The 144,179-nt window shown below is 44.9% G+C and overlaps 2 protein-coding genes across 4 annotated transcripts; both read left to right on the forward strand.

Moving 5' to 3' along the window:
* The first annotated feature begins 6,356 nt into the window (after nt 1–6,356).
* Nucleotides 6,357–62,794, forward strand: XIAP (X-linked inhibitor of apoptosis). 3 transcript variants are annotated; one of them, XR_013221284.1, is made up of 8 exons: nt 6,458–6,611; nt 25,871–26,749; nt 30,389–30,488; nt 32,801–32,879; nt 37,672–37,702; nt 41,474–41,662; nt 58,841–59,423; nt 59,580–61,001. XR_013221284.1 is itself a non-coding variant. In XM_077285107.1 (7 exons), exons 2-7 carry the CDS (start codon nt 25,894–25,896, stop codon nt 59,032–59,034), a joined length of 1,449 nt encoding a protein of 482 aa, XP_077141222.1. In that variant the 5' UTR covers nt 6,357–6,611; nt 25,871–25,893; the 3' UTR covers nt 59,035–62,794. The 3 variants fall into 3 exon arrangements, 2 of the variants coding, with proteins under 2 accessions (XP_077141222.1, XP_077141221.1); XM_077285107.1 differs by having other exon boundaries at nt 6,357–6,611; nt 58,841–62,794; XM_077285106.1 differs by lacking the exon at nt 6,458–6,611 and adding an exon at nt 7,588–7,721 and having other exon boundaries at nt 58,841–61,005.
* A 24,089-nt stretch (nt 62,795–86,883) lies between these two features.
* Nucleotides 86,884–143,939, forward strand: LOC143809355 (protein kinase C epsilon type-like). Its single transcript, XM_077292443.1, has 4 exons — nt 86,884–88,021; nt 142,482–142,732; nt 142,927–142,989; nt 143,157–143,939. Exons 1-4 carry the CDS (start codon nt 87,998–88,000, stop codon nt 143,293–143,295), a joined length of 477 nt encoding a protein of 158 aa, XP_077148558.1. The 5' UTR covers nt 86,884–87,997; the 3' UTR covers nt 143,296–143,939.
* Nucleotides 143,940–144,179: the final 240 nt, after the last annotated feature.

Consider the following 144,179-nt stretch of genomic DNA (forward strand, 5'->3'; position numbering starts at 1 on the left):
GATGGGCCATGTGCTAAATGTAATGGCAGCAATTTTTATGATGGCAAATGTGTTAATTGTAATAGCAGCCATTTTGTGGATGAGCCATGTGCTAAATGTAATGGCAGCCATTTTGTTGATGGCAAATGTGTTAATTGTAATAGCAGCCATTTTGTGGATGGGCCATGTGCTAAATGTAATAGCAGCCATTTTGTTGATGGCAAGTGTGCTAATTGTAACGGCAGCCATTTTGTGGATGGCAAATGTGTTAATGCTGACAGCAGCCATTTTGTAGATGGCAAATGTAATTCTGACAGCAGCCATTTTGTGGATGGCAAATGTAATTCTGACAGCAGCCATTTTGTGGTGGCAAATGTAATTCTGACAGTAACCATTTTGTGGATGGCAAATGTGTTAATGCTGACAGCAGCCATTTTGTGGATGGCAAATGTAATTCTGACAGCAGCCATTTTGTGGATGGCAAATGTAATTCTGACGGCAGCCATTTTGTAGATGGCAAATGTGCTGCTCCTGGTGGTGAACATCTCAGAATAAGGCTACACACCACATCACTAAATCCTTGTTACCCAGAAATGACCACTAACGGCCAATACGATATTCCTTCGGGAAGTGAACAGGCTTTACCCATGTTTCCCATCTCAGTGGTTTCCAATGGGGCACCGACCCTTTCCCCTATTGCTCCTGTCGTGAATCCAGCAATCCTGTCACCTGGGTCGTCCCTGGCACGGACCCTTTCTACTGTCACTTCCACTGCCAATTTAGCTGCATACCCACACGAGATGCTCCAAGCAGCGGCCTCTCCTCCCAATGCTTCCACTACAACAGCACTCTCACGCAGTCTACCTAACCCTACACCCAGTACCTCACAGGCTCTCTCGCAGCCAAGCGCACACCTGTATGGGATGGTGGCGACTGTATCAAGGGGGGGCTAAATCTAGGAGGGGGATACCAATAGCACAGGAAGCACAAAGGGGAGGGAATGTTGGCAACCTATTTTTTGAAAAAGAACTTCCTGAGGGACCCTTGTTAGTGGTAGGAAAGGGTGACATAACAACAGTGGAATTATCAAAATTCACCGCACTCTCTGATAGATTAATTTATGCAAAAATTATCAATTTATTGGTAGCGTAACAGAATATTGCAGCATATGCAATTAACAACTGTGCTCAGGTGCAGCGTGTGCCTGGTCACCTGAGCACAGCGCAGGAGGGCCGCTCAAGACCCAGCCACCACAGGTCCACACCCTCTGAAGGGAACCTTCACAAGCATTCCCAGTACACTACTTAAGAGCGTAAACAACCCCACCGCTGGGATTCTTTTCCCTCTCTTCACACTATCTTCTAATTGGAACAAGCGAATACGTGACAAAGGCTCTGGTTGAGCCGAAACGTTGTTAATCGCATATGCTGCAATATTCTGTTACGCTCCCAATAAATTGATAATTTTTGCATAAATTAATCTATCAGAGAGTGCTGTGAATTTTGATAATTTGACTGTATCAGGACCATGGTCCATTACACCAGCACCTCGCCTTAATCTAGGCTGAGTGCACGCCATATAACCCTTTCTTATAACAACAGAGGAGACAGACGCTATTGTTAATGCTGCCAATTCTCGGTTAGAGCACAATGGAGGTGTAGCTAGAGCTATAGTGGAAGCAAGAGGGGCGACTATTCAAGCTGACAGTCAAATCATTGTTGAGTCACGTGGTCAGATAGCTGTTGGGGACATAGCGGTGACTAAATCTGGCAATCTTCCGTGTAGAATGATCATACACGCTGTGACCCCTACTGTTGACCCTATTCATCCAGACGTTAATGCTCAACAACTTCGTGCAGCAATAACTCGCATTAATGAGGACAGGACTGTTAAAGCTTTTAAGACTGCCTGTGTCACCTGGATTCCACACCATGATACTGGAGCTGCCCAAATAGAGCCTCATTCCAAGACTGTTACCTCCTCCTGCTCCTCATACACAAGTGATTACATCTGTACTCCCGGTGCCATCTCTACTCCCGCCTCAGGTGCCACCACCAACTGTGCCAATGCTTATGTCTGAGGAGCCCACCCTCTACGTCAAGTTTACACCCCAGCAAGCTGCTATTCTGTTGAACCAAGTTCCACATTAGGAAAAACAGCTGATGCCTTTCTACAGAAGCATGCTTAAAATCCAAAGGAATTACCCAGCCATGTGGCAAGATCTCATTTCCCTGGCAAATCTTAAAGCAGGCGATGCATATTGGCCTGTTATGGATATCGTGTTCAATGATGCCTCACTTGCCAGTGACACTACATGGGACTCTGGTGTTGTGTTCTGCCAAGAACCTAAGACATGGGCCTCGGATGAGCTGGCTGACCTATCACTTATTGTCGCCAATGGATTCCAGATGCCTCCAAGCTGATGCAGCCATTGTACGATGACCTCAAGACGTCAGCGTTTCCACTATGTACCAAATCCGTGGAAGCTTCCTATGCTCTTAAACAGGCCATACAGTCTGCACCAGCTCTTGGAATCCCAAATTCTGATATCATCTGAGGACATCCAGTTCTCTTAATGGCTCCACATGACATAATTGCTATTCTTGCAACCTAAACATCTGTTGGTGCAGCGTCATATGAGACTCCAATGTTCCCTCTTGATTCCGGATAATGTCACTCTTGTCCGCTGCAGCATCCTCAACCCCTCCACGCTGCTTCCTCTTTCCAGGGGGGATGTGGATGATGATACTGATGCTCTCGGAGAAGATGCCTCTACACACTCAGAGGATTATGACTGTCTCGAACAAATGCAGGAAGAAGAAGCCTCCAAGAAAAATGTGTCTGAAGACCCACTCCCACATGCTGACTTGACGTTCTTCACTGATGGTTCCAGATTTGCAGATGAAACAGGAAGGTTCCATACGGGGTATGCCGTGGTTACACATGACCAGATCATCTCAGCTGGATCGCTACCACCGCACATGTCTGCACAAGAAGCGGAACTTAAAGCTTTGACGTTGGCTTGTAAGGAAGCAACGGAGAAGGTGGTCAACATCTACACAGATTCAAGATACGCTTTCGGAGTGGCTCATGACTTCGGCAGTATCTGGGCAGCCAGAGGATACCTAACGTCCAGTGGAACTCCTGTAAAACATGCTGCTACCATGCAAGAACTTGTGGTCACTCTGGATCTACCTTCAGAGGTTGCAGTGATCGAGAACAAAGCTCATGGGAGATTGGATTCTCCAGAAGCAAGGGGGAACTTCTTTGCTGACAAAACAGCAAAAACATATGCTGCGGATCCATTTGGGAAAGAGAAAGCAGCGGTGTACGTGTCACAAGACACTGAAGAAGGGACTAAAGCCTCTCTTATGAGGATTATCCATCTACATCAAGACAAGACATCAGATGATGAAAAGAAGTCATGGCAAGAAGGAGGAGCTAAAAAAAGATGAATATGGAGTCTGGAGGGTGAACAAAAAGCTCTGTCTACCCCGTAATCTGTACCCCTCGGTGACAGAATGGGCACACGGTATCACCCACAGAGGCAAGAATCGGACGAATGACCTGATTTGGAAGACTTACATGGCACCTGGAATCTCTACTGTCACCCAAAAATATTTCAAGTCCTGCCTTGTGTGTGCAACATGCAATCCAGCACCGCCTCAGAAAGTTACTCAGAAACATTTGGCTAAACCACTCTATCCCTTTCAGAGAATTCAGATAGATCACGATCAAATGACAAAAGTAGGGAAGTACGAGTATGTACTGGTAGTGACTGACATGTTCTCAGGATGGCCCGAAGCCTATCCAGTAACCAACATGACTGCCAGAGTGACTGTTAAGAGACTGATGACTGAAGTAGTCTGCAGATATGGGGTCCCAGAGGTAATTGAGAGTGACCAAAGACCTGCGTTCACTGCAGCACTGACTAAGGAACTATGGACATTGGTGGGAGCTGATTTGGGTTTACATACTCCATATCACCCACAGAGCAGTGGGAAAGTAGAAACACTGAATGGCACCTTCAAAAATAAAATATTTAAAGCCAGTCAGGAGGTCAGACTTGGACAGACATTTTGCCCGTTGCCTTATACTTAGAAACACTCCAAGGGGTCCCACTAAACTCACACCATACGAGATTCTTTTTGGGGGGCCTCCAAGGTTAGGTCAATATTTTCCACAACAGCTAGCCTTAGGAAGTGATACTCTTGTAAGTTATGTAATTGCCCGTACTAAAGAACTGTCAGTAACACATGTACAAGTTTTATCATCCATTCCAGGTCCAGATTCCACTGAAGGTACCCATACTTTCCAACCTGGTGGCTACATGCTGGTAAAGAAATTCATCAGAAAGACATCCCTGGAGTCGAGATTTGAGGGTCCCTACCAAGTGCTCCTGACTACTACTTTGGTCAGGGTTGCTGTGCGCCTCCTGGATCCATCTCTCACATTATAAACTTGTTAGACAGTTAGGGACAGAGTAGGATCTGACCTGCTTGTAAAAGTCCAGCTACAAAGGGAGGTTTTCCACAAGGGAAAACTTGCCTCAAACTGGAGAAAACTCCAATTCCCCCCTCCCGGGCAAGACGGTCAGATCTAGGATGTGTACATCAGGGTTAGTCACACATGTGTATTTTATGTAACCATGGTGATGGGAGATTGGAGAGTAATAGATCCAGCAGGTAGGAAAGTCCTGAGGACATGGGTAACGCGCTCCGATATACCTCCTCGGTATACCCATAATTAGTCACACATTCTCTGGTGTCTATAGCATCCGTATTGTCATGAAGCCTCTGATGTCATAGTGACACTTAACACCGGTGGGTTAGGGAACCACGGTGGGATCAAGATAAAAAAAAAAGGGTTAATAAAGTATTTAGGGGGGACTGTTGAGGAGAGCCATAAGATCAAATACTTAATTAACCTCAAGACATGAGACATAAGAGATTGAGAGCAGCAACCCATAATGTGTACTGTTTAACCTTACATAAGTTTCCTCAGATCAAAGTGAGACCCTAAAGATGGCTGCCATTTCCTGCAAGAACAGACCATGTGCTGATATCCAAGATGACGCCCACCCTGATGACCTCATGGATCCATCCACAGTGACGACGCCCACCCTGATGACCTCATGGATCCACCCATGGACTTGCTCATTGCCCAACCCACTAACCAATGGAATACATCCGATTACTCCCATTTTGGAGCTAACTGAGCCCCCTTACAGGAACTATATAAACTTGTGTCTGACTAATAAAACTTCCTTCTTGGAGCTGAGCCACAGATTGATCAAGGAGAGTTTACATCCAACTGTGTGGTGTATTTCTTTTGGTGCGCACCTGATCAATATCCATTAGGCCAGGAGTAGGCAACTAGAGAATTGAACATTTTATTAATTGTTCAACCCAACAATTGTAGGTTACAGGGAGGTCCTCAAAAAATCCACTCCGATCTAGACGGTTCACTAATGAATCAGCTAGAATGGAGTTGCTAAAATGAGGTCCTCAAAAAATCCACTCCGATCTAGACGGCTCAATGGTGAATCAGCTAGAATGGAGTTGCTAAAATGAGGTCCTCAAAAAATCCACTTCGATCCAATGTTGTAAATTACAAGGACTCTGTTGCTTCGCTCTGTTATGTTTCTCCCTGCGAAGCTCCGTTCACTCTTTGAAAAACTCGATTCCAGTCACCTCAGCACCAAACTGTCACGACTGTAGGCTACAGGGAGGTCCTCAAAAAATCCACTCCGATCTAGATGGTTCACTAATGAATCAGCTAGAATGGAGTTGCTAAAATATCCACTCCGATCCAATGTTGTAAATTATGAGGACTCTGTTGATGCGCTTTGTTAAGTTTTTCCCCGTGAGGCTCCGCCCACTCTTTCAATGTCGGTGCTGCGGCCAGGACCGGTGGAAATACAGTAAAAGTAAAATTCAGGCAAAAATTAACAATCCGTGCTGTGTAATTATTTATATTAAAAAAAGCGATAATAAAATGTAAGTTTGATTAATCATGAAAAAAAAATTTGCCCTTTGGAAATACATAATAAATATAACAGTTTGAGCAAGTATCTAAAAAATAAGAACATTAAATTGTTACAGTCCAATTCCACTACATTGCAGTCTATGAGGCTCCTGGAATCAGCTCCATTCTGAACCCTGGCGTTGATTTTTTGAAGAACATCACTGTAGAAACTGAACTGTGTAGAATGGAGAAGCTGCAGAGAGATCATCAAAAAATCCCCTCCGATCTCGTCACCAACCCAGGGAACCGGCTAGAGTGGAGTGGCTGGAATGAGGACCACAAAATAGCCACTCCGATCTAGACGCACCCAAGGGCTGATGCACACTGCTCCGTCCTCCAGTTTGTCCGTTGTTTTCTGGTTGATGGACTCTGAGAGAAAACAATGAGCACGTGAACCAGGCGCCAGTGGGCGGAGCCTCACACAGGTCCCCGGGGTCTCTGACGCCCTGTCCTACCAGTGACAGTCTGCAGCCGCTAGGTGGCAGCGCGCCTTCTCCTGACGTCTGGGCTGCGGGCTGTGCTGGTGACACTCGCTCAGTGCTTCCGGGTGGCGAGTAATCGCTTCCCCAGCACGGACCTGGGAAGTCCGCCTCCTCCCGGAGACTGTAAGTTTTCTGCCCGTACAATCCGTGTGTGAGGGCGACTAGTGGGATACGGAGGGCGGTCTGGGAGGACGCCGGTGCTGTGCTGCATAGTGCTGGCCGCCTCTCACACCCGAGCGCTATTCCCAGTCACCGCGCTGTACGTGCCCGTGATCAGAGGAGCTGTCTGCCGCCCGCCCACATCACTGCTGCACACTCCTGCCGCTAAACTAGTTACCATAGAGCCGCAGGGCTGTGTCAGGGGCCCTCCCGCACTGGTCTCCTCCCTGACATGTCTCCTGCAAATGTCACCCCGGGGTCAGTGATGGCTGCAGCTTCTCCTCACCTCTGTGGCCCATGTGGATAAGGGTCAGGTGTCACCCCGGGGTCAGTGACGGCTACAGCTTCTCACTTCTGTGGCCCATGTGGATAAGGGTCAGGTGTCACCCCGGGGTCAGTGATGGCTACAGCTTCTCACCTCTGTGGCCTATGTGGATAAGGGTCAGGTGTCACCCCGGGGTCAGTGATGGCTACAGCTTCTCACCTCTGTGGCCTATGTGGATAAGGGTCAGGTGTCACCCCAGGGTCAGTGATGGCTACTGCTTCTCACCTCTGCGGCCCATGTGGATAAGGGTCAGGTGTCACCCCGGGGTCAGTGATGGCTGCAGCTTCTCATGTGGATAAGGGTCAGGTGTCACCCTGGGGTCAGTGTCCTTTCATGCCCCAGATTGTCGTGTAGGATTGGATTTGCCTTCTGCACATGGGAGGTTTCCACAGCGCAGTGCACCACAAGTCTTTGTCCCCATATGCCCCAATTATCGTGTACTGTGCACCCTATTGTGGCGCCAACTCTTCTTCTGATGTTAACCAACTTTTTTTAAATATAGTTTATTCTTCAATACCTCGCTCGCAGTTTATACATTTTGCATACAGTCAGAAATGGTCTCATATTTGTATTTATCCTTTTCTGGAACTTTTTTAGCCCAGGATGAATCAGACAAAAACATCTGGAAACCGTAAATGACCTCCACAATGGTGAACCTAAAAAAAAAGCAGGCAAACATATAGAAACCATCTACAAAAGAAGTGCAAATGAGAAACGGATAAAAAATACCAAAACCCGGCCAAATACAGGTGCACATTCAGTAATTCAGGCCCTCTGTGCCAGATAGGGGCATTTTTTTATTTTTCTTTTCACTCAACAAAAGGCATAGCCTGAAGTAACACGTGGTGTACAGTTCAGCGCTGGCGATAGGCGAGCGTGCTAGGATAAGGTGTTATCCCAGGGCGCTAACAGAGCATCTTCGGCGTGGTTGAATACTATAGTCCCCATGGCTGTTCAACAGCCACAACACATGCATCTGTGGGGAGTAGAGTATTCAACCACGTTCAACCACCTTGGCGTTTTAATGGATATAATCTAATCTTTATATGTCATTTCTTAATACATGCGTTGTCTGGTGACCATGCAGATTAAACACTGTAACACAAACGTCTGTTAAGAAGGCGAGTGTTGTACAATCGCATTTGCAGATGCTGCACAACAAATGAGGTCACATGACTCATTGGATCAACAGACTGTCGGCATTTAAAGAAAATCTGCTTAACCCCTTCACCCCCAAGGGTGGTTTGCACGTTAATGACCAGGCCAATTTTTACAATTCTGACCACTGTCCCTTTATGAGGTTATAACTCTGGAACGCTTCAACGGATCTTGGCGATTCTGACATTTTCTCGTGACATATTGTACTTCATGATAGTGGTAAAATTTCTTCGATATAACTTGCGTTTATTTGTGAAAAAAAACGAATATTTGGCGAAAATTTTGAAAATTTCGCAATTTTCCAACTTTGAATTTTTATGCCCTTAAATCACAGACATGTCACGCAAAATACTTAATAAGTAACATTTCCCACATGTCTACTTTACATCAGCACAATTTTGGAACCAAAATTTTTTTTTGTGACGGAGTTATAAGGGTTAAAAGTTGACCAGCAATTTCTCATTTTTACAACACCATTTTTTTTTAGGGACCACATCTCATTTGAAGTCATTTTGAGGGGTCTATATGATAGAAAATACCCAAATGTGACACCATTCTAAAAACTGCACCCCTCAAGGTACTCAAAACCACTTTCAAGAAGTTTATTAACCCTTCAGGTGTTTCACAGGAATTTTTGGAATGTTTAAATAAAAATAAACATTTAACTTTTTTTCATACAAAATTTATTTCAGCTCCAATTTGTTTTATTTTACCAAGGGTAACAGGAGAAAATAGACCCCAAAATTTGTTGTACAATTTGTCCTGAGTACACTGATACCCCATATGTGGGGGTAAACCACTGTTTGGGCGCATGGCAGAGCTCGGAAGGAAAGGAGCGCCATTTGACTTTTCAATGCAAAATTGACTGAAATTGAGATGGGACGCCATGTTGCGTTTGGAGAGCCCCTGATGTGCCTAAACATTGAAACCCCCCACAAGTGACACCATTTTGGAAAGTAGACCCCCTAGGGATCTTATCTAGATGTGTGGTGAGCACTTTGACCCAACAAGTGCTTCACAGAAGTTTATAATGCAGAGCCGTAAAAATAAAAAATCATATTTTTTCACAAAAATGATCTTTTCGCCCCCAATTTTTTATTTTCCCAAGGGTAAGAGAAGAAATTGGACCCCAAAAATTGTTGTGCAATTTGTCCTGAGTACGACGATACCCCATATGTGGGGGTAAACCACTGTTTGGGCGCATAGCAGAGCTCGGAAGGGAAGGAGCGCTATTTTACTTTTCAATGCAAAATTGACTGGAATTAAGATGGGATGCCATGTTGCGTTTGGAGAGCCCCTGATGTGCCTAAACATTAAAAACCCCCACAGGTGACACCATTTTGGAAAGTACACCCCCTAAGGAACTTCTCTAGATGTGTTTTGATAGCTTTCAACCCCCAAGTGTTTCACTACAGTTTATAACGCAGAGCCGTGAAAATAAAAATTCTTTTTTTTTTCACAAAAATGATTTTTAGCCCCCAGTTTTGTATTTTTACAAGGGTATCAGGATAAATTGGACCCCAAACGTTGTTGTCCAATTTGTCCTGAGTACGCTGATACCCCATATGTGGGGGGGAACCACTGTTTGGGCGCATGACAGAGCTCGGAAGGGAAGGAGCGCCATTTGGAATGCAGACTTAAATGGATTGGTCTGTAGGCGTCACGTTGCATTTGCAGAGCCCCTGATGTACCCAAACAGTACAAACCCCCCACAAGTGACCCCATATCGGAAACTAGACCCCCCAAGGAACTTATCTAGATGTGTTGTGAGAACTTTGAACCCCCAAGTGTTTCACTACAGTTTATAACGCAGAGCCGTGAAAATAAAAAAATCTTTTTTTTCCCACAAAACTTATTTTTTGGCCCCCAGTTTTGTATTTTCCCAAGGGTAGCAGGATAAATTGGACCCCAAAAGATGATGTCCAATTTGTCCTGAGTACGCTGATACCCCATATGTTGGGGTAAACCCCTGTTTGGGCACACGGGAGAGCTCTGAAGGGAAGGAGCACTGTTTTCCTTTTTCAACGCAGAATTGGCTGGAATTCAGATCGGATGCCATGTCCCGTTTGGAGAGCCCCTGATGTGCCTAAACAGTGGAAACCCCCCAATTATAACTGAAACCCTAATCCAAACACACCCCTTACCCTAATCCCAACAGTAACCCTAACCACTCCTCTAACCCAGACACACCCAACCCTATTCCCAACCGTAAATGTAATCCAAACCCTAACCCTATCTTTAGCCCCAACCCTAACTGTAGCCCCAACCCTAGCCCCAACCCTAGCCCCAACCCTAGCCCCAACCCTAGCCCCAACCCTAGCCCCAACCCTAGCCCCAACCCTAGCCCCAACCCTAGCCCCAACCCTAGCCCCAACCCTAGCCCCAACCCTAGCCCTAACCCTAGCCCTAACCCTAGCAATAACCCTAGCCCTATCACTAGCCCTAGCCCCAACCCTAGCCCCAACCCTAGCCCCAACCCTAGCCCCAACCCTAGCCCCAACCCTAGCCCCAACCCTAGCCCCAACCCTAGCCCCAACCCTAGCCCCAACCCTAGCCCCAACCCTAGCCCCAACCCTAGCCCCAACCCTAGCCCCAACCCTAGCCCCAACCCTAGCCCCAACCCTAGCCCCAACCCTAGCCCCAACCCTAGCCCCAACCCTAGCCCCAACCCTAGCCCCAACCCTAGCCCCAGCCCTAGCCCCAACCCTAACCCCAGCCCTAACCCTAGCCCTAACCCTAGCCCCAACCCTAGCCCTAACCCTTGCCCTAGCCCTAATGGGAAAATGGAAATAAATACATTTTTTAATTTTTTTATTTTTCCCTAACTAAGTGGGTGATGAAGGGGGGTTTGATTTACTTTTATAGCGGGTTATTTAGCGGATTTTTATGATTGGCAGCTGTCACACACTGAAAGACGCTTTTCATTGCAAAAAATATTTTTTGCGTTACCACATTTTGAGAGCTGTAATTCTTCTATATTTGAGTCCACAGAGTCATGTGAGATCTTGTTTATTGCGAGACGAGTTGACGTTTTTATTGGTAACATTTTCGGACACGTGACATTTTTTTGATCGCTTTTTATTCCGATTTTTGTGAGGCAGAGTGATCAAAAACCAGCTATTCATGAATTTCTTTTGGGGGAGGCGTTTATACCGTTCCGCGTTTGGTAAAATTGATAAAGCAGTTTTATTCGTCGGGTCAGTACGATTACAGCGATATCTCATTTATATCATTTTTTTTATGTTTTGGCGCTTTTATACGATAAAAACTATTTTATAGAAAAAATAATTATTTTGGTATCGCTTTATTCTCAGGACTATAACTTTTTTATTTTTTTGCTGATGCTGTATGGCGGCTCGTTTTTTGCGGGACAAGATGACGTTTTCAGCGGTACCATGGTTATTTATATCAGTCTTTTTGATCGCGTGTTATTCCACTTTTTGTTCGGCGGTATGATAATAAAGCGTTGTTTTTTGCCTCGTTTTTTTTTTTTTTTTTTTCTTACGGTGTTTACTGAAGGGGTTAACTAGTGGGGCAGTTTTATAGGTTGGGTCGTTACGGACGCGGCGATACTAAATATGTGTACTTTTATTGTTTTTTTTATTTTATTTAGCTAAAGAAATGTATTTATGGGAATAATATATATTTTTTTTTCTTTATTTAGGATATTTTTTTTATTTTTTTTTTACACACATGTGGGGAATTTTTTTTATACTTTTTTACTTTGTCCCAGGGGGGGACATCACAGATCATTGATCTGGCAGTGTGCACAGCACTCTGCCAGATCTGCGATCTGCTGTGCAGGGCTGCAGGCTTACCAAGTGTCTGCTCTGAGCAGACACTCGGTAAGCCACCTCCCTCCCTGCAGGACCCGGATGCCGCGGCCATCTTGGATCCGGGACCTGCGGCGAGGAGGGAGGTAGGAGACCCTCGGAGCAACGCGATCACATCGCGTTGCTCCGGGGGTTTCAGGGAAGCCCGCAGGGAGCCCCCTCCCTGCGCGATGCTTCCCTATACTGCTGGCACACCGCGATCATGTTCGGTGTGCCGGGGGTTAATGTGCCGGGGGCGGTCCGTGACCGCTCCTGGCACATAGTGCCGGATGTCAGCTGCGATATGCAGCTGACACCCGGCCGCGATCGGCCGCGCTCCCCCCGTGAGCGCGGCCGATCGCGTATGATGTACTATCCCGTCGGTGGTCATACGGGCCCACCCTACCTCGACGGGATAGTACGTCAGATGTCAGAAAGGGGTTTATGTTAAAATAGCCCCTCACACCGGCACTGTGCAATAGGCTCCTATGTTCTTGCATAGCATCTGATGTGCAGCAGTCGCCACTGGTCGCTGTGCGGTGCAGCCCCAGCATCATGACATCCAGTGAGTGTTTGTGATGCTTACAGCTGATCTGTGTGGTTTCCATGCGTCAGACACTCATCAATCTGACATTGATTGACTATCCAGGGGCAAGGTCATAAATATCATTCGCCTAGGGAACGCCCTTTAATTAACATCTCTCTTGATATTTATTTGATATACCGTAATTGAGCAGTCATTGTAATTGACACACCACTTAAAGGGGTTTTCCAGTTTTGGGCTACAAGTCTGCCATCACTGTATGTGACTACAGGCTTGTGAATGTTCACATCGTGAGCACTGTGTGCTGTGAGGTTCCTCCCGTACCGGGAGTGGCAGGTGCGTGACTGCTAGTATGTGATTTGCATACATGTGGTCACATGCCGACTAGACAGGAAAGACTAGAAGCAATGGGATGAAACTGAATGGGAGGAGACATAGATTAGATATTAGAAAAAACTTTTTGACAGGGTGATCAATGAGTGGAACAGGCTGCCACGAGAGGTGGTGAGTTCTTCCACGGAAGTCTTCAAACAGAGGTTGGACAGACACGTGTCTGGGATGATTTAGTGGATCCTGCTTTGAGTAGGTGGTTGGACCAGATGACCCAGGAGGTCCCTTCCAACTCTAACATTCTATGACTGTGCCCAGCCTCTACCGATCAAGTGTATTGAGTGAGGCTGGACACGTCTACAACCCCTGGCAAAAATTATGGAGTCACCGTCCTTGGAGGATGTTCACTCAGTTGTTTAATTTTGAAGAAAAAAAAGCAGACCACAGACATGGCACAAAACTAAAGTCATTTCAAATGGCAACTTTCTGGCTTTAAGAAACACTAAAAGAAATCAAGAATAAATAATGTGGTAGTCAGTAATGGTTACTTTTTTAACCAAGCATAGGAGAAAAATTATCTAGTCACTCAATTCTGAGGAAAAAATTATGGAATCACCCTGTAAATTTTCATACCCAAATATAACACCTGCATCAAATTAGATCTGCTCGTTAGTCTGCATCTAAAAAGGAGTGATCACACCTTGGAAAGCTGTTGCACCAAGTGGACTGACATGAATCATGGCTCCAACAGGAGAAATGTCAATTGAAATAAAGGAGAGGATTATTAAACTCTTAAAAGAGGGTAAATCATCACGCATTGTTGAAAAAGATGCTGGTTGTTCACAATCAGCTGTGTCTAAAACCTGGACCAAATACAAACAACATGGGAAGGTTGTTAAAGGCAAACATACTGGTAGACCAAGGAAGACATCAAAGTGTCAAGACTGGAAACTTAAAGCAATATGTGTCCAAAACAGGAAATGCACAACAAAACAAATGAGGAACGAATGGGTGGAAACTGGAGTCAACGTTTGTGACCGAACTGTAAGAAACCGCCTAAAGGAAATGGGATTTACGTACAGAAAAGCTAAACGAAAGCCATCATTAACACCTAAACAGAAAAAAAACAAGGTACAATGGGCTAAGGAAAAGCAATCATGGAATGTGGATGACTGGATGAAAGTCATATTCAGTGATGAATCGGGAATCTGCATTGGACAAGGTGATGATGCTGGAACTTTTGTTTGGTGCCATTCCAATGAGATTTATAAAGATGACTGCCTAAAGAGAACATGAAAATTTCCACAGTCATTGATATGGGGCTGCATGTCAGGTAAAGGCACTGGGGAGATGGCTGTCATTACATCTTCAATAAATGCAAAAGTTTATGTTGATATTTTGGACACTTTTCTTATACGATCAATTGAAAGGATGTTTGGGGATGATGAAATCATTTTTCAAGATGATAATGCATCCTGCCATTGAGCAAAAACTGTGAATACATTCCTTGAAAAAAGACACATAAGGTCAATGTCATGGCCTGCAAATAGTCCGGATCTCAATCCAATTGAAAATCTTTGGTGGAAGTTGAAGAAAATGGTCCATGACAAGGCTCCAACCTGCAAAGCTGATCTGGGAACAGCAATCAGAGAAAGTTGGAGCCAGATTGATGAAGAGTACTGTTTGACACTCATTAAGTCCATGCCTCAGAGACTGCAAGCTGTTATAAAAGCCAGAGGCGGTGCAACAAAATACTAGTGATGTTTTGGAGTGTTTCTTTGTTTGTTTTTTCATGATTCCATAATTTTTTTCCACAGAATTGAGTGATTCCATAATTTTTTTCCCCTATGCTTGGTTGTTGAGAATGTCACACTAGGGTGAGACCCGTCTTAATTGTCTGCGGCCAAATTATATGTGAGTCATGCACGAAGAAATACACCAGACAGCGAGTTCGTGCCTGAAATGAATTCTGTTTATTACCAGAAATACAGGGGGTTTTTATTGAGAAAAAGCAAGGTGCTTGCCCCAATGCATTACCTCATGGCAATATTACCCACTCACAGATATAGGAACAATATAGAAGCATTAACTCCCGGACACAATAAAGTTTTTCCTTTGTTCTTCATTGTCTGAGGCTGGTTATGTCCACATTCACCACAGGTCAAGATATTGGCAAGCATAAAGAACAATTGTCACGGCCGCCGCTCCCTCTGACGTCCCTCCTGCCGTGCCCGCCGCCTCTTCCTCCGCTCATACTTACCAGCTGTGGCACACTCCTGCAGGCGCGCGTCCTCTTCATGACTCACCGCTGCTTCCTGGGTCTCGTCGGGTGTGCGTGCGCACCCCTCACCTCTGCGCACGCGCACTTCCCTTTTCTGATTTACTGGCGCTCCGTTCCTCCTTTCTGTGTTCCTGGGAGATCCTGACCCGGAAGTCCTTCAGCACGTCTTGTATTTAAGGTGATTACTTCCTCTTCTCCCTGCCTGTCTGTCATTTGTGTCCAGGAAAAACTTTAACCTGATTTGAATGGTCCGCCACCTTTATACTTCCAAAAAAAGCACCTGGTGATGTTTTTGTATATATAAATAAAGAAACTACACATTTTCCAGAACTTTCAACTATTTGAGTGCGGCTGATTCTCTTTGATATTTGTCTGTCATTTGTGTTACTTTTTGACCCAGGTCCTCTTTTGCCTCCGCGCTGTCCTGTGTCTCGTTTCAGCCCAGCCAGCCCGGCTTCTCCACTGTAGTTAGGCTTCCTTGTCTCTCTTTCCCGTCCAGTTAGTCCTGTGTCTTCTCCGATCCCTGTCTGCCTAGTGCCTCGGTCCTTCCTAGTCTCCTCTGCATCTCCGCTATTCCCAGCTTTCCTCGAGTCTTGCCTGTACCCAGTCCTTATCAATCTGTGCTGTGTCGTTTTTCGCACAGTCCGTCCTACGCTCTGCTACTCTATTTTGTATCTCCTACTTCCCGTCCCCGGGTCCCAGCTTCTGTGGCAATAGTCTCCCTTGGGCCTGCCTCTAACGCTCCCTGTATAGGGGGTGGTCCATCTGGCTAGCTCGCCCTTGCGAGGTTCGTTGTCACAGATCTGCGGGTTCATTCTTGGAGATCAAAAACCTCACAACAATACACCAAAAGTTTCTGAGCCATAGTATGTTGGCAGACATAGTTCTAGGATCCACATCAGCGTTTTACTTCAATCAATATATATATATATATATATATATATATATATATATTCTGTCTCTATTGCGAGCTTATCCTCATAAGTCAAATCTAATAGGAATTTGGCTACTGGTACTGGGTCACAAACAGCTTGTGTGTCCGCAATGGGCCTGGAATCAATATTCCTTAACCAAAATTCACCCATTCTGTTACCTTCTCCCAATCTCCCAAGTTTGGTACTTGAGCCGAGTACATATAGCCCTTGATCATTCTCTGAGGGGTTATCAATGGTGAGGTACAAAACTATGCATCCCTCCTTGGGGCAGTGGGTGGCAGGGATGGGGAGCATTGATCCTGGAAAACCCCTCCGGCCTTTGAACAGGGCTTTGGTCAGGGTCATACGAGCTAATAGGCTGGCTCCCCATCTGTCCCTTCGATGCAGGGCCTGAACCGGTTGATATCCCCAGTCACTTTCACCAGTGTGCCACCCAACAAGTGACTAATCCTCACAGTTCGAACCTTCCCCCCATATCAGCAGTGGTGACACAAATGAATTGTGTACCTAGCCAGATGTCAAACTGTGCCATAGGGCCTGGGCATTCTACTATGAGGCAATAATCAAATTGATATGTTACCCTTGGGGTGGAGACATTATACCAGAAAGTTACTAGACCCTCATGAATGATTGCCCCCTGAGTACTAGCCACCCCTGGGGCTATGTAAAGGATAAGTATTAGATGGACGAAGAAGGACAGCCGCCACTGGTCTCTGGATCCGGCACCTTCTTGCAGTGGGAAGCGTGGATCTATGTGGGCTTTCCTTCAAGCTTGACTGCTGTGGCAGTGGTCAACAGGACTTGGTACGGGCCGTCGTATCTGGACTCGAGGGTACATCTGTTGAACCTCTTGGTGAGGACCCAATCACCGGGCAGGATCTGGTGAGCTCCCTCCAGGTCCTCAGGATCTGGGATGAGAAAACTCGAGAATGTATTTTAGTTAGGTGTTTGGTCAATTCAATCACATACTTAGTCAAAGTGTCATACTGCATAGACAACTGCCGTGGGAAGTACAGTCCTAGCCTGGGAGCACTTCCAAACAGGATCTCATATTGGCTAAGTTTGGCTGGACCAACTGGTGTGTGTTTGACACTAAATAGTGCGAGGGGAAGACTCTCATGCCATGGCTTCCCTGTCTCTTGTGCTTCTTTGAGCATTTTACTCTTTAGTGTCCCACTTAACCTCTCAATCTTACCGCTGCTCTGCGGGTGATACAGAGTGTGCAGTGCCAGCTCTGTCCCCAAAGCTTCCCATATCTCCTTTTGTGAGATTGGCTGTGAATGCTGGCCCTTTGTCACTTTCTGTGGTCCCTGGGAGCCCATACCTGCACACTATCTCAGAGAGGTGTTTCTTAGCCGTGGTTTTTGCTGACTGATTTCTCACCGGGAATGCCTCTGGCCACCCTGAGAATATGTCTATCACCACCAGAACATATTCAACCCCCCCCCCCCCCGAGTACGGCATCTGTACGTTGTCTATCTGTATGCGCTGAAACGGGTATAGAGGTCTGGGTGTGCATTTCTGGGGTACCTTCTCTGTTTTTCCCGGATTGCAGCGGGCACAGACAAGACATCCCTTCGTGAAATTTGTGGCTACCGTTGAGAAGCCTGGTGCATGGTAATACTGGCGGACAAGATTGTGCATTTTGATCTTGGACTGATGGATTGTGCCGTGGGCCCATCTGGCCACCATAGGGTAGAGGACCCTTTGGAGGCAAGGTCTTCCTTTGTTCATCATTAGGTGTCTTGCACCCTGTGTGGCTCCATCTTGGGTCCATTGGTCCTTCTCCTCCTTGGGTACCTGCTTCTGGTGTGTGGAGAGCAAACTCTCCCAGGATTGTTCCTTTTCCTCTGTGTTCAGATCCATGAGCAAGTACAGATGAGATGTTTTTGTGTCAAGTGGTAGCATTGCTGCTTCTTTTGCTGTTACATCGGTCAATCGGTTGCCTACTGCTTCCTTTGAAGTTCCTCCAGTGTGTGCCTTTACCTTCACCACTGCAACTTTCTCCGGCATCAGTAAGGACTCCATCAGCTCTTGTATGGCCTTGTGGTGTCTGACTGGCGTTCCGTTTGATGTGAAGAAGTCTCTTGCCTTCCAGATTGGTCCATAGTCATGACATACGCCATAAGCGTAGCATGAGTCAGAGTATATTGTAGCTTTGCGTTGGGCAGACATTTTGCATGCTTCTATCAAGGCCTGCAGTTCCGCCTCCTGTGCAGATACAGATGGAGGCAGTGGCTTTGCCAGCAGCACAGTGTCTAGTGTAACTACTGCTATGCCAGTGTGAAAACGGCCTTCTTGGTCTGCATTCTGCGATCCATCCACAAAGAGCGATAGGTCAGGATCTTTCAAAGGTACATCTGTGACTGAGTCAAATCCAGAGGTTTCCTGTCTCATAAGAGCGGGACAATCATGTTGAACCATCTCAGTCGACTACCTCTTCCACTTGTGTGTGTGAGAGAGGGTTGCATCTGTGTGTCCCCTTGGCAGAGGTAGGAGAGTAGCTGGGTTAAGGACGGCACACCTGGAGATGGTGACGTTGTCGGGAAGCAGAAGAGAGCATTGTAGACGTTGATGGCGAGCAGCAGACAGGTGTTTTGGCTGTGTCTGGGCCAGAGTAGCAGTAATGTCGTGGGGAGCCAGTATCTTCAGCTGATGGCCCAGAATGATGTCAGAAGTCTTATCTAGCAACAGGTGGGTTGCGAACACAGCTCTCATGCAGGTTGGGGCTCCACGGACCACAGGGACAAGTCTGGCAGAGTAGTACCCAAGTGGGCGTGCCTTCCTCCATGAAGCTGTGTCAGGACTCCAGTCGCATGGCCTTGTTTTTCCATGACAAACAGGCAGAAACGCTTGGTGTAGTCTGGTAGTCCTAAGGCAGGAGAGGATGTAACTGCAGCTTTTAGCGCGTAGAACCCATCAATGGCTTCCTTGGTTAGACTGAAGGGAATGTTCTTGAGGCAGTCATACAGGGGTTGCATGTGTAGAGAGGCATCAAGGATCCAGGAGCGGCAATAGGATACAAGTCCAAGGAAGGACTGTAGCTGTGTAGGCTTGGTTGGCAGAGGGATATTCTGCACAGCCGCTTTCCTGTCTTCAGTCAGATGTTTGTTTGATGGGAGATGCAATGTCCTAGGAACACAACTCTTTCTTTGCAGAATTGTAGCTTGTCTCTTGATGCTTTACAGCCTTTGTGTGCCAGAAACTGGAGTAATGAGATGGGCTCCGTCTGTGCTTCTAACAGGGTGTCAGCAGTGCCAGGGCTGTGGAGTTGGAGTCGTGGAGTCTGAGTTAGTTTTTGTTGGAGTCGGTAGAAATGTACCGACTCCGACTCCAGCTTTAAAAAAAATGTATTAATATTTCATAATTGAACTTTCATATGAACTTTATAAATGTTACTCAAATATATATGTTCTATCAAACTATGAACAACAGTGATAAGCAGTTCTGCTGGAGATAGAGACATTTCTTACTTCTTGTGTGTCACTGTTCTCCACTGCCCTTATCTAATCTTATACTTGGTTAACCTCATGCTGCCCCAACCCCCTACTTACAATGTATGAAACTGAAAGTGAAAATGTGTTGCAAATTCTTAGTAGTAAAGCTCCTCCTCTAGACTAGATGTTTACTAGGTGTGCGTCTTCCAAGCATCTCACAGCTGCTACTCAGAAGAGTTAGACTGTAAGAAGTATTATCCTTTCAACAAACTTTGCATCAGTTAACTGTGAGTACATGAGGAATAACAGTATTACTGACCACTATATCAGTTGTACGACCTGGCAATAATTTTGTACAATTGTTTTTATGAAAAACAATTGTCATTTGGATTGTGAATGTAGAATTAAAAACCTGAGAATGTCAAAGAAGCGTCACATTAAATCAGCTGTATTTGAACATTTCACCATCACTCAAGATAGAAAACATTATGTCTGTCAGTGTATGACAAATGATCCAGACGAAAACAAATGCTGTGAAGCCAAGATCAGTGCATATTCAGGCAAAGATAAAAATGCTCCTACCTGAGCTTCTAATCTAAAGAGACATTTACAGCTCTTTCATCCAGAAGTACTGAAAGCAGTGGATGAGAAAGACTACATCCAAACCAATGAACCAGTGCCCAGCTCTTCCAGCCAAACAAAGGAGCAGAGAACTTTGCAGCCATCAGTTGCAAGATATTTTGTCAGTGACAAAGTTACTGTGACAATGACAGTAGATACATTTAAAATACAGATCATAGAGCTTGTTGTAAAGGATAGTGTGCCTATTTCATTATTTTCACAACCAGCTTTTATGTGTCTGAATGGGGAAATGGCCCGCAAGCTTGGTGTTTCTCTGGAGAGAGAGAGTATTAGAAAATTAGTAATCGAAGAAGCTTTTAAACAAAAGGAAGAACTTAAAAAAACTCTCAAGGGACGCTTTCTGTTTCTTAAAATGGATGCCTGCACACGTCACAGAGTGAACTATTTTGCCATCAATGTCCGATTTGTTTGTGACAAAAATGAAATAGTTACCAAGACATTGGCAGTAAAAGACACCAAAGCTCATCACACCAGTGAGTTTCTCCAGGTCTTGGTGGAAAAGGTTCTGCAAGACTATGAACTTAAAAAAGAGCAAGTTCTTTCTGTCGTAACTGACAATGCTTCAAATATGATAAGTACTATTAAGCTAATGAATGAGAGTAATGATGGTGACCAGCAGCTAGAAGAACATTCTGGGTCCACAGACACAGAAATGTTTGAAATAGAGGAACACCGTATTGTAACTGAGGAGCAAACTGAAGTTGCTTCAGATGAACAGCAACATGATAGTTTAGATGATCTTGTTGAAACTGTGTCAATACGTTCTTTCATTCATCACATGCGCTGTGTTGTGCATACGCTACAGCTGGCTATAAGAGACAGTCTGCAAGAAGGACATGCTGCTGCACTGATTGGCAAGGTGAGAAAATTGGCTACTGTTGCCAGAACCCCTAAAGTTGACTCAATTTTGAAGAGACGTGCTGGAAAAGGGGCAATTATTGATCAGGCCCACGATGGGGCAGTACTTACTTAATGATTCAGTGCTTGGTTGAACTGAAAACCTTTCTTGTAGACATGGCTAATCCTCAACTGATGCTAAATGAAAGTCAGTGGAATCAGGTGACTGAGCTGGAAAAATTGCTAGAGCACCCATTTACAGTGACTAAAAAATTACAAGCAGAGGACATAACTCCAGGTATTTTCTTAAAGGAGTGGAAGAACCTGATGTTCCGCCTGTCCCAAAGAGGAGGGTTAATTGCGAGTGGCATTGCTACATCAATGAAACGGAGAGAGGAGCTACTATTACAAAATAACATTCTTTTGGCAGCTGTTTATGTAGACCCAATGCATCGGATTCTTCTAGATGATCAACAGCTAACTATAGGAAAAGAAGCTGTGTTTGAAATAGCAGTAAGGATGAAAGGGTTGCAGAACAGTCAGGAGAAACAAGAAGAATTTGGTCGTCCTGCCACATCTTCACCCTCATCAACTGATGAAGAATTTAATTTCGAAAAATATTTGGATCACAAGGACCGTGCAAAGCGTTCCCGCATAGAAGAGTCATCCCCATCAAAGAACACAGCCAGTACATTTCAGCAGAATTTTTCATGTGCACTAAAAGAAATTGAGAAATGTGACCGTTCATCAAAAATAACAGTGCAACAAGCGATTCCTCTGTATCCTGACATTGTCAGAGATGTTGCCCGAGTGGTTACTGCTTTGCCACCAACCCAAGTTAGTGTAGAGAGGTTGTTCTCTGCGCTCAAAATAATTAGATCAGATTTGAGGGCATCCGTGAAGGAGGATCTGACAGAGGCAATACTTTTTCTGAGGACAAATTTATAGAATTCTTCTTAACTGCATAAGTGTTTATTGCATATTTACTTACAAGAGTTAGAAAAGTTTATAAAAGTTATTTGCTATATTCTAATTGTATTCTAATAAATATAGTTTTTGCTCTAAGTGGTCTGATTACTTATATGATGGTGAGAAACTGAAAAAGCACGATGTTAATATTTTACAACAGTAAATTTATTGTTACGAATTGGCCATTTTTGAAGGAGTCGGAACCTGATAAAATCCAGGAGTTGGAGTCGCAACTGTGGCTTACCGACTCCACAGCCCTGGTCAGCACAGAGGAGGTCGTCATCCACGTACTGTAGTAGGACAACAGTTGGATGTGTCATCTTCCAGGATTCCAGGACTGTGGTCATGGCCTGGGTAAACATTGAAGGGCTATTTTGGGCCCCTTGAGGCATCACAGTCCAAGTATATTGTCGGCCATCATGTGTGAACGCAAACAAGTATTGGCTGTCAGAGTGTAGTGGCACACTAAAGAAGGCATTGGCCAGGTCAAACACCGTGAACCATAGAGAGGTGGGTGGGATTGATTAAAGCAGAGTGTGTGGATTTGGCACCATGGGTGTGTCCAAAACTGTGGCTTCATTGACAGCACGCAGGTCATGTACCATGCGGAACTTGGTAGGCTGCCCCTTTGGAGTTTTCTATTCACTGGAAACAATGGGGTGTTGCAAGGTGATTTAGTGGGAATAATCGCTTCATTCTCAAGATAGATTTTAAGTTGTTCAGTAATAGCAGCAGATTGCGGAATGGACAGCGGACATTGCGGTTTCTGTTCCACTTTTACAGGCTGAACTTGGAGCCTGCCAATATCTTCTGGATTAGTGCCCACAGTGAATCTGGGACCTGTGTCATCAGCTCAGTGTCTACAGGATTTACAGGTGTGTCCTGTAATGAGAAGAGACCGTACACTTCTGCAGAGTGTTCCTGTGAGAGGGGAGTCGCAAGGGTGACAGTTCCATCTTCATGGAAGAGAATGTCGGCTTGGAGTCTTAATAGTAGATCTGTCCCCAGCAGATTGACAGGGCAGGTGGTTGAGACTACTAATTGAGCCAACATATTCTGTGTAGGCTGTAGGCCTATGTGTAGGGGCCTAGACATGGGGGTGTACCGAGTGTTACCATCCACCCCTATACAAGGCACAACTTCATCTGTGAGACAGTCTGGATCGGGTAAGTCAATATTCCTGATTACTCTTCTGGCTGCACTGGTATCCACTAAGAAATTGATGGGTTTACCCTCAACCTCTACTTGTATGGTAGGTGTTGGTTCACGCGGCTGTTGTGTGGAGTGTAAGAGTATGAATGTTTCTGGTGTATGTGGTGTATCCGGCTTGCCAATGTCCTATTGTGGGTGGGGTCCAGGTGGCCCGTGTGGCTGCTGCAGCTGCTGTCTCTGCTCTTTCTTGAGTGGAGCTGATCTGCAGTTCCTTTTTAGGTGGCCTATCTTGCCACAGTTGTAACAGATGACCCTAGGCCTTTGTGTTTTTGCTGTGTTTGAGGGGTCTTGTGTCATCAGGAGATTGGTACGAGGCCTGGTCGACTGATTTATTTCCAGTCCTTTTGCCACTGTGTGGATCACTTCTGTGTCAAGTCTCCTGTACTCAGGCCTTGTGGATTGTAGCTGTTTATGTATAGGTTCTCGAAGGCCTTGTACAAAGGCCTGTACCCAGATGTGGTGATGTGCTTTATCATTGGGGTCAAACCCCAGGTCTACAAGCATCTGATTTAGTCTGGAAAAACTTTTCCACAGACTCGCCTTTCTCCTGCATGGTATCCTGCAGAGAGGTGGCTTGGTCTGCTTAACGGTCTTTGGCCCAAGCATAAAGTTTCTCAAGGAAGTCATGTCCTGACTCCAATGATTGGAAGTAATCTGTTGTGCCATAGTCGGGTCTCAATATATGTTATTGGATTATCACTAGGCACACCCTTATGTGTTGCTTTGGAATAGACAGTACACACAGATACACAATTAAGTAATTATATATCTGACCGGTTTGTAGGCTCAGGACGTTCAATTGTGGTCAATTAATTGGTGTCCAGAGATGATAGCCGGCTGTCTCACCCAGGCTGGACGTGAAAACAGAGGTTAGGTAAGTGTTGTGAATTCCGTTCTCGAACTCCCTCCTGTGGTCATGAATGGTACTCCGGCGAGTTCTGTCCGTGGACTCCCTCTGGTGGCTGTGAGTGGAACTGCTGGTTCTGAGGTTGCTCACTCAGCTGCCCTCGTTTGCGGCTAGGCTGGCTTTTCTATTTAACTCCACTCAGATTGTTACTCTATGCCAGCTGTCAATGTATCAGTACTGGTCCAGATCTCTCTTGGATCCTTCTGATGACCTGTCTACTCCAGCAGAAGTTAAGTTCCTGCTAGTTCATTTGTTGTTCATTTTGTACTGAATATATTTCTTAGTACTTGCTAATTTCTTGTCCAGCTTGCTTATATGATATTGCCTTGCTAGCTGGAAGCTCTGGGGTGCAGAGTGGCACCCCCGCATCGTGAGTCGGTGCGGGGGTCTTTTTGCTCACTCTGCGTGGCTTTTTGTAGTTTTTGTGCTGACCGCATAAGATCCCTTTCCTATCCTCAATCTATCTAGTAAGTCTGGCCTCCTTTGCTGAAACCTGTTTCATCCCAGTGTTTGTGACTTTCCTCTTAACTCACAGTTAATATATGTGGGGGGCTGTCTTTACCTTTGGGGAAATTTCTCTGAGGCAAGCTAAGGCTTTATTTCCTATCTTTAGGGGTAGTTAGCTCTTAGGCTGTGAAGAGGCGTCCAGGGAGAGTTAGGTACGCTCCACAGCTATTTCTAGTTGTGGGTTATAGGATTAGGGTTTGCGGTCAGCAGAGTTCCCACTTCCCAGAGCTTGTCCTGACATCTAGTTTAACCATCAGGTCATTCCAGGTGCACCTAACCACCAGATCCATAACAGGTAAGATGATATATTTTCTCACCTGTTTTAGAGCTGCAGCCTCTTCCCACTGATGACGTCCGTCCTGGGGGAGACGTGCGGCTGTGGTCATCTGGCTGAGTCCTGGCCCCACATTGGGCGCCAACTGTTGAGGATGTCCCACTAGGGTGAGACCCGTCTTAATTGTCTGCGGCCAAATTATATGTGAGTCGTGCACGAAGAAATACACCAGACAGCGAGTTCGTGTCTGAAATGAATTCTGTTTATTACCGGGAATACAGGGGGGTTTTATTGAGAAAAAGCAAGGTGCTTGCCAATGCATTACCTCATGGCGATATTACCCACTCACAGATATAGGAACAATATAGAAGCATTAACTCCCGGACACAATAACGTTTTTCCTTTGTTCTCCATCGTCTGAGGCTGGTTATGTCAACATTCACCACAGGTCAAGATATTGGCAAGCATAAAGAACAATACACCAAAAGTTAGTGAGCCATAATATGTTGGCAGACATAGTTCTAAGATCCACATCAGCGTTCTATATATATATATATACACATATATACACACACACACACACACACACACACACACACACACACACACACACACACACACACACACACACACACACACACTAAGAAGCGTCCATTTTGTATGTGAGTGTTCATGATTCAGGTATAGCATCTGTGCATTTATGTATAAATGTATTTTGTATATCTTCATAACTAAGTATGATTCTATATCCTTATATGAATGAACATCCTCCAAGGCTGGTGATTCCATAATTTTTGCCAGTAGTAGTTGTAGTCAGAATGTGGCCTGGAGTATGGAGATCACTTACTTGCGCTCATGACCGCCCACACAGTATGCAGTGCTCACGATGTGAGGATTTACAAGTCTGTAGTCACATAGAGTGGCTGCAGAATTATAGCCAGAGGCCAGACAACCCCTCTAAATCTGTTATTTTGTGACCCTATTAAAGGAACATTTGGTTTTAGTTGTCTTTTTTTTAATTACGTTTGTGTTATTGTGTTTCTCCTACTGTAGATTAACCATCCTTTCCAGAGGACATGACATGTCACTGCCCTAAAGTGACAGATGGTGCACACGACATGGAAGCGGACAGTGACTTCTCTGAGGAATCCAGTCGATTGGCATCATTTGCAAATTTCCCAAGTACCTGTCCTATCTCAGCAGCCGCCCTGGCCCGTGCCGGCTTCTATTATACTGGGGTGGAAGACAGAGCCGAGTGCTTCAGCTGTAAAGCTATAGTAGAAGGCTGGCAGCATGGAGACACCGCCATTGGCAAGCATCGGAAAATCAGCCCAAACTGTAAATTTATCAACGCATTCAACGCGAGAAGCGAAAACATACAAACTCAAGCTCCAGTGAGTCAAAACTCAGGTCCTCACGTAGGAAATAACTATACAACCTATGACTTGGGTCAGAGCTCCAACTGTGATTTTGAGACGGATTTTTTGCTGAAGACCGGAAGGGTAGTTGATGAATCCCAGCCGAATTTCCCCCAATATCTAAGTATGTGTAGCGAAGAAGCACGACTTAAGACCTTTAAGAACTGGCCTTGCTATGTGCGCCAGACCCCTAAAGAGCTGGCCAGCGCAGGTCTCTTTTACACAGGAAAGAACGACATGGTGAAATGTTTCTGTTGTGGAGGAAAGCTGATGAACTGGGAGCCCAGTGACGTGGCATGGACGGAGCATCGAAAGCATTTCCCAGACTGCTTCTTTGTTTTGGGTCGAGATGTTGGGAATGTAACTGCTGAGCCGGGTAGTGGTACAAGAAGGGATTCTGAAGTCCCAGAAAATCCCGCCATGAGTCAAGTGAAGGCTCGGATGGAGAGTTTTGCCAGTTGGGCTTACGCTGTTAACAAGGAGGCATTGGCCAAAGCCGGGTTTTATAGTACTGGTGAGATCATTACTGCGGGTCGTTTATTGAGTAGTTTTAGTTATATTTTTTATTTATATGTAATATATGGGCTTGTGGCTTGATCTGTCCCTTGCCGTAGTGGAGATCATGACTTTGTTTCCCTGGTACAATGCCCATACATTATACATAGATCTGTTCATTGCTCTAGTGGAGATCATGTCTTGGTTTCCCTGGTACAATGCCTATACATTATACATTGATCCGTCCCTTGCCCTAGTGGAGATCATGACTTGGTTTCCCTGGTACAATGCCCATACATTATACATAGATCTGTTCATTGCTCTAGTGGAGATCATGTCTTGGTTTCCCTGGTACAATGCCTATACATTATACATTGATCCGTCCCTTGCCCTAGTGGAGATCATGACTTGGTTTCCCTGGTACAATGCCCATACATTAAACATAGATCTGTCCCTTATCCTAGTGGAGATCATGACTTGGTTTCCCTGGTACAATGTCCATAAACTATACATACAGTACAGACCAAAAGTTAGGACACACCTTCTCATTTAAAGATTTTTCTGTATTTTCATGACTATGAAAATTGTACATTCACACTGAAGGCATCAAAACTATGAATTAACACATGTGGAATTATATACTTAACAAAAAGTGTGAAACAACTGAAATTATGTCTTATATTCTAGGTTCTTCAAAGTAGCCAACTTTTGCTTTGATGACTGCTTTGCACACTCTTGGCATTCTCTTGATGAGCTTCAAGAGGTAGTCACCGGGAATGGTCTTCATACAATCTTGAAGGAGTTCCCAGAGATGCTTAGCACTTGTTGGCCCTTTTGCCTTCACTCTGCGGTCCAGCTCACCCCAAACTATCTCGATTGGGTTCTAGTTTGGTGACTGTGGAGGCCAGGTCATCTGGTGTAGCACTCCATCACTCTCCTCCTTGGTCAAATAGCCCTTACACAGCCTGGAGGTGTATTTGGGGTCTTTGTCCTGTTGAAAAATAAATGATGGTCCAACTAAACGCAAACTGGATGAAATAGCATGCTGCTGCAAGATGCTGTGGTAGCCATGCTGGTTCAGTATGCCTTCAATTTTGAATAAATCCCCAACAGTGTCACCAGCAAAGCACCCCCCACACCATCACACATCCTCCATGCTTCACAGTGGGAACCAGGCATGTAGAGTTCATCCGTTCACCTTTTCTGCGTCGCACAAAGACACGGTGGTTGGATCCAAAGATCTCAAATTTGGACTCATCAGACCAAAGCACAGATTTCCACTGGTCTAATGTCCATTCCTTGTGTTCTTTAGCCCAAACAAGTCTCTTCTGCATGTTGCCTGTCCTTAGCAGTGGTTTCCTAGCAGCTATTTTACCATGAGGGCATGCTGCACAAAGTCTCCTCTTAAAGGGAACCTGTCACCCCCCCCCCCCAGGTGTTTGTAACTAAAAGAGCCACCTGGTGCAGTACTAATGCTGCATTCTGACAAGGTGGCTCCTTTAGTTCTTGGTGCTGTAACTGTAGTAATAATCGATTTTGCAATTTGTCCAAAATACCTTGAAATAGTCCTGGGGGCAGGTCTTTCCCCCCCTAATGCATACGCAGCACCGCCGTCACTCACGCCCTCTTGGCGCCTGGCACCGCCTCCTCAGCGTTTTCAACTGTCCCGGCGCCTTGGGCATACGCAGTTAGCGCTGCCCGTCTTCTGACATCATTTGATGTCTTGCTGATTGCGCCTGTACGGCCGTGCTGTCCGAGATCCCGCCCCGCAGTGTCTTCTGATTTAACCTGCGATTTCTGAGGCTGGTGACTCGGATAAACTTATCCTCAGAAGCAGAGGTGACTCTTGGTCTTCCTTTCCTGGGGCGGTCCACATGTGAGCCAGTTTCTTTGTAGCGCTTGATGGTTTTTGTCAGTGCACTTGGGGACACTTTAAAAGTTTTCCCAACTTTTCGGACTGACTGACCTTCATTTCTTAAAGTAATGATGGCCACTCGTTTTTCTTAACTTAGAATTTGTATTATGGCAAGAAAAAAGCAGCTAACAGTGTATTCAGTAGGACTATCAGCTGTGTATCCACCAGACTTCTGCACAACACAACTGATGGTCATAACCCCATTTATAAGACGACAAATCCCACTTATTAAACCTGACAGGGCACACCTGTGAAGTGAAAACCATTTCAGGTGACTACCTCTTGAAGCTCATCAAGAGAATGCCAAGAGTGTGCAAAGCAGTCATCAAAGCAAAAGGTGGCTACTTTGAAGTACCTAGAATATAAGGCATATTTTCAGATGTTTCACACTTTTTTGTTACGTATATAATTCCACATGTGTTAATTGATAGTTTTGGTGCCTTCAGTGTGAATGTACAATTTTCATAGGCATGAAAATACAGAAAAATCTTTAAATGAGAAGGTGTGTCCAAACTTTTGATCTGTACTGTAGATCTGGCCATTACCCTAATGGCGATCATGACTTGGTTTCCCTGGTACAAAGCCAATACACTCTACAGTACATTAATGTTGGCCAAACTTACTGACTCCCGTGAGAGGCGCTGACTGTATGATCAGGTGTATGGGGCGCTTGCACTCTTTCACACCATGTAATACCAGCATGTTAAAATTTAATGGCCAATCTGTTCACATTTGCGATTAACACCCCCTGAGAAGCTTCTAAAGCAAATGTCCAACATGTGAAACCAGAAGAAAAAAAACTAGTAAATGGAGACCTAGACTTCTCTACACCAGGCAGAGACCAAGAACATCTTATTGACATCAGTCTGGCCGGTGTGTGTCTTTCAGCTTGTATAGGAAAGTGTTCTTTCTCATGCTAAAGGCCACCTCAAAGTATATAGTGAAATATATGTTGTAATTGTACAGAGACCCTATAGTTAACAGATGCCCTGGCATCCATGAAGACTGTGGCCACTGTCAGACATGTTCTGTATGAATGTAGATGAGTGACAGTAGGTGCAAAAGCAACACGCACTTTGCCAAAATCCCCTCTTTTCATTAAATACACATGTATACTCAGCCGAATCAAGTGCTTGTGTGGACAGACAGACGTTTACTAAGGGGTCAATCATTAATTATTGAACTGCGGTGGCACCTGGATTAACCCGAAAACTGAAGCCATCATCAAGAGAAGGAACAAAGCGCGTGTGTATGTGACGGATTCAGTCCCAAGAGCCCAGTACTGTAACTTAGCTAACAACTAGTGATGAGCGAACGTCATCAGATAAGGTGTTCTCCGAGCATGCTTGTGTTCTGAGAGTCTTTTCGCATGCTCGTGTATTATGTTCCAGTCCCCGTGGCTGCATGTCTCACAGCTGTTGAACAGCCACGACACATGCAGCAGCGGAGCCGATCTGCCGGCGCAATCCAGGTAGCTGGGTTCCCTCTGCAGCTTATTCGGCCAGCACTATAGCTTGACGAATAAGAGGGAACCTGAGCAAATTCGCTCAACTCTAATGTCTGTTTCGTAGATTTCTATATCTGTGATAAATCCACAAATCTTTACATATCCTAAAAGTGGTACTATCCAGGTTAAAGGAGTCTTTTTCAGTGTTTTTTTCTTTCTCGTATAGACATTCCTGATTGGAGAAAAAGCCGTGTGGCAGGGTTTGTAAATAACCAGTTATTGTCTGTGTATCATAGGCGATCGTGACTCCGCAAGATGCTTTTACTGTGGCGGGGAACTAAAAGAATGGAAAGTAAGAGATGACCCGTGGGAATTGCACGCAAGATGGTATCCTGGGTATGATGATGTGGCTAATAATAATAATAATAATTGTATTTCTATAGTGCCAACATATTCCGAAGCACTTGACATTTTGGAGGGGACATGTACAGACGACAAAGACATTACAGCATAACAACATACACATAGATCAACAGATACAGATATAAAGAAGAATGAGGGTCCTGCTCACAAGCTTAAAATCTATGAGGAAATAGGGGGGATATGAAAGGTGGATGGTAACAAGTACTTGTAATGGGCCAGCCATCAGAAAATGACTAAAGGAATAATAACGTTAAAATAAAGTATTCGCCAGTTATCCTCCATGTTTAGATCACATTCACTAAAGGGATAGAGGGGGAAAAAAAAATGAAAACCTCTTTATATATCACTGAAGGGAAAATAGGTGAGACTAAAGCCCCCATACACTTGGCCAGCAGCGATCTATCATGTTTGGGGGGGTCTGTTCGATCCTGTGCTGTGTATTCCGAGCCCTGATGGCACTGTGCATGGGTCCACAAGGCTCCATGAGGCATCACATCCAACTCTAGGAGCCGCGCAGCATCTTGTAGAACTAGTGCAGTTCCTTTTTCTGTAAAATATGTGAGAGAAAACCCCCTGTAGCCCCTGTGAGCTTCTGCCTATGGCCGCGTTCACAGTCAGTATGTGTAAGCCAAAACCAGGAGTGGGGGATAAATACAGAAGTGGTGATGTGTTTCTATTACACTTTTCCTCTCATTGTTCCTTTCCTGGTTTTTACTGAGGTAAAAAACTCACCAAATACCGATCGTGTGAACGTGGCCAGTAACTGGAGCTACAGGACCGATCGAGCTCTGCGCTTTTTGTCTGTTGTGAGAAAGGCGCAATATTAACATTTGTTGTGTTGCCTGGTTTACTGTAGACCTTTTCATAGCTTATATTGCTGTTTTTGATTTGCATGTAACTTATCGATTCTTCATTTTTCTCCTTCAGACTGAGAAAGTAAAACACTCCCAATATTAATAACATGTTAGTACCTTTTCTGAACAGCACGTTTCTCTGAAATAACATTAAATGTTGTGTTCCCGCCTTCTCAGATCCATAACTTTCATTTTTACATCTATTTAGCCATATGAGTGTGTTTTTTAAAAGGAGGAACGTTAAAAAAACAACAACAAAATTATCGATCATGTGTGGTTTTATGTTTATTTTGCACCATATGCAGATGCCTTGGGCAGATGTGGGGGGCTATAGAGGATCCCCCTCCTGTCATATTGACGCATCGCCTATTCTTCCTGTATGAATACGATGCAGGATGCCTATGATAAGACAAGTCACACTCCTTAGAAATCATCTAAGGAGTATCCGGTTTTGATTGATTGTCCCCACCTTGCTCACTGACTGCCACTGTGAACCTACCTGTGGTGGAGAGTGTGGGCGAGCAAGCTGCGGCACTATCATGGGGAACCAGCAGACACATTTTTCAATGTTCTAATGGAAAATGGTACTGCCATTACTATGTGAAAGGTAGTGTAGCAATGGGAAGCATTTACTCATTTATGCCCTGCTTTAGGTGGGCAGCACCTTAAAGGAGCTCTCTGCTGACAACACGCTCTCATCTATTCACAGTATAAGTGATAACGTATTGATCAGACTGGGTCCAACCAAAGGAGCTTGCACCAGTTGTCAGAATGGGCAACCTTTCCCCGTGTTTGCATGAAGTGGGCTGCTCAAGCTTGAAGGCCACTTAATTCATTCTCTATGGGACTGATGAGCGCTCTTCCTCTGATTAGCTTGGCTGGTGCGACGTTGTCTGCATCTTGCTGCAATGATGATGTATCACTGGTCCGGCTGGGATACAAGGAGGAAGTTCACGGGCCTCCTGTCCAGCGGTCACATTACTGACCTGGCCGATACATTAGAGGGCGTCCTGTGAATCCATTTTCCCATCTCTAGTGGTATCTTGTTTTCACCAAATAACCCCTATAAGATTACATGGAACCAGCCACTTTCCACATGATGTCTCCATCGCCTTTTTTGGCGTGAATCGCTATACAGTTGGTCTTCCAGCAGTTTTTGGGATAGTACAAGTAAAGCATTGATAGATTTCCGTGTCGTATCACACACGAGGTTCTATAAAAGCATGAAATTGTATGTCACCGATGCTGGTGAAACGCACTACCACAGACCACGTGTCTTCTGTATTCATAGACTACTGCATAAGCTGCTTTTTAAATTTGGAATGTAAAAAAAACCCAACTAACTGTGAACAGAGCCCAAGGTCCCATTTCTGTATCTTGTTCTTTTTGATGTAAGAATCTAACATGCTTTGTCTTTTTCTCTCACTGTAGGTGCAAATTTCTAGTTGATGAAAAAGGGCAGCATTTTATCAACACTGTGCAGCTGACCAGGCCCCTGCCGAGCTGGCCGGTGAGTTCTGTTTCCTCCTGACTAAACTGGATGCCAAACAATGGAGTCACTGACGGTCTCACATGTGATCGCTGTCTTTATGTAGGCAGATTAATGTGCCGAACCTTAGGGTGTGCCGGCCCTGTGGGTACAACCGCTGACATCTCTTATTTAACAGTTGAATTGGCAGATTTTACAGTTGCCTTCCATGCAGGGATGACCGTGCCATAAAGATGCCATGCAGACAGAATTCCATCTAAGGCTAGGTTCACATTGCGTTAGTGGGTGATCGCTAACAGACAGCGTTGCACGGCGAAAATGTCGCAATTAACGCCGTGCAACGGGTCCGTTAGTGCACCCATTGACAGCAATATTGTTTCAGCCTGAAGCGCATCGCTAGCGCGTGCCTTTTTCGGCTCGCGCTAGCGATGTGCCGTTCTTTTGTGGCGCGCCTCGGACGCTGCTTGCAGCGTCCGCGGCGCGCCCGAGGTCCGTTCCCCACTCTCGCAGATCGGGGATCTGCGAGAGCGGGGACGTTAGCGCGACCCCTAAACGCGGCCCCTACAAATACATTGCGTTAGCGCAATCCGCTAGCGCTAAACGGATTGCCCTAACGCAATGTGAACCTAGCCTAAGGCTGGTTTCACATTTGCGGTTGTGTCCACAGCGTTTCTGACGCATACATCTGCATGCGTCTTGATTTCCTATCTTTAACATTGTAGACGCAGGTTCATGCGTTTGCATGCGTTCGGCCGCGTTTGCTTACACATGCATTTTTTAACAGTGTGCGGCAGGGCGCAACTAACGCACCATGTTGGAATTTTGAGGCAGCAAATTTCCGTGAAATATGTGCAGGCATGCTCATCCGGATGAGTGCGTTAAAAAAACGCATTACTGTCCATGGAAAGCATGCATACGCATGTCTTTTGCGTACGCATGTGTTCGATGCGCTTGCGTACTTCTGACTGCGCATGTCCAGGAACTGATTTAGACACGCCCATTGAGACACGCCCTCCTAGAAATATCAAACGCATGTGCATCAATAGCGCAAACGCATGTAAAAATGCATGCAAACCCTGCGTTTTTTCCTGTCATGCGTAAGCTGATGCGGATAAAAAAACACTGCGTTTGCATGCGGTTACGGACGATACGCAGCAGACTCAATGGCAAATGTGAACCTAGCCTAGCGTGGGTTCAATTCCATGAGATCACCAGATTTCAGGTCCCAATTTTTTATTCTCATGGCAGATAATTTGCTCTCAGAGGTGTCCTTCCCCTCTACCCTTAATAACATGCCTGCTATCATTGACTCCAGCACACACATACACTGGGGAAGAGTTATTTGACTAAATGCAGGAAAAATGTTTTTTTTTTATGACTTGCACCAGGGCCGGACTGGCCATCGGGCACTTCTGGCAAATGCCAGAAGGGCCGGTGCCAGTAGTGGGCCGCTGCACTCTTAAACCCCCCCTCTCCCCCCGCAAGTGCCGCCGCCGCCTCCGCATTCAACTATACCGGCGTCCATGACGCCAGTATAGTTCAATGCAATGATGGAGGGAGAGAGCGTCTACAGACGCATTTACTGGGCTGTGGGGCCATTATAGGGGGGGTGGGGGGAGAGATGAGATGTGGGCTGTGCTCTATATACCACTGTGTTGGCTGTGCTCTATATACCACTGTGCGGGCTGTGCTGTATATACCACGGTGCGGGCTGTGCTGTATATACCACTGTGCGGGCTGTGTTGTATATACCACTGTGTTGGCTGTGCTGTATATACCACTGTGAGGGCTGTGCTCTATATACCACTGTGCGGGCTGTGCTGTATATTCCACTGTGCGGGCTGTGCTCTATATACCACTGTGCGGGCTGTGCTGTATATTCCACTGTGCGGGCTGTGCTCTATATACCACTGTGCGGGCTGTGCTGTATATATCACTGTGCGGGCTGTGCTCTATATACCACTGTGCGGGCTGTGCTGTATATTCCACTGTGCGGGCTGTGCTCTATATACCACTGTGTTGGCTGTGCTCTATATACCACTGTGCGGGCTGTGCTGTATATACCACTGTGCGGGCTGTGCTGTATATACCACTGTGTGGGCTGTGCTCTATATACCACTGTGTTGGCTGTGCTCTATATTCCACTGTGCGGGCTGTGCTCTATATACCACTGTGCGGGCTGTGCTCTATATACCACTGTGTTGGCTGTGCTCTATATACCACTGTGCGGGCTGTGCTGTATATACCACTGTGTTGGCTGTGCTGTATATACCACTGTGAGGGCTGTGCTCTATATACCACTGTGTTGGCTGTGCTCTATATACCACTGTGCGGGCTGTGCTCTATATTCCACTGTGCGGGCTGTGCTCTATATACCACTGTGCGGGCTGTGCTCTATATACCACTGTGCGGGCTGTGCTGTATATTCCACTGTGCGGGCTGTGCTCTATATACCACTGTGTTGGCTGTGCTCTATATACCACTGTGCGGGCTGTGCTGTATATACCACTGTGCGGGCTGTGCTGTATATACCACTGTGCGGGCTGTGCTGTATATACCACTGTGTGGGCTGTGCTGTATATACCACTGTGTGGGCTGTGCTCTATATACCACTGTGGTGGCTGTGCTCTATATATCACTGTGCGGGCTGTGCTGTATATTCCACTGTGCGGGCTGTGCTCTATATACCACTGTGCGGGCTGTGCTCTATATGCCACTGTGTTGGCTGTGCTCTATATACCACTGTGCGGGCTGTGCTGTATATACCACTGTGTTGGCTGTGCTGTATATACCACTGTGAGGGCTGTGCTCTATATACCACTGTGCGGGCTGTGCTGTATATTCCACTGTGCGGGCTGTGCTCTATATACCACTGTGCGGGCTGTGCTGTATATACCACTGTGTTGGCTGTGCTCTATATACCACTGTGCGGGCTGTGCTCTATATACCACTGTGCGGGCTGTGCTGTATGTACCACTGTGCGGGCTGTGCTCTATATACCACTGTGTTGGCTGTGCTGTATATACCACTGTGAGGGCTGTGCTGTATATACCACTGTGTTGGCTGTGCTGTATATACCACTGTGGGGGCTGTGCTGTATATACTACTGTGTGGGCTGTGCTGTATACTACTATGCGGGCTGTGCTATATTATGCAGGCTGTGCTATATACTATGCAAGTTGTGCTATATACTATGCGGGCTTTGATATATACTATGGGGGTATATTCTATTCTATGGGGGAGGCCGTGTTATATACTATGTGGCTGTGTTATATACTATTGCGGGGGTACATTATATTCTATGGGGGAGGTTGTGTTATATACTATGGGGGGTATATTACATTCTAAGGGGGAGGCGGTCTTATATACTATGGGGGGCTGCATTATATTCTATGGGGGGCTACATTATATATTATGGAGAGGTGGGTTGTATTATATTCTATGGGGGGCTGTATTAGATTTTATGAGGGATGATTGCATCATACTCTTTGATGGGGCTGCATTATATTCTATGTGGAGGTGGACTGTATTCTATTTGGGGCTACATTATATTCTATGGGGGGCAATATTATATTTATATTCTATGAGGGGTGATTGCATCATACTCTATGGGGGGGCTGCATTATATTCTATGGGGTGGCTGCATTATACTCTGGGTTGGCTGCATTATATTCTGTAGGGTGGTGGCTGCATTATACTATATGTGGGCTGCATTATACTGTATTGAGGACTATAGGGAATACGTTATACTATATGAAGAACTATGGGGTGCATTATACTATGGGAAGTGAATTGTACTACATGGATGACTATGGCGGTGCATTATACTATATGGAGCACTATGAGGAGTGTACTATGCTATATGGAGGACTATGAGGAGTGTTTTATACTACATGGAGGTCTGAGCAGTGTATTTTAATATATGGAGTACTATAAGGGGTGTATTATACTATATGGAGGACTGTGGTGCACATTATAATATATGGAGGACTATGGGGTGTATTTTACTAAACAAGTAAAATGCTGCATATTCAGATTGTTTTTGCTGGAACCAAAATCCTTGTTCTCAGCAGCACATCGACGGTGTAGACTGTAGATGTGCTGCTGATAACATGATCCTCATCATTATTCCTCAGCTGGTGGAAAGAGGCCGGGAGACAAGCATTGAACAACTTCAGTATTGTTGATCAAACTCCTTTAGCGGCCTGAACTCAGCTCTTGTAAACCGAAATGCTTCTGTGTGATGTGCAATATGTTAGCATTTGGGGTCACATTTTAATCTTTGCCTAGAGCCCCACTTTGCCTAAAACCGGCCCTGCCTACAAGTCTACAAAGATATTATACAGTCACCATGTGACAAGTGGGCCTGTGTAACTTCAAATGCCAGGGCTGAATTTTAGTCCCAGTCCGGCCCTGACTTGCACTATATCTGTCATGTGTTTAACACACTTTCAGCGCATTATCTAACAAAGGAGTGTGACTTCACTAGAAATGGTTGTGGCCAGACACTAGCCACCTATCACAAAAAAGAGCAAAAATGTTGGCGCAAACTAAACTCGGACCAGACAGTAAAGATCATCGCCGCTGTTCTAGATTTGCTGCATTTTATGATGGTTGCACTGTGTGGAAAGTCAGTGCTGATAAATGTACCGCATTGCTCTGTCTCCCCCTCTGGGCACACAAACCCCATCGAAGACATTTTATCATTGGCAATAGTATTTAGAAATTAAATTTGTTCAACTGATTTTAAAAGTTAATCATGGGTATCTGTGAACGGCAATGTTATTATTCTATATGTGTTTTCTTCCTTTAGGAAAGTGATATCCCTCCTGCTTTACCTGAAGGTAACAAGAACACTATTGTACGTTGTTATTGCCAAAATTGAATACAGCAGCACTCACTCGGTAAGTGCTCAGATGTATGTAAACATTGAATATATGAAATATATAGAATATACTTATACAATGAAAGTACATAGCGCATAAACTGGCCAATTCATTAGCGCCCACCAGCCACGGCAAGGGGACCTTTCTTTGATGAGTCCCTAAAACTAATATTTATCAGACATGCTTCTCCCAGGCTAAAAGCCTACAAATTGAAAGGGGCAAGTAGGATCCAGCACTAATATATAATATTAATAATAATATAGCACTAAAAAAGCCTGAAGCTGATGGGAGAAGGGCTAAGTCAGATATGGAGGCAGTCACCATCTCCAATTGTATACTACAAGAAACTGACCAAGACCGCTGAACAGAATAAAGTAAATGTGAACAGGTGCTAGCTACGGTGCACTGTGGAAGTGGTGACGGCTGGGCTCCCTCCCATTAGCCTTGGGCTATTTTTGATTAGTTTTGGATCTTACCTGCCCTCTGAACTTGTAGGCTTTTAGCCTGGGAGAGGCATGTCTGATAAATATTAGGTTTAGGGGTCCCATCAAAGAAAGGTCACCTTGCCATGGCTGGTGGGTTCTCATGAATTGGCCAATTTATGCACGAAGTACCCTCATTTACACTCACCGGCCACTTTATTAGGTACACCATGCTAGTAACGGGTTGGACCCCCTTTTGCCTTCAGAACTGCCTCAATTCTTCGTGGCATAGATTCAACAAGGTGCTGGAAGCATTCCTCAGAGATTTTGGTCCATATTGACATGATGGCATCACACAGTTGCCGCAGATTTGTCGGCTGCACATCCCAAAGATGCTCCATACAAGGCAGGATGGATCCATGCTTTCATGTTGTTTACGCCAAATTCTGACCCTACCATCCGAATGTCGCAGCAGAAATCGAGACTCATCAGACCAAGCAACGTTTTTCCAATCTTCTACTGTCCAATTTCGATGAGCTTGTACAAATTGTAGCCTCAGTTTCCTGTTCTTAGCTGAAAGGAGTGGTACCCGGTGTGGTCTTCTGCTGCTGTAGCCCATCTGCCTCAAAGTTCGACGCACTGTGCGTTCAGAGATGCTCTTAGGCCTACCTTGGTTGTAACGGGTGGCGATTTGAGTCACTGTTGCCTTTCTATCAGCTCGAACCAGTCTGCCCATTCTCCTCTGACCTCTGGCATCAACAAGGCATTTCCGCCCACAGAACTGCCGCTCACTGGATTTTTTTTCTTTTTCGGACCATTCTCTGTAAACCCTAGAGATGGTTGTGCGTGAAAATCCCAGTAGATCAGCAGTTTCTGAAATACTCAGACCAGCCCTTCTGGCACCAACAACCATGCCACGTTCAAAGGCGCTCAAATCACCTTTCTTCCCCATACTGATGCTCGGTTTGAACTGCAGGAGATTGTCTTGACCATGCCTAAATGCACTGAGTTGCCGCCATGTGATTGGCTGATTAGAAATTAAGTGTTAACAAGAAGTTGGACAGGTGTACCTAATAAAGTGGCCGGTGAGTGTATATCAGTAATACAGTCCAAATTTCATATATTCAGTGTTTGCACACATCCTGGCAATTACAGAATGCTGCTGGGTTTTTTTGTGTGTGTGTAGAACATATATTATTTATTATTATTATTAATAATAAATATAGAAATATACCATGTGTGTACAGTTGTGGCCAAAAGTATTGACACCCCTGCAATTCTGTCAGATAATACTCAGTTTCTTCCTGAAAATGATTGCAAACACAAATTCTTTGGTATTATTATCTTCATTTAATTTGTCTTAAATGAAAAAGCACAAAAGAGAATGAAGCAAAAAGCAAAACATTGATCATTTCACACAAAACTCCAAAAATGGGCCAGACAAAAGTATTGGCACCCTCAGCCTAATACTTGGTTGCACAACCTTTAGCCAAAATAACTGCGACCAACCGCTTCCAGTAACCAATGAGTTTCTTACAATGCTCTGCTGGAATTTTAGACCATTCTTCTTTGGCAAACTGCTCCAGGTCCCTGATATTTGAAGGGTGCCTTCTCCAAACTGACATTTTTAGATCTCTCCACAGGTGTTGTATGGGATTCAGGTCTGGACTCATTGCTGGCCACCTTAGAAGTCTTCAGTGCTTTCTCTCAAACCATTTTCTAGTGCTTTTTGAAGTGTGTTTTGGGTCATTGTCCTGCTGGAAGACCCATGACCTCTGGGGGAGACCCAGCTTTCTCACACTGGGCCCTGCATTATGCTGCAAAATTTGTTGGTAGTCTTCAGACTTCATAATACCATGCACACGGTCAAGCAGTCCAGTGCCAGAGGCAGCAAAGCAACCCCAAAACATCAGGGAACCTCCGCCATGTTTGACTGTAGGGACCGTGTTCTTTTCTTTGAATGCCTCTTTTTTTTCTCCTGTAAACTCTATGTTGATGCCTTTGCCCAAAAAGCTCTACTTTTGTCTCATCTGACCAGAGAACATTCTTCCAAAACGTTTTAGGCTTTTTCATGTAAGTTTTGGCAAACTCATGCCTGGCTTTTTTGTGTCTCGGGGTAAGAAGTGGGGTCTTCCTGGGTCTCCTACCATACAGTTTTTCATTCAGACGCCGACGGATAGTACGGGTTGACACTGTTGAACCCTCGGACTGCAGGGCAGCTTGAACTTGTTTGGATGTTAGTCGAGGTTCTTTATCCAACATCCGCACAATCTTGCGTTGAAATCTCTTGTCAATTTTTCTTCTCCGTCCACATCTAGGCAGGTTAGCCACAGTGCCATGGGCTTTAAACTTCTTGATGACACTGCGCACGGTAGAAACAGGAACATTCAGGTCTTTGGAGATGGACTTGTAGCCTTGAGATTGCTCATGCTTCCTCACAATTTGGTTTCTCAAGTCCTCAGACAGTTCTTTGGTCTTCTTTCTTTTCTCCATGCTCAATGTGGTACACACAAGGACACAGGACAGAGGTTGAGTCAACTTTAATCCATGTCAACTGGCTGCAAGTGTGATTTAGTTATTGCCAACACCTGTTAGGTGCCACAGGTAAGTTACAGGTGCTGTTAATTACACAAATTAGAGAAGCATCACATGATTTTTCGAACAGTGCCAATACTTTTGTCCACCCCCTTTTTATGTTTGGTGTGGAATTATATCCAATTTGGCTTTAGAACAATTCTTTTTTTTTTTTCATTTAAGACAAATTAAATGAAGATAATAATACCAAAGAATTTGTGTTTGCAATCATTTTCAGGGAGAAACTGAGTATTATCTGACAGAATTGCAGGGGTGTCAATACTTTCGGCCACAACTGTATGTATATATTATTGTATATGTAGATTTTTTATATTATCTAAAATCTAGTAATGGATACTTTTGTAATTATTGTGCATGTTTCCTATAATGGTAATATTCAGGCTACATTATTTTAGGAAAACTCAACTCAAATCCTCTCCATGCCCATTGCATACTTGGCCCTCTGCCCCTGCAGATAGTGATGGTGGCGCGGCCTGTGTGATCACCCGCTGGAGAGCAGCTGTGATTGATGGCCTATCAGCCAGGACTCACATGTCAATGCCACTGTAGCAAGTGGGGTGTGACAGGAAGCAGTAAGTCCTAAAGGGCATAGTGTCCGTCCCTCACATCCTCCATCCAATCCTCCTGGTTATCCATGGGAGATATGAGCGAATCTAGAACCATTCATTTCATTCTTTTCTCAGCAGATTAATAGATCTGTGTCTCTTTCCAGACAGTGAATTAGTGAAGAACCCTTTGGTGATTCATGCACAGCAAATGGGATTTCATTTAGAAGAAATTAAGAAACTGATGTTGAAAAGAATAAAAAACACTGGAAAAAACTACACATCTGTCGAAGTCCTGGTGTCAGATTTATTAAATTCTCAGCCTGCGAATGGTAGTGCTAAACCAGCAGAAAACGGTACGGACATATATTGGAAATTGGCAATTAAAATCTTATTAGTACAAAGAACCTGTGTCCAGATTCTTAAAGGGCTACTCCGGTCCATATGTAAGCAGAAAACAGGGCTGTCATATATTAGTAGCAGCATTAAAGAGGTTTAATGTCTTCCCACAGAGGAAAAATGTTCTGTTTTTTTTTTTTTTTTTTTTTTTTTTTTTGCATTTTTGTTCTGCTTTTTTGTTTTTTCCTTCTCTTTTTCCAAGAGTCATAGCATCTTTATGTTGCATCCACACAGCTGTTTGAGGGCTTGCTTGTTTTTTTGAAGGACTCCACTCATTTTACCATATAATGTACTGAGAACAGAGGGGGGAGGCTTTCACTAGGCAGTAAAGTGGTGGTGGTGGGGGAAACACACACTTCTGTTTTTTTTTTTTTTTTACTCTGTCAAAAATAACGTGGAACTATTTTCCAGATCAGTACAATTACAGCGATACCAAATTTATAAACTTACAACATTTTTGATCATCGTTTTTTATTGCATTTTTTAAAGAGGTGTGGTGAGCAAACAAACGCATTTCTATCACTTTGAATTTTCTCTTTATGGTGTTAACCATAAGGATTGATTTTGATTGGACCTTTACGGATATGGAGATAGAAAGTACGCCTTTTAAACAGGAAAATAATAGTAATTAGAATTTTTATAATGTGTTTTTTTAAACTTTTTTTTAATCCCTATTATGTTTGTACTAATCCACACCCCTTCCTTCTTTACACCATTTTTGGCTACTGTGACCATTTGTTTGCTTCTGTTTCTACTTCTGCATAGCAGTGTGTTGAGCAAATGATGTGCTAATGTGAGGCCCAACTATGGGGACGAAGTGGTAGCCATGGGGGCCTTTAGCAGGCCCCCAGCAGCCATAACACATCGGAAATTGTGGTATTAGAATGCCTCGGCCGTTCAGTGACAGCGGTATTTGAATGGTTTAAAGGCATTAATTTAAATAGTTCAGCACAGCTATATAACAAGTGGTTACTCCAAATTTTTCCCACTTTCATAACAATCTTCTTTAGTACTTAGTCTCTCTGGCTGTTATGACCGGCTGTAACCATGATGCATAGCCAGACACCAGCATCGGACAGTGTTCCTCTGGAATTTTAGCCCATTCTTCATGGACAATGGCCTCTAGTTCATTAATATTCTTGAATTCGCTGCTACATCAGCCTTCTTAAAGGGAATCTGTCACCCCCACCCAGGAAAGGGTGAATCAAACACCCGAAAACCCCGCCCATATGACTGAAAATTGTTCCCTCCAAATTCAGGTGACAGTCCCTTTAACAAATACGTGTGAATTGGTGTGAGTTGCTGAATTGGGAGTAGCTATATTCACAAGGGGTTAACTTAGGGTGGGGGCTCATAATTAACCCCTTCTTGACCTGTGACGCCACGTAGGCGTCATGAAAGTCGGTGCCAATCCAACCTGTGACGCCTATGTGGCGTCATGGAGGGATCACATCCCTGCAGATCGGGTGAAAGGGTTAACTCCAATTTCACCCGATCTGCAGGGACAGGGGGAGTGGTACTTTAGCCCAGGGGTGGTGGCTTTGCCCCCACGTGGCTACGATCGCACTGATTGGCTGTTTGAAAGTGCAACAGCCAATCAGAGCAATTTGTAATATTTCACCAATGAAATTTGGTGAAATATTACAATCCAGCCATGGCCGATGCTGCAATATCATCGGCCATGGCTGGAGACCGCGATCTGACCCCCCACCGATTGACAGCGGCGATCTGCCGCCGCTGTCAGTCTTTCCTCCCCTCCTTTCGGTGCTCCGCTGCCCTCCGCTGCTTTCCTCTCCCCTCCGGTGCCCCCGCTGTCTGATCCCACCCCCCGTACCGCTGGAGTCCCGAGAGTTCCGTCCGGCATCTTCGATGTGCGCCGCCATCTTCCAAAATGGCAGGCGCATGCACAGTACGCCCGCGGAATCGGCCAGCAGATTCGTTACAGATACATTTTGATCACTGTGATAGGTTATATCACAGTGATCAAAATAAAAAAAAAATAGTAAATAAAGCCCCCCCTTATCACCCCCATAGGTAGGGAAAATAATGAAATAAATAAAATATATTTATTTTTTTATCGGTCGTCCATGACAGCACTACGGAGAGAGGGGATCCGCCCTTCAGGAACAGGAAACCTACAGATACATAAGGGCGGCACCTCTCCCACGCATCAGTTGGTTTCCTGTTCCTGGAGGACAGGATTCCCTGCAGATACGACTTCGTTTCTCCTATCAATACCCAGGCCGGCTGTCCGACCCAGGTAGCGAGGGGGTCTCCTACCTCGGGCAGTGCGGGTCCCTGGAAGCGCCACGGTGGGTCCGGGTAGGGCTCCACGACAGTGAGCGGTGCAGTGTGGAGCGACGTCCGGAGGAGGTCCATCCCCAGTGGTCAGCAGGTGAGTATGTCCCCCCCCCGGGGTCCGCTCTCCCCCCTGGGCCTCGGTCTTCCCCACTCTGATCCCCGTCGGTGCGGTGCAGCGCGGCGTCCTGTGTGCTCCTTTTGATTCGGGACCGGAGCTGGGGGTCGGACGCCGGCCTCTGCCGCGGTCACCGCTGGGCTGCGGCCGTGGAAGCGGCGGTGGCGTAGCGGGGGGGCAGCTGGATGGTCCGGCGGCACCGTTCCCCAGCTTCCGGGCACGTTTCTGAGCGTTCTGCCCGAAACCGGAAGTGACGCGCAGGGGGCGGGGCCAAAACCGGAAGTCAAACGCCGGCCGGTTTTTTTCTAAAAACGCTGCTGTCCTGCATGCGGCGGGGGCGGGGGGGGGGGGCGTTTGGGTGCAGGGGGGGGTGGAGCAGTCACCTGCAAGTCGGGGGGGTGGATTTGGCCACACACCTGCACTGATTCCGGATCCGGGGGAGGGCTATTTATAGCCAAACAGAATGCTGCAGCACTGCTTGTGAGCCCATCTGCAGCTATGGATGAGCCGGAAGCTGCCGTCGGTCTGCTGGAGCAGGAGCAGGATGGATCCTCGGAGAAGTCCCATGCGAACCCCCAGCTGAAGACCCGCGGACGCAGTAACCAGACCAGTCGCAGATCTAAGCAGAAGGATCTGGACCGACCCCCCAGTAATCCGGTACCTACCGCTACTGCCTGGGTAAGAGATCTTCGTGAATGTACCCTGATGCAGTCTTTTCCTATGTTTATTTCCGTAGGGGAAAAAAAGCGCTGGTAAATCAAAAAACAAGGAGTGCGCGCTATGCGCTTGCCCTTTGCCAGACGCCTACCCTAAGAGACTTTGTCAGTCGTGTGTACGGCAGACGGTAGGAAATAAATTGATGGGAACACTGATAGCGGTAGCGCCAGATAAATTACATAGCCTTTTTCTCCGCTCCCATAGGTGGCGGAAGAGTCTCCTGATTTCACATCAAGCCTTAGGGAGATTATCAGGAAGGAGGTGAAAGATTCCCTGAAATCCCTGTCCCGGGGGGAGTCTTCAAAAAGAAGAAGGGAGCCTAGCGCCTCAGAGTCGGAGTTGTCCGCTGGCCCTAGTAGGGAGAATGAGTCAGACGCCTCTGTCTCCTCAGCGTCCTCTTCGGAAGAGGAGTCTAACCGGTTCTGTTTCCCATTGGACCAAATGGACAAACTTATTAAGTCAGTTAGATCCACCATGGGGGTGGCTGATGAAAGGCCAGAACTCTCTACACAGGACCTAATGTTTGGCGGTCTAGACCCTAAAAAACGTAGGTCTTTTCCGCTCAATGACAAGGTCCAGAACCTCATCAAAAGGGAATGGAAAAAACCGGAGAAGAAAGGCTCTTTCCCACCTGCCTTTAAACGCAGATATCCCTTTGAGGACCCCATGGTGAATACATGGGATAAGGCGCCGAAATTGGACGCAGCGGTGTCTAAGGCGTCTAAAAAATCATCTATCCCCTTCGATGACATGGCTTCCCTAAAGGACCCTCTCGATAAGAAGGCTGACTCATTCCTTAAAGGGACATGGGAGATGTCGGCGGGTGCCCTGAGACCTGCTGTAGCGGCGACATGTGCAGCCAGATCGATGATGGTCTGGCTGGATCAGCTAGGGTCTAAGTTGGAAGGCGGTGTTTCCAGAGACTCTATGTTGAAATTCCTGCCAACAATTCAGAATGCCGCTGCCTTTCTCGCGGACGCATCTGCGGATTCGGCAAGAATGGCGGCTAGGGCGGCCGGACTATCAAACGCAGCACGCAGGGCCCTATGGCTGAAATGTTGGCCAGGTGACCTTCAATCCAGATCCCGTCTGTGCTCTATCCCATGCGAAGGGGAATACCTGTTTGGTCCAGTCCTAGACGAACTGCTGGAGAAAGCTGGAGACGAGAAGAAAAAGTTTCCCAATCTACCAGCTACCTCTTACAGGCGTCCCTTCACAGGGAAAAGATTCTTTCGGAGGAGACCAGCCAGAGACCAGAGCAGATGGGATGAGAAAAAGAAGAAAGGTACTGGATTTATGTTTGGAGGTGGAGGACGTCAGGAGCCATCCCGTGAGGTCAAAAAACCACCCCAATGACTAGTCGCCCCAGTGGGAGGTAGACTATCTGCCTTCTACCCGGCCTGGTCCAAAATCTCCAGTAGTGATTGGATTTTGGGGTTAATAGCTATGGGTCTGCGGCTAGAGTTCTCCTCCATCCCTCAGAACTTCTTCAGAGTTACCCCACTCAGGTCCTCTCCAGCAGAACAGGCGGCCCTGGAAGCAGAAGTTCACGACCTGCTCAGTAAGAATGTCCTGTCAGAGGTTCCGGAAGGAGAACAGGGTAGAGGATTCTACTCTCCTCTATTTCTAATAAGTAAACCTGATGGCTCCTTCAGAACAATTATTAACCTTAGGGCTCTTAATAATTTCCTGACCGTCCAATCATTTAAGATGGAAACTATTAACACCGCAATAAAGCTGCTGTTTAAAAACTGCTTTATGGTAGTATTGGATTTGAAGGACGCCTATTACCATATCCCCATTTATGCAGGTCACCAACGATACCTGAGGGTGGCGGTAAGGTTGGATGGGGTAATCAGACACTTCCAGTATAGGGCCCTCCCCTTTGGTATATCGGTCGCCCCTCGAGTGTTTACCAAAGTTATGGCGGAGGTTATGGCTCACTTGCATGAGTCCAACATTCTAATAATCCCCTACCTGGACGATCTCCTTATCGTAGGTAAAACGGCGGATCACTGTCTGGAACAGTTACATAAAGTGATGTCTGCTCTGGAGCGTCTGGGGTGGATGCTAAATGTCAAAAAATCACGCTTACAGCCCATGACGGTGCAGCGATTTTTAGGCCTGACCCTGGATTCCCAGGTTCAGGAATGCCGTTTGCCTCAAGAGAAAATTGATCGCCTGCACCTTCAGGTGCTGAATGCCTCTAAAAACCCCACCATGTCCCTTAGAAGAGCCATGTCTCTGTTGGGCTCTCTCTCGTCCTGTATTCCAGCGGTCCGATGGGCCCAGTATCATACGAGGATACTTCAGGTCGAGGTGCTGTTACAACAAAAAAGGTTGGGGGGATGTCTGGAGAGCCTGATGACCCTATCCCAAGACGCTATTATATCCCTCGGATGGTGGCTAGTCCAAGAGAACCTGTCCACAGGGGTCCCCTGGGAATATAATGTAACTCGTATAGTCACCTCGGACGCTAGCCCTTCTGGATGGGGGGCTCACATGGGGGATACATTGATCCAGGGGCTTTGGGATCAGGATCAGATAGAAATGTCTTCCAACCTAAAGGAGTTAACGGCTGTGGAACAGGCAGTTAAATCACTCCTTGTCTATCTACAGGGCCACCACGTGCGGGTATTCTCGGACAATCGGGTCGCCGTGGCATACATAAATCACCAAGGCGGGACTCGTTCCAAATCCCTAATGTGCGTAGCAGATCGTCTATTCCATCTAGCAGAGCAACATCTTCTCTCATTGACGGCTCTTCACATAAGAGGGGCAGAAAACACTACAGCGGATTTCTTAAGCCGCAACACATTGAGGCAGGGGGAGTGGTCCCTGAACGACTCCATCTTCAACCTCATCGTGGAAAGATGGGGTCAACCAGAAATAGACCTGTTTGCCACAAAAGAAAACAGGAAAGTGGCACAATTCTGCTCTCTCAACCCCAGAGAAAATCCTCTGTCAGTAGACGCCCTCCTCATAGACTGGAACTTCAGGCTAGCCTACGCCTTTCCTCCCCTGTCTCTACTTCCTCTGGTGGTGAGGAAAATCAGGAAGGACAAAGCCACAGTGATAATAATTGCCCCCTTCTGGCCCAGAAGGACGTGGTTTCCATGCCTGAGGGCTATGTCGATATCCGACCCATGGGTCTTGCCAGACATCCCGGATCTCCTGTCCCAGGGCCCAGTCTACCATCCTCGGGCGGTTGGCCTTCATCTGACGGCGTGGATTTTGAGCGGGCGCTGTTAAAGGATAGGGGGTTCTCTCCGGGCCTCATTAACACTCTACTGAAGAGCAGAAAAATAATCACCACAAAGATTTATGTTAGGATCTGGAAGAGGTTCCTTCAAAACTCGGGGGTAATAGCTGGTCAGTCAATACCAATAGACCAGATTTTAGAATTCTTACAGAAAGGGTTAGATATGGGGTTATCCCCAAATACACTTAAAGTGCAGGTATCAGCCTTAGGGGCCCTCTTTGGCTGCAACATTGCTGAGAATCACTGGGTCAGCAGATTCATCAGAGCGACAAAACGGTCCAGGCCAATGGTGAAGAATAGGGTCATGCCATGGGACCTGAACCTAGTCCTCTCAGCCATGACAGAGGCCCCATTTGAGCCAATTGCATCAGCCTCTATTAAAAATGTATCACTTAAAGTAGCCTTCCTGGTGGCCCTAACATCGGCGCGTAGGATAGGCGACATCCAAGCATTATCCAGGGTTCCCCCTTACATGCAGCTTAGGGATGATAGAGTGATACTATCCCCTGATCCAGCATATCTTCCTAAAGTAGTGTCCAGGTTCCACAGAACACAGGAAATAGTTCTTCCATCCTTCCTCCCCAATCCTACTAACGATAAGGAAAGGAAGCTACACACTTTAGATGTAAAAAGATGTATCCTGGAATATCTGGCAGTAACTGATCCCTGGAAGATAGATAACGCCCTATTCGTGTCCTATCAGGGTAGTAGGAAGGGTCACAGGGCATCAAAATCTACTTTAGCTAGATGGATCAGGGAGGCTATCTCGCTGGCATACATCTCAAAGGGCAAGCCGGCGCCTGAAGGTCTGAAAGCGCATTCCACTAGAGCTATGGCGGCTTCGTGGGCGGAAAGATTGGAGGTGTCGATCGACCAAATTTGTAAGGCTGCTACTTGGTCTTCTCCACACACATTCTATAACCATTATAGATTGAACTTGGGTGCCTCTTCTGACCTTTCGTTTGGTGTAAGGGTGCTGCAAGCTGTAGTCCCTCCCTAGTTAGTTACTCTCTGTAATTCTCTCCGTAGTGCTGTCATGGACGACCGATAAAGTCTTAGTTACTCACCGGTTAACGGTGTTTTTCGGAGTCCATGACAGCACCTGTACATACCCTCCCGTCTTCTTTAGTTCTGGGTGTACACCTCTTCCTTTATTTATATAATTCACGGGTAGTGAATAGTTAGTTATTTGTATCATTGTTTATTATGTATGCTATTAACCTTGGTGGTCCTCTTGTGCTCTGTAAACCAACTGATGCGTGGGAGAGGTGCCGCCCTTATGTATCTGTAGGTTTCCTGTTCCTGAAGGGCGGATCCCCTCTCTCCGTAGTGCTGTCATGGACTCCGAAAAACACCGTTAACCGGTGAGTAACTAAGACTATTTTTCCACTAGGGTTAGGGTTAGAACTAGAGTTAGGTTTAGGGCTAGCGTTACGGTTGCTATTAGGGTTAGAATTAGGCTATGAGCACACGGTGCGAATTTGACTGGATCCGCGGCAGAAACGCTGCATTGTATTTTCCGCAGCATGTCAATTCTTTGTGCGGATTCCGCAACGTTTTACACCTGTTACTCAATAGGAATCCGCAGGTGAAATCCGCACAAAAAACACTGGAAATCCGCAAGTAAAACGCAGTGCGTTTTACCTGCAGATTTTTCAAAAACGGTGCATAAAAATCCGCACACAAATCCGCAGCGTGGACACATAGGCCTTAGGGTTAGGGCTGGAACTAGAGTTAGGGTTGGAATTAGGGTTAGGGTTGGAATTAGTGTTAAGATTAGGGTTAGGGGTGTGTTGAGGTTAGGGTTAGGTGTGGTTAGGGTTATGGTTAGGGTTGGGATTAGCGTTGCTTGTGTGTTGGGGTTAGGGTTGAGATTAGGGTTAGGGTTGGGATTAGGGTTAGGGTTGGGATTAGGGGTGTGTTGGGGTTAGGGTTGTGATTACGGTTATGGTTAGAGTTGGGATTTGAGTTAAGGGTGTGTTGGGGTTAGTGTTGGAGTTAGAATTGAGGGGTTTCCACTGTTTAGGCACATCAGGGGTCTCCAAACGCAACATGGCGCCACCATTGATTCCAGCCAATTTTGCATTCAAAAAGTCAAATGGTGCTCCCTCCCTTCCGAGCCCCGACGTGCGCCCAAACAGTGGTTTACCCCCACATATGGGGTATCAGCGTACTCAGGAAAAATTGTACAACAATCTTGGGGGTCTAATTTCTCCTGTTACCCTTGGAAAAATAAAAAAATGGGGGCTAAAAAATTATTTTTGTGGGGAAAAAAATGATTTTTTTTATTTTTACAGCTCTGTGTTATAAACTTTTGTGAAGCACTTGGGGGTTCAAAGTGCTCACCACACATCTAGATAAGTTCCTTGGGGGCTCTAGTTTCCAAAATGCGGTCAATTGTGGGGGGTTTCTACTGTTTAGGCACATCAGGGGCTCTGCAAACGTAACATGACGCCCGCAGACCATTCCATCAAAGTCTGCATTCCAAAACATCAGTACTTCCCTTCCGAGCTCTGCTATGGGCCCAAATAGTGGTTTACCCCCACATATGAGGTATCGGTGTACTCAGGAGAAATTGCCTAACAAATTTTAGGATCCATTTTATCCTGTTACCCTTGTGAAAATAAAAAATTGTGGGCTAAAAAATAATTTTTGAGGAAAGAAAAATGATTTTTTATTTTCATAGCTCTGCGTTATAAACTTCTGTGAAGCACTTGGGGGTTCAAAGTGCTCATCACACATCTAGATGAGTTCCTTGGGGAGTCTAGTTTCCAAAATGGGGTCACTTGTGGGGAAGTTCAAATGTTTAGGCTCACAGGGGCTCTCCAAATGCGACATGGTGACCGCTAACGATTGGAGCTAATTTTTCATTCAAAAAGTCAAATGGCGCTCCTTCCCTTCCGAGCCTTGCCGTGTGCCTAAACAGTGGTTTACTCCCACATATGAGGAATCGGTGTACTCAGGAGAAATTGCCCAACACATTTTAAGATCCATTTTATCCTGTAACCGATGAGAAAATGAAAAAATTGAGGCTAAAGGTATTTTTTTTGTGGAAAAAAAAAGTACTTTTTCATTTTTACGGATCAATTTGTGAAGCACCTGGAAAAGTGTTCACTATGCATCTAGATAAGTTCCTTGGGGGGTCTAGTTTCCAAAATGAGGTCACTTGTGGGGGAGCTCCAATCTTTAGGCACACAGGGGCTCTCCAAACGCGACATGGTGTCCGCTAAAGATTGGAGCCAATTTTTCATTCAAAAAGTAAAATGGCGCTCCTTCCCTTCCGAGCCCTGTGGTGCACCCACACATTGATTCCCCCCCCCCCCACATATGGGGTATTGGCGTACTCAGGACAAATTGTACAACAACTTTCGGGGTCCAGTTTATCCTTTTACCCTTGGGAAAATAAAAAAATTGTTGCTAAAAGTTCATTTTTGTGACTAAAAAGTTAAATGTTAATTTTTTCCTTCAATGTTGCTTCTGCTGCTGTGAAGCACCTGAAGGGTTAATAAACTTCTTGAATGTGGTTTTGAGCACCTTGAGGGGTGCAGTTTTTAGAATGGTGTCACTTTTGGGTATTTTAAGCCATATAGACCCTTCAAAGTGACTTCAAATGTGAGGTGGTCCCTAAAAAAAAAAAATTTTGTTTCCAAAATTGTGCTGATGTAAATTAGACATGTGGGAAATGTTATTTATTAACTATTTAGTGTCACATAACTCTCTGGTTTAACAGAATAAAAATTCAAAATTTGAAAATCGCAAAATTTTCGCCAAATTTCCATTTTTTTCACAAATAAACGCAAAAATTATCGACCTAAATTTATCACTAACATGAAGCTTAATATGTCACGAAAAAACAGTCTCAGAATCGCTAGGATCTGTTGAAGCGTTCCTGAGTTATTACCTCATAAAGGGACACTGGTCAGAATTGCAAAAAATGGCCAGGTCATTAAGGTCAAAATAGGCTGGGTCATGAAGGGGTTAAGGGTTTATAAGGGGCAGCTGTTTGGGACTCAAGTCCTCGCCACACTCGCCAAGCTGAAGATTTAAAGATTTTTTTTTTCTTTTTCCCCTCTGCAGCAATCCACCTTGCTGTTCAATGCACTTCCAAAAAAGGCTTGAGTCCCAAACAGCTGCCCCTTATAAACCCTTATGAGCCCCCACCCTAAGTTAACCTCTTTGTGAATATAGCTACTCCCAATTCAGCAACTCACACCAATTCACACAGGTATTTGTTAAAGGCTTTCCAAATACCTCTTCACTGAATCACAAGCCACACTTAGGCCATGTGCACACGTTCAGTATTTTTAGCGGTTTTTTTCGCTATAAAAACGCGAAAAAAACGCTTACATATGCCTCCTATTATTTACAGTGTATTCCGCATTTCTTGTGCAAATGTTGCATTTTTTTCCGCGAAAAAATCGCATCCCGGAAAAAAAAGCAACATGTTCATTAAATTTGCGGAATTGCGGGGATTCCGCACAACTAGGAATGCATTGATTTGCTTACTTTCTGCATGTGGCTGTGCCCACCATGTGGGAAGTAAGCAGATCATGTGCGGTTGGTACCCAGGGTGGAGGAGAGGAGACTCTCCTCCACGGTCTGGGCACCATATCATTGGTAAAAAAAAAAGAATTAAAATAAAAAATAGTCATATACTCACCCTCTGATGGCCCCGGAGTCTTCCCGCCTCTCATTGGTGCACGCTGCCGTTTCCGTTCCTATAGCTGGTGTGTGTGAAGGACCTGCGATGACGTCGCGGTCTTGTGATTGGTCGCGTGACCGCTCACGTGACCGCGACGTCATCGAAGGTCCTGCACACACACCATCTATAGGAACAGACGCCGCTGAGGAGATCGGCTGTCTGCAGGTGAGTATAACCATTTTTTTTATTTTTTTTTAAACATTCTATCTTTTACTATTGATGCTGCATAGGCAGCATCTATAGTAAAAAGTTGGTCACACTTGTCAAACACTATGTTTGACAAGTGTGACCAACCTGTCAGTCAGTTTTCCAAGCGATGCTACAGATCGCTTGGAAAACTTTAGCATTCTGCAAGCTAATTTCGCTTGCAAAATGCGAAAAAAAAAAACGCGAAAAAAACCGCAAAAAAAAATTGCGGATTTCTTGCAGAAAATTTCCGGTTTTCTTCAGGAAATTTCTGCAAGAAATCCTGACGTGTGCACATACCCTTACGCTCAGGTTACACTCAGCTCGTTCACACTCGCTAAGTTGAAGATTTAAAGGAGCTGAGTGTGACCTGAGCGTAAGTGTGAACGGCGGTAAGTGTGACTTGTGATTCAGTGACTTTGGAATCAGGGAGTTTCCAAGGGAGGAATTACTGAATTGCTGTCTGTGTTTTATTAATACTTTGTATTTATTTTTACTTAACGTTTCTGTCTAAGTTGGCAGATGAGGGGGGTACCAGTACAGGGGTAGCACTGCTGCAGCCAGGCATGTCCTCTGAAAGCCGGGGGAGTGACTGCTCCAGTAAGGAGGGAAATAGGAGAGCAGGGCAGGCCAGACAGGTGCTGGTAGTGGGGGACTCAATTATTAGGGGAACAGATAGGGCAATCTGTCACAAAGACAGGGATCGTCGAACGGTGTGCTGCCTACCTGGCGCTCGAGTCCGACACATCGCTGATCGGGTGGACAGATTACTGGGAGGGGCTTGTGAGGACCCAGCGGTCATGGTGCACATTGGCACAAATGACAAAGTTAGAGGTAGGTGGAAGGTCCTTAAAAACGATTTCAGGGAATTAGGCTGCAAGCTGAAAGCAAGGACCTCCAACGTGGTATTTTCCGAAATACTGCCTGTACCACATGCCACCACGCCAGAGAGGCAACGGGAGATTAGGGAGGTTAATAAGTGGCTCAAGAATTGGTGTAGGAAGGAGGGGTTTGGGTTCCTGCAGAACTGGGCCGACTTCTCAGTTGCCTACAGGCTCTACGCTAGGGACGGTCTGCATCTCAGTGGGGAAGGTGCAGCTGTGCTGGGGGAGAAAATGGCTAGAAGGTTGGAGGAGTGTTTAAACTAGGGATTGGGGGGGAGGGTATTCAAGTTATAGGAGGGGAAGATAGTGCAGATAGAGACCTGGGCACAAATAAGGAAGTTGGGGGTGGCGGTGGCATGGGGGTGGGGTTTGAACAGTTAATAATTCAAGAAAGAATAGAGGTACAGAGAGGAGCATCAAGTGCATGTATACTAATGCCAGAAGCCTCGCCAACAAAATGGACGAATTAGAATTAATGTTGTTGGAGCATAATTATGACATGGTGGGGATATCTGAGACGTGGCTGGATGAGAGCCATGATTGGGCTGTTAACTTGCAGGGCTATAGCTTTTTCAGAAATGACCTTACAGATAAGCGAGGGGGAGGGGTGTGTCTGTATGTAAAATTGTCCTTAAACCCCATCCGGCGTGATAATATAGGTGAATTTAATGAAAATGTAGAGTCCCTGTGGGTGGAGATAAGGGGAGGGGGAAAAATAATAAATTACTGATAGGGGTTTGTTATAAATCTCCAAAAATAATGGAAGCAATGGAAAATATCCTCGTAAAGCAAATAGATGAAGCTGCGACTCAAGGAGAAGTCATTATTATGGGGGACTTCAACTACCCTGAAATAGATTGGGGAACAGAAACCTGCAGTTCCAGTAAAGGTAATCGGTTTTTGACAACTATGAGAGACAATTACCTTTCACAACTGGTTCAGGACCCAACAAGAAAAGGGGCACTGCTAGACCTAATATTAACCCACAGGCCAGACCGCATATCAAATATAAGGGTTGGGGGTCACTTGGGGAATAGTGATCACAAAATAATGAGTTTTCATGTCTCCTTTAATAAGATGTGTAGTAGAGGGGTGACAAGGACACTAAACTTCAGGAGAGCAAATTTCCAACGGATGAGAGAGGATCTTGGTGCAATTAACTGGGACGATATCCTGAGACATAAAAGTACACAAAGAAAATGGGAGACATTTATTAGCATCCTGGATAGGACCCGGGCACAGTATATACCGTATGGGAATAAACATACCAGAAATAGGAGGAAACCAATATGGCTAAATAGAGCTGTAAGGGGCGCAATAAGTGACAAAAAGAAAGCATTTAGAGAATTAAAGGAAGTAGGTAGTGAGGAGGCATTAAATAAATACAGAAAATTAAATAAATTCTGTAAAAAGCAAATCAAGGCAGCAAAGATTGAGACAGAGAGACTCATTGCCAGAGAGAGTAACAATAATCCCAAAATATTCTTTAACTACATAAATAGAAAGAAACTAAAAAATGAGAGTGTTGGCCCCCTTAAAAATAGTCTGGGGGAAATGGTGGATGAGGATGAGGAAAAAGCCAATATGCTAAATGACTTTTTTCATCAGTATTTACAAAAGAAAATCCCATGGCAGACAATATGATCAGTGATAACAAAAATTTAAGTATCACCTGCTTAACCCAGCAGGAAGTACGTCTGAGTCTAAAAATCACTAAAATTGACAAATCTCCGGGCCCGGATGGGATACACCCCCGAGTACTGCAGGAATTAAGTACAGTCATTGATAGACCATTATTTTTAATCTTTAAAGAGTCCATAATAACAGGGTCTGTACCACAGGACTGGCGTATAGCAAATGTGGTGCCAATATTCAAAAAGGGGACAAAAACTGAACTCTGTAATTATAGGCCAGTAAGTTTAACCTCTACTGTGGGTAAAATCCTGGAGGGCATTCTAAGGGATGCTATACTGGAGTATCTGAAGAGGAATAACCTCATGACCCAGTATCAGCACGGGTTTACTAGGGACCGTTCATGTCAGACTAATTTGATCAGCTTCTATGAAGTGGTAAGTTCCGGACTGGACCAAGGGAACCCAGTGGATATAGTGTATATGGACTTTTCAAAAGCTTTTGATACGGTGCCACACAAAAGGTTGATACATAAAATGAGAATAATGGGGATAGGGGAAAATATGTGCAAGTGGGTTGAGAGCTGGCTCAGGGATAGGAAACAAAGGGTGGTTATTAATGGAGCACACTCGGACTGGGTCGCGGTTAGCAGTGGGGTACCACAGGGGTCAGTATTGGGCCCTCTTTTTTTAACATATTTATTAATGACCTTGTAGGGGGCATTCAGAGTAGAATTTCAATATTTGCAGATGACACTAAACTCTGCAGGGTAATCAATACAGGGGAGGACAATTTTATATTACAGGATGATTTATGTAAACTAGAAGCTTGGGCTGATAAATGGCAAATGAGCTTTAATGGGGATAAATGTAAGGTCATGCACTTGGGTAGAAGTAATAAGATGTATAACTATGTGCTTAATTCTAAAACTCTGGGAAAAACCGTCAATGAAAAAGACCTGGGTATATGGGTGGATGACAGACTCATATTCAGTGGCCAGTGTCAGGCAGCTGCTACAAAGGCAAATAAAATAATGGGATGCATTAAAAGAGGCATAGATGCTCATGAGGAGAACATAATTTTACCTCTATACAAGTCACTAGTGCGACCACACTTAGAATACTGTGCACAGTTCTGGTCTCCGGTGTATAAGAAAGACATAGCTAAACTAGAGCGGGTGCAGAGAAAAGCGACCAAGGTTATTAGAGGACTGGGGGGTCTGCAATACCAAGATAGGTTATTACACTTGGGGCTGTTTAGTTTGGAAAAACAAAGACTAAGGGGTGATCTTATTTTAATGTATAAATATGAGGGGACAGTACAAAGACCTTTCTGATGATTTTTTTAATCATAGACCGGTGACAGGGACAAGGGGGCATCCTCTACGTCTGGAGGAAAGAAGGTTTAAGCATAATAACAGACGCGGATTCTTTACTGTAAGAGCAGTGAGACTATGCAACTCTCTGCCGTATGATGTTGTAATGAGCGATTCATTACTAAAATTTAAGAGGGGACTGGATACCTTTCTGGAAAAGTATAATGTTACAGGGTATATATACACTAGATTCCTTGATAGGGTGTTGATCCAGGGAACTAGTCTGATTGCCGTATGTGGAGTCGGGAAGGAATTTTTTTCCCCAATGTGGAGCTTACTCTTTGCCACATGGGTTTTTTTGCCTTCCTCTGGATCAACACGTTAGGGCATGTTCGGTTAGGCTATGGGTTGAACTAGATGGACTTAAAGTCTTCCTTCAACCTTAATAACTATGTAACCGCGCCACGGCCTTGACTGATACTGGCTCTGCATTGGGGTCAGCTGTCAGTCAGGGCCTGGGGTGCACTCACAGCCGCCACTCTCTATACTTAGGGGTGACTGCACTGGCACTGCCCCCATGACGGAAACTGGAATGCTGCGAGGGGGAATAAAGTTCATTTCCTCCCTGCAATGTTCAGCTACATGCAGGCAGGTCAGTAACGCTATTAACCTGCAGATTAACCCCATATCTTCAGGTTATTAGTGTGTTTTTTTTTTTTTTACAGGTTCCCTTTAAACCTCAGTTCTTGCTGTCACACACCTTGCACAGTCACTCGAGGGTTTTTGACCACCTGCCTAATGGAGCTGGTGATGGCTTCATCTTTCTGTCTTGTCCCAGTAGTGTACCCAGTGTTCCTATAACCTTGAATGTGTGAATTCTTCTTCCAGCTGTATCTCTAGGAACAGTCAATGACTTTTGCTATGTTTTTGATCTTTTTTTACCTTGCCCTTCTTCTAACATGCAATCATACATCAGAGTTAACAAACACATAGCCAGTTCAGGAGTTTGAGTATGTTTTTCTCATAACTGGTTAGTCACTTGATTTGTTGGATCAGATGTGCTTGAGACAACACCTGATTTGCAAATGTGGGCTTGTATGAGAGATTTTATTCAGGGGAGGTGACTAATTCTTCGGTTGCAGTAGTAATTGTTGACTATTTCAGTTGGTTCATGTTCTACTCTGCAGTGGTGTTCTAAAATGGTGATACAAAGTCGAGCAGCTGTCCGCCATTATGTAGCTGCGGGAGTTGGGAGCTGGTTGTCAGACACAGCCGGGCTCCCTATAGAGAAGGCAGAGATGGTTTATTATTGCTTCTGCTTTCCCTAGCAGTGTATACACAGCGCTGACAGCACTTCCTCCTCTGGACCCTGTGGTCATGTGATCGCTGGGAGTAGGGAGCAGGAGCTGTTCATTTTCAGGAAACCCAATCAGCTCTTCTATACAGAGAAAATCAGATTTATTTATTTATTTATTTATTTATTTTTTTAAGTATTATTTAATTTTTTGAGATGGCCCCTTTGCCCCCCCCCCCCCCCCAAAAAAAAAAAAATCTTGTATGTCTTTATGGGAGGGAACAATGTGTGAAATAAATCAATCAATAAAATCAATTTCCTGTTTTGTTTTTTTTTGTTTGTTTTTTTTCCCAACAATAACAGCTAAAAAATAAGCTATGAAAATAACAAAAATTAGACCCCCCCAAAAAAAGGATGCAAAAACGATTTGAATATCTAAATGAGAAAATATTTTACAGCTCTTTGAACCACATGTACAAAATAACTGTGAAAATGTGCCCAGTCTTAAACTGGGTAGAAGTGGCATTTTGTGTTGAGTTTGGAGAAACCGCTGGTTATATTCGTTGTGTTGAGCTATTTACATTGTTCTTGTTTGCCTTTTTTATTGCAAACAGCAGAATGTTGGTACGTTTTACTAATGAACCTGATTTCCAGTGGGGGTTGAATAGTTTTCTAACTTTCACATTAATAAGCCTTTACTTTTCTAATGAAAAATTATATTTTGCAGAGAACAACATAGAAGAAAAGCTGAGGAAACTGGAGGAGGAGAAGATCTGCAAAGTGTGTATGGACAAAGCGGTGTGCATTGTGTTCATCCCTTGTGGTCACCTGGTAGTGTGCGCGGACTGTGCCGAGGCCCTGGATAAATGTCCCATATGTTGTACTATTATAGAAAGACGGCAGAGAATTTTTATGTCCTAAAAGGCAGTTGTCTTTTAATGTAGGATTTTATTCTAGAGATTGAGTTTTCTGCTGTTTTTAACTTTTTTTTTTACAAAATTTTAATATATAAATGATTATTAAAAGTGTCTGCACTGCATAGTGGTGAGTCCCAAAGAGTGACCTGATTTTGCACCATCTATGCAGTAACCAAGAAAAAACCTCTGGTTTCAAGACCTTCCTGAGAGAACCCCTTTGAGAATACATTTTTCCAACTTTTTTTTTTCCCATCAGTAGATTAAATATTAATTTATATCAGCAATGTTTCAAAGGGGTTGTTCACTACAGTTAAACTGATGTCCTACCCTTAGGACAGGTCATCAATATCAGGTTGTTGGGGGTGTAACATCCGGCACCATCTCTAATCACCTGTGCCTGGTGCTGACCGGATGTGATCAGTTGCGGAGCTGCACAACACAGCTCCGTCAGGTGTATAGTGGCCGCACTGAGGTACTGCAGATCTACTATTCATTTGAATAGAGGAGGATATGCAGTACCCAGTCACAACCATTATACAGCTGACGGAGCTGTGCTGTGCAGCCCCACAACTGATCACATCTGGTCAGCAACAGAGACTGCTGATCGGCAGGGGCCCTCAGTGTCGCACCCCCACTGATTTGATAGTGATAGCCTGTCCTAAGGACAGGACATCAGTATAAAGGTACTTAACAGTCCTTTTAACAAAAGCACTGCAGAAAGTTGCATATACTAAATGTACAGATGATATTATATTTTGTTTTATGATTTTTCATCATTTTCTTGTTTTTCTTTAGTTAAAATCGTTTTATACGTATAATTGATGGCTGAATATTGTAGCTCTCACTGAAGATGTTGAGTTCACTTTTATTATTGGATCTGATGGGGAATGCTAGGAGTAAAAAAATAAAAATAAAAACAGATCTCTACACTACTAAAGCATTTTCCTTTACATTTTCTGTAGTTGTGTTTAGCATGTAGGTCTTGAAATGTAGTACAGTTGCAAAATATGCCAGTTTATACTCGCACAGTGAAAAACAACAGGTGGTGTTCACTTTTTGGACTACATTTAGCTTACGAGCACCTCTCCTACAACATTGAGTGCTGACAGTCTCCTTTTATATACACACATAGTAACGAGAAGACTAGTGACGAGCAAGCATTCTCAGATAAGGTGTTATCCTAGCATGCTCGTGTGCTAATATGTTCGAGTCCCCGCAACTGCATGTCTCCCGGCTGTTCGACAGCCGCAACACATGCAAGGATTGCCAGTTTGTTAGGCTATCCCTGCATTTATTGCGGCTGTTGAGTGAGCGTCTATTCAAGGATGCTAAAGATACTCTACTAGCACATGAGCATGCTTGGATAATACCTTATCTGAGCACGCGCGCTCATCACTAGTCAGGACCACTAACTAGCCCTATCCAGATCACATTTTTCTTTGATGGGTTTTTCCTATTTTTGTGTATATTGGCCTCTTTTGTTTTGAGAAGATGGTCAACTCGAAAGCTTTTTTTTTATTATTCGCTTGCTCTGCTTCATTATAGCGGCAGGGCAGGATCACATTACGGATCGCATTGGACATAATGGGGATTGTCAGGTTTTTGTCATCAGTGAGGCTTTATAGGTTGCATTGGTAATCTGACTTGGAGTTAGGGAAGCCTGTTATTTTTTCTGTGGTTTTTCTTGGGCTTTATAGGAGACCCTGATTTTGCTTTATAATTTATATTATGGTATCGCAGAACTTAGAACAAGCAATCAGATGGTCACAGGTTCAAGTCCTGTATAAAGATTAAAAAATAATTAAAATCAACAGACATTAAGAAATAAACATACGGGATGTTGCTACATCTTTAAAAGCCTGATCGATCTATCTAATTATTACATTATTTAATCTAAACACCAGAATTGTACTTTTTGGTCATCACTTCTACACACCCCAAAATGCAATGCATATACCTTAAGATGGTATGAATTAAAAAAAAAAAAAAACAATGCCTCGCAGTTCCAAAATAGTTACAGGTCTCAAAAAATGGTGACACAGACCATATTTTGTGGCTGTGAAAAAATCTCTTCCAGTTTTCAGATGAGACTCGCCCATTCAAGTGTATGAGTTCCAAAAAATAAAAATAAGCATCTCATGGGTATTATTTGTATTGTATCCCTTTGATTTAAAGGGAATCTGTCAGCAGGACCAACCTTCCTAAGCTGTCTATATGGACATTTAGGACATTTAGGAAGCTGAATACAATGATACCTTTATATCTGCGATCCAATGGTCTTATTCCAGAGAAATCCATATTTTTCTTAATATGTAAATGAGCTGTTAAGATCTATGGGCTGTACATGGATCTCCCTGAGAACTTGTATCCAGATATTATTATAAATGAAAGGGGGCGTTACTAGTGTGAGATGTGTAAAGGCTCGCGCCTCCTGACATAGCCCAGAGTGGGTGAAACGCGTGTCTTAGTGCTTCCTCCTTATTTCCTGGTTTATCATGTCTTTAGGTATATACAGTATATATTGTATATATTTAGGCACAGGTGCGTCCTTTATTATCTAGGGTGTCGCTCAGGTTTGCATTACTATGGGACTGGTCTGTACCATATTTTTTCTTTAACATCTAAGGTCCTCATGTGTCTTAAACATCCTATTGGTCAACTGGTGTTACTTTTAGCCTTTTCTGCCAGTGTTATTCTGTATTGGATTTATTAAATACGTTTTCTAATCCATTTACCGTATATTTACTCTGTTATACATAGTGGGGATAGGGGTTTCCTTGTCTCTTTCATTAGTTATATTTGATAGTTTATAATTATATCTGGCCATCTAGATTTATTTAGATTTTTTTTAGTCTGACTTCTCCCATTACTGTTTTATATTTTTATGCTGTATATACTGGTTTGCCCTTAAATTTTTCTCATTTATGTACACTTGTTATATTTGTCATAATTGACTGTTTTTTTCCGGTCTTACATATTTATGCTTCACGGTATTATTGTATTTTGGAGATTTTATATAGGTTAGCATGTTAATGACTGATCTACACGTCTCACACTTGTAACGTTATTTATAATAATCTCTGGAGACAGATTCTCATGCAGATCTATGTCCGGCCCATAGATCTTAACAGCTCATTAACATATAATAAAAAAGTAGATTTCTCTGGAATAAGACAACAGATCACATATATTAAGGTATCATGTTATTCAGCTTCTTATGACCAACATTCCCTTACAGATGGTTTAGGAGGGATGATCCTACTGACAGATTCCCTTTAAGGATACATTGCCATTATTAACACAGGAAACTGTATTTGATCTGTTAAATATTGATGTATGAAAACGGATGCCGTATGGATGTCAACAAACGGACACACGGTTGGAATATGGATGAAAATCTTTTTTTTTTTCTAGTTTGCCTGTTTTTGATACCATGGCCTGAACCCGGCCCAATATACACTTGTCTCCTCACAGGCACACAGGGCTTCTGGGCATTTCTTTTCACCTAATCACTCGTTCAGTGACTACTTTTATTATATTTTATTGGTCTTTATTTTCATGTCCATTTTAAAATCTATTTTTATTATATTTCTATGTATTTTATTAGAATGAGGCAATATCTGTAAATTTGGTGATTATACATACTGTTGTGTTGTAATGTTAATTGTTTTTATGCCAGTAATGCTGCTAATATACATAGTATACCATATATGCTTCGAGATGTCTGCAGTACAATCACTGTATAAATAAAGAATTTAATATAGCAATTCTTGCATTCTTGCTTTTTGAAAAAAAAAATCGTAATATAAATCTTGTATCTAGCACCTTTTTTGTGTGTTTAGGTTCTTTTTTTAATGTTTCTAGCAATGTTACAAAGCATTGTTCCCTTTTAGTCAATGTTCGCCTTTCCCCGGGTCCATCGGCGAGTTTCCTCCGCTGCTCTAACATTGGCCACACTGATGTCACTTGGCCAGCACATCAGCCAATCATCGAGCCTAGTGGCCCTGCATATCTACATGGGCAGAGCTAACTGACTGGCTGTCGATGTAGTATCAGCGCTGCAGCAGCCAGTGCCGGAGCAGCAGCAGCGACTCCTCGGTGAACCCAGGGAAACTATACAGCGAGGTTTGTTTTTAACAAATTGCAACTGGAATAGAACATTGTCCAATACGGAACAACCCCCTTTTGAAATAGTAACTTTTTCTTCATAATTCATCAGCACAAGTGAAGATCAGAAACTTTGTAAGACTGCCTTTTTCTCCACTTAAAAAAATAATTTATTTCTTTGTACTGACCATTTACACTCAAAATTGCTGAAATCTGTCTAAACACCTGCCTGCAGTGAAGGGTTAAAGTACACATTTTGTCTATACAACTATGGAGAGAAAAAAAGGAGGGGGAGGGGGGGGGAACAGCAGAGAAACTGCTGAGGCTGCTCCTGCAGGGGGAAGCCTGCTAAAATGCAAAATACATGTAATGGCTTAGTTCCTCATTTACACAAGGCGGCTATGTGGTCTGAAAAGTCTCCTGAATGTGCACTTTAACCCCTTTCTGACATCCGCCACACTTGTATGGCCCAGCGGGCAAGCAGTTCTGTCAAACCGCCGTACAGCGTAGTGATGGTGCCGGCTAAGAAGCAGAGAAGGCGCCACCAACAGATGGTGTCACCTGTTTACTAAAGATAACATCCTACTGCAACCAGCTGCAGGTGTTTCACCCCATAGATGCCGCTTCTTGGAATGACAGCAACATCTAGATCAATGTTTCTCAACTCCAGTCCTCAAGACCCACCAACAGGTCAAGTTTTCAGGATTTCCTTAGTATTGCACAGGTGATAATTTCATCACCTGCTAAAGCAATAATTCTATCACCTATGCAAAACTTAAGGTACCGTCACATTTAGCGACGCTGCAGCGATCTAGACAACGATGCCGATCACTGCAGCGTCGCTGGAGAGCTGTCACACAGACAGCTCTCCAGCGACCAACGATGCCGAAGTCCCCGGGTAACCAGGGTAAACATCGGGTTACTAAGCGCAGGGCCGCACTTAGTAACCCGATGTTTACCCTGGTTACCAGTGTAAATGTAAAAAAAAAAAAAACCACATACTTACATTTCGGTGTCTGTCGGGTCCCCCGGCGTTCTGCTTCCCTGCACTGTAAGCGCCGGCCGTAAAGCAGAGCGGTGACGTCACCGCTGTGCTCTGTTTTACGGCCGGCCGGCGCTGACACAGTGCAGGGAAGCAGAACGCCGGGGGACGCGACAGACATCGGAATGTAAGTATGTAGTGTTTGGGTTTTTTTACATTTACACTGGTAACCAGAGTAAATATCAGGTTACTAAGCGTGGCCCTGCGCTTAGTAACCCGATGTTTACCCTGGTTACCAGTGAAGACATCACTGAATCGGCATCACACACGCCGACTCAGCGATGTCTGCGGGAGATCCAGCGACGAAATAAGGTGCTGGCCTTCTAGCTCCGACCAACGATGTCACAGCAGGATCCTGATCGCTGCTGCGTGTCAAACACAACGATATCGCTATCCAGGACGCTGCAACGTCACGGATCGCTAGCGATATCGTTGTTAAGTTGTTCAGTGTGAAGGTACCTTAAGGAAATCCTGAAAACATGACCTGTTGGTGGGTCTTGAGGACTGGAGTTGAGAAACACTGATGTAGATGGTATTATAGATGGTGCCCGCAGCCTCTGATAACCATCGCCCCCCTTCTAGAGTGCCGATGGTTGGATGGCAACCCAAGGCCAACCTATTGTGGCCTAGACAGATATATTACCCTGCAATACTTGTGTATTGCGAATAATAAAACCTAAAAATTATCAACATAAATCGAAACTAATATCCCACGGAGGTCTGGAGTTGGAATGATGCTCAAAATCAAAGTGGAAAATGAAGTTACAGGCCGATGCAACTTCAGTGGAAATGCCTCAAGACAAGGAAGTGATGCTCAGTAGTGTGTGTTGTCTCCATGTGCCTGTATTACCTTCCTACAACGCCTGGGCATGCTCCTGATGAGGCGGCGGATAGTCTCCTGAAGTATCTCCTCCCAGACCTGGAATAAAGCATCCGCCAACTCCTTTACAGTCTGTGGTGCAACATGACGTTGGTGGATTGTGGCGAGACATGATGTCCCAGATGTGTTCAATCGGATTCAGGTCTGGGGAACGGGCGGGCCAGTCAATAGCTTCAATGCCTTAAACTTGCAGGAACTGCTGACACACTCCAGCCACATGAGGTCTGGCATTGTCCTGCATTAGGAAGAACCCAGGGCCAACCGCACCAGCATATGGTCTCACAAGGGGTCTGAGGATCTAATCTTGGTACCTAATGATAGTCAGGCTACCTCTGGCGAGCACACATGGAGGGCTGTGCGGCCCTCCAAAGAAATGCCACCCCACACCATTACTGACCCACTGCCAAACCGGTCAAGCTGAAGCATGTTGCAGGCAGCAGATCACTCTCCACAGCGTCTCCAGACTCTTATCACGTCTGTCAAATGTGGTCAGTGTGAACCTGCTTTCCTCTGAAGAGCACAGGGCTCCAGGGGTGAATTTGCCAATCCTGGTGTTCTGTCGCAAATGCCAAGCATCCTGCAGGGTGTTGGGCTGTGAGCACAACACCCATTTGTGGACATCGGGGACTCAGACCATTCTCATGGAGTCGGTTTCTGTTATGACCCCAATGGCGAGGGTCTCAGAGGAATGTGGAAGTCTGCAGAATACAAAATCCAGCTCATAGGGCAGTGGTAACTGGGTTGACCATATATCTACTCCTAACGCCAACACTAGAAGTAGCCGGGGATCATTCCTACGTTGATTCTAGATGACACGCGCCAGCCGGAGAATCTAGCTACCCCTAGTAGAGGAAAACAAAGACCTTTCTTGCCTCCAGAGAAGGGAACCCCAAAGCTGGATAGAAGCCCCCCACAAATAATGACGGTTAGGTAAGAGGAAATGACAAACACAGAAATGAACCAGGTTTAGCACAGAGAGGCCCGCTTACTGATAGCAGAATAAAGAAAGGTAACTTATATGGTCAACAAAAACCCTATCAAAATCCACACTGGAAATTCAAGAACCCCCGAACCGTCTAACGGTCCGGGGGGAGAACACCAGCCCCCCTAGAGCTTCCAGCAAAGGTCAGGATATAGATTTGGAACAAGCTGGACAAAAATACAAAACCAAAACAAATAGCAAAAAGCAAAAGGCAGACTTAGCTGATATAACTGGAACCAGGATCAGTAGACAAGAGCACAGCAGACTAGCTCTGATAACTACGTTGCCAGGCATTGAACTGAAGGTCCAGGGAGCTTATATAGCAACACCCCTAACTAACGACCCAGGTGCGGATAAAAGGAATGACAGAAAAACCAGAGTCAAAAAACTAGTAACCACTAGAGGGAGCAAAAAGCAAATTCACAACAGTACCCCCCCCTTAGTGAGGGGTCACCGAACCCTCACCACGACCACCAGGGCGATCAGGATGAGCGGCATGAAAGGCACGAACTAAATCGGCCGCATGAACATCAGAGGCGACCACCCAGGAATTATCCTCCTGACCATAGCCCTTCCACTTGACCAGGTACTGAAGCCTCCGCCTGGAGAGGCGAGAATCCAAGATCTTCTCCACCACGTACTCCAACTCGCCCTCAACCAACACCGGAGCAGGAGGCTCAGCAGAAGGAACTACAGGCACAATGTACCGCCGCAACAAGGACCTATGAAATACATTGTGAATAGCAAACGACACAGGAAGATCCAGACGAAAAGATACAGGATTAAGGATTTCCAATATCTTGTAAGGCCCAATAAAACGAGGTTTAAATTTGGGAGAGGAGACCTTCATAGGAACAAAGCGGGAAGAAAGCCATACCAAATCCCCAACGCGTAGTCGGGGACCCACACCGCGGCGGCGGTTGGCAAAGCGCTGAGCCTTCTCCTGTGACAACTTCAAGTTGTCCACCACATGATTCCAGATCTGCTGCAACCTATCCACCACAGAATCCACCCCAGGACAGTCAGAAGGCTCCACATGACCCGAAGAAAAGCGAGGATGGAAACCAGAGTTGCAGAAAAAAGGCGAAACCAAGGTGGCGGAACTAGCCCGATTATTAAGGGCAAACTCAGCCAACGGCAAGAATGTCACCCAATCGTCCTGATCAGCAGAGACAAAACACCTCAAATAAGCCTCCAAAGTCTGATTGGTTCGCTCCGTCTGTCCATTAGTCTGAGGATGGAAAGCAGACGAAAACGACAAATCAATGCCCATCCTACTACAAAAGGATCGCCAGAACCTGGAAACGAACTGGGATCCTCTGTCTGACACAATATTCTCAGGGATGCCGTGCAAACGAACCACGTTCTGGAAAAACACAGGAACCAGATCGGAAGAGGAAGGCAGCTTAGGCAAAGGAACCAAATGGACCATCTTGGAGAAGCGATCACATATCACCCAGATAACGGACATGCCCTGAGATAGCGGAAGATCAGAAATGAAATCCATGGAGATATGTGTCCAAGGTCTCTTCGGGACAGGCAAGGGCAAGAGCAAACCGCTGGCACGAGAACAGCAAGGCTTAGCTCGAGCACAAGTCCCACAGGACTGCACAAATGACCGCACATCCCTTGACAAGGAAGGCCACCAAAAGGACCTGGCCACCAGATCTCTGGTGCCAAAAATTCCCGGGTGACCTGCCAACACCGAGGAATGAACCTCGGAAATGACTCTGCTGGTCCACTTATCCGGGACAAACAGTCTGTCAGGTGGACAAGACTCAGGCCTATCAGCCTGAAATCTCTGCAACACACGTCGCAGATCCGGAGAAATAGCTGACAAGATAACTCCATCTTTAAGAATACCAACAGGATCAGCGACTCCAGGAGCATCAGGCACAAAGCTCCTAGAAAGAGCATCGGCCTTCACATTCTTTGAACCTGGTAAATACGAGACAACAAAATCAAAGCGGGAGAAAAACAATGACCAGCGGGCCTGTCTCGGATTAAGGCGTTTAGCAGACTCGAGATACATCAGATTTTTGTGATCAGTCAAGACCACCACACGATGCTTAGCACCCTCGAGCCAATGACGCCACTCCTCAAATGCCCATTTCATGGCCAACAACTCCCGATTGCCCACATCATAATTTCGCTCGGCAGGCGAAAACTTCCTAGAGAAAAAGGCACAAGGTTTCATAACAGAGCAACCAGGGCCTCTCTGCGACAAAACGGCCCCTGCCCCAATCTCCGAAGCATCCACCTCAACCTGAAAGGGAAGTGAGACGTCAGGCTGGCACAAAACAGGCGCCGAAGTAAACCGGCGTTTCAACTCCTGGAAAGCCTCCACGGCAGCAGGAGCCCAGTTAGCTACATCGGAGCCCTTCTTGGTCATATCCGTCAAAGGTTTCACAATGCTAGAAAAATTAGCGATAAAACGACGGTAGAAGTTAGCGAAGCCCAAGAACTTCTGAAGACTCTTAACTGACGAGGGCTGAGTCCAATCAAGAATAGCTCGGACCTTGACTGGGTCCATCTCCACAGCAGAAGGGGAAAAAATGAACCCCAAAAAGGGAACCTTCTGTACACCAAAGAGACACTTTGAGCCCTTGACAAACAAAGAATTTTCACGCAAAATTTTAAAGACCAACCTGACCTGCTCCACATGCGAATCCCAATTATCAGAAAAAAACAAAATATCATCCAGATAAACAATCAAAAATTTATCCAGATACTTCCGGAAAATGTCATGCATAAAGGACTGAAAAACTGAAGGCGCATTGGAGAGCCCAAAAGGCATCACCAAGTACTCAAAATGACCTTCGGGCGTATTGAATGCGGTTTTCCATTCATCACCTTGCTTAATGCGCACAAGGTTGTACGCACCACGAAGGTCTATCTTGGTGAACCACTTGGCACCCTTAATCCGGGCAAACAAGTCAGACAACAGCGGTAAAGGATACTGAAATTTGACAGTGATCTTATTTAAAAGCCGATAATCAATACAAGGTCTCAAAGATCCGTCCTTTTTTGCCACAAAAAAGAATCCCGCACCAAGAGGGGAAGAAGACGGACGAATATGTCCTTTCTCCAGAGACTCCTTGATATATGAACGCATAGCGGTATGTTCAGGTACCGACAGATTAAACAGTCTTCCCTTAGGAAATTTACTGCCTGGGATCAAATCTATAGCACAGTCACAGTCCCTATGAGGAGGCAGTGCACTGGACTCAGACTCACTGAAGACATCCTGATAATCAGACAAATACTCCGGAACTTCCGAAGGCGTAGAAGAAGCAATAGACACAGGCAGGGAATCCCCATGAATACCACGACAGCCCCAACTTGAGACTGACATAGCCTTCCAGTCCAGGACTGGATTATGGGTCTGTAACCATGGCAGCCCTAAAACAACCAAATCATGCATTTTATGTAAAACCAGGAAACGTATCACCTCGCGGTGTTCAGGAGTCATGCACATGGTAACCTGTGTCCAATACTGCGGTTTATTTGCTGCCAATGGTGTAGCATCAATACCCCTAAGAGGAATAGGATTTTCTAATGGTTCAAGAGTAAAACCACAGCGCTTAGCAAATGAGAGATCCATGAGACTCAGGGCAGCACCTGAATCTACAAACGCCATGACAGGATAAGATGACAGTGAGCAAATCAAAGTTACAGACAGAATAAATTTAGGTTGCAAATTACCAACGGTGACAGGACTAACAACCTTAGCTATACGTTTAGAGCATGCTGAGATAACATGTGTAGAATCACCACAGTAGTAGCACAAGCCATTCCGGCGTCTATGAATTTTCCGCTCATTTCTAGTCAGGATTCTATCACATTGCATTAAATCAGGTGTCTGTTCAGACAACACCATGAGGGAATTTGCGGTTTTTCTATCACATTGCACCGAATTAGGTGTCTGTTCAGACAACACCATGAGGGAATTTGCGGTTTTGCGCTCTCGCAACCGCCGGTCAATTTGAATAGCCAGTGCCATAGTATCATTCAGACCTGTGGGAATGGGAAAACCCACCATAACATTCTTAATGGCTTCAGAAAGGCCATTTCTAAAATTAGCGGCCAGTGCACACTCGTTCCAATGTGTCAGCACGGACCATTTCCGAAATTTTCGGCAATACACTTCAGCCTCGTCCTGCCCCTGAGACATAGCCAGCAAGGCCTTTTCTGCCTGAATCTCAAGATTGGGTTCCTCATAAAGTAAACCGAGCGCCAGAAAAAACGCATCAAGATCAGCCAATGCCGGATCTCCTGGCGCCAGCGAAAAAGCCCAATCCCGAGGGTCGCCCCGTAAGAACGAAATAACAATTTTTACTTGCTGAGCAGAATCTCCAGATGAACAGGGTCTCAGGGACAAAAACAATTTACAATTATTCACGAAATTCCTAAACTTAAACCTGTCTCCGGAAAACAGTTCAGGAATCGGTATTTTAGGTTCTGACCTAGGATTTCTGATAACATAGTCTTGTATGCCCTGCACACGAGTAGCCAGCTGATCCACACTTGTAATCAAGGTCTGGACATTCATGTCTGCAGCAAGCATAGCCACTCTGAGGTAAAGGGGAAGAAGAAAAAAACAAAAAAAAAAACTCAGAATCTTCTTTCTTATAATCCCTCTTCTGCAATGCATTAAACATTTAATACTGGCCTGGCAAACTGTTATGACCCCAATGGCGAGGGTCTCAGAGGAACGTGGAAGTCTGCAGAATACAAAATCCAGCTCATAGGGCAGTGGTAACTGGGTTGACCATATATCTACTCCTAACGCCAACACTAGAAGTAGCCGGGGATCATTCCTACATTGATTCTAGATGACACGCGCCAGCCGGAGAATCTAGCTACCCCTAGTAGAGGAAAACAAAGACCTTTCTTGCCTCCAGAGAAGGGAACCCCAAAGCTGGATAGAAGCCCCCCACAAATAATGACGGTTAGGTAAGAGGAAATGACAAACACAGAAATGAACCAGGTTTAGCACAGAGAGGCCCGCTTACTGATAGCAGAATAAAGAAAGGTAACTTATATGGTCAACAAAAACCCTATCAAAATCCACACTGGAAATTCAAGAACCCCCGAACCGTCTAACGGTCCGGGGGGAGAACACCAGCCCCCCTAGAGCTTCCAGCAAAGGTCAGGATATAGATTTGGAACAAGCTGGACAAAAATACAAAACCAAAACAAATAGCAAAAAGCAAAAGGCAGACTTAGCTGATATAACTGGAACCAGGATCAGTAGACAAGAGCACAGCAGACTAGCTCTGATAACTACGTTGCCAGGCATTGAACTGAAGGTCCAGGGAGCTTATATAGCAACACCCCTAACTAACGACCCAGGTGCGGATAAAAGGAATGACAGAAAAACCAGAGTCAAAAAACTAGTAACCACTAGAGGGAGCAAAAAGCAAATTCACAACAGGTTTCTAACCGTTTGTGCAGACACATGCACATTTGTGGCCTGCTGGAGGTCATTTTTCAGGGCTCTGGCAGTGCTCCCCCTGTTCCTCCTTGCACAAAGGCTGAGGTAGCGGTCCTGCTGCTGGGTTGTTGCACTTCTACGGCCCCCTCCACATCTCCTGGTGTACTGGCCTGTCTCCTGGTAGCGCCTCCATTCTTTGGATACTACTCTGACACACAGCAAACCTTGCCACAGCTCGCATTGATGTGCCATCCTGGATGAGCTGCACTACCTGAGCCACTCGTGTGGGTTGTAGAGTCCGTGTCACGCTACCACGAGTGTGAAAGCAAAACCAACATTCAAAAGTGACCAAAACATCAGCCAGAAAGCATTGGTACTGAGATGTGGTCTGTGGTCCCCACCTGCAGAACCACTCCTTTATTGAGTGTGTCTTGATAATTGCCAATAATTTCCATCTGCTTTCTAGCATGTGAAATTGATTGTCAAACAGTGTTGCTTCCTAAGTGGACAGTTTGATTTCACAGAAGTTTGATTTACTTGGAGTTATATTCTGTTGTTTAAGTGTTCCCTTTATTTTTTTGAGCAGTATATTTATATATTAATGAAGAGGTATGAAACTGTCCATTAAACACTTATGTAAAAACATTTTTTTTAGCACTAAAACTTGCCTAATTAAAGTGAACCTGTCAGCAGGATTTTGCTAAGTAAACTATAGGCATTGTCAGGTTGGCGCGGTTACATTGATAAAAATAACTGTGCAAGGGCAGCATTTAAAGGGAATGTCACCTCAATTTTGCCCTATAAACTGAGGCCACCGCCATCAGGGGCTTATCTACAGCATTTTGTAATGCTGTAGATAATCCCCAGATGTAGCCTGAAAAATTATATTATATCACCCAGGGGCGGTCCGGTCTGATGGGCGTAGTGGTCCGGGTCCGGCGCCTCCCATCTTCATACGATGACGTCCTCTTCTTTGCTTGCTGCCGCTGCTCCTGCGCAGGCCTACTTTATCTGCCCTGTTGAGGGCAGCGTAAAGTACTGCAGTGCGCAGGTGTCGGGCCTCTTAGACATTTCCCAGCGCCTGCGCACTGCAGTACTTCGTGCTGCCCTCAACATGGCAGAGAATTATGCTTGCGCAGGAGCTGCAGCAGGAAGCAAAGAAGAGGATATCATCATATGAAGATGGGAGGCGTCGGACCGCGACGCCCATCAGACGGGACCGCCCCTGGGTGAGTATAATCTAACTTGTTTTTCTTAGCTTTCAGGTTACATTGGGGGCTTATCTACAGCATTACAGAATGCTGTAGATAAGCCCCTGATGGCGGTGGCCGCAGCTTATAGGCCAGAAATGGGGTGTCAGATTCCCTTTAAAATAGGAGGCCGTTCACTGAAGGTTCACCTATCTTTTAAGCCCACAAGGATGACTATGAGCTAAAGCACCAAAAAAAGTGCCTCCCCACAGGCAGCCCCAAAGCATGAGCATCTCATTAACTGAAAACTGCTAACAAAGATTAAACAACAACCACAAGACAGATTTCTTCAACCCAGGTATCATAGGTATCATTTTAATCAGTGTAACAGCGCCAACCTGACAGTGTCAGTAGTTTACTTAGAAAAATCCTAAGGACAGGTTAGCTTTAAGTCCTTCAGTGAACAACTTAAGAGTAAATCAAAATACTTTTTTTTTCATTATACTGACACAAAAATTATAATATGATCAAAAAATCATACATAGAAAATGGTATATCTGAAAACACCACCTCGTCTCATAAACAAGCCTTCATATGAATGTCAGCTAAAAGTTGAAAGTTAGTTATTAGTATATGATGATGTAAAAACAATTTATTCTACAAAATAGTATTCACTGTGCAAAAGTATACAAAACCTACAAGAAACAAAATGAACAAAAAACTTGCTGTAACTACATAAGTAAAAAGCAAAAGTGCATTTTCTTATTTAGTTACAGCAGGGTTTTTGCTCCTTTTGTTTCTTGTAGGTTTAATACGCTTTATGGCCAATGTGAACATGCGTTTATGTGCTGCATGTATACCAACCTAAACCAAGCTCAATTTTTTCATTTTATTTTTTTTCCCACTGTGCAAAAGTAGCAAAACATAATAAACCTATAAGTATGGCATCACTGTAATCGTACAGATCTGAGGAATAAAGTTCTCTTAACTTTTACTGCATGGTACATGCAGTAAAAAAATAAAAACAATTTATGGATAGCTGTTATTTGTTTACCATCCAATAATCAAAAACCGTGAAAAGGGTTAATGTACAATAATATGGTACCAGTAAAAATGTCACAACATTCCACAAAAAAAACATTTCCCCACACAAGTCTTTAGGTGGAAAAATAAAAAAAGTTATAGCTGGCAGAATAAAGTGATGCAATAATACATTTTTGTAAAAAGGTGCTTGCATGTGCAAAAATTGTGAAATATATAAACCTAGCATCACTGTAATCATATTGACCAGAAGAATAGTCTTCTTTTTACATTAAAGTGACCTGCCTGAAAAAATTTAAACAAATCCTGAATTGGGGTCTGTCTGTTCTGTCTCAAAAAAATCAGAATGAGAAACAATTAACATTTTTTATATACCCAAATTATACCAATAAAAATCCCATAAAACACCTGCTCCTACTTAGATCTGTCTATCAGGAAAAACAGGCTTTCAATGTTCCTAGAAAAGTGATATAGCTCCTAAAAAATCAATCCATTCAAGGGAACCTGTCATGTGAAATAAAGCTATTTTCCCTCAGATACAGGGTTAATCTCCAGGTTAGTAGCGTTCTGAACCTGCCCGGCGTCTGAACTTAGAGTTCCGCTGCCAGAAGGAAATAATCTTTATTCCTCTCGGTAGCATTCGAGTGTCAGGTACGGGGGTGTCAGGGCGGGTTCAGTCACATCTGTGTATAGAGAGTGGCAGCTGTAACCACGCCCCGGCACTGACTGACAGCAGCTCAGCAATAGGGCCAGCTGTCAGTCAGTGAGATGGGACGAGGTTACATCCACTACTTTATACACAGCGGTGACTGAACCCACGCCTAAGCCCCATGACTGAAACCGGAATGCTACCGGGAGGAATAAAGTTCATTTTCTCCTGGCAGCGGGGGTCTAAGTGCAGGTGCCAGGCAGGTTCACAGCGCTATTAACCTGCAGATTAAGGCTATGTGCCCACGTTCCGTATTTTTAGCATTTTTGCCGCGGATTTCCTCTGCTAAAATGCTTAAAAAACGCTTACATTAAGCATCCCATTATTTTAATGCATTCCACAGTTTTTGTACTCATGCTACGTTTTTTTCCGCAAAAAACGCAGCAATTTCACTAATTTTGCGGAAAATATGTGGATTTGTCACTGTATAATTGTATTTGAACCATAGGAAAAAAAAGCTAAAATTGCGCAAAAAAAGGGAAAAAAACTGCGACAAATACGTAAAAAAAAATGCAATAAAACACTAAAAAAAGCAAGCGAAGGGAGTCCAGATTTCTACAGGAAAATTCTGCGTACTTTCAGCTACGTCGGCACATAGCCTAAGGGTATGTGTCCACGATCAGGATGGCCGGCGGTTTGGACGGAGCGGCAAACCCGCTCCGCCCTAAGCCCCACCCCCTTCTATGATGCGATGATGCCGGATGTGTTCATTGCACACATCCGGCATCATCGCACCCCACACATAGGGCCCTGTGATATACCTTGCGGTGGTGCTGCGTCGCCGCAAGGTAAAGGGACATGCTGTGATCTTAAAAGACGCGCGGCATGTCTGGAATCGCAGGGCCGCCGGGTGCGTGTTACCACGCATAGTGGAGACGGGATTTGATAAAATCCCCTCCACTATGCTGTAACATCTGGACGCTGCGTGTTTGACGCTGCGCCTCTGCGCAGCGTCAAACACGCAGCAATTCCTGAACGTGGACACATAACCTTATAGTGTCTTTTCACATGACAGGTTCACGATAAAATTCACACTTCTACAGCTAAATGCTTCCGCTGCTCTGAGCCCAACAGTGTGCCCAACACAAAGTTAATGTCAACGTGCACAGCTTTGCTGTAGCCAGGAGAACCCAATTAAAGGGGTTCTCCAGGAGTTACTGACTGATGGACTATTTGATAAATAGGTCATTAATATGACATCAGTGGGGTCTGAAAATTCATACACCCACCAATCAGATGAAAACTGATATGGCAGGTAATGTTTGAGTGGTGCTGTTATGGCATCTTGGAAGCAATGCAAATGCAACATGGTATCAAAGGTCTAGTTCAGTCAAAGGATAAAATGCACAACAAATTGTATGGAGCAATTTCTCCTGTTACCCTTATGAAAATGAAAAATATGGAGCTAAAAAGGTTTATTTGGGAAAAATTTGATTTTTTTTTTCTTCCTACGGCTCTACGTTATAAACTTCTGTGAAGCACTTATGGGTTCAAAGTGCTCAATACACATCTAGATAAGTTCCCTAAGGGGTCTAGTTTCCAAAATGGTGTCACTTGTTGGGGGTTTCCACCATTTAGGCACATCAGGGGCTCTCCAAATCCAACATGGCAACCTCTAATTATTCCAGCATATTTTACATTCAAAAAGTCAAATGGCACTCCTTTCCTTCCGAGCCCTGCCATGTACCCAAACAGTAGATTTCCCCCACATATGGGCTATCGGCGTGCTCAGGATAAATTGCACAACAAATTGTATGGAGCAATTTCTCTTGTTACCCTTATGAAAATGCTAAATTTGGAACTAAAAAAGATTTATCTGGGAAAAATGTGAATGCAGGAGAAATTGCACAACAAATTGTATGGTCCATTTTCTCCTGTTACCCTTGCGAAAGTAAAAAAATTAGGTCTAAAGGAAAATTTTTGTGAAAGAAAAGTAAATGTTTATTTTTTTCTTCCACATTCAAAAAATTCCTGTGAAGCAACTGAAGGGTTAATGAACTTCTTGAATGTGGTTTTGAGCACCTTGAGAGGTGCACTTTTTAGAATGGTGTCATTTTGGGGTATTTTCTGTCATATAGAACCCTCAGCGTCACTTCAAATGTGAGGTGGTCCCTAAAAAAAATGGTTTTGCAAATTTTGTTGTAAAAATGAGAAATCGCTGGTCAACTTTTAACCCTTATAACTTATGAAATTGTGCTGATGTAAAGTAGACTGTTGCGGAACTGCAACACAGAACTAGGATAGAAGGGGGAAAACTGACTCTGCACTGAGACTAGGCTGATAGCCTACAATGGAGTGGGCGACCTATTCCTTGCGAATAGACCCACCGATGATCCTAGGTTAATCTCAAGCGAAGACCTATAAATAGGGGGAAGGAGGTAAAAAAAAAACAAGAAAAATGAGCAACCAAGGATCAAAAAAACAAGAAAAAAACAAAAGAACCTTGTATCCTATTGCATCACCTTCAAGATAAAACTTAGTATTTATTTATTCACTTAAAAAACATTATACCATGCAATCAACATGCAGACAACCGTGCTAAACTGAATCTACCCCTCACACTGTTAATACTAATTGACCCTGCCTGACAGCGGAGGTTAGCACCCTACAATATTCACGAGTAGGCACCCCCGCTCCCCGGCAGCTGTCCCTGAAACTCCTATCTGTCAACTATGAATAGTGTGATACCAAATAAGCCACCATTCAGACCTGACAGGAAAATGAAATAGACAGTGATTGCCTATTTTCAGATAAATGATAGATGGCAATCATTAGACAGTGTGAGAGGGAGTGAATGACATTGATATTGTCAGCCTGCCTAGCTGCGGGGGTTGGCACCCAACTGTTCAGCGGAAGTGGTGCCCCCATTCCTCGACGGCTCACCCTAAGAAAGACCCTACGGAAAAGCTAATATAGAACAGGGTGTAACAAATTGGGCCCAAACATTGTGGCCATAGTAGCTAGTCTCGGACAGGCTGAATACAATTAAAGCAAATAACTACACAGTACCGATATAAGAAATACAATGATTTTTCATTTCTTCTCTCCAGCTAACGCTGCTGGAGAAAAGAAATGAATGGCGGTTTCAGCACCCAAAGCAGGGGACAGCGCTTACTGTAGCGCTGTCTCCTGCACGGTCCGTGTGGTACCCAGTCGGCACACAGGCGGCACACGGCTGCCGCACGCTTGCCACACTGATGTGCCACGTGAGCTCACGGACACACGGACACGGATAACTCCAGTACCGATTTTTCGGTACCGGAATTATCTGGACGTGTGGGACAGGCCTAAGACAACCCAGCACCAGGGAAAAAAGACCAGCAGCCAGAAAACACATCAAGATGGCGGATGGCCAAAAACAAAACAGATTCTAACATAGACATGTGGGAAATGTTATTTATTAACTACACTCACTGGCCACTTTATTAGGTACACCTGTCCAACTTCTTGTTAACACTTAATTTCTAATCAGCCAATCACATGGCGGCAACTCAGTGCATTTAGGCATGTAGACATGGTCAAGACAATCTCCTGCAGTTCAAACCGAGCATCAGTGTGAAGGAAGAAATTAAGAAAGAATCTCCATTTTGTGCTTTTCGACTCCATTTTGTTGTTTTGATATAAATTTTGTTAGTAGGCTAAACTTTACCGCTGGTATGAGACCTTGATTGTTGCAACTTGGGCAGAACATGAGACTGAGGGTATGAGACCTTGATTGTTGCAACTTGGACAGAATATGAGACTGAGGGTATATTGTTCTACAAAACTTTGACGCACAGATTGTTCCTGCATTCTTATAGGCTAAGAACCGTGAGCGTGTTCTTATGCTGATTGGTTGAAGTGTAATTTCTATGATTATAATAAAGTCATGCAGAATAAACGGGGGCTAGAGATCAGCTCGATCCCCCATACAGAGACACACGTCTCCGTCTGGTCATTTTCAGTTGCCGGCAACACTTTATATATTAATTTGGAAATCACTGGGTTAACCGTGAAGGATCACTTTAAATCCTCCCTCAACAGTTGGTGCCGAAACCCGGGATCCAAGCAGGAACGCCTCTGCCCCCCGGAGGACAACAAGACAAAGGACCCTCGGACCAGACGCAGGCACTGGAAAATTGGGACTGATCATCCCCCACAACAACCACGGTAAGTTGGCAGTTATACTGTCCAGACTGACCGTTTGGTGTGGTTTTCCTGTGTTTGTTGCTGCAAAGAGGATCTGAGGTTTGTCCCCGGAGGTGGGATGATTCTAGGGTGGAATCATATAGAGGTGTAGTTCCGTTGGAAGCCCAGTGCTTGAACCGTACCTCATAAGGGACGGACACCCCGGATTAACCAGTGATGTAATTCTCTTTACAGTCAAAATACCCTGAATTCCTGATCACTGTTAGAATCAGGAGCGGTGAGGTGATCGAAGATTGGGTAGGATGCGTAACTCAGGAATACATAGATATATATGTGTATGTCCAGGGGCGTCCGGAGGGGTTAAGTCTGAGACGCCCTCCTCCTTTCACTGAGGTGATCGAAGATGGGTAGGATGCATAACTCAGGAATATATTGATTTAAATATTTCCAGGGGTGTCCGGAGGGTTGAGTCTAAGACGCCCTCCTCCTTTCACTGAGTACCGCGATTTTGGGTTGTCCTAGCGGGGGACAGGTAAAAACCCTGAGTGGAATAGGCCACACAGCTGCTCTGGTAACTATACACGACTAAAAAGGGGTATTTCGCTTTAAAGGAGAATCAGTTCGTGGAAGAAGAAGACTTTGAATTGTGTGATAAAAATTTGATATTGTTAGCCCAAAGAAGGGAAAAGAAATCTGTCAGGAATGCAGGGAAAATATTCTCAATCTGGTATGTGAATTGTGCGATGAAGATTTTGTAGAAATTAATTAAGTCTAAGAACTGCTGTGATTCTGTTTCTGTGTTTGTCTTTAAAATATCCGATGGGCGGGGTCGAGCAGCTGCGCTATTGTTTTCCTCCTTTCTCTGTGTAGAGGAATGCTGTGATCCTCTCCTGTTACTGCCCCCTCCTTACCAGAATGTGGCTGCATTCCAAGGTTTCTCTGTATTTTCTTGGTGTAGATTACGCGCTGGTAGATTTGTGTTCTGTTTAAGGTGACAATATTGTTTTGAAGTACAAAGAAATATTATAATCTGGAAAATTGAAGGTGAAATCTAGTGTCTAGTTTTAGAAGGAAATTTGTAAGTGACTGGTAAAAGCAAGTTGAATGGTTGATATATAGCAAATTGAGGATCAACAGAGAAAGTGAATTCTAGTTGTTTTTGTTACCGTTACGTTGAAAAAGGAAAGTTGTCTACTCCTATGATAAAGTCTGGATGTTTTGTGGTACCGGAAGGAATTGAGAAAGTCCCTGCTTGATGATAAGGTCCCTCCCCAGGAAATCAAGCCTCTTCTCCCGACCGTAAGCTCTGTGGGTTGCCAAAACTTAGTGTGCCTCCACCCTATGATCCGGCTGCGTGGATCTGTGATGTATGCGGAGTTACTAATTCCCAGTGTAGAGAGGTCCATTACAATTGTGAAGCAAAGAAGACCCGAGTTGTAGCCCCCACCTTTCCCTTGCTAAACGCTGACAGCCCCCCCTGACAGCCCCCCTTTTCACAGCTGCAAGGACGAAGCTTCATTCCTTATCAGAGTTCAGCCCCTGCCCTCCCCACCTTACACAAATCTAGTCTCATACTAAGATATCCCTTTTAACCCTGTCTGGGAATCTCCCTCCCCAGCCCCATGTCAATTCTCAGATCAAGAGCTTGTTTTAATTAGAGTAGATAACAGACCCAATAAATATACTCTTATAAAACCTATCCCTGTGGGACCCTTCCCTGAAGTTACTGCTCAGTTCGTAATCTCTCCCTTATGTCCGGTAAATTTACTGGGGGCAGATTTATTATTACAGTTCCGCTCCAGAATACAATTCCAAGATGATGGTCCTGATGGACCCAGATTCTCCCCCAATAATGCCTGTAGAACCAGTAAAAGTGTTTCTCAAACCTGGTGCCCCTTTTTCTAAAGTCCATCAATACCCTTTGAAATATGATCAGGAGCAGTGTCTCAAGGGGCAAATACAAATGTTATTCGATAATGGTGCCCTGATACCCTGTGTTTCCCCATGTAACACACCCTTGTTTCCCGTTAAGAAAAAGACCCCACCCGGCCAACCCCCTGTGTACCGGCTGGTACAATATCTACAGGCATTTAATGCAGTTACTGTTCCAGAAACTCCAGTGGTGTCTAAGCCACATACTCTTTTGTCCCAGATATCTCAGGATGCTGCTTGGTTCATGGTTATCGATCTTGCCAATGTCTTCTTCAGCATTCCATTACACCCAGATTGCCAGTTCTGTTTGCATTCATTTATCAGGGATGACAATTGATGTGGACAGTTATGCCAAGGGGGGGCCAGTCATAGCCCAAGAGTGTCAGGCCTACCTTGCCACTTATGGCCCCTTGCAAACAGGAGAGACTATGGCCACCCCACACGATGTATATAGTATCCTTGATCAAGTACAATCTGGCCACATGTCCATGGCTAGACAGCTGCGACTTCAGTGTGCTATTCTCATGTCTACTAATGTGACTTTGAAAAGGTGCACTGTCCTGAACCCCGCTACTCTTCCCCTAGTTCCCCTGGATCCAAAGGGGGGAGGAGTAGGTGACATGAAAAAGGACACTCTTTTTCTTTTTCTTTCTAGAATGGATCCAGAGGAACAAGATCAGGTTTCCAAACCACATGATTGTCTAGAATTGATGTCTCAGGAAACGGCTGGTCTCTAGTGTGCCTATTCTAATGCTGATTTTGAGCTTTTTGTAGATGGATCCCGTCACCAAGATGACCAAGGACGCTACTGTACCAGATATGCTGTGGTCTCAGAACATGAGATAATCAAGGCAGAGTCAATGCAAGCTCATATGTCTGCACAAGCAAACTAGCAGAAGGTAAGACTGTAAATATCTACACTGATTCCAGGTATGCTTTTGGCATTACACACGGTTCTGGGCCTATCTGGAGAGCCAGGGCTTTCCTGACAGCAAATGGCCACCCCTTTAAATATGCTGAGGCAGTCCAGCAACTTATGAATGCACTACAGCTTCCCACCCAAACAGGCATCATAAAGGTAAAGGCACATACCAAAGGCACTGATGGATGGACAAAAAGGGTAACGCACTGCAGCAAGCACTCCTGTGGCCTCTCAAGTACATCACCTAGACACCCCACCATCTCCACTTGTGTTGAAAGACATCTTAGCCCGGTTACAAGAACAGGCAAGTAAGGAGGAGAAAAATAGGTGGCAAAAGATAGGGGCTTGCTCTGATACCGTCACTGGACTATGGGGGAGGGGTGAAAAGGTCTGCCTACCACAGGTACTGTACCCAATGATGGCACAGGTTCTGCACGGGAATGTGCACCACTCGAAGACGGCCATGTGTGACACCCTACAGAGACAATGGATTGCCCCCGGGGTTTTCCACCTGCGCAGAAAGGCAGGTACAGAGCTGCATGATATGTGCCACACATAATCAGAGTAGGACAGTGAAAACCCCATCCAAACACACTCCCCGGCCCTTTAACCCATTCCAGAGACTGCAGATTGATTATATTCAGTTACCCAGGGTAGGGACGTATGAGTATGTGTTGGTCTGCATTGATTTATTTTCAGGTTGGCCAGAAGCCTACCCAGTTGCCAAAGCTACGGCTAAGACAACGGTGAAGAAACTGATGGCTGAGATCATATGCAGGTATGGAGTTCCTGAAGTCATTGAAAACGATCGGGGTTCCCATTTTACTGGAGAGATCATGTCAGAGGTAATGGCAGCACTGGGGGTAAGTCAAGCATTGCATACTCCATCCACAGAGTAGTGGAAAAGTGGAAAGACTAAATGGAACTCTTAAGCTTAAAATCCAGAAGGCAATGACAGAGACTGGTAAACCATGGACAGAATGCCTTCCTCTAGCTTTGTTTTCAGTAAGACATACCCCAAACAGGAAGACAGGACTGTTACCGTATGAGATTCTGTTTGGCAGGAGCCCCAATCTTGAATGTTTCTTTCCACAACAGTTGCAGCTCAAGTACTGGGACTTGACTAGCTATGTGCAGGCCTTACATGGACACCTTGCCAAAGTGCATTTAACCGTTTTCAGTTCTTTTCCAGACCCAGACAAGGTTCCTGGACACCATCCCTTTGTGCCAGGAGACCTGGTGTATGTGAAAAAGTTTGTGCGCAGAGATTGTCTCCAGCCGAGATTTGAAGGACCCCACACGGTGATCCTGGTCACCCCCACTGCAGTAAAGCTGGAAGGAAAGAGCACCTGGATCCACGCTTCACACTGTAAAAGAGACCGAACCAGTGTTTAGTCACAGTAGTGACTGAAGGGAAATGTTGCTGTTGTTTTTGATCCTGGAACTGAGGGCTATCCTCGCCCCTACCTCTTTGGTCCCTATTGTAAAAATAAGAATTCTGGTTCCATTATTCTCTGGGTAAACCTGACAGCCCCGGCAAATATCTGGCGATTTGATTTTTGTGATGTAGTCAAGTGCCCCGAGACTGAACGGGTTGTAGAGGGGATCATCCAGTTTTATATATGTATTACCAGAAATGACAACGATAATTGTTATTATTAGACTGATGCCGCCTGGAATACAGGGGATGATTGGGGATATAAACCTAGCGAAGCCATGTTCCCTAAGGATAGAACGGGTAGGAGTCTCCGTGAGAGAATGCATCTAACAGACCTTCTGCAACCACTTAGGGGCTGTAAATGGGGTAAAAGTTGTCACCCCCCCCCTCCTAAATCTCGAAAGCCCCCAATCTGCTGATCTGCAGACATTTGTACTGGGAAGGCATTATAATTATGTATTTAGTAGTGGATACCATGGGAATTTAGGCCCAGGTGAGCGTTTGCAAACTGTAGTCAATGAAGTGATCCCCATTCCAGGTCTCAGTTGGCAAGAGGTTTTCTCCATAGAAACACAAACAGCCCCAAGGAAAAACCTATGGTTAGAATGGGTGAGATACAATGTAAGAGTCCAGAATATCTCTGTAGGATGTATTGCTTGTGCTGCTGCGAATACACACCTATACACACATGCATTGCTTTTTCCTGATGACAACACCACTGCCTGTGTCATGAACTTGTTGAAAGGTTTGAAGTCCACTGATTGCCCAGATTACGTCCCACTAATTCATGAGGAACCTAAACTAAAGGTCCCAGGAGAAGTAACCGTATTAGGTGACAATTACACCTGCTATAATTCCCACGACACCACAGGTACACTAGTAGGGATCTTCGAGACAGGTTTCTGCAAAGGGAGCAGTTCTCTAGATACTGATTTGTTAACCAAACATACAGAATATATGAACGACATTTATTGGTTATGTGGGGATGGTAAGCTCCGTCCTAGGTTGCCTAATGCCTGGATAGGCCAATGCACCCCTGTTAAACTAGCCATGCAGTTCAAGATTTTACTTTGAGATCCAAAGATACCTGATGAACCTACCAGAAAGAGGAGAAGTCTCGATCAGCTCTACATGAGTTATGAAGAAGATCCAATAATATATATTGATGCTATTGGGGTGCCAAGGGGGGTGCCTGACCAGTTTAAAGCCCAGAACCAGATTTATGCTGACTTTGCTTCTATAATCCCACAGGTGCAGATTAATAAAAATGTTGAATGGATCAAATATATATATATTACAGAGATCAAAGATTTGTTAATTATAGCTGTGATGCCTTTTAGGGTATAGTTGAGGATTTGGGCCCTAACACTTGTATGACCCGTGCTGCAACCCGACCTAAGAGAATTACACTGAATCCTGTCCAGACAAGATCACATGCAGTGATATAAGAAGCTGACACAGGATTGTGGTTGGTGGATACTGGAGACATTAACTTTTGGGAGTAGGCTGACAGTAATCCTTTTGGGAAGGAGCTGTAGACCAGCATGTCATGTCGCCCCCACCACCAGAGAACCAACCACATCAGGTAGGGTAAGACAGATACATGAGTATTATCCCTGGAGGCCCTCTGACTAGCTATGCAAAAACAATTGGCTGACCCTGAGAACCAACCTTTCATTTTACAAATAAATAATGATAATATGATGGATGTATTAGTGCACCTAGGCAGGCCTAGGTAGTTAGTGAAAGCAACTCCGATTGGCACCTTCCTCAATCAAGAAGTAGACCCACCAGAGTACGATGGTACTGATCCAGGGGAGATCCCTAAGTATGTCCCCCTCAAAAGAGTAGACAAAACCCCCCATTCTCAGATGATGCTAAGAGATTTAGTTTAGGGACAGTGGGAGAACTCCATGTGAGGTTAGTGAAGGGTTCAGCTGCCTGGAGGCCTCTCGCTAGGGGAGAGTTTCTGAGGTGTCTGGATGAAGAAATCCACCTCCCCTTTTCCCATCACATGGACAGTCTCGAAGGATCTTTCTTTAGGGGAAAAACTTAGTATTTAGGGGGGATTGTCAAGGTGAAAATATATTTTCTTATATACTTTTTGTACTGCCATACTCTTATACTGTGAAACAATAACTTTTTCCTATGCTTGCAGATATAACTGTATTTAAAATGGCTGCCAGTATTCACCTTTATCCTTGTTATGTATGTAATACTAAAACTTGTTTTTTTTGGTGTATTTCTGTGTGTATTAGGAAATTCTGCACTAGGATAACTAATGATGAAACCAAAAGCGTTGCTATCTCTGCTCTTCTCTACACCGATTTCACAAAGTTATCTGATGAAGATGTTGAAGCCAAGCGCATGGCTGTCTTCAAAAGATCCCCACTACTGTTATCAATAATTGTTATTCGTAAATTCTAGCATACAGTGGGGATGGGTGCGCCGCAACAGCCATGGCTGGTAACAAGGCACCAGCCATGTGAAGACCAGTACCCCTCGAGCTTATAGCTTGGGATGGTATCTCTGATGCTGGACATTAATTAACAAAATTTATCTAGGGGGGAATGTGAAGGAAGAAATTAAGAAAGAATCTCCATTTTGTGCTTTTCGACTCCATTTTGTTGTTTTGATATAAATTTTGTTAGTAGGCTAAACTTTACCGCTGGTATGAGACCTTGATTGTTGCAACTTGGGCAGAACATGAGACTGAGGGTATGAGACCTTGATTGTTGCAACTTGGACAGAATATGAGACTGAGGGTATATTGTTCTACAAAACTTTGACGCACAGATTGTTCCTGCATTCTTATAGGCTAAGAACCGTGAGCGTGTTCTTATGCTGATTGGTTGAAGTGTAATTTCTATGATTATAATAAAGTCATGCAGAATAAACGGGGGCTAGAGATCAGCTCGATCCCCCATACAGAGACACACGTCTCCGTCTGGTCATTTTCAGTTGCCGGCAACACTTTATATATTAATTTGGAAATCACTGGGTTAACCGTGAAGGATCACTTTAAATCCTCCCTCAACATCAGTATGGGGAAGAAAGGTGATTTGAGTGCCTTTGAACGTGGCATGGTTGTTGGTGCCAGAAGGGCTGGTCTGAGTATTTCAGAAACTGCTGATCTACTGGGATTTTCACGCACAACCATCTCTAGAGTTTACAGAGAATGGTCCGAAAAAGAAAAAAAATCCAGTGAGCGGCAGTTCTGTGGGCGGAAATGCCTTGTTGATGCCAGAGGTCAGAGGAGAATGGGCAGACTGGTTCGAGCTGATAGAAAGGCAACAGTGACTCAAATCGCCACCCGTTACAACCAAGGTAGGCCTAAGAGCATCTCTGAACGCACAGTGCGTCGAACTTTGAGGCAGATGGGCTACAGCAGCAGAAGACCACACCGGGTACCACTCCTTTCAGCTAAGAACAGGAAACTGAGGCTACAATTTGTACAAGCTCATCGAAATTGGACAGTAGAAGATTGGAAAAACGTTGCTTGGTCTGATGAGTCTCGATTTCTGCTGCGACATTCGGATGGTAGGGTCAGAATTTGGCGTAAACAACATGAAAGCATGGATCCATCCTGCCTTGTATGGAGCATCTTTGGGATGTGCAGCCGACAAATCTGCGGCAACTGTGTGATGCCATCATGTCAATATGGACCAAAATCTCTGAGGAATGCTTCCAGCACCTTGTTGAATCTATGCCACGAAGAATTGAGGCAGTTCTGAAGGCAAAAGGGGTCCAACCCGTTACTTGCATGGTGTACCTAATAAAGTGGCCGGTGAGTGTATTTTGTGCGATATGACTCTGATTTAAGGGCATAATAATAAAAAGTTTGAAAATTGCGACATTTAAAATTTTTTCGCCAAATTTCTTTTTTAACAAATAAACACAAGTCATATCAAATAAATTTTACCACTATCATAAAGTACAATATGTCACAAGAAAATGTCAGAATCACCGAGATCCGTTGAAGCGGTCTAGAGCTCTGACTTCATAAAGTGAAAGTGGTCAGAATTGTAAAAATTGGCCTGTCAGGAAGGTGAAAACAGGCTCTAGGTGAAGGGGTTAATTTTGTTTTCTGTATTTCATTACATAATAACGTAAAGTGAATGGTATAAATCAAATATTAAACTCCTCCCTCAAAAAAAGTCCTCATGGTTATGTAGATGGAAAAAGTCATGGTTCTTCAAACAAGGGGAGGAAAAAATGAAAGCAAAAAATTGAATAGGGAAAAACTTCCCAATCTCTTTCAGAGTGTTCAGTAAATGTATGCAGTAAGGTCCCCCTAGTGTCCACTGAGAAAACACCAAGGAGAAGAGAACTGTCTCTGGACTTGAGAACCAAAATTATTGAACACTATCACCAATCTCAAGGTTACAAGTCCATTTCTAGAGATCTTCATGTTCCTTTGTCCATAGTGCACTGTAGCAAATCTCCCTGAACGTGTACGGCAGAGGAAAATTGATTAAAGGTTGCAATGCAGGATAGTATGGATGGTTGAAAAGCAGCACTAGTCAAGTTCCAAAGAAATTCAAGCTGTCCTGCAGGCTCAGGGTGCATCAGTGTCAGCGTGAACTATCCATCAACATTTGAATGAAATGAAACGCTGCTGACATAGATAAAAAAAGCTATACTGCAGTTTGCCAAAATGTACGCGAGTTAGCCAAAATCCCTCTGGTAAAGTGTCTTGTGGACAGATGAGACAAGATAGAGCTTTTTGATTAAGCACATAAATCTACCGTTTACCAAAAACAGAATGAGGCCTACAAAGAAAAAACACCATACCTACAGTAAAATATGGTGGAGGTTCAAAGATGTTTTGGGGTTGTTTTGCTGCCTCTTGCACTAGGCACCTTGAGTGTATGCAAGCCAACATGAAATCTGAAGATTACCAAAAGATTTTGGGTCACAATTTAGTGCTCAGTAACAAATTTGGGTTTGCATCCTAGGTCATGGATCTTCCAGCAGAACAAAGACCCCAAACAAACTTCAAGAAGCACCCAGAAATGGATGGAAACAAATCGCTGGAGAGTTCTGAAGTGGCAGCAATGAGCCTGGATCTAAATCCCATTTAACACATATGGAGAGATCTTAAAATTGCTGTTGGGAGAAGGCGCCTTCAGATATGAGAGACCTGGAGCAGTTTGAAAATGAAGAGTGGTCCAAAATTCCAGGTGAGAGGTGTAAGACGCTTGTTGATGGTTATAGGAAGGGATTGATTGCAGTTATTTATTCCAAAGAGTCTGCAACCAAATATTAATTTGAGGATGCCAACACGGATCAATTTTGGGGTTTAGTGTGAAATTATATCCAATTGGCTTTTTTTTCTCTGTTTTTTTTTGTGTTGTTCCAATAAACACAAAGGAAATAAACGTGTATAACAAAACGTGTAATTGCAACAATTTTGTGGGAGCGATACTTAATTTTCTGAAACTATTTCAAGGGTGTCAACACTCATCTACGACTGTATATATACCGTATTTTGTGGATTATAAGACGCACCGGACCATCAGACCTACCCCAAAGTTTTAGTATGAAAATAGGAAAAAAATTGTTTTAATAAAATGATTGTGCGTTTTATAGTCCGCTTTTAAGATAGCTTACTGGGGGGGAACGGCTGCATTGGAGCGGGGTCCCAGGGGGCAAAGATGATGTGGGCCCCGGGTTGTGAGGAGGGGGTGTTTGGGGGTGGGAGGCTGTGGCAGATTCCGGGCTTTCAAAAAAATGTCAGGATACCCCATGCTTCCTATCCTTTTCACTGTGGTGAACTTTGGGAAAATGCACATGCATGTATAAATTGAGATCTCGGTGGACGAGACCATGGAGGCAGAGATCTCAATCTGCGATCTCTGCCGGCCATTTTCCCGGTGTCCACTGCAGTGACAAGGATGGGAAGTGTGGGGATTCCTGACATTTCCTGAAAGCCCGGAGCCCTCCGCAGCCTTGCACCGCTGAATACCCCCTCCTCCCAACCACAGCATCGCCCCACATCGGCCGCCTCCAGCTTCCTGTAGCAGTGACCCTTTCTGTGAGGTAAAACATTTCTCAGTTTTTAAACATTTTCAGACATTCATGCACACACATTGGTTTTTTTTTCATCATTATTTTGTGCTTTGCATGTTTTTTGGAATATACTGTAGAGCATGTCACTTTTTTCAGTGTTTTTTCACCGATTCACTTGAATTGGTGGTGAAAAAAAGTGCAGGTATTAGGTTTTGCTGCATTTTTGTGCCAAAACTTGATTCTATGGAAAAGGACTTTTTTCAACACTAAACTTTATCAGCATACACAAGAGACAAATCTAGCATGCCAAAACCCTGCAAAAAAAAAAACGCAGCAAGAAAAACCAAGGAAAACATGCTTTTTTCTGCAGCTTCTTTCCTGACAAGAGATCATGTTTTGCTGCAGATAAAAAAATGCTGAAAAATGCCTAGTGTGAACTTACCCTAAAATGCAAAGTGAATGAACAAAAGAAAAATCGTAATCAACTCAATATATGGTGTGGTCTTGCCTTTGCCTTCAAATCAGCATCCATTCTTCTAGCTACACTTGCACTAAGTCAAGAATGTTGTAGGATTAGTCAGGGGTATGAGTAACTATTTATACCAAACAAGCCATTATGATCATAATTTTCTTATGTGTGTGAGCAAATAGCAAAGCAGCAATCCTAAAAGTCAATATCAACCCTTTAAATAGCCTTGCCACATAATTTTGAAGAAAGCAGGAGAACTAGTTTGGCTGGGTGAGAGGCCTCTGACTGGAGATTTCGGGGTAAAGTTTTTCCCAGTGGAGAGTGCCAAGTTAAGGAAGACTTATAGGCCATACAATATGTCTGGAAATATAAATGTGCAAATATTATTAAGGTTTAACAGCTGCAAAACAAAATGAATACATGGACTAGGGATGATGACACATGGAAAAGCGAGGACTTGAATAATGGACTATGCTGGATGGCAAGCAAACCAGCCAGTAGAGTAGAGGAACACAGGAGAGCAAATGAAGAGTTAAATGGCCAGTTTCTACTAGGATGGAGTTGCAGTATGCAGAAATCACAGGAGATTATAGATATGACTTAAGCGTAATATGAACAATCTCTAAATAATTAATAATTCTTACAGCAGATGGTCAAAATTCTCACGGTGATCTGCTGTGAAGACACTGAGCTTGAACTGCGATGACCTTATCACTGACTTTTCTCACGGTCCTGAGGTCACTGCAGTTCAGACCGGCTGGGAACACAGCCTCAGTGACATTACTGTTATGATCCGGTGGTAGGATCTCAAAACTGACCTGATACATATAACCAGAATGTTAGGACAAGTTCTGGGAATGTGGAAGCTATACTGACCGCAATCCTGATCCTATCCAACACACTAAAGGCAGCCGTGGAGCGTTACCTAAAAACCTAGACGCCTCTTCACAGCCTGAGAAACTGACTGCCCCTAGAGAGAAAGCAAAGACCTCACCTGCCTCAGATAAATAACCCCAAAGTTATAGACAGCCCCCCACAAATAACAACGGTGAGTTAAGGGGAAAACACAAACGCAGAAATGAAACAGGTTTAGCAAATGAGGCCCGCAAACACTAGATAGACAAAATAGATAGGAATCTGTGCGGTCAGTACAAAAACTATCAAAAATAAACCACGCAGAGAATACAAGAACCCCCACACCGACTCACGATGTGAGGGGCGCACTCTGCACCCCAGAACTAACCAGCAAGCAAAAAATCACATAAAAGCAAGCTGGACTGAACTCATCATATACTGAGAAACGTTTTCAAGGAAATAATGAGCAAAATGAACAAGCAAACTTAGCTTCTCCAGCAGGAGACTGGTCACAAGGAATATTCAGGAGAGCTGAGAATCAGGACTGAATACACCGACAGCAGGCAACAAATGAAGGTCCAGGTGAGTTAAATAGGCCCAGCATAGAAGGAAATGAAGCAGCTGAGCCCAGCCATATCGCTAAAGGCCACCAGAGGGAGCCCAAGAACAAACTCACACAGTACCACTCATGACCACAGGAGGGAGCCCGAGAACGGAATTCACAACAGTCCCCCCCCCTTGAGGAGGGGTCACCGAACCCTCACCAGAGCTCCCAGGCCGATCAGGACGAGCCGAATGAAAGGCACGAACCAAATCGGCCGCATGGACATCGGAGGCGACAACCCAGGAATTATCCTCCTGACCATAGCCCTTCCATTTAAATAAGTACTGAAGCTTCCGTCTCGAAATACGAGAATCCAAGATCTTCTCCACCACATACTCCAACTCCCCCTCGACCAAGACAGGAGCAGGAGGATCAACAGAAGGGTTCACAGGCACCACATATCTCCGTAGCAATGACCTATGGAACACATTATGAATGGCAAACGATGTTGGGAGGTCCAAACGAAATGACACATGGTTGAGGATTTCCAAAATCTTATAAGGACCGATGAAACGAGGCTTGAACTTAGGAGAGGAAACCTTCATCGGGACATAACGAGAAGACAACCACACCAAATCCCCCACACGAAGTCGGGGACCCACACAGCGACGGCGGTTAGCAAAGCGCTGAGCCTTCTCTTGGGACAACGTCAAATTGTCCACCACATGGTTCCAAATCTGCTGCAACCTATCCACCACAGAATCCACCCCAGGACAGTCAGAGGGCTCAACCTGACCCGAGGAAAAACGAGGATGAAAACCAGAATTGCAAAAGAAAGGTGAAACCAAAGTAGCAGAACTAGCCCGATTATTGAGGGCGAACTCAGCCAATGGCAAAAAAGTCACCCAATCATCCTGATCAGCAGAAACAAAACATCTCAAATAAGTTTCCAAGGTCTGATTAGTTCGTTCGGTTTGGCCATTCGTCTGAGGATGGAAGGACGACGAAAAAGACAATTCAATGCCCATCTTAGCACAAAAGGACCGCCAAAATCTGGACACAAACTGGGACCCTCTGTCAGACACAATGTTCTCCGGAATACCATGTAAACGAACCACATTCTGAAAAAACAGTGGCACCAAATCGGAGGAGGAAGGCAGCTTAGGCAAAGGTACCAAATTGACCATTTTAGAAAAACGATCACAAACCACCCAGATGACAGACATCCTCTGAGAGACAGGAGGATCCGAAATAAAATCCATGGAAATATGCGTCCAAGGCCTCTTCGGGACAGGCAAAGGCAAAAGCAATCCACTGGCACGAGAACAGCAAGGCTTGGCCCGAGCACAAATCCCACAGGACTGCACAAAGGAACGCACATCCCGTGACAAGGAAGGCCACCAAAAGGACCTCGCCACCAAATCTCTGGTACCAAAAATCCCAGGATGACCTGCCAACACCGAAGAATGAACCTCGGAAATAACTCTACTGGTCCATCTGTCCGGGACAAACAGTCTCTCCGGTGGACAACGGTCAGGTCTATTGGCCTGAAACTCCTGCAACACCCGTCGCAGATCAGGAGAGATGGCAGACAAAATCACCCCCTCTTTGAGGACACCAGTCGGTTCAGAAACTTCCGGGGAGTCAGGTACAAAACTCCTAGAAAGGGCATCAGCCTTCACGTTTTTCGAACCCGGAAGATATGAAACCATGAAATTGAAACGAGAGAAAAACAGCAACCATCGAGCCTGTCTCGGATTCAACCGTTTGGCAGACTCGAGATAAGTCAAATTCTTGTGATCCGTCAAGACCACCACACGATGCTTGGCCCCCTCAAGCCAATGTCGCTACTCCTCAAATTCCCACTTCATTGCCAACAACTCACGATTACCAACATCATAATTCAGCTCGGCAGGCGAAAACTTTCTTGAAAAGAAAGCACATGGTCTCATCACAGAGCCATCAGAGCTTCTCTGTGACAAGACAGCCCCTGCTCCAATCTCAGAAGCATCAACCTCGACCTGAAAGGGAAGAGAGACATCGGGCTGGCGCAAGACAGGAGCCAAAGAAAATCGATGTTTCAGCTCCTGAAAGGCCTCCACGGCCGCAGGAGACCAATTTGTCACATCAGAACCCTTCTTGGTCAAATCCGTCAAAGGCTTAACCACACTAGAAAAATTAGTGATGAAGCGACGGTAAAAATAAGCAAAACCCAAGAACTTCTGAAGACTCTTCACAGATGTAGGTTGAGTCCAGTCATAAATAGCCTGGACCTTGACTGGATCCATCTCAATAGTAGAAGGAGAAAAAATAAAGCCCAAAAAGGAAACCTTCTGGACTCCGAAGAGACATTTAGAGCCCTTCACAAACAAGGCATTGGCACGCAGGACCTGAAATACTATCCTGACCAGCTTCACATGAGACTCCCAATCATCAGAAAAGACCAAAATATCATCCAGGTACACAATCATAAATCTATCCAGATACTCTCGGAAGATGTCATGCATGAAGGACTGAAACACAGAGGGGGCATTAGAAAGCCCAAAAGGCATCACCAAGTACTCAAAATGGCCTTCGGGCGTATTAAATGCTGTTTTCCATTCATCGCCCTGCTTTATGCGCACAAGATTATACGCTCCTCGAAGATCTATCTTGGTGAACCAACTGGCCCCCCTAATCCGGGCAAACAGATCGGACAACAGTGGCAAGGGGTACTGAAATTTGACCGTGATGTTATTTAGAAGGCGATAATCAATACAGGGTCTCAGAGAACCATCCTTCTTGGCCACAAAAAAGAACCCCGCACCCAAAGGGGACGAGGATGGGCGAATATGCCCCTTCTCCAAGGACTCCTTTATATAACTCCGCATAGCGGCATGTTCTGGTACAGATAAATTAAAAAGTCGTCCCTTAGGGAATTTACTACCAGGAATCAGATTTATAGCACAATCATAATCCTTATGAGGAGGTAGGGCACTGGATTTGGGCTCATCAAATACATCCTGGTAGTCCGACAAAAATTCAGGGACTTCAGAAGGAGTAGAAGAAGCAATTGACACCAAAGGAGCATCGCCATGAATTCCCTGGCAACCCCAACTTGACACAGACATTGCTTTCCAATCCAGGACTGGATTATGAGCCTGCACCCATGGCAGACCCAACACTACAACATCATGCAAATTATGTAGCACAAGAAAGCGAATCACCTCCTGATGTGCAGGAGCCATGCACATGGTCACTTGGGTCCAGTACTGAGGTTTATTCTTGGCCAATGGCGTAGCATCAATTCCCTTTAGTGGGATAGGGAATTGTAAAGGCTCCAAGATAAAACCACAGCGCCTGGCAAATGACAAATCCATCAAATTCAGGGCGGCACCTGAATCCACAAAGGCCATAACTGAGTAGGATGACAGAGAGCAAATGAAAGTAACAGACAAAATGAATTTAGGTTGTACAGTACCAATGGTGACAGACTTGGCGAACCTTTTTGTGCGCCTAGAACACTCTGAGATAACATGAGTAGAATCACCACAGTAAAAGCACAACCCATTCTGACGTCTGAGGTTTTGCCGTTCAACTCTGGTCAGAATCCTGTCGCATTGCATAGGCTCAGGTTTCTGCTCAGAAAATACCGCCAGATGGTGCACAGGTTTGCGCTCCCGCAAACGCCGATCAATCTGAATGGCCAAAGACATTGACTCATTCAGACCCGCAGGCGTGGGGAACCCCACCATAACATCTTTAAGGGCTTCAGAAAGTCCCTTTCTGAAAATCGCCGCCAGGGCGCACTCATTCCATTGAGTGAGCACAGACCACTTCCTAAACTTCTGACAGTAAACCTCTGCTTCATCTTGACCCTGAGAGAGAGCCAGCAAAACCTTCTCTGCTTGGTCTACCAGATTAGTTCCTCATAAAGCACTCCAAGCGCCAGAAGAAACGCATCCACATTTAGCAATGCAGGATCTCCTGGCGCCAGAGAGAATGCCCAATCTTGAGGGTCACCACGTAACAAAGAAATAACAATTTTAACTTGCTGAACAGAATCACCAGAGGAGCGAGGTCTCAGAGAAAGGAATAACTTACAATTATTCTTAAAGTTCAAAAACCTAGATCTATCTCCGGAGAACAGCTCAGGAATTGGTATTTTAGGCTCTGTGTTATGACCCCAATGGCGAGGGTCTCAGAGATATCAGCACGTCTGCGAAGTACAAAAATCCAGCTCATAGGGCAGTGGTAACTGGATTGACCATATATCTACTCCTAACGCCAACCCTAGAAGTAGCCGGGGAACATGCCTACGTTGGTCGCTAGATGTCTTGCGCCAGCCGGAGAGCTAACTACCCCTAGAAGAGGAAAACAAAGACCTCTCTTGCCTCCAGAGAAAAGACCCCAAAAGGTAGGATACAAGCCCCCCACAAATAATAACGGTGAGGTAAGAGGAAATGACAAACACAGAGATGAACTAGGTTTAGCAAAGAGAGGCCCACTTACTAATAGCAGAATATAGCAAGATAACTTATATGGTCAACAAAAACCCTATCAAAAATCCACGCTGGAGATTCAAGAACCCCCGAACCGTCTAACGGCCCAGGGGGAGAACACCAGCCGCCCCAGAGCTTCCAGCAAGGTCAGGATACAGATTCTATACAAGCTGGACAAAAATGCAAACAAAAACGAATAGCAAAAAGCAAAAAGCAGACTTAGCTTAATCAAGCAGGAACCAGGATCAGTAGACAAGAGCACTACAGATTAGCTCTGATATCAACGTTGCCAGGCATTGAACTGAAGGTCCAGGGAGCTTATATAGCAACACCCCTGACCTAACGACCCAGGTGAGCATAAGAGGAATGACTGACATACCCAGAGTCAAATCACTAGTAGCCACTAGAGGGAGCCAAAAAGTAAATTCACAACAGTACCCCCCCCTTAGTGAGGGGTCACCGAACCCTCACCAAGACCACCAGGGCGATCAGGATGAGCGGCGTGAAAGGCACGAACTAAATCGGCCGCATGCACATCAGAGGCGACCACCCAGGAATTATCCTCCTGACCATAGCCCTTCCACTTGACCAGGTACTGAAGCCTCCGCCTGGAGAGACGAGAATCTAAGATCTTCTCCACCACGTACTCCAACTCACCCTCAACCAACACCGGAGCAGGAGGCTCAGCAGAAGGAACCACAGGCACAACGTACTGCCGCAACAAGGACCTATGAAATACGTTGTGAATGGCAAACGACACCGGAAGATCCAGGCGAAAGGATACAGGATTAAGGATCTCCAATATCTTGTAAGGACCAATGAATCGAGGCTTAAATTTGGGAGAGGAGACCTTCATAGGAACAAATCGAGAAGACAGCCATACCAAATCCCCAACGCGAAGTCGGGGACCCACACCGCGGCGGCGGTTGGCAAAACGCTGAGCCTTCTCCTGTGACAACTTCAAGTTGTCCACCACATGATTCCAGATCCGCTGCAACCTATCCACCACAGAATCCACCCCAGGACAGTCAGAAGGCTCCACATGTCCCGAGGAAAAACGAGGGTGGAAACCAGAGTTGCAAAAAAAAAGGCGAAACCAAGGTGGCAGAACTAGCCCGATTATTAAGGGCAAATTCAGCCAACGGCAAGAAGGTCACCCAATCATCCTGATCAGAAGAGACAAAACACCTCAAATACGCCTCCAGAGTCTGATTAGTTCGTTCCGTTTGTCCGTTAGTCTGTGGTTGAAAAGCGGACGAAAACGACAATTCAATGCCCATCCTACCACAAAAGGATCGCCAGAACCTGGAAACAAACTGGGATCCTCTGTCCGACACAATATTCTCAGGAATGCCGTGCAAACGAACCACATTCTGGAAGAACACAGGAACCAGATCAGAAGAGGAAGGCAGCTTAGGCAAAGGAACCAGATGGACCATCTTGGAGAAACGATCACATATCACCCAGATAACGGACATGCCCTGAGACACCGGAAGATCTGAAATGAAATCCATAGAGATGTGTGTCCAAGGTCTCTTCGGGACAGGCAAGGGCAAGAGCAACCCGCTGGCACGAGAACAGCAAGGCTTAGCTCGAGCACAAGTACCACAGGACTGCACAAATGACCGCACATCCCTAGACAAGGAAGGCCACCAAAAGGACCTGGCCACCAGATCTCTGGTGCCAAAAATTCCCGGGTGCCCTGCCAACACTGAGGAATGAACCTCGGAAATGACTCTGCTGGTCCATTTAGCAGGCACAAACAATCTGTCAGGTGGACAAGAGTCAGGCCTACCAGCCTGAAATCTCTGCAACACACGTCGCAGATCTGGAGAAATAGCTGACAATATAACTCCTTCTTTAAGAATACCCACAGGTTCAGCGACTCCAGGAGCATCAGGCACAAAGCTCCTAGACAGAGCATCGGCCTTCACATTCTTAGAACCTGGCAAATACGAGACCACAAAGTCAAAACGGGAGAAAAACAATGACCAGCGGGCCTGTCTAGGATTCAGGCGTTTAGCAGACTCGAGGTACATCAGATTTTTGTGATCAGTCAAGACCACTACACGATGCTTAGCACCCTCGAGCCAATGACGCCACTCCTCAAATGCCCACTTCATGGCCAACAACTCCCGATTGCCCACATCATAATTTCGCTCTGCCGGCGAAAACTTCCTAGAGAAAAAGGCACAAGGTCTCATAGTAGAGCAACCAGGGCCTCTCTACGACAAAACGGCCCCTGCCCCAATCTCCGAAGCATCCACTTCAACCTGAAAGGGAAGTGAGACATCAGGCTGGCACAAAACAGGCGCTGAAGTAAACCGGCGCTTCAACTCCTGGAAAGCCTCCACGGCAGCAGGAGCCCAGTTAGCCACATCAGAGCCTTTCTTGGTCATATCCGTCAACGGTTTAACAACGCTAGAAAAATTAGCGATAAAACGACGGTAGAAGTTAGCAAAACCCAAGAACTTCTGAAGACTCTTAACTGACGAGGGTTGAGTCCAATCATGAATAGCTCGAACCTTGACTGGGTCCATCTCCACAGCAGAAGGAGAAAAAATGAACCCTAAAAAGGGAACCTTCTGTACACCAAAGAGACACTTTGAGCCTTTAACAAACAAAGAATTTTCACGCAAAATCTTGAAAACCATCCTGACCTGTTCCACATGCGAGTCCCAATCATCAGAAAAAACCAGAATATCATCCAGATAAACGATCAGAAATTTATCCAGATACTTCCGGAAAATGTCATGCATAAAGGACTGAAAAACTGAAGGTGCATTAGAGAGCCCAAATGGCATCACCAAGTACTCAAAGTGACCTTCGGGCGTATTGAATGCGGTTTTCCATTCATCTCCTTGCTTAATGCGCACAAGGTTGTACGCACCGCGAAGGTCTATCTTGGTGAACCACTTGGCACCTTTAATCCGGGCAAACAAGTCTGACAACAACGGCAAAGGATACTGAAATTTGACAGTGATCTTATTTAAAAGCCGATAGTCAATACAAGGCCTCAAAGATCCGTCCTTTTTGGCTACAAAAAAGAATCCCGCACCAAGAGGGGAAGAAGAAGGACGGATATGCCCCTTCTCCAGAGACTCCTTGATATATGAACGCATCGCAGTATGTTCAGGTACCGACAGATTAAACAGTCTTCCCTTAGGAAACTTACTGCCTGGAATCAAATCTATTGCACAGTCACATTCCCTATGAGGAGGCAATGCACTTGACCTAGACTCGCTGAAGACATCCTGATAATCAGACAAATACGCCGGAACTTCCGAAGGCGTAGAAGTAGCAATAGACACAGGCAGGGAATCTCCATGAATTCCATGACAGCCCCAACTTGACACTGACATTGCCTTCCAGTCCAAGACTGGATTATGGGTCTGCAACCATGGCAAACCCAAAACAACCAAATCGTGCATCTTATGCAGAACAAGAAAACGTATCACCTCCCGATGTTCAGGAGTCGGTATCTTAGGTTCTGACATAGGATTTCTGGTAACATAATCTTGTATGCCCTGCACACGAGCAGCAAGCTGGTCCACACTTGTAATCAAGGTCTGGACATTCATGTCTGCAGCAATCACAAGCCACTCAGAGGTAAAGGGGAAAGGAAAAAAAAATGAGAGAAAGAAAAAAAAAAAAAAAAAACTCAGAACTTTCTTTCCTATAATCCCGCTTCTGCAATGCATTTAACATTTAATACTGGCCTGGCAAACTGTTATGACCCCAATGGCGAGGGTCTCAGAGATATCAGCACGTCTGCGAAGTACAAAAATCCAGCTCATAGGGCAGTGGTAACTGGATTGACCATATATCTACTCCTAACGCCAACCCTAGAAGTAGCCGGGGAACATGCCTACGTTGGTCGCTAGATGTCTCGCGCCAGCCGGAGAGCTAACTACCCCTAGAAGAGGAAAACAAAGACCTCTCTTGCCTCCAGAGAAAAGACCCCAAAAGGTAGGATACAAGCCCCCCACAAATAATAACGGTGAGGTAAGAGGAAATGACAAACACAGAGATGAACTAGGTTTAGCAAAGAGAGGCCCACTTACTAATAGCAGAATATAGCAAGATAACTTATATGGTCAACAAAAACCCTATCAAAAATCCACGCTGGAGATTCAAGAACCCCCGAACCGTCTAACGGCCCAGGGGGAGAACACCAGCCGCCCCAGAGCTTCCAGCAAGGTCAGGATACAGATTCTATACAAGCTGGACAAAAATGCAAACAAAAACGAATAGCAAAAAGCAGACTTAGCTTAATCAAGCAGGAACCAGGATCAGTAGACAAGAGCACTACAGATTAGCTCTGATATCAACGTTGCCAGGCATTGAACTGAAGGTCCAGGGAGCTTATATAGCAACACCCCTGACCTAACGACCCAGGTGAGCATAAGAGGAATGACTGACATACCCAGAGTCAAATCACTAGTAGCCACTAGAGGGAGCCAAAAAGTAAATTCACAACAGCTCTGACATAGGACTGCGGACTACATAATCCTGAATGCCCTGTACCCTTGCAGTGAGATGATCCACACTAGAAGACAGACTCTGAATGTCCATATCTGCAGCTGAGTTCAGAACCACCCAGAGATTAAGGGGAGGAGAGAGGCTAAACACAGTGCAGAGAAGAAAAAAACAATGACTTCAGGATTTCTCTTCTCCCTCTTCTGCTGCATTAACACTTTGTGGCCTGCTGTACTGTTATGATCCGGTGGTAGGATCTCAAAACTGACCTGATACATATAACCAGAATGTTAGGACAAGTTCTGGGGATGTGGAAGCTATACTGACCGCAATCCTGATCCTATCCAACACACTAAAGGCAGCCGTGGAGCGTTACCTAAAAACCTAGACGCCTCTTCACAGCCTGAGAAACTGACTGCCCCTAGAGAGAAAGCAAAGACCTCACCTGCCTCAGAGAAATAACCCCAAAGTTATAGACAGCCCCCCACAAATAACAACGGTGAGTTAAGGGGAAAACACAAACGCAGAAATGAAACAGGTTTAGCAAATGAGGCCCGCTAACACTAGATAGACAGAAAATAGGTAGGAATCTGTGCGGTCAGTACAAAAACTATCAAAAATAAACCACGCAGAGAATACAAGAACCCCCACACCGACTCACGATGTGAGGGGCGCACTCTGCACCCCAGAACTAACCAGCAAGCAAAAAATCACATAAAAGCAAGCTGGACTGAACTCATCATATACTGAGAAACGTTTTCAAGGAAATAATGAGCAAAATGAACAAGCAAACTTAGCTTCTCCAGCAGGAGACTGGTCACAAGGAATATTCAGGAGAGCTGAGAATCAGGACTGAATACACCGACAGCAGGCAACAAATGAAGGTTGTTATGGTTCTCAATGGCAAGAGAACATAGCCCAGCAAACATACGAACTAGCTCTTGGAAGGATGGAAACTAAACTGACCATGAACTAAACCTGCCGCACAACTAACAGTAGCCGGGTAGCGTAGCCTGCGTTTTATCCCTAGACGCCCAGCGCCGGCCGGAGGACTAACTAATCCTGGCAGAGGAAAATATAGTCCTGGCTCACCTCTAGAGAAATTTCCCCGAAAGGCAGACAGAGGCCCCCACAAATATTGGCGGTGATTTTAGATGAAATGACAAACGTAGTATGAAAATAGGTTTAGCAAAATTGAGGTCCGCTTACTAGATAGCAGGAAGACAGAAAGGGCACTTTCATGGTCAGCTGAAAACCCTATCAAAATACCATCCTGAAATTACTTTAAGACTCTAGTATTAACTCATAACATCAGAGTGGCAATTTCAGATCACAAGAGCTTTCCAGACACAGAAACGAAACTACAGCTGTGAACTGGAACAAAATGCAAAAACAAACAAGGACTAAGTCCAACTTAGCTGGGAGTTGTCTAGCAGCAGGAACATGCACAGAAAGGCTTCTGATTACAATGTTGACCGGCATGAAAGTGACAGAGGAGCAAGGCTAAATAGCGACTCCCACATCCTGATGGAAACAGGTGAACAGAGAGGATGATGCACACCAGTTCAATTCCACCAGTGGCCACCGGGGGAGCCCAAAATCCAATTTCACAACAGTACCCCCCCCTCAAGGAGGGGGCACCGAACCCTCACCAGAATCACCAGGGCGATCAGGATGAGCCCTATGAAAGGCACGGACCAAATCGGAGGCATGAACATCAGAGGCAGTCACCCAAGAATTATCCTCCTGACCGTATCCCTTCCATTTGACCAGATACTGGAGTCTCCGTCTGGAAACACAGGAGTCCAAGATTTTTTCCACAACGTACTCCAACTCGCCCTCAACCAACACCGGAGCAGGAGGCTCAACGGAAGGCACAACCGGTACCTCATACCTGCGCAATAATGACCGATGAAAAACATTATGAATAGAAAAAGATGCAGGGAGGTCCAAACGGAAGGACACAGGGTTAAGAATCTCCAATATCTTGTACGGGCCGATGAACCGAGGCTTAAACTTGGGAGAAGAAACCCTCATAGGGACAAAACGAGAAGACAACCACACCAAGTCCCCAACACAAAGCCGAGGACCAACCCGACGCCGGCGGTTGGCAAAAAGCTGAGTCTTCTCCTGGGACAACTTCAAATTGTCCACTACCTGCCCCCAAATCTGATGCAACCTCTCCACCACAGCATCCACTCCAGGACAATCCGAAGATTCCACCTGACCAGAAGAAAATCGAGGATGAAACCCCGAATTACAGAAAAAGGGAGACACCAAGGTGGCAGAGCTGGCCCGATTATTGAGGGCAAACTCCGCTAAAGGCAAAAAAGCAACCCAATCATCCTGATCTGCAGACACAAAACACCTCAAATATGTCTCCAAGGTCTGATTCGTCCGCTCGGTCTGGCCATTAGTCTGAGGATGGAAAGCAGACGAGAAAGACAAATCTATGCCCATCCTAGCACAGAATGCTCGCCAAAATCTAGACACGAATTGGGTACCTCTGTCAGAAACGATATTCTCCGGAATACCATGCAAACGGACCACATTTTGAAAAAACAGAGGAACCAACTCGGAAGAAGAAGGCAACTTAGGCAGGGGAACCAAATGGACCATCTTAGAGAAACGATCACACACCACCCAGATGACAGACATCTTCTGAGAAACAGGAAGATCCGAAATAAAATCCATCGAGATGTGCGTCCAGGGCCTCTTCGGGATAGGCAAGGGCAACAACAATCCACTAGCCCGAGAACAACAAGGCTTGGCCCGAGCACAAACGTCACAAGACTGCACGAAGCCTCGCACATCTCGAGACAGGGAAGGCCACCAGAAGGACCTTGCCACCAAATCCCTGGTACCAAAGATTCCAGGATGACCTGCCAACGCAGAAGAATGAACCTCAGAAATGACTTTACTGGTCCAATCATCAGGAACAAACAGTCTACCAGGTGGGCAACGATCAGGTCTATCCGCCTGAAACTCCTGCAAGGCCCGCCGCAGGTCTGGAGAAACGGCAGACAATATCACTCCATCCTTAAGGATACCTGTAGGTTCAGAATTACCAGGGGAGTCAGGCTCAAAACTCCTAGAAAGGGCATCCGCCTTAACATTCTTAGAACCCGGCAGGTAGGACACCACAAAATTAAACTGAGAGAAAAACAACGACCAGCGCGCCTGTCTAGGATTCAGGCGTCTGGCGGACTCAAGATAAATTAGATTTTTGTGGTCAGTCAATACCACCACCTGATGTCTAGCCCCCTCAAGCCAATGACGCCACTCCTCAAAAGCCCACTTCATGGCCAAAAGCTCCCGATTCCCAACATCATAATTCCGCTCGGCGGGCGAAAATTTACGCGAGAAAAAAGCACAAGGTCTCATCACGGAGCAATCGGAACTTCTCTGCGACAAAACCGCCCCAGCACCTATTTCAGAAGCGTCGACCTCAACCTGAAAAGGAAGAGCAACATCAGGCTGACGCAACACAGGGGCGGAAGAAAAGCGGCGCTTAAGCTCCCGAAAGGCCTCCACAGCAGCAGGGGACCAATCAGCAACATCAGCACCCTTCTTAGTCAAATCAGTCAATGGTTTAACAACATCAGAAAAACCAGCAATAAATCGACGATAAAAGTTAGCAAAGCCCAAAAATTTCTGAAGACTCTTAAGAGAAGAGGGTTGCGTCCAATCACAAATAGCCTGAACCTTGACAGGATCCATCTCGATGGAAGAGGGGGAAAAAATATATCCCAAAAAGGAAATCTTTTGAACCCCAAAAACGCACTTAGAACCCTTCACACACAAGGAATTAGACCGCAAAACCTGAAAAACCCTCCTGACCTGCTGGACATGAGAGTCCCAGTCATCCGAAAAAATCAAAATATCATCCAGATACACAATCATAAATTTATCCAAATAATCACGGAAAATGTCATGCATAAAGGACTGAAAGACTGAAGGGGCATTTGAAAGACCAAAAGGCATCACCAAATACTCAAAGTGGCCCTCGGGCGTATTAAATGCGGTTTTCCACTCATCCCCCTGCTTAATTCGCACCAAATTATACGCCCCACGGAGATCTATCTTAGAGAACCACTTGGCCCCCTTTATGCGAGCAAACAAATCAGTCAGCAGTGGCAACGGATATTGATATTTAACCGTGATTTTATTCAAAAGCCGATAATCAATGCACGGCCTCAAAGAGCCATCTTTCTTAGCCACAAAGAAAAAACCGGCTCCTAAGGGAGATGACGAAGGACGAATATGTCCCTTTTCCAAGGACTCCTTTATATATTCTCGCATAGCCGCATGTTCAGGCACAGACAGATTAAATAAACGACCCTTAGGGTATTTACTACCCGGAATCAAATCTATGGCACAATCACACTCCCGGTGCGGAGGTAATGAACCAAGCTTAGGTTCTTCAAAAACGTCACGATATTCAGTCAAGAATTCAGGAATCTCAGAGGGAATAGATGATGAAATGGAAACCACAGGTACGTCCCCATGCGTCCCCTTACATCCCCAGCTTAACACAGACATAGCTTTCCAGTCAAGGACTGGGTTATGAGATTGCAGCCATGGCAATCCAAGCACCAACACATCATGTAGGTTATACAGCACAAGAAAGCGAATAATCTCCTGGTGATCTGGATTAATCCGCATAGTTACTTGTGTCCAGTATTGTGGTTTATTGCTAGCCAATGGGGTGGAGTCAATCCCCTTCAGGGGTATAGGAGTTTCAAGAGGCTCCAAATCATACCCACAGCGTTTGGCAAAGGACCAATCCATAAGACTCAAAGCGGCGCCAGAGTCGACATAGGCATCCGCGGTAATAGATGATAAAGAACAAATCAGGGTCACAGATAGAATAAACTTAGACTGTAAAGTGCCAATTGAAACAGACTTATCAAGCTTCTTAGTACGCTTAGAGCATGCTGATATAACATGAGTTGAATCACCACAATAGAAGCACAACCCATTTTTTCGTCTAAAATTCTGCCGTTCACTTCTGGACAGAATTCTATCACATTGCATATTCTCTGGCGTCTTCTCAGTAAACACCACCAAATGGTGCACAGGTTTGCGCTCCCGCAGACGCCTATCGATCTGGATAGCCATTGTCATGGACTCATTCAGACCCGCAGGCACAGGGAACCCCACCATAACATCCTTAATGGCATCAGAGAGACCCTCTCTGAAATTCGCCGCCAGGGCGCACTCATTCCACTGAGTAAGCACAGCCCATTTACGGAATTTCTGGCAGTATATTTCAGCTTCGTCTTGCCCCTGAGATAGGGACATCAAGGCCTTTTCCGCCTGAAGTTCTAACTGAGGTTCCTCATAAAGCAACCCCAAGGCCAGAAAAAACGCATCCACATTGAGCAACGCAGGATCCCCTGGAGCCAATGCAAAAGCCCAATCCTGAGGGTCGCCCCGGAGCAAGGAAATCACAATCCTGACCTGCTGAGCAGGATCTCCAGCAGAGCGAGATTTCAGGGACAAAAACAACTTGCAATTATTTTTGAAATTTTGAAAGCAAGATCTATTCCCTGAGAAAAATTCAGGCAAAGGAATTCTAGGTTCAGATATAGGAACATGAACAACAAAATCTTGTAAATTTTGAACTTTCGTGGTGAGATTATTCAAACCTGCAGCTAAACTCTGAATATCCATTTTAAACAGGTGAACACAGAGCCATTCCAGGATTAGAAGGAGAGAGAGAGAGAAAGGCTGCAATATAGGCAGACTTGCAAGAGATTCAATTACAAGCACACTCAGAACTGAAGGAAAAAAAAAAAAAAAAAAAATCTTCAGCAGACTTCTCTTTTCTCTCCTTTCTCTGTCAATTAATTTAACCCTTTTGGCCGGTCAAACTGTTATGGTTCTCAATGGCAAGAGAACATAGCCCAGCAAACATACGAACTAGCTCTTGGAAGGATGGAAACTAAACTGACCATGAACTAAACCTGCCGCACAACTAACAGTAGCCGGGTAGCGTAGCCTGCGTTTTATCCCTAGACGCCCAGCGCCGGCCGGAGGACTAACTAATCCTGGCAGAGGAAAATATAGTCCTGGCTCACCTCTAGAGAAATTTCCCCGAAAGGCAGACAGAGGCCCCCACAAATATTGGCGGTGATTTTAGATGAAATGACAAACGTAGTATGAAAATAGGTTTAGCAAAATTGAGGTCCGCTTACTAGATAGCAGGAAGACAGAAAGGGCACTTTCATGGTCAGCTGAAAACCCTATCAAAATACCATCCTGAAATTACTTTAAGACTCTAGTATTAACTCATAACATCAGAGTGGCAATTTCAGATCACAAGAGCTTTCCAGACACAGAAACGAAACTACAGCTGTGAACTGGAACAAAATGCAAAAACAAACAAGGACTAAGTCCAACTTAGCTGGGAGTTGTCTAGCAGCAGGAACATGCACAGAAAGGCTTCTGATTACAATGTTGACCGGCATGAAAGTGACAGAGGAGCAAGGCTAAATAGCGACTCCCACATCCTGATGGAAACAGGTGAACAGAGAGGATGATGCACACCAGTTCAATTCCACCAGTGGCCACCGGGGGAGCCCAAAATCCAATTTCACAACAGAAGGTCCAGGTGAGTTAAATAGGCCCAGCATAGAAGGAAATGAAGCAGCTGAGCCCAGCCATATCGCTAAAGGCCACCAGAGGGAGCCCAAGAACAAACTCACACAGTACCACTCATGACCACAGGAGGGAGCCCGAGAACGGAATTCACAACACATTACTGAGGCTGTGCTCGCAGCATCTCATTCGCCAGTGATTCCGAGCCTGGACGGTGGCATCTTGGCACCATCCAGGTTGAAAACGAATTATCGTCCATGTTGAAAACAAATTATCTCCCAGACATGGATTACGGTGTAGGACAGAAAGATGGACAGGTATGGTATATTGTTTTTTTATTTTATTTTTATTCCTTGAGATCGAGGGCTTCGATGGAATTAGGTGAGGTCGTAAGTATGGTTTAATTAAGAATATTAAAGGAGTCTGTATCATTTTTTCAATTAACCCCTTTCTGTCATTAGACGTACTATTCCCTCCATGTGGGGTGGGCCCTACTTCCCAAGGACGGAATAGTACGTCATACGCGATCGGCCGCGCTCACGGGGGGAGCGCGGCCGATCGCGGCCGGGTGTCAGCTGACTATCGCAGCTGACATCCGGCACTATGTGCCAGGAGCGGTCACGGACCGCCCCTGGCACATTAACCCCCGGCACACCGCGATCAAACATGATCGCGGTGTGCCGGCGGTATAGGGAAGCATCGCGCAGGGAGGGGGCTCCCTGCGGGCTTCCCTGAGACCCCCGGAGCAACGCGATGTGATCGCGTTGCTCCGAGGGTCTCCTACCTCTCTCCTCGCCGCAGGTCCCAGATCCAAGATGGCCGCGGCATCCGGGTCCTGCAGGGAGGGAGGTGGCTTACCGAGTGTCTGCTCAGAGCAGACACTTGGTAAGCCTGCAGCCCTGCACAGCAGATCGTCGATCTGACAGAGTGCTGTGCACACTGCCAGATCAATGATCTGTAATGTCCCCCCCTGGGACAAAGTAAAAAAGTAAAAAAAAAATGTCCACATGTGTAAAAAAAAAAATAAAAAAGAAATTCCTAAATAAATAAATAAAAAAAAAATATTATTCCCATAAATACATTTCTTTATCTAAATAAAAAAAATCAAACAATAGAAGTACACATATTTAGTATCGCCACGTCCGTAACAACCCCACCTATAAAACTATATCACTAGTTAACCCCTTCAGTGAACACCGTAAAAAAAAAAAAAAAAAAAACGAGGCAAAAAACAACGCTTTATTCTCATAGCGCCAAACAAAAAGTGGAATAACACGCGATCAAAAAGACGGATATAAATAACCATGGTACCGCTGAAAACGTCATCTTGTTCCGCAAAAAACGAGCCGCCATACACCATCATGTGCGAAAAAATAAAAAAGTTATAGTCCTCAGAATAAAGCGATGCCAAAATAATTATTTTTTCTATAAAATAGCTTTTATCGTATAAAAGCGCCAAAACAAAAAAAAATTATATAAATGAGGTATCGCTGTAATCGTACTGACCCGAAGAATAAAACTGCTTTATCAATTTTACCAAACGCGGAACGGTATAAACGCCTCCCCCAAAAGAAATTCATGAATAGCTGGTTTTTGGTCATTCTGCCTCACAAAAATCGGAATAAAAAGCGATCAAAAAAATATCCCGTGCCCGAACATGTTACCAATAAAAACGTCAACTCGTCCCACAAAAAACAAGACCTCACATAACTCTGTGGTCTCAAATATGGAAAAATTACAGCTCTCAAAATGTGGTAACGCAAAAAATATTTTTTGCAATAAAAAGCGTCTTTCATGTGTGATGGCTGCCAATCATAAAAATCCGCTAAATAACCCGCTATAAAAGTAAATCAAACCCCCCTTCATCACCCGCTTAGTTAGGGAAAAATTAAAAAAATGTAAAAAATGTATTTATTTCCATTTTCCCATTAGGGTTAGGGCTAGGGTTAGGGTTAGGGCTAGAGTTGGGGCTAAAGTTAGGGTTAGGGTTTGGATTACATTTACGGTTGGGATTAGGGTTGGGATTAGGGTTAGGGGTGTGTCTGGGTTAGAGGTGTGGTTAGGGTTACCATTGGGATTAGGGTTAGGGGTGTGTTTGGATTAGGGTTTCAGTTATAATTGGGGGGTTTCCACTGTTTAGGCACATCAGGGGCTCTCCAAACGTGACATGGCGTCCGATTTCAATTCCAGCCAATTCTGCGTTGAAAAAGTAAAACAGTGTTTCTTCCATTCCAAGCTCTCCCGTGCGCCCAAACAGGGGTTTACCCCAACATACGGGGTATCAGCGTACTCGGAACACATTGGAGAACAACTTTTGGGGTCCAATTTCTCCTGTTACCCTTGGGAAAATACAAAACTAGGGGCTAAAAAATAATTTTTGTGGAAAAAAAAATAAATTTTTATTTGCATGGATCTGCATTATAAACTGTAGTGAAACACTTGGGGGTTCAAAGCTCTCACAACACATCTAGATAAGTTCCTTAGGGGTTCTACTTTCCAAAATGGTGTCACTTGTGGGGGGTTTCTACTGTTTAGGTACATTAGGGGCTCTGCAAACGCAATGTGACGCCTGCAGACCATTCCATCTAAGTCTGCGTTCCAAATGGCGCTCCTTCCTTTCCGAGCCCTCCCATGCGCCCAAACGGTGGTTCCCCCCCACATATGGGGTATCAGCGTACTCAAGACAAATTGGACAACAACTTTTGCGGTCCAATTTCTCCTGTTACCATTGGGAAAATACAAAACTGGGGGCTAAAAAATAATTTTTTGGGGAAATTTTTTATTTTTTTTATCTTCACGGCTCTGCGTTCTAAACTGTAGTGAAACGCTTGGGGGTTCAAAGTTCTCACAACACAACTAGATAAGTTCCTTGGGGGGTCTAGTTTCCAATATTGGGTCACTTGTGGGGGGTTTATACTGTTTAGGTACATTAGGGGCTCTGCAAACGCAATGTGACGCCTGTAGACCAATCCATCTAAGTCTGCATTGCAAATGATGATCCTTCCCTTCTGAGCTCTGCCATGCGCTCAAACGGTGGTTCACCCCCAGATATCAGGTATCAGCGTACTCAGGACAAATTGGACAACAATATATAGGGTCCAATTTCTCCTGTTACCCTTGGAAAAATACAAAACTGGGGGCTAAAATATAATTTTTGTGGAAAAAATATATTTTTTATTTGCACGGCTCTGCGTTATAAACTGTAGTGAAACACTTGGGGGTTCAAAGCTTTCACAACACATCTAGATGAGTTCCTTAGGGGGTCTACTTTCCAAAATGGTGTCACTTGTGGGGGGGTTTTACTGTTTAGGTACATTAGGGGCTCTGCAAACGCAATGTGATGCCTGCAGACCATTCCATCTAAGTCTGCATTCCAAATGGCGCTCCATCCCTTCCGAGCCCTCCCATGCGCCCAAACAGTGGTTCCCCCCCACATATGGGGTATCAGCGTACTCAGGACAAATTGGACAACAACTATTGGGGTCCAATTTCTCCTGTTACCTTTGGGAAAATACAAAACTGGGGGCTAAAAAATAATTTTTGTGGGAAAAAAATGTTGTTTTATTTTTACGGCTCTGCATTATAAACTTCTGTGAAGCACTTGGTGGGTCAAAGTGCTCACCACAGCTCTAGATAAGTTCCTTAGGGGGTCTACTTTCCAAAATGGTGTCACTTGTGGGGGGGCTTCAATGTTTAGGCACATCAGTGGCTCTCCAAATGCAACATGGCGTCCCATCTCAATTCCTGTCAATTTTGCAGTGAAAAGTCAAACGGCGCTTCTTCCCTTCCGAGCTCTCCCATGCGCCCAAACAGTGGTTTACCCCCACATATGGGGTATCAGCGTACTCAGGACAAATTGTACAACAACTTTTGGGGTCCAATTTCTTCTCTTACCCTTGGGAAAATAAAAAATTGGGGGCGAAAAGATCATTTTTGTGAAAAAATATGATTTTATATTTTTACGGCTCTGCATTATAAACTTCTGTGAAGCACTTGGTGGGTCAAAGTGCTCACCACACATCTAGGTAAGTTCCTTAGGGGGTCTACTTTCCAAAATGGTGTCACTTGTGGGGGGTTTCAATGTTTAGGCACATCAGTGGCTCTCCAAACGCAACATGGCATCCCATCTCAATTCCAGTCAATTTTGCATTGAAAAGTCAAATGGCGCTCCTTCGCTTCCGAGCTCTGTCATGCGCCCAAACAGTGGTTTACCCCCACATATGGAGTATCGGCGTACTCAGGACAAATTGTATAACATCTTTTGGGGTCCATTTTTTCCTGTTACCCTTGGTAAAATAAACCAAATTGGAGCTGAAGTAAATTTTGTGTGAAAAAAAGTTAAATGTTCATTTTTATTTAAACATTCCAAAAATTCCTGTGAAACACCTGAAGGGTTAATAAACTTTTTGAATGTGGTTTTGAGCACCTTGAGGGGTGCAGTTTTTAGAATGGTGTCACACTTGGGTATTTTCTATCATATAGACCCCTCAAAATGACTTCAAATGAGATGTGGTCCCTAAAAAAAAATGGTGTTGTAAAAATGAGAAATTGCTGGTCAACTTTTAACCCTTATAACTCCCTAACAAAAAAAAATTTTGGTTCCAAAATGGTGCTGATGTAAAGTAGACATGTGGGAAATGTTACTTATTAAGTATTTTGTGTGACATATCACTGTGATTTAATTGCATAAAAATTCAAATTTGGAAAATTGTGAAATTTTCAAAATTTTCGCCAAATTTCCATTTTTTTCACAAATAAACGCAGGTAATATCAAAGAAATTTTACCACTACCATGAAGTACAATATGTCACGAGAAAACAATGTCAGAATCACCAGGATCCGTTGAAGCGTTCCAGAGTTATAACCTCATAAAGGGACAGTGGTCAGAATTGTAAAAATTGGCCCGGTCCATAACGTGCAAACCACCCTTGGGGGTGAAGGGGTTAAAGGATTTTATTCTGGCTGTGTCTTTTTTTAACATATAACTACATGATGAGTAATGGATAGGTGTCTTATAGACGCTTCCCCATTACTAAGCCGTGGGCTTGATGTCACCTGACAATACAAAGGTGACATCAACTCCACAAATATTAACCCCACTTGCCACCACTACAGGGCAAGTGGGAAGAGCCAGCCAAAGCGCCAGAATCTTATAGATGCACCTTTTTTGGGCAGCTGCAGGTTGCTGTTTTTAGTCTGGGGAGGCCTATATCCATGGCCCTTACCAGCCTGAGAATACCAGCCCCCAGCTGTGAGCTTCAGCAAGGCTGGTTGTCAAAAATGGGGGGGGGACCCTATGCCGTTTTTTAAAATTGATAATTTAAATAATTTAAAAAAACAACGTGCGGGCCCCTCCATTCTTGATAACCAGCCTTGCTGAAGTTGACAGCTGAGGGTTGCAGCCCCCAGATGTAGGTTTTGCCTGGTTGGTTTAAGAAAAGAGGGGGGAACCTACGCCAGATTTTTCATTCATTTATTTTGTTATATCGCAGGCGATGACTGAGGAATACCCCGATCATTCGCTCCTGCTGTCACTGTTATTAGCAGGTGTCGGATGATGGGAGTAAGAGTCCCAAAAGCCCCCATCTGCTGTTATCATTCAGATTTAATAGAACTATCATCATTCTCCTCTGCTTGTGCCGATCACAGGCAGAGTTGGGGAGAATGATGAGAGCCGTCTTCAGCACCTGCTGCCAGGGAACAGCGCTTACTACAGTAGCACTACTTACTTACAGTAGCACTCTTCCTTGATTCGTTGTTTTGCCGTGCCCACCAACTGCACGGGAATGCAACAAGTAGGTATCGGCACTGATTGTTATGTATAGTTAATGTACCTCACAAGCACCTAGTCACTTTATGGCCATTTTTTATAGCATTCGCATACGCTGGCGAGCAGAACTTCCTGCGCTTTTGCCTCTTACCCAGTGGCGGTCCTATGTCGCGTGGTGTGGGCATGGCGCCTACCCACTCATGTGATCGGGACTTGCTGGTTGGGGCTGAGGGTTTGAGCGCAGGGAGGAAGCTTGCTTATGCTTCACACATGCGCACTAGCACTTTTTTGTATTATCACATGATCGGATGTGATCACTATTTAAACCGGACTGAGATCCTGATTAAGCCACGCCCCCAGAGGAAGCGGTAACAATTGCACGTGAAATGCGCGTTGGGGTACGTGACCAGGATCCAGACGGGACCTTCTGCACATATGGGTAATTAATTCCCCTATTTAATTTCACATTTTGCACTTTTTGTATAGAGACATATGGCAACCTCACTAGCACCACTAATGTGATTGTATTACTGGGATGGATTTCTATATATTTGAGACATTAGCATTCATGTGTTAGCAGCACATTTGCTGCCTACTTGAAAATATTTCTACTTTTAGCTGTATTTACTATTGTCCCGTTCTGTGAACTTGGATCATTGTTTGTATCCATGGATGTAGTCACAAATTTTTTAACTACTATATACTATTTGGTAACATTTTGCTCTATGTGAAAATTAGTGATAGAATTTTCAATAAAAATATGTGTTTGTTAATCTTTTGGCTATTTTTGACTCCTGTTTCTCCTGTTTACTGTTAAAGATAGGTATGCAGGACGCATGCAGAAGTAGGCGGAAGTAGGTGGAGCTTAATAGAGGAAGTATGCAGCTTTTCGCAAAGCCCCCGAACGCAAATGTGAAACCTGCCTAAGACTGATTGATAGTTTCAGTTGGATTTGATAAGTTGAGAAGTCTAAGGAGATTTTCAAAATCTTGCAGAGTGCCCTCCAGAACCTGGAAACAAATTGCCCACCATGGTCAGAGACTATGTAAACTTAGAGATTGTGGAAAAGGAAGAGGCTGAAGAGTACCAAGAGGTGCTTGATGTGAGAATTTCAACTGCACCCACTGAGAGCAAGATGATACGAATTCCTTGACCTCTTGTTCATTTTTTGGTCATCAGTAGAAACAAGAAATAAGTTCAGCTGTTTGATTAACTCCTGAAAGACCAGAGAGAAGAGAGTAAGACTTTTATGATTAAATGCTTTTGAGACTAGAGAAGAAATGTTATTAGAAAGGATATGTTCAGGTTCAATCACATTTTAGGGCACATCTTGGCTATGATAATTTGCAAAGCCGAGTAGTCTTTGGAGGGCCATTAAGACTATTTGGCAGTGGCAATTCCAAAATAGCAAAAACTTTCTTTTCACTTTCATATGCAGACCTTTGGATAAAATGGTATATCAGAGAAATGGCAGTTTATGACGCTCAAAGGCATGGGAAAGGCATTCCTAGCCATTCATAGCGACCATAACGGGTGTTGAACACCGTCTTCCATTCATGGCCCTGTTTAATGCAGATTAGGTTATTACTGTAGCTCCATGCAGGTCTAATTTGGTGAGGATTGTACTACATTTAACCCTGAGAATAAGTCAGAGATGATGCGCAATAGATAATGGTCTTTTAGCATGATTTTACTCAGACCCTGATGGTCTATGCATGGTCTTAGAGATACATCTTTCTTTTTTATGAAGAACAAGGCTGCATAGACTGGAAATTAAGATTTTCAAATAAACATTTTTGTCTGTTTCATGTGTCACGACTCTGTTGGCGAGTGTCCCAGGACCAATGGCTCCTTCCCTGTCCCTTATGCTAGGTGTGCCCTAGCTCGCCCTGTTTGGATTACTACTGACAGTGAAGATGGTGGGGCCAAGTACCTTGCCTTAGCTCCTGAATCCACCCTCAGTCTGAACTCTTCCCCCACCCAGGGAAGAGGGGAGTAGTAATGTACCGAAATACACCAACCAGACTAACAAGGTTATAAACAGGGATAAAGAAAAATACCAATCATACAAATATACTCACACATACAACAGAGGAATGCATCGGGGAGTGGAGGATGGGGTAAAACCAAAGTAGGAGAAGAAAGGAAATTATCACACACTCAAAACCTAGCAACAGTCACAGATAAATCCACCAAATGCCTTCTCCAATAAAAAAACAACAACTTCCAGCCATGCAGCATAAGCTAACTCTAACAATTAGTGCCAGTCAGGGCCCATATGATATAAGAGATGGGAGTGGCTAACAGTGCACAGCTGAAAACCTTAAGGAAGGAAAGCTTCCAGGAGCTTTCAACTGAGCAGATTAACCTCTGCACTGCCCAAAGAAATTTACACCATTTAATACAAAAGTGAAGTGCTTCTAACCAGTGCAGGAGTAGAAGAAATCAGACACTGCGGTCTTCTGGCTTCTCTCTGTCACAACTGTCATCGCCTCAGTCTAAGGGAGAAACAGAGGATAAATGCTCATTCCGGGTGGTTCAGAAGGTGAATGACATCCTCAAATGGCTGATGAGGAGGTAGTGTTTTAGCCCACGGCTTATAAAAGACATCTGTGAAGTCCTGGTAAGCAGCAGGCAATGGAAGAAGCACATAGTTTCAGAGAAGGTGGTTGAGGTAGAGATTTGATGCAATTACAAAAGCAATATATGATTCCTACGGGGTGATCATGTTGGATGACAAATTAATGATCAGAGAATGTACCTTTAGTTACAGAAGTACCAAAAGCACTGTGACATCAGAAATTAGCAAAATTAAAAAGAAATATCCTCAATGAGTAGTGCTCTATTCAGAAGAATTATCTTCTCAATCTAGAATTGTATGTGATCACTGAGACTTGCAGAACCATTTGCTGAAGGTAGCTTCAGAGGGGTCTCCAAAGAAACAAAAAGAATCTTCAGCTTTTTGGCTAAAGAAAAGTCAATAAAAGTCTCTGCAGCTACGGAATCGATGGAAGCTTGTCCTGTGAACACATAAATTCAAAGGAATAGCCATAGGTACAAACTGTTTGTCTTTGGTGGAGGATAGAGTTAACCCAAGGTGAGGAGTCAGAGGTGTAACCACAGGAGTTTGATGCTGAGAGGTGATGCATAGCCTGGACATCCTCCACAGGCTCACAAAAAGTTGCTCAACTAATCCAAATAAATCCTTTGTATCCAATGGTGTTGGTACTGCTGCACCCATGGAGTATAAATTCTGAGGATTCTGATAATGATCACCTGTTGAGGTGAATTGACTAAGCCACAAGTCAGAGTGAATACGTACCAAAAGCAGTGGCATGTTAAATAGCAAGCACTTGTAAAATGTGAAATACTGACTGGCAAGCAAATGAGCAGAACAGGACAAAGTGGAAGTGATGGAATAACCAAATGAGAGTAGAAAATGGGTTAAATGGCCGATCTGAATCAGGATGTAGATGCAGGTTGAAGAAAGCCCAGAAGTTCGCATTAATGATTGCAGTGACATATGAACAAGTCTCTAAATAGCAGTTTGAAATACTTGCATCAGAAGATGGGTTATTCAACAGGTGTGAAGAGCAGTAGATGTAGAGGTGTGTCAGAATCAGCCTTAAAAAGCTGCGTGTGATGGTGTCACTGGAGTATGTGGGACAACTTGTGAAACCTGATGTGGAACATAGCAGAGGTAGGTGGCCACAGAGTATGGAAGAAGATTCCCTGAAGCTGAAATAGGTGCATAACAAATAGCCTTTTCAGACAGGAAGAGGGCATCATGAACTCTAGTACCATCTACCAGAAGTCGTATTCTTAAAATTCAGTATTGACTCTTTAGAGAGCCATGCCACATGACATAGGACTGAAACAAACTACAGCTAGGAAAACTGGGTGAAGGACAGCTAAATTTCACTATAAAAGTGAGGCTGTGGAAGACAGTTGCTTAGCACAGCAAGACACAAGGTAGTTATACTGCATCAGTAAGGTCTCTCCCAGGTGAAAAATTCAAAGCAGGCAGACATTGGTTTTAAGATCAAGCTGATTTGAAAAAGCACCATAAACTGTGCAACATTGAGAATCATCAATGCAGTGGTCAGCCAAGGAAACTTAGTGCAGTAGGTGGAAGACACATTATGCTTGCTTCCCTTCAAAACTGGAAGATGTCCAGCAGTGCTATTAGCCAAATAGTAGTGCTATTAGCCAACTACTCTATTGAGAATTATTGGACAGAACTGATCTTCATGGCAGAACAGTGTAGAAAAACCCATACCTTTGACATGGAAACAAGGCCAAAGGGGCTCAACTATGTGCAGAAACATATGAATTGGAATGCAGAAAAATAACAGCTGGTGCTCTGGGCTGATAAGTCAAAACTTGAAGTATTTGGCCTTAAAAAGGTAGTGTGCAAAAGAGATGGAGAGCAGTACAATAATGAGTGCCGGCAGGCAATTGTCAAGCATTGTGGAGAGTCCTTCAGTTTTGGCTTGAATTTCAGCAAATGGAGTTGGAAATTTGGTCAGGGTTAATGGTGTCCTAAATGTTGAGAAACACAGGCAGTATCTTACCATCATGCAATACCATCAGGAAGGCATTTGAGTGGCTTCAAATTTATTCTACAGCAGGACATCAACTGCGAAAAAAAGAACAAGAAGTCCTGGAAGTGATGATATGGCCCCCACAGATCTCTGATCTGATCTAAATATCAACAAGTCTGTCTGGCAATACATGAAGAGACAGAATGTGAGCTTACATTCATAAATCTGTGGTTAACAGAAATATCAACACCTTCTGCCCGATGACAGCAGAAGCTCTGTGCTGCTATTCAGGGGCGGACACAGACTGCTTGGGGCCCCTGTGCAGGAAATGTGCCTGGGCCCCCCTCCTTTTAAGGCGACAAAGCTAAGAGACTGTGCTATACATAAGTGAGTACACTTTATACTAAGGGACTGTGTTAGACATAATAATCGATAATAATGTCCTCCTCCACCTCCCCCTGTTCTTAAACCCATTATAAATCCCCCGCATCCCATTATTGCCCTCTCCCCCACCCCCCATGATTGACCTCTTCACCACCTCCATTATTGCTTTCTCCCCCACCACCCCATATCATTGCCCATTCCACCACCTCCATCATTGCCTCCTCCCCACCACCCCCATCATTGTCCTTTCCACTGCCACCATCATTTCTTCCTGCCCCACCACCCCTATCATTGCCCTCTCCATCAACCCAATCATTGCCTTCGGCCCCGTCACCCCCATCATTGCCCTCTCCTCCACCTACACACACACACACAGCACCATTCACCTCTCTGCACACACACACCTCACCTCTGCTCACACAGTATCCTGAAGCCGCACCATCGCTGGCAGCTTCCTGTCTCACACAGCCGTGGCGCTAAATGATGATGTCATTCAGCCGCTGCTGTGTGGCAGGAAGCAGGATGGATCCATTCCCTGCAGCTCCGCTGCCTTTTTCTCTTGCAGGCAGCGGAGCTGCAATCCCATGATGGCAATCTGGCCAGGGGCCCCCCGGAGACGGATAAACTGGCCAGATTGCCCTCATTATTAGCCACCCTGCAGGCAGGGATGGTTTAACCCCTTCACCCCCGGAGCTTTTTCCGTTTTTCCGTTTTCGTTTTTCGCTCCCCTCCTTCCCAGAGCCATAACTTTTTTATTTTTCCGTCAATTTGGCCATGTGAGGGCTTATTTTTTGCGGGACGAGTTGTACTTTTGAACGACATCATTGGTTTTAGCATGTCGTGTACTAGAAAACGGGAAAAAAATTCCAAGTGCAGTGAAATTGCAAAAAAAGTGCAATCCCACACTTGTTTTTTGCTTGCCTATTTTGCTAGGTTCACTAAATGCTAAAACTGACCTGCCATTATGATTCTCCAGGTCACTACGAGTTCATAGACACCTAACATGACTAGGTTATTTTTCACCTAAGTGGTGAAAAAAAATTCCAAACTTTGCAAAAAACAAAACAAAACAAAATTGCGCCATTTTCCGATACTCGTAGCGTCTCCATTTTTCGTGATCTGGGGTCAGGTGAGGGCTTATTTTTTGCGTGCCGAGCTGGCGTTTTTAATGATAGCATTTTGGTGTAGATACGTTCTTTTGATCGCCCGTTATTGCATTTTAATGCAATGTCGTGGCGACCAAAAAAGCGTAAATCTGGCGTTTCGAATTTTTTTCTCATTACGCCATTTAGCGATCAGGTTAATGCTTTTTTTTTATTGATAGATCGGGCGATTCTGAATGCGGCGATACCAAATATGTGTAGGTTGGGTTTTTTTTTTATTGATTTATTTTGATTGGGGCGAAAGGGGGGTGATTTAAACTTTTATATTTTTTTTATTTTTTTCACATTTTTAAAAACTTTTTTTTTTTACTTTTGCCATGCTTCTATAGCCTCCATGGGAGGCTAGAAGCAGGCACAACGCGATCGGCTCTGCTATGCAGCACCGATCATAAGATCGCTGCTACACAGCAGAAATGCCGGTGTGCTGTGAGCGCCGACCACAGGGTGGCGCTCACAGCCACCGGCGATCAGTAACCATAGAGGTCTCAAGGACCTCTATGGTTACAATGGAGGAGCATCGCCGACCCCCGATCATGTGACGGGGGTCGGCGATGCGCTCATATCCGGCCGCACGGCCGGATGCGGTAGTTAAATGCCGCTGTCTACGCTTGACAGCGGCATTTAACTAGTTAATAGCGGCGGGTGATCGCGATTTCACCCGCCGCTATTGCGCGCACATGTCAGCTGTAAAAAACAGCTGACATGTCGCGACTTTGATGTGCGCTCACCGCCGGAGCGCACATCAAAGCGGGGGTCCCGACATGTGACGTACTATTCCGTCACATGTCGGGAAGGGGTTAAGGCAAAGTGGGGCCCTAGGCAAAGTTTAAAATGGGGCCTCAAATCCTAACATATTGCACATCACACAGAAGCATTTCTGTTGTATTTACAAGCGCTGAGTTAAGGCCACTAAAGGAATGTGATCGACAATACTGAAGTTGTTCAACGCTTGTTTCCCAGCCTCTTTACACCGTCTGAGAAAGAATGATGGGAACAGAACAATCACTAATAGATCACTAACAGATCACCATACAGTATCATGTTACCAGCAGCACACCTACAGTTTACAACGGCGATGTGCTGCTGAGAACAATGATTTCTGTTCCGGCATAACCAATCCAATCAATGGATGAATAGGCAGCATTTTACCTGTTTAGTATAATACACCTCATAGTCCTCAATATATTATAATGTGCACCACAGTCCTCCATATTGTAAAATACACACCGCATAATCCTCCATATAGTATCATACACTCCTCAGTCCTCAGTCCTATAATTCACTTCCCACAGTATAATGCACCCCATAGTTCTTCATATAGTATAATGTATTCCCCATAGTCCTTGATACAGTATAATGCAGCCCACATATAGTATAATGCAGCCACCCCATAGAGCATAATGCAGCCACCCCACAGAGTATGATGTAACCCCCATGGAATATAATGCAGCCACCCTCATATAGTATAATGTAGCCCCCCCCATAAAGTATGATGCAAACACCCCTCATAGTATATAAATATAATACAGCCCCCCATAGAATATAATACAGCCCACCTCCCCATAGAATATAATGTAGCCCCATCAAAGAGTATGATGCAATCCTCCCTCATAAAATCTAATATAGCCCCCATAGAATATAATACAGCCCACCTCCCCATAGAATATAATGTAGCCCCCATAGAATATAATGCAGCCCCCATAGTATATAAAACAGCCTTCCTCATAGAATATAATGCACCCCCTATAGTATATAACACAGCCTCCCCCATAAAAGATAACGTATAATGTACCCACCTTAGTATACAACACAGCCCGCATAGTATACAGCACTGCCCGCATAGGATACAGCGCAGCCTCATAGTATACAGAACAGCCTCAGAGTATACAGCGCAGCCTCATAGTATACAGAACTGCCCGCATAGTATATAGCGCAGCCTCATAGTATACAGCGCAGCCTCATAGTATACAGTGCAGCCTCATAGTATACAGCGCAGCCTCATGGTATACAACACACAGCCTCATGGTATACAGCACACAGCCTCATAGTATACAGCGCAGCCTCATGGTATACAGCACACAGCCTCATGGTATACAGCACACAGCCTCATGGTATACAGCGCAGCCTCATAGTATACAGCACACTGCCTCATAGTATACAGGGCAGCTCTCCCCCCCAGAATGGCCCCACAGTCCAGTACTCACTGTTATAGATTAAAAAAAAACAACAAACAACACAGCACACTCCTCACCTCTCCTCGTGCCCGCGCCGCTTCCAGTTCCTGCTCCTGCCGGCACACAGTGAGTGCGCAGCAGTGTCTGTCAGAGGCAGAGCAGGGAATGATGAGAGAGGGAGCGTCAGCTGATGCTCTCTCCTCCATCATTGCTTTGAACTGTACCGGCAGACGCCGGTATAGTTAAATGCGGCGGGGGAGTTGGCGCTGGGGGCAGGCGGGCCCCCTGCCTCACAGGGGCCCCATAGCAGCTGCGTGATGTGCCGCTAGCTGGGGGCCCCTGGGGGAGCGAGGACCTAGGCAGCTGCCTGCCCCTAACGCCGGCCCTGCCTGCAGGGGCCCCCTGGAGCCTCCGGGCCCCTGTGCAGTTGCACAGGTTGAACAGGCGGTATGTCCGCCCATGCCTCTGTCTCTCTGTCACCAATCTACAAAAATATGGGGAAAAAAATCCCCAAAAATGCTTTTCTATGTAAAAATCTAAAAAAATTAAATATTATACACAGAACAAGTTACACATATTTAAAGACATGCACCCGTAAAGGGAATTTCTCAGTAGTTTTTTTTGTAATGTGAGAGCAGCATAATAAAGAGCTAGAAACCCTGATTCCAGGGATGTGCAACATCAAAAAGTTAATTTATTTCAGTTCTTCAATACAAAAAGTTAAACTCATATATTATGTAGAGTCATTACAAACAGAGTGATGTATTTCATGTGTTTATTTCTGTTAATGTTGATGATTATGGCTTACAGCCAATGAAAACCCAAAAGTCATTATCTCAGTAAATTAGAATAATTAACAAAAAAAACACCTGCAAAGGCGTTTAAAAAGGTCCCTTAGGGTATGTGTCCACGTTCAGGATTGCATCAGGATTTGGTCAGGATTTTTCATCAGTATTTGTAAGCCAAAACCAGGAGTGGAACAATTAGAGGAAAAGTATAATAGAAACATATGCACCACTTCTGCATTTATCACCCACTCCTGGTTTTGGCTTACAAATACTGATGAAAAATCCTGACCAAATCCTGATGCAATCCTGAACGTGGACACATACCCTTAGTCTGTTTCAGTAGCTCCACAATCATGGGGAAGACTGCTGACTTGAAAGATGTCCAGAAGGCAGTCATTGACACTCCACAAGGAGGGTAAGCCAATAAAGGTCATTGCCATAGAAGCTAATGTTCACAGAGTGCTGAATCCAAGCATAATAATGGAAAGTTGAGTGGAAGGAAAAAGTGTGGTAGAAAAAGGTGCACAGCATTGAAAGGATTGTTCAGAAAAGGCCATTTAAAAAATTGTGGGAGATTCACAAGGAGTGGACTGCTGCTGGAGTCATTGCTTCAAGAGCCGCCACACACAGACGTATCCAGGACATGGGCTACAAGTGTCACATTCCTTGTGTCAAGCCACTCATGAACAATAGACAATGCCAGAAGCCTCTTACCTGGGCCAAGGAGAAGAAGAACTGGACTGTTGTCAGTGGTCCAAGGTGTTGTTTTCAGATCAAAGTAAATTTTGCATTTCATTTGGAAATCAAGGTCCCTGAATCTGGAGGAAGAGTGGAGAGGCCACAATCCAAGCTGCTGGAGGTTTAGTGTGAAGTTTTCACAATCAGTGATGGTTTGGGGAGCCATGTCATCTGCTGGTGTAGGTCCACTGTGTTTTATCAAGACCAAAGTCAGCGCATCCATCTATGAGGACATTTTAGAGCACTTTGGAGATGGAAATGTCATTCTCCAGCAGGACTTGGCACCTGTCCACACTGCCAAAAATACCAATATACCTGGTTTATAAGCAACAGTATCACTGTGCTTGATTGGTCAGCAAACTCGCCTGACCTTAACCCCATAGAGAATCTATGGAGTATTGTAAAGAGGAAGATGAGACACCAGACCCAACAATGCAGATGAGCTGAAGGCTGCTATCAAAGCAACCTGGGCTTCCATAACACCTCAGCAGTGCCACAGGCTGATCACCTCCATGCCACGACGCATTGATGCAGTAATTGATGCAAAAGGAGCCCCGACAAAGTATTGAGTGCATTTACTGATGACATATTTCAGTAGTTCAACAAGAAGTTTCCCAAGATAAATATCAAAAATAACAGGTCCAAATTCAAAAAGCATTATGAACACAAAAAAACCCCAATAGGTGTAATTAAAGTAACAGGGGAATCAAAGAATATGTTCAACCATAAAATCAATTTTATTAATAGAAATTAACACTTAAATATCTGAGCATATTATCACTACCAAAGCAGGAAAGTTAGGGGATCATAAGAGAAAGTATAAAAAGGGGTAAAAATATATAATATAAATAAGTGTATGCAAAGCATAAGGCTCTGCCAAAATTGCACAAGTGAAATTGATGTAAACAGAGGTAAGTTACAAAGGGTTAAAAGATGTGAAAAAGGCAGAGCAACAATAGGGAAAAGTATAAAGTGAAAAGTATGGTCCCCAATAACACAGATAAAAATAGGTCTAAATGTGTCAACATACCATATGGCCATATAATGGAGAAAATAATTTTGTAGAAAGCTAATAATATCAATTATCAATTCATTAAATCAAATGATAAAATCCGTAACCTGATTGTCCACAAGCATCTATCATAATTAAATCAAGTCCATAAAGAGGTTCACAATCCCGGCTGTTCAACAGTCTATCAAGGCTCCATAATGTCTCATAGAAAAAAATAATAAAGAATTCACAGTCTAGCCAGAGACCATTTCTAGAGTTCATATATTCTGCAACAGATCCATGGAGTACAATAGCAGAGAAAAACAAGCTTGTTTGTAGGAAGACTTTCCTCCCCCAATTCTCCATCTCTTTATAGGATGAAAAATGTTCACAAAGTAGAAATCATCACATACATGGATATAGAAAGGTGGATTAAAATCCGGCCTTCATGGCTGTATACTGCAGAGCAAACAAATATGAGTTAAAATCAATAAAAAAAACACAAACCCACCTCCCAAAAGATGCCTCCATATTTCTAAAAATGAACCAAACCCCAGATTTTCATTAAGCCTGGTCGGTACCCAATCTAAAAGTCTACTTGCTCTCAACATAAGCAAGAGTTTTCTTGAGATCATCACTTCTCGGTCCCAAAAGAACTCTGAGAAGACTTGAATCCCTATGATGGAATTGTTGAAAATATCTTAGTAGGGTTTTAAATTGTTCAAGATCATCCTGTCCTAGATTTGTCCATGTCTCTTACATGTTCCTTGATACATACGTGAAGTTCTCTAGCAAGGAGACCAATGTAGATTTTCCCACCTGGACATCGGGCGTGATAGATCACCCATTAAATGGTGTCTGATGTCATATGTCTAATTTAATGACATTCCCCTGAAGGTAGCCCTCTCAGGTGTGTTCATAGTTGACAATAATTGTGTCCTGTCCTGTTTATGAGACTAGGACACCTGCTGATTGTGCTATGTCTTCACATGTCTGTGTGGATGTGACGTCATAAGTCGTCTGCACCACAAATAATATGGGAGTGAGCGGTGACATCTTACTCCTTTAATCCCCATTCTCCTGATGATGCCTGAGAGCGGGCGAAACATGTTGGGGGATTAATGTTTATAGATTTAGGGCGACAGGACCTGCATTACAATAACGGTGACAATCCGCCAGTATATAACTAATCTCTGACTGCAGCAGTAAATGGTACGGTGTATTCACTGCCTGTGACTGTGACACAATAGCACAAAGAAGCCGTAATAACGGGGTCATTTTCATTTATGGGGGGTTTAATTGTTTTCTTTGTGTTACATGTAAATAAAGCGATATTATAAAGAGGAAGAAGATGATTTCGGTGACCCCAGAGATGAGCAGCAGTGACCCGTCCTTCCCATGGGTTGTGGTGGGATTACTGTAAATCACATGTGATGGGTTATTGGGAACGGTACAACCTGTATTATATATAGCACTGATGGCTTTATTATATACTTCCCCAATATCACCATACTCCTGGTAAGAGGTAATAATTGGTAGAAAGTGTTGGTTATACAGAGAATATAAAAGCTCAGGAAGAGTTTACAGCTCCGTGTATTCTGTCCATGAGGTGCAGTAGAGCCGGCTGGGTGGCACTGGGGTAATAGGTGCGCACCACTTTGGTGGAATAGACTCTTGGGAGAAATGATAAAGGGAAATGGGACAGCGAGGAAAAATGTGATAAGAAACATAGAAAAACTAATAAAAATATTAACTTTACAATACAAAAATAATGTAAGTTATAAAATGGAACGATGATGAAACACATAGAGGGATTAATAATCTAATAAATAAACCACTGGAAGTCGCCATGAAGTTCTCTGCCATTCCTCTGGACTCTAAACTGTCACCCATGATGCCCACATCACAGTGTATAGGGCAGAGCAGGGCCAGGAGCCGCTGCCTGGCAGGAGCCACCTGAGGGTTCCGTCACCTCTGAACTCTGGTCACCTGCACACGACCAACTGCCGTTTACTTTCAACTGTCGGCTGAAGTGATTGGACCGAGGTCTACAGGCGGGAAGAGATTACGGAGAATGGCGACTACTGGACGAGGAGAAGAGAGCGAGAAGAGGAGCGAGGAGAAGAGGCGCGAGGAGAAGAGGAAGAGGGAAGAGGACAGCGTGACCGGATTACAGAAGAAAAGGAGACGAGACAACAGCGGATTGGAGGAGCCAACACCTGGATGCAGCGGAGACCCTGGATCATCCGGCCCCTATGCTAGGCTTAACATCAGCCGCTTCAACATCCACCAGGTCCTAGGTAGAGGCACCTTTGGCAAAGTAAGGCCTACATATTTGTTATTTGAAATCTGAGATTTTTCATATATCCCCATGTATTGTTCTCTGTTATCAGCCATGTCTTGCTTTGTTATTGCTCATTGTAGTGTCCTTCTGTGAGATGAGGTATAAGACATCACCATAGTTAGGGCTAGTGCTGCTATAACCTGGTATTCTTCTATACTGGAGGGTTCATCTCAGGGGTCACAGCTGTAGAGGGCAGGGGACATTATTTTTTTCTCCTATCAGGCTGCCATATTGTACTTACATTTGTCTCTGTGTTTTTACTAAATCTAGATAATCAATGATATTTGGACCATACTAATGCCAACCCAATGCCTCTACTAATGCTTACTCTGTTTATTTCCATATGGTATAGAAAAGTAGTAGACAAAAAAAGCGCAAATAGGGTCTTATCCTCAGGATTGCTTCTAATCAATTATGAGAGAACTGCTCACCTGGTGGTACACAGTAAAGGCGTGTAGTTTGTCAGCTGCTGCAGATCCACAGGTCGGCGCTGCGACCTCTTAGAGACGTTATAATAGATAGATAAATGTGGATAAAATCCGCGCTGCTGTGACAAATAATGGATCCAGATAACAAAGATATCTTTGTGTGGAAACTTCCTGAAGAAGAAGCCATGAGCTTCGAAACGCGTTGAATAAACCACCCAAACACCTTATAACTATATCTGGATCCATTATTTGTCACAGCAGCGCGGATTTTATCCACATTTATCTATCTATTATAATATTTCCATATGGTAACAGAGGAAAACCCTTTAAAAAGTCATCGTCATTTTAATTTTTATTTCATAAATCACTAGCAAACATGAAAATAAGCAGCTTTGTAATAATTCTAATCAGATAAATCTTCTTTCTCCACCAAGACTGATTTTTCATATTCTATATTCTCAATTTCTGGGTAAACTCTGTATTTAGTGAAGACAGATTGTTACATTACTGAGAGGAGATGACAGTTGGTGCTGATAATATTCTATGTAGTGGAGAGGAGGGGCTAAATGCAAAACTCCTCCCTCCTCCTCCCCCTCCCTTCTGCATAGAATATTATCAGCACCAACTGTCATCTCCCCTCAGTAATGTAACAATCTGTCTTCACTAAATACAGAGTTTACCCAGGTACATAGAATTTTGAAAATAAAAAATCAGTCCTGGCGGAGAAAGAAGCCAATTTGGCTGATAAAATGTATTACAAAGTTAAATATTTTCATGTGTATTATTGTTTTATGAACTAAATATTAAAATGACGAATATTTATTAAGACCTCTCCATAGCCCATCCATGGAGCAGGCAGTGCATTGTTCTGATAGATAGATCTGTGTTGTGAACTCTGTGTTCAAGCTCCCTCTTGTGGTCACTGGTGGTATGGTGTGACTTTTGCTTTGGGCTCCCCCTGGTGGCTTTGTCTGTTATCCTGCTGGTCTCTGGCTATCAGCTGGTTCGTTATCCTCTGGGAGGTTCCTATATAGCTCTGTTTTACTTTCACTTGCTGCCGGCTGTCGATGTAATCAGTGCTACTCAGATTCCTTCTGACTACCTTGCTCCCAGTCCATCCAGGACAAGCTAAGTTTTGTTTGCTCATTTTTTGATCAGCAGTGTTTATCTTGTTTTCTGTTCCAGCTTGCTAAAATGTAATTCCCTCGCTTGCTGGTTGCTCTAGTGGGCTGAGTTTCTCCCCACACACCGTTAGTTGGTGTGTGGGTTCTTGAAATCTCAGGATGGATATTTTGTAAAAGTTTTTTATTGATCGCATAGACCCCTGCTCTATTTTCTGCTTTCTAGTACTAGTGGGCCTCTTTTGCTGAATCTGATTTCATCCCTATGTATGTGCCTTCTTCTTACTTCACCGTTAATATTTGTTGGGGGCTTCTATATCTTTGGGGATTATTTCTCTGGAGGCAAGCGAGGTCCTTCTTTCTCTTTAGGGGTAGCGAGTTCCTCAGGCTGGCTCGAGACGTCTAGGAATTATTTAGGCACATTCACCGGCTACCTCTAGTTGTGTTGGATAGGTTCAGATTTGCGATCAGTCCAGTTACCATCTCCCTAGAGCTCGTCCTTTGTTTAATCACTTGCTGGTCTATTTGTGATCCTCAGCCTCTAGGGATCATAACAGTACAGCCGGCCCACAAAGTGTTAATTGCATGGCAGAAGCAGGAGAAAAGAAGCCTTGAAAAATTTTTTTTTTTTTTCTTGTTGCCGTGTGTCTAGCTGCTGTGCTAGCTTCTCACCTCCTCATAGGGACTGTGATTGTGCTATAAATTTGATTCCTGGTAGTAAGTTTCCTAAGGGACGACTTTTCAATTTATCTGTGCCGGAGCATGCTGCCATGCGGAGTTATATAAAGGAGTCATTGGAGAAGGGACATATTCGCCCGTCCTCTTCCCCTCTTGGTGCGGGATTCTTTTTTGTGGCTAAGAAGGATGGTTCCCTGAGACCTTGTATTGATTATCGCCTTTTGAATAAAATCACGGTCAAATTTCAGTATCCTTTGCCATTGTTAACTGATTTGTTTGCTCGCATTAGGGGGTCTAGTTGGTTCACCAAGATAGATCTTCGTGGTGCGTATAACCTTGTGCGTATAAAACAGGGTGATGAATGGAAAACTGCATTTAATACGCCTGAAGGCCATTTTGAGTACCTGGTGATGCCTTTTGGACTTTCTAATGCTCCTTCAGTCTTTCAGTCCTTTATGCACGACATCTTCCGTGAATATCTGGATAAGTTTATGATTGTGTATCTGGATGATATTCTGGTTTTTTCGGATGATTGGGAGTCTCATGTTAGGCAGGTCAGGATGGTCTTTCAGGTCCTGCGTGACAATGCTTTATTTGTGAAGGGCTCAAAATGTCTTTTTGGAGTCCAGAAGATTTCTTTTTTGGGTTTCATTTTTTCTCCTTCTACTATTGAGATGGACCCAGTCAAGGTTCAGGCTATTCATGACTGGACGCAGCCTACATCTGTTAAGAGTCTTCAGAAGTTCTTGGGTTTTGCTAATTTTTACCGTCGCTTCATAGCTAATTTTTCTGGCGTTGTTAAGCCTTTGACGGATTTGACCAAGAAAGGTTCTGATGTGACTAATTGGTCCTCTGCGGCTGTGGAGGCCTTTCGGGAGCTGAAGCGCCGGTTTTCTTCGGCTCCGGTCTTATGTCAGCCAGATGTCTCACTTCCCTTCCAGGTGGAGGTTGATGCTTCCGAGATTGGAGCGGGGGCTGTTTTGTCGCAGAGAAGCTCCGATGACTCTGTGATGAAGCCATGTGCTTTCTTTTCAAGAAAGTTTTCACCTGCCGAGCGGAATTATGATGTCGGTAATCGGGAGTTGTTGGCTATGAAGTGGGCATTTGAGGAGTGGCGACATTGGCTCGAGGGAGCTAAGCATCGTGTGGTGGTCTTGACTGATCACAAGAATTTGATTTATCTCGAGTCGGCCAAGCGGCTGAATCCCAGACAGGCTCGTTGGTCGTTGTTTTTCTCTCGTTTTGATTTCGTGGTTTCATACCTGCCTGGTTCGAAGAATGTGAAGGCTGATGCTCTTTCTAGGAGTTTTGTGCCTGACTCTCCTGGAGATTCTGAGCCGGCTGGTATTCTTAGAGAAGGGGTGATTTTGTCTGCCATCTCCCCAGATTTGCGACGTGTGCTGCAAGAGTTTCAGGCGGATAGACCTGATCGCTGTCCACCGGAGAGACTGTTTGTCCCGGATAGATGGACCAACAGAGTCATCTCCGAGGTTCATTCTTCGGTGTTGGCGGGCCATCCTGGAATATTTGGTACCAGAGACTTGGTGGCCAGGTCTTTTTGGTGGCCTTCCTTGTCGCGGGATGTGCGTTCCTTTGTGCAGTCTTGTGGAATTTGTGCTCAGGCTAAGCCTTGCTGTTCTCGAGCCAGTGGTTTGCTGTTACCTTTGCCTGTCCCGAAGAGGCCTTGGACGCACATTTCCATGGATTTTATTTCAGATCTCCCTGTCTCTCAGAGAATGTCTGTCATCTGGGTGGTGTGTGATCGTTTTTCTAAGATGATCCATTTGGTGCCCTTGCCTAAGTTGCCTGTTGTGAATTCTGTTTTTGGGCTCCCTCTGGCGGTTACTGGTGGTACTGGTTGACTGGTGTCTTGTTTTTTCCAGTGCACCTGTTTCCATTAGGAAATTGGGAGTCTCCTATTTAGTCTGGCTTCCCAGTCATTGCAGTGCCGGCAATCAATGTTATCAGAGCACCTTGTTGCTTGCTTCCTGCTCCAAGTCTGCAAGTCAGCTAAGTTGAATCTTTGGCTTTTGTGTTTGTTTTGTCCAGCATGCATTTTCATATCTCGTGCGGCTGGAAGCTCTAGTGATCTGGAATTGCTACTCCGTTGTCATGAGTTGACAACGGAGTTAAGGTAATTCCAGGATGGCTGTTCAGGGTTTTGAGGTGACCGCGAAGTCCTCTTTGGTATATTCCGCTATCTAGTCAGAGGGCCTCGCTTTGCTGAATCTATATTCATACTGCGTTTGTGTTTTCCTCTTACCTAACCGTTATTATATGTGGGGGGCTACTATAACCTTTGGGGTTTCCCTGGAGGCAAGTCAGGTCTGTGTATTCCTCTATTAGGGGTAGTTAGTTCTCCGGCTGGCGCGAGGTGTCTAGAGACAACGTAGGCACACCCCCTGGCTATTTTTAGTTGCGTGTTAGGTTCAGTGTTATGGTTCTCAATGGCAAGAGAACATAGCCCATCAAACATAAGTACTAGCTCTTGGAAGGATGGAAACTAAACTGACCATGAACTAAACCTGCCGCACAACTAACAGTAGCCGGGTAGCGTTGCCTACGTTTTTTATCCCTAGACGCCCAGCGCCGGCCGGAGGACTAACTAATCCTGGCAGAGGAAAATATAGTCCTGGCTCACCTCTAGAGAAATTTCCCCGATAGGCAGACAGAGGCCCCCACATATATTGGCGATGATTTTAGATGAAATGACAAACGTAGTATGAAAATAGGTTTAGCAAAATTGAGGTCCGCTTACTAGATAGCAGGAAGACAGAAAGGGCACTTTCATGGTCAGCTGAAAACCCTATCAAAATACCATCCTGAAATTACTTTAAGACTCTAGTATTAACTCATAACATCAGAGTGGCAATTTCAGATCACAAGAGCTTTCCAGACACAGAAACAAAACTACAGCTGTGAACTGGAACAAAATGCAAAAACAAACGAGGACTAAAGTCCAACTTAGCTGGGAGTTGTCTAGCAGCAGGAACATGCACAGAAAGGCTTCTGATTACAATGTTGACCGGCATGGAAGTGACAGAGGAGCAAGGTTAAATAGCGACTCCCACATCCTGATGGAAACAGGTGAACAGAGGGGATGATGCACACCAGTTCAATTCCACCAGTGGCCACCGGGGGAGCCCAAAATCCAATTTCACAACAGTACCCCCCCCTCAAGGAGGGGGCACCGAACCCTCACCAGAACCACCAGGGCGATCAGGATGAGCCCTATGAAAGGCACGGACCAGATCGGAGGCATGAACATCAGAGGCAGTCACCCAAGAATTATCCTCCTGACCATATCCCTTCCATTTGACCAGATACTGGAGTTTCCGTCTGGAAACACGGGAGTCCAAGATTTTTTCCACAACGTACTCCAACTCGCCCTCAACCAACACCGGAGCAGGAGGCTCAACGGAAGGCACAACCGGTACCTCATACCTGCGCAACAATGACCGATGAAAAACATTATGAATAGAAAAAGATGCAGGGAGGTCCAAACGGAAGGACACAGGGTTAAGAATCTCCAATATCTTGTACGGGCCGATGAACCGAGGCTTAAACTTAGGAGAAGAAACCCTCATAGGGACAAAACGAGAAGACAACCACACCAAGTCCCCAACACAAAGCCGAGGACCAACCTGACGCCGGCGGTTGGCAAAAAGCTGAGTCTTCTCCTGGGACAACTTCAAATTGTCCACTACCTGCCCCCAAATCTGATGCAACCTCTCCACCACAGCATCCACTCCAGGATAATCCGAAGATTCCACCTGACCAGAAGAAAATCGAGGATGAAACCCCGAATTACAGAAAAAAGGAGACACCAAGGTGGCAGAGCTGGCCCGATTATTGAGGGCAAACTCCGCTAAAGGCAAAAAAGCAACCCAATCATCCTGATCTGCAGACACAAAACACCTCAAATATGTCTCCAAGGTCTGATTCATCCGCTCGGTCTGGCCATTAGTCTGAGGATGGAAAGCAGATGAGAAAGACAAATCTATGCCCATCCTAGCACAGAATGCTCGCCAAAATCTAGACACGAATTGGGTTCCTCTGTCAGAAACGATATTCTCCGGAATACCATGCAAACGGACCACATTTTGAAAAAACAGAGGAACCAACTCGGAAGAAGAAGGCAACTTAGGCAGGGGAACCAAATGGACCATCTTAGAGAAACGGTCACACACCACCCAGATGACAGACATCTTCTGAGAAACAGGAAGATCCGAAATAAAATCCATCGAGATGTGCGTCCAGGGCCTCTTCGGGATAGGCAAGGGCAACAACAATCCACTAGCCCGAGAACAACAAGGCTTGGCCCGAGCACAAACGTCACAAGACTGCACAAAGCCTCGCACATCTCGAGACAGGGAAGGCCACCAGAAGGACCTTGCCACCAAATCCCTGGTACCAAAGATTCCAGGATGACCTGTCAACGCAGAAGAATGAACCTCAGAAATGACTTTACTGGTCCAATCATCAGGAACAAACAGTCTACCAGGTGGGCAACGATCAGGTCTATCCGCCTGAAACTCCTGCAAGGCCCGCCGCAGGTCTGGAGAAACGGCAGACAATATCACTCCATCCTTAAGGATACCTGTAGGTTCAGAGTTACCAGGGGAGTCAGGCTCAAAACTCCTAGAAAGGGCATCCGCCTTAACATTCTTAGAACCCGGCAGGTAGGACACCACAAAATTAAACCGAGAGAAAAACAACGACCAGCGCGCCTGTCTAGGATTCAGGCGTCTGGCGGACTCAAAATAAATTAGATTTTTGTGGTCAGTCAATACCACCACCTGATGTCTAGCCCCCTCAAGCCAATGACGCCACTCCTCAAAAGCCCACTTCATGGCCAAAAGCTCCCGATTCCCAACATCATAATTCCGCTCGGCGGGCGAAAATTTACGCGAGAAAAAGGCACAAGGTCTCATCACGGAACAATCGGAACTTCTCTGCGACAAAACTGCCCCAGCTCCGATTTCAGAAGCGTCGACCTCAACCTGAAAAGGAAGAGCAACATCAGGCTGACGCAACACAGGGGCGGAAGAAAAGCGGCGCTTAAGCTCCCGAAAGGCCTCCACAGCAGCAGGGGACCAATCAGCAACATCAGCACCCTTCTTAGTCAGATCAGTCAATGGTTTAACAACATCAGAAAAACCAGCAATAAATCGACGATAAAAGTTAGCAAAGCCCAAAAATTTCTGAAGACTCTTAAGAGAAGAGGGTTGCGTCCAATCACAAATAGCCTGAACCTTGACAGGATCCATCTCGATGGAAGAGGGGGAAAAAATATATCCCAAAAAGGAAATCTTTTGAACCCCAAAAACGCACTTAGAACCCTTCACACACAAGGAATTAGACCGCAAAACCTGAAAAACCCTCCTGACCTGCTGGACATGAGAGTCCCAGTCATCCGAAAAAATCAAAATATCATCCAGATACACAATCAAAAATTTATCCAAATAATCACGGAAAATGTCATGCATAAAGGACTGAAAGACTGAAGGGGCATTTGAAAGACCAAAAGGCATCACCAAATACTCAAAGTGGCCCTCGGGCGTATTAAATGCGGTCTTCCACTCATCCCCCTGCTTAATTCGCACCAAATTATACGCCCCACAGAGATCTATCTTAGAGAACCACTTGGCCCCCTCTATGCGAGCAAACAAATCAGTCAGCAGTGGCAACGGATATTGATATTTAACCGTGATTTTATTCAAAAGCCGATAATCAATACACGGTCTCAAAGAGCCATCTTTCTTAGCCACAAAGAAAAAAACGGCTCCTAAGGGAGATGACGAAGGACGAATATGTCCCTTTTCCAAGGACTCCTTTATATATTCTCGCATAGCAGCATGTTCAGGCACAGACAGATTAAATAAACGACCCTTAGGGTATTTACTACCCGGAATCAAATCTATGGCACAATCGCACTCCCGGTGCGGAGGTAATGAACCAAGCTTAGGTTCTTCAAAAACGTCACGATATTCAGTCAAGAATTCAGGAATCTCAGAGGGAATAGATGATGAAATGGAAACCACAGGTACGTCCCCATGCGTCCCCTTACAACCCCAGCTTAACACAGACATAGCTTTCCAGTCAAGGACTGGGTTATGAGATTGCAGCCATGGCAATCCAAGCACCAACACATCATGTAGGTTATACAGCACAAGAAAGCGAATAATCTCCTGATGATCCGGATTTATCCGCATAGTTACTTGTGTCCAGTATTGTGGTTTATTACTAGCCAATGGGGTGGAGTCAATCCCCTTCAGGGGTATAGGAGTTTCAAGAGGCTCCAAATCATACCCACAGCGTTTGGCAAAGGACCAATCCATAAGACTCAAAGCGGCGCCAGAGTCGACATAGGCATCCGCGGTAATAGATGATAAAGAACAAATCAGGGTTACAGATAGAATAAACTTAGACTGCAAAGCGCCAATTGAAACAGACCTATCAAGCTTCTTAGTACGCTTAGAGCATGCTGATATAACATGAGTTGAATCACCGCAATAGAAGCACAACCCATTTTTTCGTCTTAAATTCTGCCGTTCACTTCTGGACAGAATTCTATCACATTGCATATTCTCTGGCGTCTTCTCAGTAGACACCGCCAAATGGTGCACAGGTTTGCGCTCCCGCAGACGCCTATCGATCTGGATAGCCATTGTCATGGACTCATTCAGACCCGCAGGCACAGGGAACCCCACCATAACATCCTTAATGGCATCAGAGAGACCCTCTCTGAAATTCGCCGCCAGGGCGCACTCATTCCACTGAGTAAGCACAGCCCATTTACGGAATTTCTGGCAGTATATTTCAGCTTCGTCTTGCCCCTGAGATAGGGACATCAAGGCCTTTTCCGCCTGAAGCTCTAACTGAGGTTCCTCATAAAGCAACCCCAAGGCCAGAAAAAACGCATCCACATTGAGCAACGCAGGATCCCCTGGAGCCAATGCAAAAGCCCAATCCTGAGGGTCGCCCCGGAGCAAGGAAATCACAATCCTGACCTGCTGAGCAGGATCTCCAGCAGAGCGAGATTTCAGGGACAAAAACAACTTGCAATTATTTTTGAAATTTTGAAAGCAAGATCTATTCCCCGAGAAAAATTCAGGCAAAGGAATTCTAGGTTCAGATATAGGAACATGAACAACAAAATCTTGTAAATTTTGAACTTTCGTGGTGAGATTATTCAAACCTGCAGCTAAACTCTGAATATCCATTTTAAACAGGTGAACACAGAGCCATTCCAGGATTAGAAGGAGAGAGAGAGAGAGAAAGGCTGCAATATAGGCAGACTTGCAAGAGATTCAATTACAAGCACACTCAGAACTGAAGGGAAGGGGGAAAAAAAAAAAAATCTTCAGCAGACTTCTCTTTTCTCTCCTTTCTCTGTCAATTAATTTAACCCTTTTTGGGCCGGTCAAACTGTTATGGTTCTCAATGGCAAGAGAACATAGCCCAGCAAACATAAGTACTAGCTCTTGGAAGGATGGAAACTAAACTGACCATGAACTAAACCTGCCGCACAACTAACAGTAGCCGGGTAGCGTTGCCTACGTTTTTTATCCCTAGACGCCCAGCGCCGGCCGGAGGACTAACTAATCCTGGCAGAGGAAAATATAGTCCTGGCTCACCTCTAGAGAAATTTCCCCGATAGGCAGACAGAGGCCCCCACATATATTGGCGGTGATTTTAGATGAAATGACAAACGTAGTATGAAAATAGGTTTAGCAAAATTGAGGTCCGCTTACTAGATAGCAGGAAGACAGAAAGGGCACTTTCATGGTCAGCTGAAAACCCTATCAAAATACCATCCTGAAATTACTTTAAGACTCTAGTATTAACTCATAACATCAGAGTGGCAATTTCAGATCACAAGAGCTTTCCAGACACAGAAACGAAACTACAGCTGTGAACTGGAACAAAATGCAAAAACAAACGAGGACTAAAGTCCAACTTAGCTGGGAGTTGTCTAGCAGCAGGAACATGCACAGAAAGGCTTCTGATTACAATGTTGACCGGCATGGAAGTGACAGAGGAGCAAGGTTAAATAGCGACTCCCACATCCTGATGGAAACAGGTGAACAGAGGGGATGATGCACACCAGTTCAATTCCACCAGTGGCCACCGGGGGAGCCCAAAATCCAATTTCACAACAGTTCAGTATCGCATCCTTCCTAGAGCTTGTCCGTTTTTTGCCTAAGTCCCTGCCATTGGGAATCATGACAGTATTGCCGGCCTAATGTATTAAGAGTATTGGCTGAAGAAAGAGAGTAAAAAGAAGTTTCTGACACTTTTTTTTTTTTGCTCAGAAGTTCTCCTAGCCATAATTGCAGTCTGCTGTTTTGTTTTTTTTTCTCTCCTCTTAACCCCTGAATGGCTCAGATCTCTGCTGTTGAAAAATGGATATCCAGAGTTTAGCTTCAAACCTAAATGCTCTCGCTTCTAAGGTTCAAAATATCCAAGACTATGTTATGCATGCTCCTGTGTCTGAACCCAAGATCCCTATACCTGAGTTCTTTTCTGGAGATAGATCTCGTTTTTTGAATTTTAAGCACAATTGTAAATTGTATCTTTCTCTGAGATCTCGCTCCGCTGGAGATTCCGCTCAGCAGGTTAAAATTGTTATTTCCTTGTTGCGGGGTGACCCCCAGAATTGGGCATTTGCATTGGCACCAGGGGATCCTGCGCTGCTCAGTGTGGATGCGTTTTTTCTGGCACTGGGGTTGCTCTATGAGGAACCTAATTTGGAGATTCAGGCTGAAAAGGCCTTAATAGCCCTCTCTCAAGGGCATGATGAAGCTGAAATATATTGTCAAAAATTTCGAAAATGGTCTGTGCTTACTCAGTGGAATGAGTGCGCCCTGGCGGCGAATTTCAGAGAAGGTCTCTCTGACGCCGTTAAAGATGTCATGGTGGGGTTTCCTACGCCCACAGGTCTGAATGAATCCATGACTATGGCTATTCAGATTGATCGGCGTTTACGGGAGCGCAAACCTGTGCACCATTTGGCGGTGTCTTCTGAGCAGGCACCAGAAATTATGCAATGTGATAGAATTCTGTCCAGAGGTGAACGGCAGAATTATAGGCGCAAAAATGGGTTGTGCTTCTAAAGTGGTGATTCTGCTCATGTTATATCAGCATGCTCTAAATGCACAAAAAAGGTTGATAAGTCTTTTTCAATTGGCACCTTACAATCTAAGTTTATTTTGTCTGTAACTTTGATTTGTTCATTGTCATCTATCACTGTGGATGCCTATGTGGATTCTGGCGCTTCCTTGAGTCTTATGGATTGGTCCTTTGCCAGACGTTGTGGGTTTAGCCTAGAGCCTTTGGAAGTTCCTATCCCTCTGAAGGGTATCGACTCCACACCTTTGGCTAGGAATAAACCACAATTCTGGACACAAGTGACTATGTGTATGACTCCTGACCATCGGGAGGTGATTCGCTTCCTTGTGTTGCATAACTTGCATGATGTCTTAGTGCTTGGATTGCCATGGTTGCAAACTCATAATCCAGTCCTCGACTGGAAAACAATGTCTGTGTTAAGCTGGGGATGTTGGGGGGCTCATGGGGAAGTACCTTTGGTTTCCATTGCTTCATCTACTCCCTCTGAAATTCCGGCATTTTTGTCTGATTTTTGTGATGTTTTTGAGGAGCCTAAACTTGGTTCTCTTCCCCCTCACCGGGATTGTGATTGCGCTATAGAATTGATTCCTGGCAGCAAGTTTCCCAAGGGTCGTTTGTTCAATCTGTCTGTGCCTGAGCATGCTGCTATGCGAGAGTATATTAAGGAGTCCTTGGAAAAGGGACATATCCATCCATCCTCATCCCCTTTAGGAGCAGGTTTTTTTTTCGTGGGTAAAAAAGATGGCTCCCTGAGGCCCTGTATTGATTATCGCTTGTTGAATAAGATTACAGTCAAATATCAGTATCCTTTGCCACTATTGACTGATTTATTTGCTCGTATTAAAGGGGCAAAGTGGTTCTCTAAGGTTGATCTTCGGGGTGCGTATAATTTGGTGCGGATTAAGCAGGGAGATGAGTGGAAAACTGCATTTAATACGCCCGAGGGCCATTTTGAGTATTTGGTAATGCCTTTTGGTCTTTCTAATGCTCCTTCAGTCTTTCAGTCCTTTATGCACGATATTTTCCGTAAATACCTGGATAAATTTATGATTGTGTATTTGGATGATATTTTGATTTTTTCGGATGACTGGGAGTCGCATGTTCAACAGGTTAGGAAGGTTTTTCAGGTTTTGCGGTCCAATTCTTTGTTTGTAAAGGGTTCAAAGTGCATTTTTGGGGTTCAGAAGATCTCCTTTTTGGGGTATATTTTTTCCCCTTCTTCTGTTGAGATGGATCCTGTCAAGGTTCGGGCTATTTGTGATTGGACGCAGCCTACTTCCCTGAAGAGTCTTCAGAAGTTCTTGGGCTTTGCTAATTTCTATCGTCGATTTATAACTGGGTTTTCAAGTGTGGTTAGACCTCTGACTGATTTGACTAAGAAGGGTGCTGATGTTGCCAATTGGTCCTCTGCGGTTGTGGAGGCCTTCGGGAGCTTAAGCGCCGCCTTTCTTCTGCCCCTGTGTTGCGTCAGCCTGATGTTTCGCTCCCTTTTCAGGTTGAGGTTGATGCTTCCGAGATTGGAGCAGGGGCGGTTTTGTCGCAGAAAGGTCCCGATTGCTCAGTGATGAGACCATGTGCATTCTTCTCTCGAAAACTTTCGCCCGCCGAGCGAAATTATGATGTCGGTAATCGGGAGCTCTTGGCTATGAAGTGGGCATTTGAGGAGTGGCGTCATTGGCTTGAGGGTGCTAGACATCAGGTGGTGGTCTTGACTGATCACAAGAATCTGATTTACCTTGAGTCTGCCAGGCGTCTGAATCCTAGACAGGCGCGCTGGTCTTTGTTTTTCTCCCGGTTTAATTTTGTGGTTTCATACTTGCCGGGCTCGAAAAATGTGAAGGCAGATGCTCTTTCTAGGAGTTTTGAGCCTGACTCCTCTGGTGATTCTGAGCCTACGGGTATCCTTAAGGATGGAGTGATTTTGTCTGCTGTCTCCCCAGACTTGCGGCGTGCTTTGCAGGAGTTTCAGACTGATAGGCCTGATCGTTGTCCGCCTGGGAGATTGTTCGTTCCAGATGAGTGGACCAGTAGAGTCATCTCAGAGGTTCATTCTTCTGTGTTGGCAGGCCACCCTGGAATTTTTGGTACCAGAGATTTGGTGGCCAGATCCTTCTGGTGGCCTTCCTTGTCTCGGGATGTGCGTACCTTTGTGCAGTCTTGTGATGTTTGTGCTCGGGCCAAGCCTTGCTGTTCTCGGGCTAGTGGATTGTTGTTGTCCTTGCCTATTCCGAAGAGGCCGTGGACACACATCTCTATGGACTTTATCTCGGATCTCCCAGTTTCTCAGAAAATGTCTGTCATTTGGGTGGTGTGTGACCGTTTTTCTAAGATGGTTCATTTGGTACCCTTGCCCAAATTGCCTTCTTCATCGGAGTTGGTTCCTTTGTTTTTTCAGAATGTGGTTCGTTTACATGGTATCCCGGAAAACATCGTTTCTGACAGGGGATCTCAATTTGTGTCCAGGTTCTGGCGAGCGTTCTGTGCCAGGATGGGCATTGATTTGTCTTTTTCGTTTGCGTTCCATCCCCAGACTAATGGCCAGACGGAGCGAACTAATCAGACCTTGGAGACTTATTTGAGGTGTTTTGTGTCTGCTGATCAGGATGATTGGGTCGCCTTTTTGCCGTTGGCAGAGTTTGCCCTCAATAATCGGGCCAGTTCTGCCACTCTGGTTTCTCCTTTCTTTTGCAATTCAGGGTTTCACCCTCGTTTTTCATCTGGCCAGGTGGAATCTTCGGATTGTCCTGGAGTGGACACTGTGGTGGATAGACTGCACCAGATTTGGAGTCATGTGGTGGACAATTTGAAGCTGTCTCAGGAGAAGACTCAGCAGTTTGCTAATCGTCATCGTCGTGTGGGTCATCATCTCCGTGTTGGGGACTTGGTGTGGTTGTCTTCTCGTTTTGTCCCTATGAAGGTCTCCTCTCCTAAGTTTAAGCCTCGGTTTATAGATCCTTATAGGATTTTGGAGATTCTTAATCCTGTATCTTTTCGTTTGGATCTACCAGCATCTTTCACCATTCATAATGTCTTCCATCGGTCGTTGTTGCGGAGGTACCGGTTGTTCCTTCTGTTGAGCCTCCTGCTCCTGTGCTGGTGGAGGGTGAATTGGAGTATGTTGTGGAGAAGATTTTGGACTCTCGCATTTCCAGACGGAGACTTCAGTATTTGGTTAAATGGAAGGGATACGGTCAGGAGGATAATTCTTGGGTGACTGCCTCTGATGTTCATGCTTCGGATTTGGTTCGCGCCTTTCATAGGGCGCATCCAGATCGCCCTGGTGGTTCTCATGAGGGTTCGGTGCCCCCTCCTTAAGGGGGGGGTACTGTTGTGAATTCTGTTTTTGGGCTCCCTCTGGTGGTTACTGGTGGTACTGGTTGACTGGTGTCTTGTTTTTTCCAGTGCACCTGTTTCCATTAGGAAATTGGGAGTCTCCTATTTAGTCTGGCTTCCCAGTCATTGCAGTGCCGGCAATCAATGTTATCAGAGCACCTTGTTGCTTGCTTCCTGCTCCAAGTCTGCAAGTCAGCTAAGTTGAATCTTTGGCTTTTGTGTTTGTTTTGTCCAGCATGCATTTTCATATCTCGTGCGGCTGGAAGCTCTAGTGATCTGGAATTGCTACTCCGTTGTCATGAGTTGACAACGGAGTTAAGGTAATTCCAGGATGGTGGTTCAGGGTTTTGAGGTGACCGCGAAGTCCTCTTTGGTATATTCCGCTATCTAGTCAGAGGGCCTCGCTTTGCTGAATCTATATTCATACTGCGTTTGTGTTTTCCTCTTACCTAACCGTTATTATATGTGGGGGGCTACTATAACCTTTGGGGTTTCCCTGGAGGCAAGTCAGGTCTGTGTATTCCTCTATTAGGGGTAGTTAGTTCTCCAGCTGGCGCGAGGTGTCTAGAGACAACGTAGGCACACCCCCTGGCTATTTTTAGTTGCGTGTTAGGTTCAGTATCGCGGTTACCTAAGATACCATCCTTCCTAGAGCTTGTCCGTTTTTTGCCTAAGTCCCTGCCATTGGGAATCATGACAGTTGCCTTCCTCCTCCGAGTTGGTTCCACTGTTTTTTCAAAATGTGGTTCGTTTGCACGGGATTCCTGAGAACATTGTTTCTGACAGAGGATCCCAGTTTGTGTCTAGATTTTGGCGGACCTTTTGTGCTAAATTGGGCATTGATTTGTCTTTTTCGTCGGCCTTTCATCCTCAGACGAATGGCCAAACCGAGCGAACTAATCAGACCTTGGAGACTTATTTAAGATGTTTTGTTTCTGCTGATCAGGACGACTGGGTCACTTTTTTGCCGTTGGCTGAGTTTGCCCTTAACAATCGGGCTAGTTCTGCTACTTTGGTTTCTCCTTTCTTTTGTAATTCGGGGTTTCATCCTCGTTTTTCCTCGGGTCAGGTGGAGCCTTCTGACTGTCCTGGAGTGGATGTTGTGGTTGATAGGTTGTATCAGATTTGGAATCATGTGGTGGAAAATTTGAAGCTGTCTCAGGAGAAGGCTCAGCTCTTTGCCAACCGCCGTCGCTGTGTGGGTTCCCGACTTCGCGTTGGGGACTTGGTGTGGTTGTCTTCTCGCTTCGTTCCTATGAAGGTCTCCTCTCCTAAGTTCAAGCCTCGGTTTATCGGTCCTTATAAGATTCTGGAAGTCCTTGGCCCTGTGTCATTTCGTCTGGACCTCCCAGCATCATTTGCTATTCATAATGTGTTCCATCGCTCGTTGTTGCGGAGGTATGTGGTGCCTGTGGTTCCTCCGGTTGAGCCTCCTGCCCCGGTGCTGGTTGAGGGAGAATTGGAATACGTGGTGGAGAAGATCTTGGATTCTCGTATTTCTAGACGGAGGCTCCAGTATTTGGTTAAATGGAAGGGCTATGGTCAGGAGGATAATTCTTGAGTTGTCGCCTCTGATGTTCATGCAGCCGATTTGGTTCGTACCTTCCATGTGGCTCATCCTGATCGCCCTGGTGGTTTTCATGAGGGTTCGGTGACCCCTCCTCAAGGGGGGGGTACTGTTGTGAACTCTGTGTTCAGGCTCCCTCTTGTGGTCACTGGTGGTATGGTGTGACTTTTGCTTTGGGCTCCCCCTGGTGGCTTTGTCTGTTATCCTGCTGGTCTCTGGCTATCAGCTGGTTCGTTATCCTCTGGGAGGTTCCTATATAGCTCTGTTTTACTTTCACTTGTTGCCGGCTGTCGATGTAATCAGTGCTACTCAGATTCCTTCTGACTACCTTGCTCCCAGTCCATCCAGGACAAGCTAAGTTTTGTTTGCTCATTTTTTGATCAGCAGTGTTTATCTTGTTTTCTGTTCCAGCTTGCTAAAATGTAATTCCCTCGCTTGCTGGTTGCTCTAGTGGGCTGAGTTTCTCCCCACACACCGTTAGTTGATGTGTGGGTTCTTGAAATCTCAGGATGGATATTTTGTAAGGGTTTTTTATTGATCGCATAGACCCCTGCTCTATTTTCTGCTTTCTAGTACTAGTGGGCCTCTTTTGCTGAATCTGATTTCATCCCTATGTATGTGCCTTCTTCTTACTTCACCGTTAATATTTGTTGGGGGCTTCTATATCTTTGGGGATTATTTCTCTGGAGGCAAGCGAGGTCCTTCTTTCTCTTTAGGGGTAGCTAGTTCCTCAGGCTGGCTCGAGACGTCTAGGAATTATTTAGGCACGTTCACCGGCTACCTCTAGTTGTGTTGGATAGGTTCAGATTTGCGATCAGTCCAGTTACCATCTCCCTAGAGCTCGTCCTTTGTTTAATCACTTGCTGGTCTATTTGTGATCCTCAGCCTCTAGGGATCATAACAGATCTGCTCCTCTATATGGTCCTGGTCACTAGCAGACTGAGCGATCACTCAGTTTTTTCATGCGCCTTGTGGACTATAAAATCCAGATCCTTCCACCCCTGCAGACACCTTCTAAGTATTCTCCATTTGTGTTTTTCAGGTGGTCCTGGCATCTGTCCCCGGCAGTAACATCAGCGTGGCCGTCAAAATGATCACCAAAAGGGACAACGAGGACACCATCTTGAGAGAGCGGCGGATACTCCTGGCGGCCAGACACTGCCCATTCCTGTGCCAGCTCTATGCCGCACACCAGTCTCAGCACAGGGCATATTTCATCATGGAGTACCTGTCCGGTGGCAGCGTGGAGGATTTGATCAAGATGTGCGGCTGCCTAAACATCGGCAATGTGAGGTGAGAAAGCAGAGAATGTACCTAAAAGAGAACTAAGAGAAAGGGAAAAAACCTGAGGTCGGGGTGCAGCTAGGGGAGCACTGGCAGGGCATATATTTAGGGTGCTGGAAGCAGGAGGTGGGGTGCCATGGTATTTGGGGATTGCCAGAGAAGGATTTCATGACATTGATTCTGCACTCTGTTCTCTCCATCAGATTCTACACAGCAGAGATGGTAAGTGGCCTTCAGTTCCTCCACGGACACAACATCGTCCACCGGTAAGCAGAACTTTCCTCCTTCTCTCTGTCCCCTTTACAAGCTGTAGATATGGCCCCCGGCTTCCCTGGTGTCCTGCCGCCTATTCTGCCGTATTTTGTAGTGACCCATTTTCCATCTCTTGTATCACTAGACAGATTTCTTATTTTGTTTTCTTCTTTCATTGCAGTGACATAAAGCCGGATAACATCATGTTGGATGCAGATGGCCACATCCGTATCATCGACCTTGGGCTTGCCCAAGATGGCGTCTCCTCCTCCAAAAACATCTCTGGAGTGACGGGCACTTTCCATTACATGGCCCCTTAGGTGCATCGTAGAAAACGGTATGGCACAGCAGTGGACTGGTGGAGCCTGGGAATTGTGGTGTCCAGGATGGCAGCAGGGCGATATCCATTTTACAACGGCCCCATCAAGCAAATGGCTTTCAAATCCATCATCAGCGAGAAGCCAAAATTTCCAACTTGGCTTGATGCTGACGTGAAACATCTCATCAAGAAGCTGCTGCGCAAAGACCCTCAGACACGCCTGGGTGTGAGCGGGAACATCAGAGAGCATCCATTCTTTACCACCATCGGCTGGGAGGATCTGGAGGAAAGGAGAGTAGAGCCACCATTTACACCATTCAGGCCAGTTCTGGAGAACCACCATCTGCAGTGGCCGGAGCACACAGTCCTTCACCCCGTGGCTGGATTTACGTACGTGTCACCAAGCTGGACCCGGTAAGTATCTCCTCCTCTGGGGATAACACTCATCAGGTGCTGTTCTCTCATTGTGGTAATCATCATCATCGATCTTACCTTTTTTCACTTTTTCTGACAGTGACTTTATGTTTCTATTTTTCTTAGGTGGATGAAAAGATCTGGACTGTGAAAGAATTCACGACCATCTGGTGAGTGACCGATGTACACACAGGACACCTATTATGTCAGTACATTGTATCTGATGTTATATAGCAGAATAGTTCATTATAAAGACCATTCCCCTAATATAACATAAGATCCGGTAGATAGATTTCCTGTGTTCCTCTTATGTCTTGCAGGATGAGCCCGTGCCAACTGCCCAGAACTTCATGCCTCCTGACCCGTGCCTCACGTCTCTGCTGCTGTACGTCACCTCGGCTGCCCTTCAACATCATCTCTCTCTATACCATCTTCATGCCGGACCACTGCCATTGCTGCCCCAGACGCTTG

The sequence above is a fragment of the Ranitomeya variabilis genome, chromosome 2 (genome assembly GCF_051348905.1).
Source record: "Ranitomeya variabilis isolate aRanVar5 chromosome 2, aRanVar5.hap1, whole genome shotgun sequence".
In the NCBI taxonomy this organism is placed as follows: domain Eukaryota; kingdom Metazoa; phylum Chordata; class Amphibia; order Anura; family Dendrobatidae; genus Ranitomeya; species Ranitomeya variabilis.

Coding starts and splice junctions, on each gene's coding strand:
- XIAP (XM_077285107.1), top strand. CDS start 25,894: ATGACATGTCACTGCCCTAAAGTGACAGATGGTGCACACGACATGGAA. Junction 30,489..32,800: donor CACGCAAGATGGTATCCTGG/GTATGATGATGT, acceptor CTCTCACTGTAG/GTGCAAATTTCTAGTTGATG. Junction 37,703..41,473: donor CCCTCCTGCTTTACCTGAAG/GTAACAAGAACA, acceptor GTCTCTTTCCAG/ACAGTGAATTAGTGAAGAAC.
- LOC143809355 (XM_077292443.1), top strand. CDS start 87,998: ATGAAGAGTGGTCCAAAATTCCAG. Junction 142,733..142,926: donor CTAAACATCGGCAATGTGAG/GTGAGAAAGCAG, acceptor TCTCTCCATCAG/ATTCTACACAGCAGAGATGG. Junction 142,990..143,156: donor GGACACAACATCGTCCACCG/GTAAGCAGAACT, acceptor CTTTCATTGCAG/TGACATAAAGCCGGATAACA.